The following is a 139707-nucleotide window of genomic DNA, read 5'->3' on the forward strand; positions in this document are numbered from 1 at the left end:
CCTAAGGCCCCAAAAGGTCTTGAGCCGGCCCTGTTGGTAATAAGAAGTATATAACACCATGGCTGTGTTCACTTCAATGGCGTACGAAAGAGTTGAAAATGAAATGAAAACTTGTAGAAACATTTCACGAAGAAAGAAGAATATATGAGAAAATAATGATTAAATATGATTGAGTTTTTTACGATTATTATAAAGAATAAATGAAACGAGCATTCTTTTTCAAAAAATGGGATTAAATTTCTGGACTCAAATAATTTAAAATGAAATGATCGAAAGAATGAAAATATATATTTTTTCTTCAATCAATTCCAATTTATGGTACAATTTCATCCATTCTCCTCTCGTTCAATTTCATTCCAGTCAAACGTATTGTAAAAGTTGTAATTTTCCATGTAGTAATTAGTTTACTTTAAGTCTATGTACAACCGTTTTTACACACAAAATCGATATATTTTAGTTCATTTGTTTAATTTTATAATATCACCTAGCTCAAATCAGATAGCTCGTATACATGTTAGATTCTACATTCACAAAGACAGTTCGAGATACCATTAATTAAGATGTCATTACATTTCACACGCAGACTTTACTTTGACAAAATATCAAACTGTCGAAATCTCAAGAAAATAGTGACATCAATAGTATATTTGGGAGATTTATTCTCATTTTCAAAAAAAAAAAAAAAATAGTATCACGCGCGCAAATATTTTTTTAATTTGCTTTGAATTATGAATATGGCATGCTATGATTTATGATGAATGGAAAGAGGTTGTACAAGTAGGTGCTACATATAGAAACATAAAATTGTGCGAGTTTGTTGTGGTTACTTGATATAGAATTAAGGGAGCAATATACTTAAAACATCGAACCTAACCTATATTCCTCTTTCTTTCTTGCTTCCCATTTCTTCACGGTTGTTGTGCACTTGTGCTGCTTGGTGCTTTTTCTTTTTTGTATAGTATATGAACGGTGAACCTAACCGATATTCTTTTATTTTCATTTTTATAAGTTGGGGGCTAAAGCTCGCCCTCTTCCCTTAATGACGATCAATATATCTTAAATTGTGTCCAAAACTAGTAAGCGCCCTCTTTCATAAAATTTTTATGTTTTTTTGAAAATAAATTTAATATACTAATCCAAAATCTTCTTTGATAAATCATAATTATCATTATTTAATACACTCAGATTTAACCCAAATTTATATGGATAAATCAAATTATATAATCTCATATGCCTTGTTTTATTTTAAAAAATAGTTATTTGTGAAAAGTATGAAATGATATATTTTTTTGGGTGAAATGAATGACTTATTTGTACAAATAAATAATACTAAACATATATGAAATGCTTAATACTAAAAAAAGGTTTACATAAGTGAAAGATGACGGCAAGGATGTGCACAGAAAGCTGTGACGATAGGTAGAGATGTGACAAGCGACTTGGACTTGGACGACCGACTCGCACCTTCTCTCTCGGTGATTACGATCATCATTCTTATTTTTCCACACATTTTAAATAACGGTCTTTCTAATGGGCACACATTAATCACTAAATTTCATAAAAATGATCTATTCTGATTGGTGGAGTTGATGTGAATGCAGGAGGTCATTATAATTTATTATTCATCCACCAATCAAAAAGAGCTATTTTGATTGGTGGAGTTGATGTGAATGCAGGGGTCATTATAATTTATTATTCATCCACCAATCAAAAAGAGTTATTGGAGTTAGATACTATTGTGTGCCCTTGGGCACACCATAAAAAATCCTTTTAAATAATAATAATGGAAGAGCGTAATTTAATCTATCCATCTTTTTGACCAGTTTGTGCAGCCACGTGTCGAAATGTGAGCAGAAAGCCTGACTGACAGCTAAAAAGGGGTAAAGAGACCAGCCGAGCCAAAGGGAGGCGATGAGAAAGAGCCCACCAGGCGTGAATGCCATATGGGCGTCCAGTTTACAAGACTGAACCACAGAGGGTAGAAATAGCATGGTCCCCCGTTTAAACCCTAGAGGGTTGCTGCTCTGCTGCTTATATAATTGTAAGTTGCACAAACACAGATAAAGGGGAAGAGGAACAACGATCTTGTGTTGTCCTTTTCATTCCCAATTATAGTACCAAATAGCAAGTTGTAAAAATAGCTGATCTCAGAAAGATTGATCGGATTAAAAATTAGACATTTTATAATGTTATAGCAATATTTGATATATAGGAAAATTTGTAATGATTAATCAGATTTTGAAAATCAAATCATCGAATCATCTTGCAAGATTAATCAATCAAATCAGAAAATTTTAAAACTATGACCAGTATAGTTTATTACCATGTCCTTTACTCGTTATAACTTGCTTTGATGTATGTACTTCCATATATTTCCCTCACCATACTTTAAAACACTCTCAAAGTCAGAATATATTTGATGGACGCTCGGAAACATGCATTTCATTTCAAATGATGAATTTTAAATCAGTTGACATTTTAAACTTTTTTAAGAACGTTGCATGACAACCAAAACTCTCTCTTCAAAACCTTAAAGCCGCCTCTGCCAACCATCCGACGGGCTTCCATCGGTTTTCACCGGTGGAAAGCCCCAATCTTGCCTTCTTATATTATTATTGTTATTATTAATTAATCTCTTGTTTTCTTCAAAAATTCTCAATTTATTTGGGTTTTGTTTGGTCTCTCCTTGTGAGAGTTAGGTTTTTGTTTGAATTTTGTGTGTTCATTATGTCCGGGATTACAGATCTGCAGGATTTTCATGGTGCTGATTCAGTGATGAAGGTTTGTATGGTGATACATTTATGATCGATTGCTCAAAACAACATTGAGAGTATTACAACATGTACATATCTCTTCAAAAAATCGTTTGATTGCCTACCGAAGAAGGAAGGATTCAAAAGCGATATGATTATGCGTTTGTTCAATTTCGATTATATCTGTAGATGCCGTATGATTTTTCATTATTGAATTATTTTCTTTTTTCAAAAAAAATAAAATCAGTTGACATTTCAAATTATCAGGCTACTTATATTTGAATGTCGTGAATTTCAAATGATATCCAAATCCATAATCCCAAATAGGTTATTCATTTAAATTCAGAATTTCAAATTAAATCGAGATTTCAAATAGACCATTGTATCATTCTTTCCGGACCTTATCTTCTTTTTTTTTTGATAAATGAGTTAATTTAATAATAAAAAGTCATACGGCATCTACATAAACAGTCGCGTCGAACAAACAAAATACAGAAACAATCACTGATTAATCCATTCTTCTTGGATATAAAATCACGTGATTTGTTGAAGATGATATATACACATACTTCGCCACTTTCGCTTCCGCCACAAACAGTTTGAGCTATCGACTGAGAATGCAATCCCTTAACAATTTCTATTACTAAATCAAGCACCATACTCACACAAACGGTGAGAAAATAACAAAACTCACACAAACAGTGAGACAACAAAAAGACCAAAACCAGTGACAACCTAACAATCAAATGCGTAAATGAAAAATTAGCTAAATCAAAGCAATCCTTAGATCTGGAAAACAAACCCACAAAGATAACTTGGATCACTTTCGAGGATAAAAACACCGGAAAAAACAAGAAATCCGTAGCTCCGTGGACTTGAGATCTAAGGAAAAAAAGGCTCAATCGGAAAAGACTTTGAATCCTTAGCTCCGTGGACTTGAGATCTAAGGAAAAAAAGGCTAAATCGGAAAAGGTTTTGAATCCTTAGATCCGGAAAAACAAACTAATGTTTAAAAAGCTTTATTGAAAGAAGGAAGAAAACACAAAAGAAGAAAGAAAATAAAAGGTTTTGGGGCTTTCCACCGGTAGAGATCCGGTGGAAGCCCCTACTGCTGTGGCGCAAAAGAAAAAGACGAGGAGAGAACTAGGGTTTTTCTCGAGCGATAAAACTAATTCAGAGAGGGGTAAAAAAAATGTTATAGATATTGTTACTGTAGCTTTCCAGACCTTATCTTAAAAACAATCTTACCACAAAGGAGTTGATTACATAGACTACACCTTACCACTATGTAAACATTCAACATTTCACAGAATAACAGGTGCTTTAAGATCTATACAGACTACAAGTAAACATTTTGTACTTGAAAATTCTTCAATAAACATTCCAAATTCCTCGGGAAAAAATTCTCTGTGACAAAATTATACAGATTGACATCTCCTATAATATAGAGCTTTGAAGGGGATGACATATGGGCCAGCGACACATCCATTTTTTTTTTTGGATGAGATAACTACGATTCAATGGACCTTCTTAAGATCACAATTATTAGTGTTTATAAAAAAGCCTCATGTATGGGCCAAATATTTACTTCATTTACACCTGAAAAGCTGGATGTTCTAAAATTACAGTCTAAAGTTTAAGATGGAAAGCAATCTGTCAACAGATAGTCACAACTCATTTACACGGCGGACCTCTACTTGAACACAGTTTTCACATTACCACGCACTTATCCTTTGACGGTTTAGAAACTGGCTTGGAAGGTTGGGGCAAGTACCTGTTGTTGTTGCCACTCCTCGAGCCCTGCAGCATTTCATTAATTAATGAGCCATGTGAAGCCATGAACGATGTACTTCTTAGAAGACAGTGGGTCAGTTTAAACTTATTAGCAAAGCTATATTTACAACCAACACCAGTAAAAAAAAAAAAAAACCCAAACTAGTAAAGATGGTAGTTCGAGTGTCCCAAGGTTTCTAAATGTGGGATCTCGTGCTAGTGAAATCAGGCACAAATTTGAAGACGCCTCCAGTAAGCAAAGGCAAAATAAGGTATTCTGTACTGTGGAGATTTTAATACAAAATAATCCATCAATCCAATACATGATGGAGACAATGTTATTGTTAACGAGTCAACTGCTCAGCCAAATATGGATACAGCTTATTTGTCACGAATTGTAAAGGAGAAGTGATTGGATGCAGCCTATTTGTCGCGAATTAAAAAGGAGAAAATTATTCGCATATGGGTCAAACTGCAAAAATATACTCTCTTTTTTCAAATAAATGACACTTGACTTTTTGGCACGCAATTCTAAGAGCATTGACTGCATATCTAAATATTTTTTTTCAAAACATTTTTTCTGAATAAAAATATTAAACTTATACTTTAATTCACAAAATGAAAATTTGAAAAATAATAATTCTAGCTATGAGGTCAATTCACTTAAAAATGTGTGCCAAAATGTCAAACGTCATTTATTTGACTTTAAGCCTACGAGTATCCCACTTTAAGCCACTTCAGAATGGTGGTTTACTCTACATAACAGGAAAGGAAAAGATAATATGTCTGCCTGAAAGTTTTCTCCCCTTGCACTGCGGAAAGTTGACTTCTGGGTAATGTGTGTTCAGAGGGACATATGTAATGTTTAACCGCAGTATCTTTAAGATTAGTAGATCAATTTACAGGCGAATCGAAATTAATGCAAAAATCTGTCCTAATTTATAGAAATTCAACAAAAATACCAAAACTTTTATATATTTGTACAAGAATACCAATTACCAAAATTATGGCCAAAAATACCATTCTATTACCCCTTCTGAGAATGGATAACCCCATTTATTCATATTTTCTAGCCTATAATTCTTTAATGAGGGGATAATTGTTTATAAGATGGCAACGTTGATGATCGTTGGTGTTGAATTGACGGTGTTATATGTGTAGATGAAGGTGTGGTGTTGGTGTGGTATAAGATAAGAATTTTAGGATAAAAAAATGAAATTTATTCGGTTAGTAACCCATTCCTGAAATGAGTAACATCTCTTCAAGAAAAATTAAAAAAATAAATATTCAGTTAGTTAACCATTTTGAGAAAGGGTAATATGTGATACGGTGATACCCAATCTGACAATGCGTAACAGGTCTTCCAGAAAAAATTACAAAAAATTATTTACTTGGGTAGTAACAGGTCTTCCAGAAAAATTTCAAAAAAATTTTTATTATTTAGTTATCCGTTTTGAGAATGCTTAACATGTGATACCCTAATCCAGAATGCGTATTAGGATAGTATTTTTGGCCATTTTTCTGCGAAGTGGTATTTACGTCAACAGAAGTTATAAATATAGTGTTTTTGCCCATTAGCCTAGTTTATATAAAGTTAAAAACCCACCTGAGGACCTGTAACCAACCCTGAACCACCAGAAACATTTTGCTGCTGTGTATTACGTTGAGGCTGCTGCTCAAATTCCTGTTCTTGCAGAGCCATTGCCAATTGCAGATCAGAACTGCCACAACCAATATAACAACCGATCCCACTCAATATGCCAACAGGTAAGATAAAGTTTAACTACAGACTACAGAGATGTATTTCAGAGACAGAGACTGACAAGATAGTTGACAAAAATTCAAAAATTCAGAGATATTTCAATGTAGAAAACAACAATGCTAGATCAAGAAACAAAGATCAACTAATTTATGCAAGGAAAAGGAAGGAAACTTACTTGAAACTGGAATTGTCCTGTGCTGGGTCTTTAATACTGGCAAGATACTCCTACAAAAATTTAGGTAGAATAAGTCTTTCAGCACAAAGTTACAGCTAAACAATTGAATATCAATTAGCAAATACTACAAATGTTTATTTAGATTCAAACAAGGGAAGAAGAAAGTACTGCGGTACTGGCACGGGCATTTTGTTCATCCCAGGTGTCCTTCACATGATCATCTTCTGCCTTGAATTCCTTAAAACTCCCAGTCATGAATACTGTATTCCCATTTACCTGAAAATCACCAAGGGCAATCGAAGTTTACAGGCTTGGAGGGATATACTTTTCCAAGTAAAAGAATAATTCCCCGTGATTTAACAGTATCATCTTCAGAATTTTCTTGAGGGAAAAAGGAGAAATAAAACCTCCGAACATAAGTTTCAGCAAAGACTAGATTATGCGAAGACTTGTTTAAGAAAACCTCATCTCTGGAGCAAATTCACAGTAAGCCACGTCCAAGGACATAAGTAGTCATTAGTAAACCTATATATACCCGTTGATACAGAAAATTTGAGCAAGGACCCCATGTCCCGGACCCAGATGCAAATCTCACTACATAGCATCTCATAGAAACCAAATACATCAAGTGCATGTTGTTAGAGTTTTTTCAGAACCCTGTACCACCAACAACCCCCTCGCCACACACAAAACCTAGAAGATCGTGTTCATCATATGCCATTTTTCTCTTACTAAAAGACTGCATCTCAATAACATTACAGTTGCTTAACTAACAAGCATACATACAGATTTGTTAATACAGGACATTGACAATCAGCAATCAATCATGAAGAGGCAGGACATACCTCGTTCAGCATCTCCCATACCAGGTCAGGCTGGTTTATATAACCTTGGTCTGTTGCCAAAAGATACAGCTGACCACCAAACTGCAAATAAGATCTGCAATTAGCAAATTCCCAGAAAATTCATTTTGAAGGAACCCAAGCTCTAAATGCTGTTTCTCTCTACTTATACATTCACCAACACCTAACACTATAAGAGCTGACATGCAGCACTGACCTTGAACATGGTGTTGAAGTGATTATTACGAAAAAATACGCAAAGTTCACGTTCTTTTAATTGCTCTTGCAAACAGACCAGGCTGCAGAAAGTTAAAAATCCGATAAAGTTAATACTCTGCTTATTCATCACATTCGAGCATATTGTTTTCATAGTACATACTGCAAGTGTACATAGTAGAAGTCAACATACCCATATACAGTCAATTGACTAGCATTTGTCTTCAGGAAATCTTTTATCAATTCTCCTGTTATAAATTAATATGAATCAACTCAGATCTCATTAATAAATTTGCAAGCACAAACCAATTAAAAATTTCCTGCTCCTACTTTAATCATTTAATGTTAATTTACCTTGTTGTGGAGTGATTTCATTCTTACTAGCCACATCACTGGCATTTGTACTGTGTTTATCCACTTGTTTAGCAATAACTACCTCACCTTCATACACAGGTTCTTGATCTTCATATGTAGTACCTGGCTCTAAAATGCATTCTTCTCCTGCGTAAATGGGCTCAGTGCTATCGCCAGCGGGAGTAACAACTTCATAAACATCTCTATTTCCCGTGCTATCACCAGATGCATCCAACTCAATAACTACCGGAGAAAAGGCAATACTCAATGCTTCAGGAGCAATCTGGTTATCTTCTTTCGGTACATTAGTTTTTGATACTGATTGGTCATGAATGTCTTTATTACCTTCAGAGTCAACGATACTACTTGCAGCTGTGGATAGAAAATCCGGTTGTAGAGAATCAGATACTGCAGGTTTTTGCAAATCCAGAAAATCAATTCTCGTTTTTTCACCTACATCTTTCGTTTCATTACATTCCCCGGCTTCCTTGCAGCTTAACTGACTATTTGAGATCTTCTGATCCTTTTCCGTAGACAAACAGTCATCTTTCTCTGGAATTGTTTCAAAGGTTATAAGATCATTATTGATGTCCGCCAAGTCATTGCTTACATTAGATGATGGTTCTTGCTGCCAAGTCTTCTGAGTTTCAACACCAACAACCACTTCTGTTGTGCCTGAAGGAACCAAAGGTTCAGACTTTTTGACATTTACACTTTCTTTTGGGAAGGCGGACACATTCTGCTCATCACTCTGGTCTGAGCATACATCTTTAGATGAATCTGTAAAAGGAGCCTCAGACAATTTCATGGCCCTCAGCAGCTCGGCTTCTTCTTGAAGATCTCCTTTTCTAGCATCACAATTGTCTAAAGATACATCTTTGGATGAATTGGGAAAATCAGCCTCTGATATTTTCATGGCTCTCAGCAGCTCGGCTTCTTCTTCGAGGTCCCCTTTTCTAGCTTTGCTATGCTGGGAACCAGAACCAGGAGGATTATCAAAAGATATATTTCTTGAAAGACCAGGAGAAGGCACTCCTAAAGTTGCAGTCGTTGCAGCAACAAAATCAACAGAATCTTCTTCAGGCTTTTTCTTGTCTTCACTTGCCGTGGTTCCTGTTTCAAGGCCAACAAGATCCCCCATTATAGTGTTGTACGACTTGGATCCAATTGCATTGTAAGTGTCACTATCCTGCACAAATGCAACAAGATATCACATGGTTATTATTAGAAGATACACAAACATGCACATTTGCTAACATCTCAATAAAGTTTGTTAGTCACTTGGAGAATGGAGAACAAATAGTTGTGTAACTGTCTAATCAACACCACAAAAAATGATGTCATCAAACACAATTTATTTATTTTTGAAAATCAGTGTAAAGTACTTGAGCACCAAAAATCATTTGGTGAAACCTGTTCAAAGTTGGGCATGAAAATATTGAAATATTACACACAAGCACAATTAGAAACAATGTCATTACAGCAAGCCGGAATATGTCTGTATGGCTCCCATAGCAATTTTTTATATATACACATAAAATTATCATTTATTAAGCTTTGATACAGTAAATATTATCACAAGTCACTGGGTCAATTATAATGTTTCACTTGTTGACTAAGAGTCATCTACAAAAGTATAAATCACATTTACTGTGAATAATGCTACAGTATGCTATCATTGTGGATCTTTTCTTTTCGATATACAAATAAACAAAACATGCACCATGTACATCTGAAATACAAATAGTGAGTGAAACACAATATTTATGACAATAAAAAATACGCTGTTTATATAATTGACCAGTATGTGTTATTTGATACATATAAGCAAGCAATTAGACAGTGCAGTCATCAGCTAGTTGTACAAAGTCAACAAGTCATTTAATCCACTAGATTATATATATAATATAGCTAAATACACATCAATTTCGTAGTTAAAATCATTTGTAAGACTGATAAGTTCGAATGCAACACATATTCATCATGCTAATATAGAACTGCCCACATAATTGATAATTTGACTTGAGAATATGTGTACCACAGAATTCAGTCGAATGACCAGAAGAGATCTTCATTATGTATACATATCCCATATGTATCTAGATGTGTATAAAGTGAAAAAACGGCGTATCTGTTTGAACTTTAAACCCCACTTTCCTAAATTTTGGGTGAGAATTTCAGGTAAAATCCCTGGACACCAAAACAAATTAGTCACGAAACAACTAGTTTCAATATCTCAACTGGTCAACTAATTATTGACTTGATGACACTGATTACACTGTTCCCAGACACAATCTAGAGGATTTTTAATGAAATCCAAATTCTCATGGTTATCCAAACAAGTCATTTGACCATCCTAGAATTCAAATGAAATCCAAGTTCTCAAAGAGGCCACTGTTTTACTTTCAAATTCAATGAAGCCATGAAGAAAGTTACTATACCCACCCTATAAGTTAACTAGTTTGATGAATTAAGGTGATTAAGGGCAATCTATCACGTAAAAATCAAAGAGGTGCTACAAATGATATGTAATTGCATTGACCTAAATATAATTTACACTTCACTTCACATATAAATAATCTAAAAGTTGCAATAAGAATACAAGATTCTGGATAAAAAACAAAGTTAAAGTGTGCACAAAGATTATTATTGAAGTTGTTTAAAATTTAAGAAAAACTGTGTTCACTGGATTGTTAGACAAGGAACCGCGTAAAAAAGAACAATTGATGGAGACTCCGTATACTGCTCATCCTCCTGAAAGTGAAATTACCGAATGTGTTTAACAAGGAGACCTATGCATATTCTATTATTTCTACATTTATATTCCGGGAAGGGGCTTTGTGACAATAAATAATATATGATAGCAGGTTTCTTAGATTTTTGCCAAAGTATCGATTCCAGGGATGGTAGATCACCTGCCTGACCATCTATTGTCTTAGCAGGCCAACAAGAGAAGTCCAACGGAGAAATGATGTGTACCACTAGTCTGGAACAAATATTAGGTGAAATATATTCGATTTGTAAAATACGATGTATATTTTGTTTGATTTAAAAAAAGCTTATAAGAACAAATCTAATGTCTATTCTGGCAGAAACTAAAGTGAAACTTTAGAAATTTAGGAGAGCCCTTATATTGCTAATTCTGGATAGTTAGTAAACGTTTCGCTTCATGTTCCAAACTCAAAGATGGTATCATATTTCTAGGTCAGTATTGAAGGTTTAGTTTCTATAATTTAATCATATTTGAAATTTTAGCATACGTATTTGTTCGTGGTCCACCATGATCCAAGTAAATAATATCTTTATACTGTCAGCATTGATTATGGTATTTGACTAAACAAAATATGGTTAGTTAATTGCAATACGTGTCAAAAAATTAGAGAAAATAGGTAAAAATCTGTTATCAAGTGTTCTGACCTCTTGCTGTTTACTATAAATTTTGAGTGACAACCATGATGCTCACATTAAAAAAAGAGTCATAATAAGTGATAAATATGAGTTGTAAAATCCAAGATTGTGAATAAGGACAATCAGATTCGATGTTCACTTAAGAGATAATATATAGTTTCAATAAGATATTAGATACTATGATAATTATTGATATTGATTTACTCTTATTTGTTATCTATTCACATAAAATTTCCGAATCCAGATAATGCGTGTTAGTTTGATAAACTATAAGCAGAGGTGACACACGTAATCAATGCAACAGCACCAGTTTTGTGGAATGTCATATTTTTTAATTTAAGTATGAACACATTAACTGATCCATATAAAATATAAAATGAAGGCATACTTGTTAGGTAGGAGTATTATACAATGTCCGAAGGTATGTTTAAGACCATGACGGCTTACGTGTGTAGCACTCGACTAAAAAAATGCCCATGCTTGTTCTGCTTTTAATTCTAATCAGAAAAGAAGGGAAGAGGGAAAAAAAAACTCATCGGCATCCAAAAGGCTGGATTATTTTTTCAACTTCTATACAACTTTCCAAGTTTAATTGTGCGAGTTAACTAGTCTAGCAGGTTCTTGGCAGTACACTTTCTAATATATGTGAGATTAACATCTTGACAAAAGTTTGATATATTACAAGAAACAGTACATATATAATCAATAGTAAATAGCAACTGCTTTCAAATGAATTCATATGGTTCATACCTGAGGATCAACTATCCAACCATGATAGAGCGGTATATCCAACAAATCAAATATTGCACACTCCCTTGTAAATTCAAATTCAGTAATACTGCAATAACCCAAAAAAAAAACAGAATGTTTAACAAAAAAGTAAATAGTGCAGAATAGGCAATGTACAAGTAATATATTGTACTATCACGTACAAGGGAACTTTATATGGACAATGCACAATTATTACAGGATACATATGACCTAATAGGGAACTTCACACAGAAGGAAACAACATAAATATGACCTAAAAGGGAACTTCACACAGAAGGAAAAAGTAGATTGTACCCCTTAAATTTTATATTGACATCAATCCCGGTTGTCAGACGAGGGAGCAAATCAATTGCATCAGCTATGTTCTGTTGTTGATTCTCGACATAACCGGCTTCCTTGTTCTGCGCAAAAATAAAAAGAAAAAAGCAAGTTTATCTTGGTTCGACCCAACATTCATGGCAGGAAGATTTACATTGCAAGCCATCACAAAGAAGCAAACAACCACTTACATCAAGATTACTATTTGAATCTATCAACCGCTCGGCAACAAGTGAAAGCAATCTCTCTTGAGAGACTTCGGGGATGTCCGGACTCAGATTCAAATTATTCTTCAACAAAAGAACATTACCTTCAAAATAACCAAACTATCATCAAATGCAATTCTAGGTCAAAGCAAACATTAGAATCACATAATAATTGCAAAATCAACTTTGCATCACACATAACGATGATCATCACATCACCTCACTGTAAATCATAAATAACCACAATATAACACTACAATTAGTTCCAACAAAACATGGGAAGGAATCAAAATCGATCAAGAACACAATAGTATGCATAAGAGCTATATATATGACAAAAAGTAAGAAACCCTAACAGCTCTAAAACACACAATGACCATCATATCATCTCAATGTGAATCGTAAACATTATAAGCAAACAAATAGTCAACACACTAACAAAAACTAAAAGAGGATGATCGCTAGACAAACCAAATAAGCAAACACAACTGAATTAAACATGGGCAAGAATAAAGATTGATCAAGAACACGACAGCATAAAAAACAGTTAAAAAAACATAAAAAATTGGAGAAACCCTAAAAGTTGAGGGGGTAGAGAAGATTACAAATAGCAAGAAGAGGACAGGGGCCATTATCATTTTGAAGAATGATTGGCGTAGACCTCCCAAAGAATTGAATGAGTTTGGTCTTGTGGGTCAATTCTTCAACTCCCTCACTTGTTCTTTCCTCGCCAGAACCACTCGCCATGGTTGTATCTATGTTTTTCTTGTAATTGTCTTGAGTTTATTTTCCAGAGAGAGATAGAGAGTGAGATAATTTAGAGAGAGGAAAACAGGAACGCAGTTAAGCAGGTGCTGAATTTATATTCCGGGGAGGGGACAACCAGGATATGAGGAGATATGTATATATACTGTGTGTGTGACTGTGTGTGGAGAGAGAGAGAGAGAGAGAGAGAGAGAATTTTTGTGCTTGAAAATTGCAAATGTCTTGAGGTGAAACTTGAAAGTGAAAATTGGAAATTATTAGGAAGGTTCATGTTTTGTTTAATTTTGTTGATTGTGTTTCTCTTTTATTCTTTTTACTTGCAAACTAAGAGACGGAATTATTTGTTATGTGATGGATAAAATAATAATATTTTATATTTGTAAATAATAACGCAGACTTTGGTTCATATAAAAATTCTATATTTTATTACAAAAAATAATTTAATTAGTATAATTTCAGTCTCCTATTTTCCAAATATTGTCTCTCACAAGTGAATTACACAAATTCTCACATTATACCGGCTCTTCACTGAATTTGGTAGATATTTTTCAGTTAGCGAAAAGAAAATTAATTCCCTTTTAATTGCTTTAATGTTTTGGATATATAGACTCTGCCGCCATAAGTCTTAAAAATCCTTGGTTATTCAGCCCTGTGCATACGGCAGTCTTTTATATCGTAGCTTAAAATACAACAATGTCTATCTGGCTCATGGCCCAGTCTATATTCTACTTCTGGCCTGAACGTGGGGATGCCATATTGCCATGTTTATTAGAGCATCTCCAAGGTTGATAACAAAAACTGTTAGTTAAAATATAATAAAATAATGATTATGTAAATTTTTACCTAAGGGGAAGGGTAGACACTCCAATGGTATTATGTATAATATGATAGCTAATATTATACCTAAAAGGTTTGTTGGTTCAGCAAATATAACCAATCAAAATATGATTATCTATAATTTTTGCTAAGAGGAATATGGTTGGAGTCCAAAACTTTTACATATTTTCTAATAATTGACACTTAAATGCCACTTAAGTGCCATGTAGACATTTTAGCTAAGGGTTTTGTTCCCTTGGAGATGCTCTAATAATACCAACTTTATATATAGATGATCCTGAGAAAAGGACAACACCAGCTTCATAAATTATATAATACGAGATGTTTAGTTCATGGTTAACGAAATTCGAACTCAAATCCATGCATGACATTAAATGGAAATACCAATCTCATTTGGAGGCTAAATCACGATCCAAACACCTTCATAAATTTACTAGGCACATTTTGTCGAAAACAAGAGAAACGGAAAATAATAAAAATGGGGCAAACATGTTCAAGGGATTGCTGTGATTGTTGCTTCCTACCAGTGAATTGAGTTCAGTTTCTTGGTTTCAGCACACTTGGTTCTCAAACTAATAATGTGATTCAACACATCAACTAGTAATATACTTGCATACATATTCATGACGGTGAGATAGTAAATGTAAAGAACACATCGTCGATAAGCTTAAAAGACTCCAGACTTTTATTACAAGCTTCAGAGACGTGTGCCCTCCAAGGCTTTGCTACAAACTAACTTGGGAAATACTACAGCAAAGTTTTGTTAGTCTGTGCAGTGAGATGCAATAAGACTTTGTTAGGGAAGAAGCTATCGAGAATAAATAACGCCTCCCAGGTTCTCTCTATACATATTCGTATATCATGCTTAAAGGAAAGATGGCACTTAAGTTATATATTTGCAGTATATATCCATCACTTCCAGTTGCATATTGGTTTGCTTCTAAGCCTCCCGCAGATGCTTTTAATCTTCATTGTTTGGTTAAAGTTTACCAAACATCTTACTGATATTTGTATGCACGTCCAAAGGAACTTCCAATAGCTCCCTACTTCGAAGCATGCAGCAGTTACCGGATTTGCGTTCTTCCCAGAAATGATGCTCCAATTTCGCTTTCTGTGTTCTGCACAAAGAGGTCCCAGTAATATATCAGCTTCTTTTTCATTGACAGAGATATACAGAAACCTTATCCGGAAACAAGTAATATGCAAGGAAACATGCTTTCTTCTTCCATTCTGCTAATTGCGGGGAAACATTAATTACCATGTCCCACGACATGCCAAAATCTAGTATTACCAAATTTACAGTGCATATGCATACATAAGTTTTAGAATATGACAAGTAGATAGCATGTGTCAGTACAATATTGGTACCAATAAGACCACATATTATTGTATCCATCAGAGACCATTCACTTGGACACCATCTAATCAATTGCATATATTTGTGGGGTACAAGTAAATTCATCAATAGCTACCTGGGATTTCGGGGAAGGAAAAACATTCCAAAACCGCAGTGTTTCATCTCCTGCTCCAGTTACAATAGTCTGCAACACCAATTACCATAGGTAAAGAATATGAATTTTCAAATGGGCCTAGAAAGATTTACAGGTAATTATATAATAAAGCATGCATCTAATAACTTACCTGCCCGTCTGGAGAAATGGCAAGATAAAGAACTCTAAATGTGTGACCGGTAAGGGTTGCTAACTGCATAAATGAAAAACTCATATTTAGTTAGGATGTAGATAAATTAAACAAAACAGTGTCATGCTGTTTCTCCAAGGATTAAAGCGCAATACCTTCGACATTGTTGGATATCTCCAAACTATTATCTGGTTCTGGGAATATCCATGTGTGCTGACAAGTTCGTTGACATTTTTTGACCAAACTAAATTGCACACCTGTCATAGGAAGAGCGAAAATTAGTACCCCATAATGTTATCGCACATATCAAAGCACTCCAAGGTAATGAAAACTGGAAACCAGAAAGCGATTGGGGAAATTAAAGGACAGAAATTCCTGTCACCAAGAATCGACTTCATCAAACACAATAAGCTAACTGAATAATGGAAAGAAAATCTTTTGATGGATCAGATCACATGTTGATTCATCTAATTATGTGGTATTAAGATTTGTTATCGCATTGCAGTCAATAACATTGATGCAAAAATTTGCAAAGAATGGTCTAAAATAAAATCCCAAAGAAACAACAAATAACCTACATAGCAGAACTTGAGTCGTTCAAGATAAGCCTAAGCCTAAACCCAGAACAGAAATCTATATTCTTGTTAAAAATACTTACTATCAAAAAGCCTTCAAAACTAATTGACATAACAATGTCAAAAAGTGATGTACAAGAAAATAATCTAATATAGCTCTTTCTCAGTTTTTGCTTTTAATACAAGCCGTACAATAATTTATACAAAATTTTGACACCTTAGATCCTTGAAGCATACATGTCGGTTCAAGGCTCCATTTGTTTGCAGAAATAATTACATGACTTTGGAATATAATTACTACAAAAACATCTACCCAATAGTTTCCCAATTCCCACAACTTTCTCTTTTACTTTTATGACAAATGATTTATTTTCTGCATAATATTCATCTTCATCATGACAATGTAATGTAAATAAAGAATTTAATATTTTGGGAGAAAAAATTACAAAGGGGAAGTTATTTTTCGGATATCATAGCATTTTTTTTCTGATATCATAGCATTAATTGAGGGACTTTACTCCTTTAAAACAATACCTTTTGAATACCGGAATATCTTAAACATATCTCTAAACTAAAAAAGGAAAAAAAAATCAGGAAAATATTATTCCTCAATCAGACAAACACCAGAAAATCAGAATAATAACTTCCCCACAATACAAAACGAAACCTAAGATATAACTAATATATGAGTCTTTAGTATCCAAAATAAGTAAGATGGCCCAGAAATAGCATATATCTTCTGCAAGAATCACAAATCAAATATTTAATACTAGAACACATGTTCATAATGCGGAAATGAATTCATAGTCACCTGACTTCCAGTATCCATGCAGCTCAAGTGGGAATTAGTGGTAGTGTTCCAAAAACGGATGCACCGATCAGCAGTACCACCGCCTGAAGCTAAAAGTCCATGAAGATGGGGTGACCATGCAATTGCTTTCACAGCCGCTGTATGCTCGCAGTATTTCAGTACAGGTTGAGTTGAATGCTGATTCCACACATAAAGCTGAAAAGAGAAGAGAAAATGTAATTTCAGATTTCCTCTAGATATTAATGTACTGATTTTCTTTATTTTTTAACAATTTAACTCATGAGAAAGTACAGGCCGCTCCAGTCACATACTCTGTTATCATTTCCTCCAGATGCTAATTCACGGTTATCGTAGGACCACTTCAACCCACAAACCTGCATAGCAATAAACAGTATATGTAAATGGTAGTAACAAGGAAAATATGAGAAGAGCAAACAAAAATGCTAAACCAGGCTTATTAGATACTGGTAACTGACCTCAGACTTGTGTCCGCTCAGTTTACTAACATAGTTCTCCTGAGCACGTATATCACGTTGAAGAATACTTTTGTCCCTACTTCCAGAAGATAGTTGAGATGTACTCCAGGCTAGGGTCCCAACACGCAGCCGATGTCCCTCCATAGTTCTTATCCTTTTACACCGAGAGGCATCCCAAATCTATAATAAAGTTAAAGATATAGAGTGTTAAGTAGTGCACCTGAAATCTATATCTTAATGGGCCATATATGCAAAAAATTCTATGGTTTTAAGGTGGTAGTTCAGAAATTTGTATATATAGTTTGCTGAAGGTCAGGTAGCTCTTGTTTGAAACAATTCATATATGTACCGGTGCTTAAGTTAAAAGCTTTTGCCAGGTATCCTGCACAAATATCAAGTGGTACGATGATGCATCACGTGATTTACATTTATTCAGTTTAAGTGAATAACTTTATGAATCTCGGTTAGTAGTAGACATATATGTGGTCAATAACAAGAGAAATTATCTGCCAGTTTCAGGTACAGAAGGGTTGCACACGTCTTTGATTATGTGTTTCCATGTGTCTACTTTAGATATAAATAGTAGTAATAATAAGCATGATACAGATTCAATTGCATTATATCTAGTCCTAAGTCAGTACTAGAAAAATCAGGTTCTCATTCATTAATTAGTACACGATGAGGAATGCTATACATTATGACTTTAACAAGCCAACAAATGGCAATAAATAACATGGAGGAAAGGAATGTGCTGGTACAGATAAGAACTATATTAGATGGGAGAAGGGGGGGGGGGGGGGGGGGGTCATTCTGTTTCCACCTCCATCCATATCATCTTTTAGACACATGAATGTTGACAACTTTATCAAACTTTAGGCGCACACACTATATATGTAATTGCTGCTATCCTGTTTTCACCGCCAACTTCCTAGCCGGTAAAAATCAAGAAGGTCCCCAAAAAATATTTTGTAGTGCATTAAAAGCACATATTCGTAGGTCAAAATGGTTCTTCTTGCGCTCTTAAGAGGGCCTACCGGACTCTTTCCACTACAGATAGTAATAAGCAGAATACAGAATTTGGAATAGAGTATAGCACGGTGCTGACTATAAAAAACCTTCCACCATAAATTCTTGCAACACTGTGATACAACTCAGTGCTCATTCAATTATTAAACCTTTAAAGTGACGATTCACATGTTTTAGCACATAGAAAAACTGTATCTCTATCACGATGCATATCGTTGAGAACGCATAAAGCACATGGCACAGATATAAAGATTCTTACACATATTATGTACTTGACCTAGGGTTACTGCATTATATCCAAGTTCTGGCTTAGGTGCCTCAGGGTTAGAGAATTATATATAAGTAGTTAAGTACCTTCATCTGCTAAAATTTATCTCGCTATGCAATTCCAAAACCGACACAGATTAAAATACATAATTAAGTGATTTTTTTTCCCACATTTTCGTGTGTAGAATCTAGTCAAAATAATCACCTGGACTTTTCCATTACTTGTTCCGACTGCAAGATGAGTACCACGCTGAGCCCACCCAACTGAACATACACTGTCATCAGTACCCAAGTCGCACAACTTCGTCACCTGTAAGTATCAAACAAGTACTAATCAGTAACACACAAATCCTAAAAAAACCACAAGAAAAATAACAAAATACACAAATCCAAATCACCTTACTACTACAAGCATTCCATAGGTACACACAATTACCCAGCCCGACGGCCAATATATTATGTGATGACCAATCGACAAGATTTAGGTAAAAATCATCTTGTAATGCAGGTGCATCCAGTACCTATAATAAACATCAAAACCAAATTTACAACATTATACACACAATCAATTGATAGGGCTATGCACATACACACAAAATACACAAAAACACAGATTAATAAAATGAATCAAAGGCTAACCTTATAAGGGGATCTAGGAACCTTCCGGGCCGCCTTAACCGGACTATGACTAACACCAGGCAAGTTATCATCAGTCTCAAAAGGCAACAAAGAATGCAAAGACTGTCTAGTCTCACTCTTAAACCTAAAAATATTCCTCGAGGGCGAGACCACCGGAAAATTCCTCCCGCCGACAGACTTATCAGGCGTAACCGGCGGCGTAAAGCCGGAATCAGGGCCGAACAATGCCGTCCTAAGAAGGGTAGTATAAGCGGCAGAAGAAGAAGAAAGAGGGTCATCGGAATTATTAGGGGGAGAGATATTGAAGAGATTAAAATTGGAAGAAGATCTACTGGGAATAAAGCGATCACTGATGATTGTGCGAGATGGGGAGGGTTGGTAACCTAGAGAGAGGAGATTTGGGGTAGTGGGGGTGATGGAAAGATTGGGTCTTGATGACATTGTTGAGGGGATATTGAGCTCTGATGATGATGGGGTTGGTGGAAATTGGGGTGGGGTTTCTTCCATGGCGGAGAGATTGATGTGGGTGTGGAGAGAGATAGGGATTTGTACGTATATGACGAGAGCGAGAGAGCGAGAGACAGAGAGAGAGACAGAGAGAGAGATGGGTAAAAGGATGAATCTTGAAAGTTTGAGAGATTTATTTGTCTACAGCGGAGGGAGGGTGAGCCGGCTGTTAATTTTCCCGGGAAAAAAACAAGAAAGAGAGTAAATTTCAGGGACAGTTACCATATCTGAGTTTTACCGCGTTTGACTTCATATAGGACATGAACAAAACATATAGAAACATTGATTAATGTTATTGTTACGTTGCGATAACTCATACAAGAAACAGATATATACAGATACTGTGTTACGTTTATGGGAAATATAGAAATTAAAAGATCATTTTTTACTCATATTTTAACAAAGTTTAACAGTACAATTAAAATAATTATCCTTAACAAAAGTTTGTGATTAAAAGTAAGTAATTAATCTAATTCATAAAATAATTTTAGTTATGTGTTTGAGAAGTCTTAAGAATGTTAAAAGCTCAAGCAATTTATACGTGAATATATTTCAAATCAGGATTCATTAATAATTTTATTATTATTGTTAGAGTAGGCTAAAGTAGATATGCCATAAGTACATGTAAAGTAAATATGAAGTCAGGGTATGTATTGATTGACCAATAACGTCAAATTAAATAAAAACTTAATTTCACAGTTTAATTTCGTATAGTTTTATTATGAGTTGTTATTAAAAGATTTAAGTTATATTCTCGAAAAGTTTTTTTTCTCTTTTCTGCTTTAGCCGGCAGCCGCCTCCCTCTTTTCTTATTCCGACGGGGCTTCCATCAGTTATCCGGACTCCGGTGGAAAACCCCAAACCCTTTCATTATCAAATTGGTCACTGAACTCAAAACAGTATCAAGATGGCCACTGAAGTGGCCATAAATATCAAACAAGTATCTTGAAATATAAGTTCAAGCAGAAAAAATATTATTTATAAAGTTTTACACATTATTTATGAATGTTACCAAAACCAAGTAAAAGGTTATGACTTCTAATATTTATGATAATATATTTAGATTTTATCAAGTTTATTTATTATTTATTTTTAATTAAAACAAAAAAATAACTATATAATAAAATATAAATAATAAATAAACTTGATAAAATATAAATATATTATTTTAAATACTAGAAGTCATAAGTTTTTAGTTGGTTGTGGTGACATTTAAAAATAATGTGTAAAATTTTATAAATAATATTTTTACTACTTGAACTCATATTTCAAGGTACTTTTTTGATATTTTTGGTGACTTTAGTGACCATCTTGATACTGTTTTGAGTTCAGTGACCAACTTGATACATTAAACCCACTTCAGTGACCAACTTAATAATTAACCCTTGTTTTTTGTTTGTTCATACTTGTTGATTGATTTTCTCAATAAAACTCCTTCTTTGAGCAAAGTTATTTTAGATCTATATCATCGAAACTTTCAATTTTCATTCTTATCTGCTTCAAGAGGGGTTTTTGGATTTGTAAGTGGATCGATTATCTCCCAGTAGGTTCGTGTTTTAGTTTATAGTTGGATTTTCTCTTGTGTGTTATAATTATAATTTGATAATTTGATTTCTCTCCCCAGTGAGAGTGTTTGATTTTTTTTCTCCATTTTTTTGTGAGAGTTTAGTTTGGATTTAACGATAAAAGCCTTCTGAGAATTGCATTTGTGGTTGATAGCCCAAACGGATTTTTTGGAAAAGACGGTGAACACAGAGTAAGGATCCATAAATATACCATCGTCAATTTCAACATCGCTTATTTGTCTCATCTTGGATACGAAGACATGCATGTTAATCTATTATTATAGTTTGTTCGACTCGATCATATTTGTTGATACCATATGACTGTTATTTATGAATTATCCCCTTCTCTTAAAAAAAGTTATATTCTCAAAAAGATAGAATAAGAATTAGTTTATATTTGAAAACCCAAAAGTGCATAAAAGTCTAATCATAACTTTCAATAATAAAAAATCGCTACATAAACAAAGTGATTAACTCCGGTGTGCTCATGACATAACCAATTTTTTTAGGTCACAAATTTTAAATACATTAACAATGATAGCAACTATTTTTTAATTAGGTGATAAATTTATATTAGCTCCAGTTTTATTAATAATGATGTCTCTACGTTCATAAAAAATCTATTCTATCAAAAATCTTCTATTTAAATAAAAATAAGTCATCAGAGCTAACTCGAAAGACTTTTTAGAAAATATTCATCACTGGCAGAATTAAATAACAAACTTATACTCCCTCCGTCCCTCTGAAATGTATACATATAGATTGGACACGGAGACTAAGAAAAGTGTATAAAATAATGTAAAATGAGAAGAAAAAAAAAGAAAAGTGGATAAAGTAGTGGGACCCATTAATATATAATTGATAGATTGGGAAAAGTAGTTGAAAGTAGTGGGTGGGTGGAGTTTTTATATTATAAAATGTTGCTATTTTGGGAAAATTTTGAAATGTATAGAATTGAGCGGGACATCCAAAAAAGGAAAGTGTTTATAATTAAATGGGACGAAGAAAGTAAATATTTAATGATATTAGCATTGGTGAGCAGAATCGAATAAAAACAAAAATAGAACCAAATCGTGCGAATTTAGTTCGGGTATGTCTTAATTTTCTACTAAATATAGTGTGCTTAGATAGTTTTTTCTCATCATTACGAGTTTGATGAAGATTTTTCAATACTAATATAGTGGATCATGAGTAATAATTCCCGATTTTAGTTAAAATTGCAAGACATATTAATAATTTTCGTCTTAACAACTTTTTCGAGTTTGTTTTCAGTGCAGGCAGAAAAAGTGTTAGATAAAAACAGAACTAGTCTTGCGGCAGACATGATAAAAATGTGTATCTGGGAAAAGATAAACAAAAAGACACCAAGATGAAAAAATGACACCAAGAAAATTAAAAAAAATGACCTGGATGGTAAAGACGATCCATGGACGGCGATGATTACTTCATCACAATTATCCGCCAACGATGAATGAAGGTAATATAATTTTTTTTTTAATTTTAACGCTTGTTTGATTTCATTTGTTTGAAAATGTGTTTTGTTTATATTTTTGTTTATTGTATTGATGCGGTCAGTTTCATTTTTTGGAGAGTAGTGTCTCAAATTATTTATAAAATTTTTATAAGGGATTTTCTATGGTGTGCCCAAGGGCACACAATAGTCCCTAACTCCAATAAAAATAACTCCTTTTGATTGGTGGATGAATAATAAATGATAATGGCCCCCCTGCATTCACATCAACTCCACCAATCAGAATAGGTCATTTTTATAGAATTTAGTGATTTTTGTGTGCCCTTGGGCACACATTAGAAAGACCGTTTTTATAATTAATAAGAACTATACAAGGTCCCGTGTTCTTGTTTCTCAAAAAAAAAAGGTCCCGTGTTCTTGTAAATAAAAAATAAAAATTTTGATCAAATTATATTCATTTAAAAATTAAAATATTATTTAAATTAAATTGAATTGAATAAAGAAACCGTCACAAATTTGTAATTAATCGCGGATTCGCTAACTGAAACCCGACCTGAGATCAAACCGAACCCCTGCACAGGGCTGACAATATCAGACACGACCCGAACCCGCAACCCGATTTACTGAGACAAAATCCGAAAATCACCCGTTTGACACGAAATGACCCGAAATTAGAATTTTGTTTCTAATAATTTCAATTTTCAGTTTTATTCAATTTTAAGTGATTTTAGCTTGACCCGAAATCGACTCGAAATCGACCCGATTGCTGATACGAACACGATCCGTTACCGAAATTACCACCCCTGCCCCTGCACTAACGGGCCGATCACGAGCCAATCTGCCGCAAGCCGGACCTTGGCCAACCCGGCAGAGCGTTGTTGCATAGAATCATATAAATGTTGACCGCCCGGTCCGGGCCAGGTCTACCGGAGACAGACAGTCATAAACTAGATTATCATACCTAGAACAAGTCACTGAAAACTGATCTAAGATTTTTATTCTACGATATATTAGTATACTTAATTTCTGGTAACAATCATACAACGTACTAAAAGAATCGAAGTATTTTTCATTAGACAAATGAAGTAGGACGACGAGGTTGTCTGGAGCCATGTTCAATAGTTGGCACTGTCCTAGCCCCATTCGCAACATGAGCTCCAACATGTCCCACCATTGACACCTGCAAAGCCTCCTCCTCATAAGTCCTCCTCTCAATCTCATCCATTCTCGCTTTCTTCTTCACCTGCACCAGCATTGCAATCAGAAGCAACCCGAGAAGAGAAGCTCCTATTGCTGCTCCTATCGAGCTCCCCACCGCGATTTTCCAACGACTAATGCCTTTTTTCTTGAATGGCAACAACGGAGACTGAACCACCATCCCGAAATGACCATGCCCTTTTGCAAAACACACGTTTTCGGACACTTGATTGGTCAGTGTCACCTTGCCATCATGTTCAAAGCTGGCACACATTGGTATAAGGCCTGTTGTGAGGTTCACAAGCCTTGTGGTGTTACTGAAATCTACGGTGATCAGTTCTTTATTTGCTTGAATTACGACCTCGTATGGAGTACTAAAGTTCATGTCGTCGCCAGCATTGTAAGCGAGTAGGCCTAAGACAGGGGAAATGAGCTGGTAACCTGTCAACTCGTAGTTGTCGTAATATATGTATGACCAGTTGTGTCCGAGATTTTGTTTCACGAGAAGAACTCTTTGAGCACAAGGGCGGATGGAAATACCAGTGCCTAAGTGGAATTCTTCAAATTTTGCACCATACCTCCGGAGACTGCCACAACGGTACCTTACTGTACTAACGACGATGCCTGATAGATTTGCTGGTAAATGAATGGTATGCAATTGGCCTGTTCCAAAGTTGTTGCTGTATGTCTGGAATGTGTAGTCTCTGATGAGGAGATCAAGAAGACGAGATGATTTGATCCCTGGAGCCTCGGTACTAGTCATTGTTGTTGAGGATGCTAACCAAAGAATTACACAAAGAAAAATCAGGGATCCCATATGACGAAGCTGTTGGTTGTTTCCAAAGAAGTAGTTAGCTAGAGAAGTATTTCACATAGAAATTCTTGACAATTTGAATGAATGGGAGAGTAAATCTAGCCGGATTTTTTTTTCTACAAAGAAAAACTAGGCCGAGATCGGGAATGAAAAAGTTGAATCTCTTAGAGAAGTGGTAAATCATAGAAGCTTTAAAGGACTTATGAAAAGAGAGCGTAAATGAAGTTATAATATGAGATTGGTGGCCTGAGGCTCTGAGATTGTCGAATACTCTAGTTCATAGGACTGTCTGCTGGTATAGAGAAAGTTTAAGGGTAAGATGTACTGCGTATTACTTCAGTCGTAGGGAGCCTTGTGAATTAGGTACGTTATTTTTATCAAGTGTACATATGACTACATGAGGAGTGGTAGTGATAAGGTTGAAGAAATGATTTGGAGCATGGGCTTAATGATTAAGGTTGATATTTAAAGTCAAAAGGAGAGAAGGCGTGCTTAGTGAAGGGAATGAACGGAAAGTCCTCTGTTTTCTCTTTATGCATGGGGACACAATACTCTGATTGTGTTTTCTAACATCATGTCCCACTCCAGCTGCTTGCCTCTGTCATCTGACTGAATCCAAATCTCAACATTCTAAGTCCATTGTTTTATAATTTATATCCAGAGATGTCTGAGATTTATGAGTTTAATCAGTCACCCTAATTATACTCAAAGATTAATAAAGTATACTGCAAAAACATGTGATTAATCCTTTTATGATGCATAACTCAACTTGTAATTCAATACTATATCTTCTGAGATAACGGTTACATTAAGAAAATGATACCTGTGGTAAAATGATTATGAGAATGTCGATAAATAAAAGCGAAATGCCTCAAAAAGGAAGAGCCAAGAGCATCAATGGAAATTGACCATGGTGCTGTATGTCAATCCTGCATTCCAGTTTGAAGGAGCAACATTCCAGGCTACAATGGTCTCTTTAGATGTATACGAGGTGATCTTGAAAGAAAGAGCCTGGCCTTGCAATGTCGCGAAAGCTTGATATGAAGCTCCCCAGTTGTGGCTCATGCTAATCCACCCTGTTTTGCTTCCTTTTACCCACATGTTGGATATGTCACCACCTCCAGCTACATTCATTACATATACCAACAACCAGTAGCCATTTCCCTCGAATGAAAATCGAAGCCCCCCTTTTTTGATGCATGGAACTCTGCAACAGAAAAGCAAATAAGAATCAGCAAAAATTATTATTGTTATTTTTGTATGTCGCTTGTTAAGACTGGGAAAGTGTTTCTTACCTGCGGTACATGACAGGAACAATGCCACCTTTCCACTGCGCGATTTTCATAAAGGCGGGCTTAGCCATGTCAAAGTGAGTTCGGGGAGGGTTGCACCAGCCACCATTGTTGGAATCTTGGTTCCAGTTTGGAGGGCAGATGTTTGTTGCTGTGACTGTTGTAAAAGGTGAGCCTGCAAAGCACCAAGGAGAGTGCACACACTTTATTTGATAACAAGTCCCACATGCATATCCATTGTTAAATAACGTCGAGCTTAATGCTGCTGTATCTACCCCATAACCATTGTTGAACAAATTCCCATAACCACAAGCTCCTCCTGTAAATCAAAAAGAAAAAAAAAATTCGTTAACAAGATATTTGTTTGTATATGTACAATGAATATGATTTTTAAGTAGAACCGAATATTAATACCACTGCTATTAAAGCAACAACTAAAGAAGCATCGAAGCTAAATAAAGAGAAATTGGCAATGAACGAACCCATGGTTGCAGAGGCAGATTCATCTCCATAAAAAGTGGCATTAGCAAGAGACCATGGGCTAGGTCGATATATCGGTGCATAAGCTGATATAAATCTCCCAAAGATTGTAGCAGACAAGGCCATGAACAAGATGCGGAGTCTCCACAAATATAGAAAAGAAGGCATGGCTTGAAAAACCGGAGAAAGCAAGCACAGTGAGCATTGTAATGCGGATTTGATGTTTATATATCCAGAGGCGCAGAGTTCAGAATGCAGAGGAGGAGCTGGAGTTTTTGTATTTCGTGCTTTCACGAAGATGGTGGTCTTCAATTTTGTTATGTGTGATCACGTATATTTGCTTAGTCAGTGTTGTATGCCATAAAAAAAGACAAGGAGATTACATGAACAACGTGCAGGCAGGTATAACATATACGCTGTATGCAAATACATTAACCATTAAATTAAATCTACTTAAAAGTTTTAATTTTCGGTTAAGCTTAGCTACTGATTGAGAGGAGGTTCTCTAACCACCAGTCAAGCAAGTTAACTACTTTCCATTTTCAGTTTGGTCAAGTGGGAGTTCAACTTACCACGTGCACCCTCCTTTCCTATTTCCATCACCCTCAACATGTCCATTACCTTTATAAATAAATTTTCACCTCAAGCTTCAATTTCAGAAATAAACACAGAGCACATACTAAATCACGATGGTCGCGACTACCTTAGAATCTCCAAGAGTAGAGACCCTGGCTGGGAGTGGCATTCAGCTAATCCCGAAAGAATACGTGAGGCCGAAAGATGAACTTGTCAGCATCACCAACATTTTCGAGGAGGAAAAGAGTGATGAAGGCCCTCAGGTGCCCACAGTCGACATAGCTGATATTCTGTCTGATGACAGAGCTGTCAGGGAGAAATGCTATGAAAGAATTAAGGATGCTGCCGTGGACTGGGGAGTCATGCACCTTGTTAACCACGGGATCTCAAATGAGCTCATGGATCGTGTTAGAGTGGCTGGACAGGCGTTTTTTGCTGAACCAATTGGCGAGAAGGAGAAGTATGCAAATGATCCGGGCACTGGAATGATTCAAGGGTATGGAAGCAAGCTAGCCAACAATGCCAGCGGCCAGCTTGAGTGGGAAGACTATTTCTTCCACCTTGTTTACCCCGAAGAGAAAGCTGATTTGTCTATTTGGCCTAAGAAACCACAGGACTACATGTAAGTCGCCACAAACTGATAAAAACTTTCAACTATGGATTATAGTAGATAGCATGACATGAATTTGTTTTTGTATATATTGCAGTCCGGCAACAAGGGAGTACGCGAAGGAGTTAAGAGGCCTCGCGACAAAGTTACTATCTGCATTATCTATAGGACTGGGACTTGAAGAAGGAAGGCTAGAAAAAGAAGTTGGCGGAATGGAAGAGCTAATACTCCAGATGAAGATCAATTACTACCCGAAGTGTCCTCAACCTGAACTGGCTCTCGGTGTTGAAGCTCACACTGATGTGAGTGCACTCAGTTTCATACTCCATAATATGGTTCCTGGGCTACAACTCTTCTATGGAGGCAAGTGGGTGACCGCTAAATGTGTTCCAGACTCTATTATAGTACACATTGGGGACACACTTGAAATTTTAAGCAATGGCAAGTATAAAAGCATTCTTCACAGGGGACTTGTGAACAAGGAGAAAGTTAGAATTTCGTGGGCTGTTTTCTGTGAGCCTCCTAAAGAGAAGATTATTCTAAAGCCACTGCCAGAGACAGTAACTGAGGCTGAGCCACCGCTCTTTCCACCCCGTACCTTTGCTCAGCATATGGCACACAAGCTGTTCAGGAAGAGCCAGGAAGCTATTGATGACTCGAAAAAGGTTCAGCCACAGGAACAAAATAATGCTGAAACTGATATTCCTCAGCCAGAAGAACAACAAAAAACCGTAGAAAGTAAACCTCAGAAAATTGAAATATTAAAGCCTGGAGAAGAGGCATCTACTTCTCCATAATTTGAAATTTCTCAGCTGCTGGAACAGAATAACTATCCTCTAAAAGTAGATATCCGAATCCTTCTATCAAGAGTTGATTTGTCACAGGCTTCAGACATTACTATCTCAGTTGCCACATGTTTGAAATATGTTAAATAACCTTGTTGCAATATATTCAAGTATTGGTTTCTATAATAAATTATGAGAATATCCGTAAAATCAGTTACTCTATGCTGTGCATGAAATCATAACCTGGAACAGTATCAGGATAATCCCAACTAGAGAATATTATTCACCCTAAATTGGTTTGAGCGTCACTTGTTATCAAATAACTCTATTTCAAGCTTGTGCAGAAAAACAACAGAGCGAAAAAAATGTAAAATCTCCGTGCTGATATAACATGGTATTGTTTAAATGATGTTCTGGACAATTTTAACTTTGTTATCGATGTAGATTAGTTATTGTCTGTAAGATATAGAAGATTACTTTTTCATATAGGTTCCACCTCTGAGAGGAAGGGCTGCTTTGCAAAGAATGCATCCAAGTTACCCACAATTACTCTCACCAATGCTGAAAAGGATTCCGGGGTTGTAACAGCTTTGTGTGCAGATAGCACCACATTGTTCAATGCAAGTAACTCTTCTGGCACATGAGGCTCATTCTCAAAAACATCAAGAGCAGCTCCTCCAATCTCACCATGTAGCAATGACTGTACAAGTTCCTTCTCATCAATGAGAGGTCCACGCCCAACATTAACTATGACACCGGTCTTTCCCAGAGCTGTCAAGACTTCCTTGTTTATCAAGTGGTGAGTTTCGTTTGTTAATGTGCAACAAACGATGAGAGCATCACTATTCCTGGCAAGGTCATGAATAGTTTCGTAATATGGAAAAGTAACAAGCTCTTTCTTTTTCCTCGAGTTGTAAGCAATGATGCAGCCGAATGCCTCTAGCCTTTTCGCTATCTCAGAACCAATACTTCCAAGTCCAACAATCCCAACCTGTTTCCCACCTAACTGCAGTATGAAGACTGTAATTATTAGAACCTGTATGTCGAGTCTCATGAGGATAGCATTGTGTTAAGGCGAAGACAAACATTTCAGATTCAATCAACTTTTATTGTTGTGAGAAATTTATATGCATTAGATGTGATTACAAAGTATAATACTTAAACAAATTAGGATACTGACCTTCAAACCAAGAGGATACTCTCCTTTTACAGGCCACATTCCATCCCGCACAAATCGATCAGCAGATGACAATCGACGAAGAACAGCTATCAATAGGCCAACTGCATAATCCGCAACATCCTCAGTAAAGGCATCACCAGCACTGGTGACTTTAATTCCACGGCGGCAACACTCTGCAACATCGATGTGGTTGACTCCAACACTAGAACCCACCACACACTCCAGTGAAGGGAGCTGGTCTAGAATTTCAGAGGTCACTTCTGAAATGCCTACGCAGAGTAAGACCCGGACAGAGCAAGATAGGGTTGGAAAGGTTGAGTCAGAGGGCTCGAGGAGGCGATAACGAGTCCCGATCCATTCTCTAAAGGGTATGCCCCTATATTTTTGACCGCAATGATAGAATACCAGAGGAAGTCCATCATTGTTGATGTTTGAATCATGGAATTCTGAAGAAGTAGCCGCCATTGATGATTTTTGGAGAAAGGTATTCTACCCACTGTCTTATCTTTATTTACTTACTGGGTGGACCAAAGAGCATAGAGAGACAAGTCAGTAGGTAACAAGAAGATTCAAGATGCAATATTCTAGCTGCTAGTAGCATTACTTTTATTCAATTTGAGTAATGTCAAGAATTGCCGTCCATATAGTAACATTAATGTTCTTCATCAGATGAGGTATCCAGATATGTTTCATAAAGATTCCAATACAAGTGAAATAAGATATAAAGATTACAGCAGTAAGTGTTATTTTTTCTTGTTAGCCCAAGTGACCAAGGATTTATCTTCTTTTGTCCCGGGTCCTGGTTCGACTCTGATTCATCTCGGGAATATCTGAGAATAGATAACATAGTCATGCATTTAAGACAAAAGAAGATTATTTTGTTATTTAAGTTTCATCTCTGAAAGCAAGGGCTGGTTCGCGAAGAATGCATCCAAGTTACCCAAAATTACGCTAACTAATGCTGAAAAGGATTCCGGGGTTGCCATAGCTCCGTGTGGAGAGAGCACAACATTGTCCAATGCAAGTAGCTCTTCTGGCACATGTGGTTCATTCTCGAAAACATCAAGAGCAGCTCCTCCAATCTCATCTCGTAGCAAACATTGTACTAATTCCTTCTCATCAATGAGAGGCCCGCGTCCGACATTGACAATAACACCAGTCTTTCCCAGAGCTTTCATGACATCCTTGTTAATCAAGTGGCGAGTTTCATTTGTTAATGCACAACAGAGAATGAGAGCATCACTATTCCTTGCAAGGTCATGAGCACTTTCATAAAATGGGAAGGTTACATGTGTCTTCTTCTTCCTCGAATTGTAGGCGATGATGCAGCCAAAAGCCTCTAACCTCTTCGCAATCTCAGAACCAATACTTCCAAGCCCCACAATCCCAACACGTTTCCCCCCTAACTGCAGTTCGAACAGTGTGTAAGTGTTGTACTTGAAGCTATATAGTTAACTGATGCACACCGACACGTATCGAAAAAAAATAAAATTCTAGTGTATTAGTTTCTTATAGATGTGTCCTGATCCGAGTATGTGTATATCCAACGGCTGTGATTTTAACAAATTTCTGTCATGTTAAACTTTTTTGTCAATGTTCAAACATTTTTCCGCTGAATACATAAATACTCATTTTGATCGTCTAGCCGAGAAGACCATTACAAACAAATAACCATATTAGTCGTACAGCAGGAAAAAATCACCGGACGTGACAGAAATTTGTTATAATCACGACCACTTGATACATCATCCACATCCGCGTCTATAAAACTTTAGGGGGGCCAGGACCCATTTAGGTGCAAAGTACTGATTAGACACTCACAAAACTTGAATTTTCAATGATATATTGCATATTCAAGAATTTGTTTTATTAGAAGCATTTACGGTATAACATCCAAATTAAAATATTGACCTTAGAAGCAAGAGGGTAGTCTCCTTTTGAAGCCCACATTCCAACCCGCACAAATCGATCAGCAGTTGACAACCGACGAAGAACATCTATCAATAGCCCAACTGCATAATCCGCCACATCTTCCGTGTAGGCATCACCGGCGGTGGTGACTTTGATTCCACGGCGGCAACACTCTGCAACATCGATGTGGTTCACCCCAACGCTAGATCCCACCACACATTCCAGTGAAGGCAGTTGGTCTAGATTTTCAGAGGTCACTGCTGAAATGCCTACGCAGAGCAAGATAGGGCGGGAAAGGATGGGTCGGAGACTTCGAGGAGGCGAAAACGAGTTCGGATCAGATTGCTTATAGGGTTGTCTTTGTACTTTTGATTGTAATGATGGAGTACCAGAGAAAGTTCAGTAACGTTGTTTGGGTTGGATATTTCAGAGGAGGCGGCCTCCATTGAGGATTCTTGATTTCTTGGAGAAGGATTAATCAACGGTTACTTGTAAGGTCATATTTGTTAAAAAAAAAAAGAAATTTTATATTAATTTTGAAAAAATATTTTATCATTTTATAAAACATATTTAATTTAATTTAGATATTTTGATTTATTAAAAAATCTGATAAATTGATTAGTTTCAATGCTTAATTTTTACATAATAAAATTATGCAGTTTTTTTTTTTTTGAAAATATAAAATTATGCAGTTAGATATTCAAGAAACCAGACTGTAGAAAAAACAAGGAGTTTCGTCTATATAAATCTCAACCCAAGAAGACAAGATGTAATATTTTAACTAATCATGGGCATTACTTCATTCCATATGAGCAAGACAAAATCGCCTACAGTAATTTTCTTTGTACATGTTTGAGAAGTTTACGATACAAGGACAAAATTACTAAAAACAGGAATTACTGTATAAAGAAAATTAATTATATGTTAATGATCAATGAAAAGAAGCTTAGCCAGCTATTGGTAGCATTATTTTAATCATTTTGAGCAAGGACAAAATTGCCTGCAGCATATTGCAATTATCTTTTCCTATCAATGATCAATATAGTTAAGTATATATGCTTCAGAAGTTTACAATATAAGTGAGACAACAAGGGTAGAATATCTTCACTCAGGCATGATCTGGGACAGCAAAGGCTTATCTGCAAAGAACGCGCTTAAATTTCCAATGACCACATTTCTTAATGCAACCATAGATTCCGGGGTCGCAACAGCTCTATGAGGAGATAAAACAACATTGTCTAATCCAATTAGCTCTTCTGGCACTCTAGGTTCGTCCTGGAAAACATCAAGACCTGCTCCTCCAATCTCACCTCGCACCAAAAACTTGACAAGTTCCTTCTCATCAATGAGAGCTCCACGACCCACATTAATGACAACTCCAGTCTTTCCTAAAGCAGTCATAACATCCTTGTTAATCAAGTGATGAGTTTCTTTGGTTAATGCGCAGCAAACAATGAGAACATCACTGTTGGCTGCAAGGTCATTAACATTGGCGTAATAAGGGTATGAAACATGCGGCTTCTTGTTCCTTGAATTGTAGGCGATTACGCAACCAAATGCTTCCAGCCTTTTGGCAATCTCAGAGCCGATTCTTCCCAGTCCGATGATTCCAATGACCTTGCCCCCTAACTGCATTTCTAAAGATTTCAGTGCCTTTGTTATTCACAACATAAACAACGTTCAACAAAATAACATCAACACATAGAAAACCTCAAAATTAGTGGACCGAAGCATATATTGGGCCTGTTTGGCCAAGAGAAGCAGAAGCTGCTTCTGACTTCTGCTTCTCTTGACCCGTTTGTGTAAAGAAGTAGAAGCACTTTTAAGAAGCTGAGAATGCTAGCTTCTCTCTCACAGCTTCTGCTTCTTTTCCAAACACTTTATTAACTTATTTACTTCTCACTTCTACTCCACTTCTTTACTATAAGCAAGAAGTCACTTCTTTTAAGCTAACCCAAACGGCCCCATAATCATCTCAGTGAAACACAAAGGACTTAAAAAAGATTTATAGTAATGCGATTCATCATTGACTAAATTAGTTTGTATATCATTGAACTAGACTAATTAAAACAACCGTCCTGTCCGGTATATATTTAACAAAATATTATAATATTTGATCGAACATCTGTATAAGCCACCTCATTTTGTACATAATCAAACGCTTATATTTATTTACCGAAAGACTATAATATTTGATCAAACACTGATGGGTACTAAGTTATGTTTGTAGATATATATTATGATCAGAAAGTGACCTTAGAACCAAGAGGGTAGACTCCGTTAAGTGGCCACAAGCCAGCCCGAACAAAACGATCGGCGGCAGAAACTCGCCGGAGAACATCAACCAACAAGCCAACAGCATAGTCGGCAACATCTTCAGAGAAAGCATCTCCGGCGTTGGTGACTTTGACGCCACGGCGATGACACTCAGCGACATCCATGTGGTTCACGCCGGCGCTGGTACCCACCACTATCTCCACACCCGGAAGCTTGTCGAGAGTCTCTCCGGTGAGTGGAGTGGGACCCACAACCACAAGGGCCTTGACGGTTTGAGAAAGAGAAGAGAATTCCGGGTGATCGGGTTCGAGAAGCCGGAAGCTGGGTTCGAGCCATTGATTTATGGAGAAGTTGAAACTTGGTGATCGATGGTAATAAACTAATGGTAGATGTTCATTTTTAGTAGTCGATGAATGTGAGTTTTGTGTTTCTTGGACAGTGGCCATTCAGAACTTATGTTGCGTTCTGTAATGAAACACGTCCGAATATAGCAAATACAATGTTACTATGTATATATGTATGCTATATAGGGTCCATGTCAGGGGTGAGACTTAAATTGCTATGGAATACTTTTCTTTTTTTGTTGCTTTTTAATTGGCTGTGGTTGTGTTTGGTGTGCTGTCGTTGAAAGCAATTGTCACTAACAAAAGAATCAGTTTGACAGATAATTAGGGCGTAGTTAGGCGTATTTGATTAGGATTTCATAACAAAAAAATTTCGTCCGTAAGATGTATTTGTTGGGATGTCTATCATCTCCTTGACTGCTGCACTATATAAACTATTGTTACCCCATCTCCAATAAGTAGCTGGTGTAATGGTTAGCGCTAAGATCAGAGTAGGTCAGTGTTAGTGCGGGAGATTGTTAAAGAAAATCTCAAAAATAAGTTACACAACTATATTTTAAAGGAGTATTAAAATGCGTGTCGCGTCTCCGTCTCTCGATACATACTACTTAGGAGGACGGATGGAGTATATTTTATGTTTCCAGATACCATATCAAAATCTACTTGATTTTGGTGGATTGTGTTTAAATCTTAAGGTTTCAGCGTTAACTTTGCGATATTTTACCTTAAATGCGTGCGTAACATCAAACTCACATGCAATTCATTAAAATCTATAGATTATATTCAATTCATTAGAATCTGGATTGAATACACCAGTAAGCAGCCTAAACAAAAAAAATGCTAAATCGTATATTATATTGTAGTTAATTGAAAGTTTGCGCACTTGCATGTATCACAGCTTAGATCTTTGATGATTGAGTGCTTAGAATATGATTTTGTCCTTAAAATGTAGCTTTTCATTTGTTTGCATTTACAGCTTGGATTTTTGATGATTGAGTGCTTAAACTAGCTTAACAGAGATTGGGCTCCTGACTGTATGATGCGTTGATGTCCATTTCAAGAACCCTTGGGCATATTGAGTGTATATAGTTTCAGTTGACCTGCCAAATGTTACTCGATAAGTTAATTGCTGGTTTGCTTCTGTGAAATCGAGACTTGTAGGATTCACTGTCACGAGAACACCTTTTGGTGGAATGATTTCAATGTAGTATGATGAGTTTGGTTCTCCGACGTTAGTCATTGTTCTTGTGTATGTTTGGTTGATAGAGGCAAGCGTGATTGAAAATGAAGGGTAGTTTAGTTGTGCTTCTGGTATGCTTGTTTCATTGGTGCAATTTGTTTCATTGGTGCAACTTGTTTCATCCTGTCATTGGCTGTTTTGAAATCTCCAGAAATTTGTTTCACCACCAACTGTGAATCACAAAATATGTCGATGACTTTTACTTCGAGGTGCTGGGCGAGTTTTAATCCGGCGATGAGAGCCTCATACTCTGCTTCGTTGTTTGTTGTTGGAAACATGAACTTGATTGCTTGTTGTACTTTGAAGCCTTCCGGGCTTGTCAGAAGTGATAAGATGTTGATGGCCTCCTGTTTGTCAGTAGAAAAGAGGCGTTTCTTTTGTTTTACAGGCCTTATCTCAGGTTTGATGTTCAATCTGTGGAGCCCAACATTGTCGGGTATACCCGGCATGTCTTTTGGAGACCATGCAAAAACATCCGAGTACTCCCTTAAGGTGCTGATTATTGTTTCTTTTACTTCTTTGGAAAGAGTAGTCCCTACGGTAACTGTCCTCTCCGGCCTTGCCAGGTCAAGAGGTATTTGCTCTGTCGCCTCAGCAGGCTCATGTAGTGGGGGCTTGGGGACCTCCAGAACTGATTGAGGGTCAAGGACCACGTTCTCTTCAGACTCGATAGTTTGAACTTGATTTGCCACAATATCAGCAGCCGTTGCCAATCTTTTCTTAGGAATTACGTTTGTGATATAGCACTGGCGTGACATTTGTTGGTCGCCTGTTACTTCACCAACTCCGAACTCTGTTGGAAATTTCATTTTTAGATGGGTTATTGAGGTGATGGCCCGAAGGGCTGATATGGTGGTGCGGCCTATAATGGCATTGTACCCTGATATTGCATTAACCACGTGGAACTTCACCATCTGCCAAGTCTGCTGAGGTGGCGAGCCAAATAGGACCGGAAGGTCAATTGTGCCCAAAGCTTTTACCTCATTACCCGTGAACCCATATAGGGGTGAGCTCCTTACATCTTCTAGCTTTCTGTCCCCCATGTCCATCCTGGTGAAAGCACTGTGGTATAAGATGTCGGCTGAACTTCCATTGTCGATTAAGATCTTCTTGACCGTATTGGCCCCAATCTTAGTTGTGATGACCAGTGCATCCTGATGAGTGTGAAGGATACCCTCTGGATAATCTTCATCCGAGAATGAAATGACTGGAGATGGGTTCCTTTTGGGGCGCTTGTTATCCACTCTATACACCTCTCTAGCGTATGCCTTCTTGGCGTTGTTCGACGCCCCGCCTGCCGCTAGGCCACCAGATATCACGTCAATGATTCTATCCCTTGTGTGCACCGCTTCTGGGCTTTTCTCCCTTTGCACAAAGTGCGTGTACTGGCCTTTTTGAATTCTGTCCTCTATCATATTTTTGAGCTGGTAACACCTTTCAGTTGTGTGGCCCGTGTCCTCGTGATAATCGCAGTATTTGTTGCTTGGAGGGCGGTTTGGGTTCATTGGCCTTGGAGGCTTGTAATCTGGCTCTGTCTTTATGATTGCCAGAATCGAAGCGATCTCCGTGTTAAGCTTTGTGAAATCTTTTTCCTCTCTTGGAGGCCTTGGAGGCCACTGCCTTGGGGGACGCTGAGATGTGTTAGTGGCAGGCCCTTTCTCTGGCAAGTCCTTTTTCTCAATAGGTGGCAAGGCCTTAGAGTCTGCCTTTCTGTTATCCCATTTGTTGTACTGAGATGACTTGTCCCACTTCTTGTGAGGTGGCGAAGTGTCTTGGATGCTACCTACCGCCTCCTGAAGTGTCAACCTCCTTTCAAGTATCTTTAATGCGGCCTCCAAACTGCGGGGGCTTTTTTCAAAAAACTCCTCCAATAGTTGTCCATGGCGAGATTTGTCCACTCCCGCAGCCAAGTAATTCACCGCGAGTTCATCTATGAGATTGGGGATGTCTGCTACTGCGGCTCTAAAACGCCCTAAGAAGTCCCTTAGAGATTCGGAGGATCTTTGGCGGATTGTCATTAGAGATGCAGTGATCTTTCCGCCTCTCTTGTTGCTAGAGAATCTGGTGCGAAACTTAGTTTTTAGCACCTCCCAGGAATCAATGGAGCGAGGTGGCAAGTTGTTGAACCACTGAAGTGCTGTGCCCTTAAGGCATGTGTAGAAGAAGCGGCACCTTGCCACATCGGGATGTCCACAGAAACTCATCCTGCCATCAAAGAGATTTATGAAGTCTGACGGGTCCGTGGATCCGTCAAACTGATCAATCGATGGAATCTTCAGGTGCCTGTCTATTTTTGCATTTTCGATATCTTCAGAGAGAGGACTTTCTGAGGGGAGTTCCACCCCGCCGGTCTGAGTCCTCATGAAATCCTTAAACACAGCGAAATCACTTTGCAGCTTGGAGATGTCTTTATCTCTATGCTTGTTCCCTTCGGCATATCTGGAGCTTACCTCCTGGTACTCTTCGTCAGACTCGTCCATCCTTTTCTTGCGAAAGGAACTATACGAGCCTGCGGAGTCGCCACCTCGAGATGGAGGCTTGTACGACCGATCTTCATCGTCAGTTTGGTACTCTGAGGATGTTCCAAAGGCAGGGTACTTCCCCAGCTCAGATCTGATCCTTGCTATCTCTTGCTTCTGCCTGAGTTCAGCCTCTAAAATACATCTCTCTCTGTCGAGAGCTTCGAACTTATGCTCCTCGCTCTTTTTCCCGGCGTTTCCACCCATGGACTCCGCCTTTTTTAAGGCCTTCATCCTTTCCAAGTGGAGTCTAGCGTCGCTAGAGAGCACATGTTTCCCCTGCGGCGTTCGAACCAAAGTTCTCATGGTGCCTCTGCGGCGCTTCCTCCGGCCAGTAGGATCAGAAGCCGCCGGGCCTTCCTCCTCACTGCCTTGAGTCTCATCATTCTCAAACTGCAAGCGCCTGGTAGCGGAGCTTGTTTTCCGACATGGCCTCTCGGGGATCGGGGGCACATCTCTCGTCGCTGGTTGCGGCGGCGAGTCGTAGCACTCCTCGTTGTCTCCGATTATCACCATGCTTGTGGAGCTTCGAAATTTCTGGTTGGAAGGGTGAGATCCCCTCCTTCTAGCGCCAAATGTAAGTATATGTGTATATATTTATGAGGGAAGTTATAATCTCTATTATCCAACCCCTTTTCCGGGTGTAGTTACATCATATTTATACTAGTTGTCATACGTGCTGCTCACGTGTTATGCCTATGGGCTTACATCGGTTATGGGCTTTCTATTAAGTCTTATCTTTACATGGGCTATGGCCCAACAGGTATGAAACATGCGGCTTCTTGTTCCTTGAATTGTAGGCGATTACGCAACCAAATGCTTCCAGCCTTTTGGCAATCTCAGAGCCGATTCTTCCCAGTCCGATGATTCCAATGACCTTGCCCCCTAACTGCATTTCTAAAGATTTCAGTGCCTTTGTTATTCACAACATAAACAACGTTCAACAAAATAACATCAACACATAGAAAACCTCAAAATTAGTGGACCGAAGCATATATTGGGCCTGTTTGGCCAAGAGAAGCAGAAGCTGCTTCTGACTTCTGCTTCTCTTGACCCGTTTGTGTAAAGAAGTAGAAGCACTTTTAAGAAGCTGAGAATGCTAGCTTCTCTCTCACAGCTTCTGCTTCTTTTCCAAACACTTTATTAACTTATTTACTTCTCACTTCTACTCCACTTCTTTACTATAAGCAAGAAGTCACTTCTTTTAAGCTAACCCAAACGGCCCCATAATCATCTCAGTGAAACACAAAGGACTTAAAAAAGATTTATAGTAATGCGATTCATCATTGACTAAATTAGTTTGTATATCATTGAACTAGACTAATTAAAACAACCGTCCTGTCCGGTATATATTTAACAAAATATTATAATATTTGATCGAACATCTGTATAAGCCACCTCATTTTGTACATAATCAAACGCTTATATTTATTTACCGAAAGACTATAATATTTGATCAAACACTGATGGGTACTAAGTTATGTTTGTAGATATATATTATGATCAGAAAGTGACCTTAGAACCAAGAGGGTAGACTCCGTTAAGTGGCCACAAGCCAGCCCGAACAAAACGATCGGCGGCAGAAACTCGCCGGAGAACATCAACCAACAAGCCAACAGCATAGTCGGCAACATCTTCAGAGAAAGCATCTCCGGCGTTGGTGACTTTGACGCCACGGCGATGACACTCAGCGACATCCATGTGGTTCACGCCGGCGCTGGTACCCACCACTATCTCCACACCCGGAAGCTTGTCGAGAGTCTCTCCGGTGAGTGGAGTGGGACCCACAACCACAAGGGCCTTGACGGTTTGAGAAAGAGAAGAGAATTCCGGGTGATCGGGTTCGAGAAGCCGGAAGCTGGGTTCGAGCCATTGATTTATGGAGAAGTTGAAACTTGGTGATCGATGGTAATAAACTAATGGTAGATGTTCATTTTTAGTAGTCGATGAATGTGAGTTTTGTGTTTCTTGGACAGTGGCCATTCAGAACTTATGTTGCGTTCTGTAATGAAACACGTCCGAATATAGCAAATACAATGTTACTATGTATATATGTATGCTATATAGGGTCCATGTCAGGGGTGAGACTTAAATTGCTATGGAATACTTTTCTTTTTTTGTTGCTTTTTAATTGGCTGTGGTTGTGTTTGGTGTGCTGTCGTTGAAAGCAATTGTCACTAACAAAAGAATCAGTTTGACAGATAATTAGGGCGTAGTTAGGCGTATTTGATTAGGATTTCATAACAAAAAAATTTCGTCCGTAAGATGTATTTGTTGGGATGTCTATCATCTCCTTGACTGCTGCACTATATAAACTATTGTTACCCCATCTCCAATAAGTAGCTGGTGTAATGGTTAGCGCTAAGATCAGAGTAGGTCAGTGTTAGTGCGGGAGATTGTTAAAGAAAATCTCAAAAATAAGTTACACAACTATATTTTAAAGGAGTATTAAAATGCGTGTCGCGTCTCCGTCTCTCGATACATACTACTTAGGAGGACGGATGGAGTATATTTTATGTTTCCAGATACCATATCAAAATCTACTTGATTTTGGTGGATTGTGTTTAAATCTTAAGGTTTCAGCGTTAACTTTGCGATATTTTACCTTAAATGCGTGCGTAACATCAAACTCACATGCAATTCATTAAAATCTATAGATTATATTCAATTCATTAGAATCTGGATTGAATACCACTACTAGAAAAATGACATTAGACATCGCACTTTAGACATCGGTTAGAAATACCCCTGATGTTAAAAGTATATCTTACATCAAATAAATCAAAAACGATGTCTATTAACAATCTAAACATCAGTTATTGTTAAAAATGATGTCTTATTCCCAGTTTCAAAAAATGAAAAACAACCCGCTCATTATTCCCCCTTATTACAGATATATTCCTCCTTAACCAAATTTTATTTCCCACCTTCACCAAAATCTTATTTCCCCTCTTTCTTTCTTTTCTTCTCGGCTATGTCTCTCGAGTCTCGACTGACGACTTTCTCGACCCTCTCTCTCTTTTTCGACTCTCTCGACTCTCTCTTCTCCCACCTCTACTCTCCCTATCTCGTCTATCTGGTCTCTCTCACACCATCGATCTTGCTCCGACATTCATATAGTAGTTAGGGTTCAATTGGGTAAACCCTAATTTGTTTCTATTGGAGACACAACTCGAAGAAATTAGCAACTTGAAGCAATTAGTAGATTGAAACTCAGCTCTGAGAAACGCAACCTGCAAATTATAAGTTCGATTGGGTTTAAGGGTTTGATTGGTTCAATTGGGTTTTAGGGTTCTTTTCCGAGTCTCCATCTTCTTTTTCAAGGTATCTTACTTTCTTATAAAAAAGTTCAATTAGTTTTGTGGTTCTTGTTCTTTACTTTTATTCAATCATAGTTCTACATCTACTAATTAGATGTGTCTACCTGAGTCCTGTCTTGTATACATATGCAGGGAACCAAATCAGAGATGCCATGGTCATTGCAGTATATTTTTTTTTGTCTTGTTCACCTTGCTGTTTACGGAATCTTTCGAGTAACAACACTGAACTATAAGTCTCTTTAAAGTTGAATGTTAAGTGATAGATTTGACTATGATATGTTTCCATCGTGTTAGTACTAAGTTGAATAGCAAAGACTCTTTACATTTTTGTATCAGTTTATTATAGTCTCTACTAATTTGTCAATTATTATGTTTATGTTTTTGGCAGTAATATGTTTATGGCTGGGTCAAGAAAGTACTCTGTTTGTTTATATCAGAGGCTCACAGAACTAGATGGATTTGTTCTCTCATTCGACCCAAAACCCATCCCGGTCTGTCCTAATATTCTGCTCCTGCTATTAGTTTCAGGCTTTCAGCTTCCTAGTACAATTTATATATGTTTTTATATTTGTGCGCGGTCTAATATTTCATGACAACAGTTTTAAAAAACAATGAGCTGCAGTAAATTAATTAAATACTCACACGTCCAATATTTATGTTCATAGGACTTGGCTCTTTGTTTAGTCTCAAACTAGCAAACAGTTCTCTGAGACCTCTTTCTCTAACCTGGCTCTTTGTTGAGTGCACCTTCTATTGTAGTGTGGTTATTCTTCTCCTACTCAAGCTGCTGATGAAGTACCTATAGTGTCAAATGATATGATGCCTTCTGATTTACTTCATGCAGTTGCAAGTCAGGTTTTCTGGATTCCAAAAAGTTAAATGATTATCCTCTTTTACTATTTCATTAAGATATAAGCATGATTTATATATGAGAGCTTGTGATTTGACATGGCATAACAACTTCTCTACAGGCTCTGCTAAGGAGGCAGAGTTTCCAAAGAGAAGAGTCTCCTACTATGTGCTGCAAGCTAGAGACATTTGCTAGAGTTTACAAGCTAGGCCAAAAATTTTGGCAGTATAATTTGATGGATTAATGGATAATGTAATTTTGTGTTTAATCTGCATTGGTTGTGTTGATATCAATGTAGTTTTGATATTGTATGGTTTGGATTATGTAGTTGGTTTCAATATTTGATGAATGAGATAATGTATTTGACTGCTTGAATGCATGTTTATATTTTGGTTTTCAGTTTTGATATATTGCTCTTCAGTTTTGGTATATTGGTTTTGGTAATATCAGTGTTTTGGTTTTGGTATTTTGGCGGATTACAAAGCAGGTGATTCATGGCTAAAATTTAAATCAGAAAACAAAAGAACTGATGTCTAACAGGACAACAGACATCGGTCATCTTAAAAGAAACTGAGGTCTAACTCGGTAAAACAAATTAGGCACTAAAAAGAAATGATGTGAAAGAGTCATATAGACATCATAAATTATAAAGAACTGATGTCATAACATGGAAAGCACATCATGTTCACTAATGCATCGATGTTAAAGCTATAAAAGAACATCAGTACCTCCAACAAACTGATGTTAAATGGACAAGTGGACATCGGGGTTTTTAAAATAACCGATGTCCATGCCTTATTTTCTTTCACATGTCATACATTTAAGATGATATAAATAGCATATCAAAGCTATATTCAAATGATAATCATGGTAATTTATGGTGATTTTGATGCAAAGACATCGGGTTTTTATAAGGAATCGATGTCTAAGATGCTCGCAGACATCGGCTAAAAACCGATGTCTAATACCCCTACCTTTCACATCACATGCGAAGACATCAGTTCGGTTTTCAATAGACATCGGTTTTTAGCCGATGTCTAAGCCCTTTTTTCTAGTAGTGTACACCAGTAAGCAGCCTAAACAAAAAAAATGCTAAATCGTATATTATATTGTAGTTAATTGAAAGTTTGCGCACTTGCATGTATCACAGCTTAGATCTTTGATGATTGAGTGCTTAGAATATGATTTTGTCCTTAAAATGTAGCTTTTCATTTGTTTGCATTTACAGCTTGGATTTTTGATGATTGAGTGCTTAAACTAGCTTAACAGAGATTGGGCTCCTGACTGTATGATGCGTTGATGTCCATTTCAAGAACCCTTGGGCATATTGAGTGTATATAGTTTCAGTTGACCTGCCAAATGTTACTCGATAAGTTAATTGCTGGTTTGCTTCTGTGAAATCGAGACTTGTAGGATTCACTGTCACGAGAACACCTTTTGGTGGAATGATTTCAATGTAGTATGATGAGTTTGGTTCTCCGACGTTAGTCATTGTTCTTGTGTATGTTTGGTTGATAGAGGCAAGCGTGATTGAAAATGAAGGGTAGTTTAGTTGTGCTTCTGGTATGCTTGTTTCATTGGTGCAATTGATTGGTCGCTGTGTGATTACCCCAACTTGATCGTTTGTGTATCCCAGACCACATAAGTATGGTATGTATTCGTCTGGATGAATGTCGTATACAAGTCCAGGATTATTGGCTTTTGATGGATTGACATGGCCTGCACCTATGGCAAAGACATCAGCTGGCACTGATCTTTCTGTGACAATGGGACTTTCATTGAGGTTGTTTAGATCAGCAGTGGTCATGATCGCAGACTTAATTGCAGCTGGTGACCAATTAGGATGAGCACTTTTGAGCAATGCAGCAATTCCACTGAGGTGAGGACATGACATTGATGTACCGGATTGCACGTTAAAAGTGGACAATGAATTTGAATCACCACCAACAGAGAACGGCCATGCTGATAAAATGTTCACTCCAGGTCCCACTATGTCTGGTTTGAGAATTCCGGGGGTTGTAATGCTAGGACCTCTTGCGGAGAAGGAAGCAACTGCTGGAGCCAGTGGATCTCCACTTCTAGTTCCTTTAAACACTATGGCTGCTTTAGGCTCTACGGTTGAATTTATGAAAGCTTTTATTCTGAGTCCTGTGGCATAACTCACATGAGCTGCAGGGAGAACATGACTTTCCGCTATAGTGGTTGATCCATCTATTTCTTGATTCATCAATATCATTGCTGCACCTCCAGCCTTTCTGACCGTCTCTCCTTTAGACACTCTTGTAGATAGTCCTCGCTCACATAGTACTATCTTTCCTTTGACATCAATCCCTTCTAAGGATCCTTCAACGCAAAATGAAGAGTTGGAATTGCTACTTGAACCAGCATAGATAAGAGGCATTAGGACTGCAGAGAAACCTTCTGGTTGGAACAAGGATTCACCAGCAAACTCTTCACCATTTCCTAGTTTTGTTGTGACTTTGAAGCTTCTATCCGTAGTGCTTGCGCCAACAGTTAAAATCCAAGGGGCATCATTCAACACAGTGCTGTTTGAAGGGCCTGTGTTTCCTGCAGAGCAGCTTACAAATATTCCTTTTTGAATTGCTGCAAATGATCCAACAGCAATAGCATCTTGAAAAAATGGCACAGCAAACTTGCCCACTATAGAAATTGAGATAACATCAACTCCATCATTGACAGCAGCATCAATTCCTGCAAGTAGGTCACTTTCAAAACACTTGTCTGTTGTCGGACACACTTTATAGATTGCCAAGTGAGCTTTAGGCGCAACCCCAACAGCCGTGCCATTACCAAGTCCAAGCACTGCAGCATTTTTCACAAACCTTCCAGCAGCTATACCCGCTACATGGCTTCCATGTCCTTCTTGATCAAAGGGAGAGACAATTGTTGCAGAGTTGTTGAATGATCTTGCCCCAATGATTTTATTGTTACACTTTGAAGTAACAAATTCACACTTCCCTTTCCATCTGGCTGGTGGAGAAGGCATTCCTTCGTCTGTAAACGAAGGATGTGTAGGCAGAATTCCTCCATCCAACACTCCAATAATCACCCCCTTTCCAAAATTCGATTCTCTCCACAAACCAGTATCTTGGTGCAATCCCAAGAACCGGGGCGTGTGGGTTGTCTGTTGATGCAACACTTTCTCTAGATGCGCAGACACAAAACCCTCCATTTCTTTCATAGCCTCCACATCTTCTTCAGAGAGTCTTGCTGCAAAACCATTAATCACATGTTTGTATGAGTAGAGAAAGTCTTGCTCCTGGTTTAAGGCTGCTGTTGCGCGAGCAGACATAAATGACTTATGATAGTTGCTTAGATCATCCGCTTGGGCAAGTATATGAGCCTCAGGCTTCTTGACGTGTATAATATAAGTTTTTAGCTCATTTTTGCTACTGACATAATTTAAAGGCTCGAAATCATTTCCTCTAGCAAGCTCAGCGGAAAATGTAAATATAATCACGAGACTGATAAGTGAAAGAATGGCCATATCTGGCAACATTTTAAGCTACAGAAGGATAGAAAAGAAAAAACGTGCTACTCTTTGTACATCATTTAATGATCGTCCAATGTGTATTTATAACGCCTTTAAAACTATAAAAAAAGAAGGTCTCTTGGTAAATTTATTCAAGGGCTACTGATGTTTTACACTTGCTCACATCTAGCTAAAATGCAAATTGTTTAGGTTAAGCGAAACAATAAAAAACAGCCTGCGGAGACTTGTTCAGACTGATGTTAGCACTCCCTTTTAAAACCGGTGGTAAAGATATGTCAACTTGTTAAACATGTTAAATTGTTAGCGGAGTTCACAATGTGGTGATCAAACGGCAGTGGTTGAAAATGAGCATGCTTCACCGGCAACATTTGGCATATATTACAATGCAATATGGATAGCTGTTGAATGAATGATATAAAATCAAGCTAGTTACTCTTTCAATACGTTCATCTGCATATTTGACTTCTTCGCTCAATGTTATGTTTTGTTGTATACTTTTGGACGATAATGCAAACTCGTTTAGCTCATGTCAACCTTTTGTGCAACGGAAACGATTGCGAGTTTCGTTTATTTTAGATTTACTAGCCTTTGACCCGTGCGAAACACGTCAGATATATAGTTCGTAATTTATTATTTATAATTTAAATTATATTATTCGACTGACTATATTCTCTCCCGATTACTTGAAAATGGACAAACATTAACAAATATATATATATATATATATATATATATATAATACATTTAATCCGATTTTAGTACATGTAGATTTAAAAATTTAAAAAATCAGAAAATTCAAATTTTTTCCAAACATAGACGATCTTGTAATACATTTGAAAGATTCAACATAATTCTGTAATGTTGATTTTTTTTACAACAGAAACTTTTAAGATTAGAATTAGAAAGGGTTATATAATGTGTGGTGTTTATATTTATATAGAACACGTTAAAGTTAAAAAGAGTTATATAAAGCTTCTTGTTAAAAAAAGATATTCAAAATTATTATTTATAATTTTATTTATAACATCATTATAATTTTTTAATGAAATATTATATGATAAGATATTATTAGGAGTGTTTTTAATATAAACTGTGTAAGACTAATGGATCCACATTTGTAGATTTGTAGTACCAAAAGGAGAGTACCAAACCAAAAAATATAACTAAAACCTAGGACTACAAATTATACCCATGTTGGCTTATTATACTATAGTATAGATATACGGTATTTGTTGTTCACTTGTACCTTAAACCTTCAAATATGGAATTTTTGTTATAGTTAAGATGAAGTATGAAAATCAATTTATATTTTTGATTTTCTATTTAAATAATTAAATTTAATTAAATATTAATATTTAATATAAGAATAATCAATGATGTAACAATACATAATAATAATAATAATAATAATAATAATAATAATAATAATAATAATAATAATAATTTTCTTAATATTTTTGAGTAACCCATTTGATTATAAATTAACTAAAATTAGATTATAATTTTTGATATAACTAAAATCAATTATAATTTATTAATTTTATAAATTATTATTAATTTCTTAAAACCTAAATAAAATACAGCATATCCAAATATTTTTCTACGGTGCTACCAAACAAATAAAACATGAAATAGTTTTTTCATTTCAATAGAACCTTATTTACTTTTTACAAGTTACAACACAAATAAAACATGAAATACATATTTTTTTCATTTCAATAGAACCTGATTTACTTTTACAACACTTGTGTTGGTACACAAATAAAAGATCACATACTTTTGTGGTAAAAATAATCAAAAAACTATTATTTTGGACAGAAAATTCAAAAAAAGAAAAAAAAGAAATGAATGATAGTCCACACAAGATTATTCTAGAGTGTCTAGAAGAAGGTAATGGGTTTCCTCAGGTCAGCTGCGACAACCACCACTGCAGCAGCAGCTGTAGCAGCTCTATCTTTCACTTCTCTCTCTTCCCCATCTTCTTCTTCCTCCTCCTCTTCTTTCTCACTCCCCCAAGCCCTAAAGTTTCAATCTTTTTCAATAAATAAGCCAATTGATCATCTGGGTCTCTCCAAGAATCTCACCAAACCTCCCTCTGCTCTTCACATGGATGCTCCCTCGTCAGATTACAAACCCTCTTCACCCCAGGTCATATATTTTCTTCATAAAGTTTTCATTTTTTTTATTTAAATAAACATGTAAAATTATTTTTAGATGAATTTATCGATTCTCATATGTTTATCATTTTTTTTGTACTTTTGGTTGATTTACAGAATGGGGCTGTGTTGCCGGATCTTCTGGTGAGTTTTGATTTATATGTGTTAAGATAGTTATATAGAATAGGGTTCTTTTTCTTGATTTTCTACTTGATTTGTATACTGATATTATGACCGCAATTTGTTTGATTTAATTATAAGATGTTTTTGACTGCGATTTTGTGGATAAGAGATTAGTGGGAACTTCTGGCTTTGGCGTGGTTAGCTATTGGGTTATTGATTTTTTCGCTGGCTGTTGCAAAGTTCCAACATTTATTAAAATTTGATAAAATTGAAATGGACATAGAAGGAATACAATCTTTAAGTCATGTCCTTGTTGTCTGGTTTTTCTTGTTAGAATCATGTCGATAATGAGGCCAGCTTCCAGTAGTTCTCGACCTTGGCACACCTAATTTTGACTTTGATTGTAGAACTATAGAAATGTACTAATTTACACAGTTTTTAATTTTATGGTATTTTTATTATGACAGACCGAGTTTATGGTGGATATGAAGTGTGATGGTTGTGTTAATGCTGTCAAGAATAAGTTGAATACCCTTACGGGTGAGTTATCATGCTTTAGTAACTGATAAGATTACTTGTTGATTTTCGTAATTTGGATTATATCATATAGCTGAATTTTGTGTATTTTTTTAGGAGTGAAGAATGTGGAAGTAGATCTGAGCAATCAAGTGGTTAGAGTCCTTGGGTCATCTCCTGTGAAGAGTATGAGTGAAGCTTTGGAGCAGACAGGTAGAAAAGCCCGACTGATCGGGCAAGGGGTTCCAGAAGGTTAGTTGGCAAGTTATCATGTCATCTTGATGTAGCTATAATAATTTGAACAGGTCATGCACTTTTACGGCATGTTTTCCCCCTTGTAAACCGAACTACATAGATATGTTGATTTGCATCCATTATCTGCGGCATGACCATTTCAATGTGGTTTTAACTGATGCCTGCTTTTATATGGAAGCGTTGGACTATTTGTGTTTCCAAATCAGCAATGCAATGTGGCAGGGAAAAGTTTATGATTGAAACAGTTGCATTGCACTGAATTCAAGTATTTAGTTTTGATATAACTACAACACTATAGCCCCATTTGGTTAAATGAAATTGGGTGGATAATAAATGTTCTCTTTACTATTTTAGGAGTAAATATTTATAATTTCGATTTAATTCTCCATTCTCTCTATACTTAATGCCACCGGTATAAGAAATAATACCTACTCCTCCTTTGATATATGACAACAATTAAAGTGATAGGAGTACAATAGAAAGATACAATTTGACGGATCCATAACTAAAAATTCGCTAGGCTTGAGGTGATTTGGTGGTAGATCTGTAGTACCACTAGTTCTCCCTTGGATTTCTCAGCCACAAATGAAAAGAACCTGCAAGGATCACGACCCACTGTAATAAACCTAAAACTTAAACATCAACTAAATTCTTTATAACAAGAACTCACAAATAGAGAACACCAGTAAATGAAGAATTTTTTTTTATTATTATTGTCACATGATAATTGATCATGAATGAAAATAAAGAGGACTTTTTTGTTATTATTGGTAAACGGATCCAGTTTATTCATTTAAATTTATTGACATTCTTGATTATATCTCATGGATCAAGAAATTCTTGAAATATTAATTTCCACTTGTATAGTTATCTTACTTCAGGTCAACCTATATATATAGTCCATGAAATAAACATGGTCCATATACTTGTCTATATGTTTTTTGGACATACATAGCTTGATAATCAGGACGAGGAACCCAATTTGGCTAATCCATCTGTAGTTGCTGGACTGCAATAAAAACAGTGTCGTTCCTAAATCCTACCTTCTATTTCCCTTTAAGTTTTAATTTACTCCTTGATAATTCACATAATTGACCTAGTCTACATGTGTCTGATTGAGGATTTTAACTCAACTAAGTTTCAATAATTTGTTCAAGAAGAAACATCAGATGCATCAGTAGAAAGTTGTCTGCTGCTTTTGAATTTTTGTTTCTGTTTTGTAGGTGTTAGTCAGTGAAACTAATGTTTAATTACTGTCATACAGATTTTTTAGTATCTGCTGCTGTTTCTGAGTTCAAAGGACCTAATATATTTGGTGTTGTTCGTCTGGCCCAAGTTAACATGGAATTGGCCAGGGTTGAAGCCAACTTCAGTGGATTGCCAACAGGAAAACATGGTTGGTCTATAAATGAATATGGTGATTTGACAAAAGGAGTAGCGAGCACCGGAAAGGTGTTTAATCCAACAACTGAAAAAAAGGTTTCTTCTCCACTTTTTGGTACTATGTATCATATTATCATTCGTTATCCGTAGGCGGGCTGTTTTTTCCAAGAAAAGAGTTTTAACGCTTAACAATATAATAGAACTTAGTAAAAAGTGCCTCAAGCCTGTAGTTTTACCTCCCCCTTGTTGCAAATTGGACTTATTGTGGTTCCTTCTCAAATTTTCTTTTCAGCCTCTTGGTGACCTGGGAACACTAGAAGCTGATGAGGATGGCAAGGCTTTCTTCTCGGGTACTAAAGATAAGCTGCGAGTATCAGATCTCATTGGTCGATCCATTGCAGTCTATTCGACTGAAGATAAATCTGATAAAGGTCTTACAGCTGCAGTGATAGCTAGAAGTGCTGGTGTCGGCGAGAATTACAAAAAACTGTGCACGTGTGATGGCACCACTATCTGGGAAGCAAGTGATGCAGATTTTGTTACCAGCAAAGTTTGATGATGACAAACAGGGCCCCTAGGTATTAAGATTGTTACGCACTCTGTACATCCAAAATAATTGTGCAAGTTTTACAATCTTGTATCAAGAAAACTCTCAAGTAAAAACGTTAAACCAGAGCAAAAGTACATCTCAATACTCATAAGTGCATGCAAGCTGTGGTGCCTGTTCATCTAAGCTTACAAGTAAAAGAAAGTACTCAAAGCAGTTTATTCTGATGCTTTTAGTGACACTGGTGTCTTCTGATGTTTAAGTTGATCCAAAATTAACTGAAAGCACTTTCAAATCGCAACTCAATGTACTGATACAGCTCGTAGAGTAAACTGAACTAATACTATACGGGTTTGGGTTGTGTCTTGTACTGTTCATGAATAACATTCAAGCTTGGCCCATTTTAGTGAGCGGTTATTAAAAAAAAATTATCTTAAAAATGAAACTGTTAGTAAACGAACATTTTAGATATTTTGGTTAGGCCATAACTCTTGAATCATTCTTTAAAAAATATATAATATGTGATTATTTTCAAAAAATATAAAATATATGATTATATTAAATATCGTGACAATTTAAATTGTATTATTTATACTTGTTTTTTATTTATATTTTATTATTATTCGAAAAAAATAGTGGAGAGAGAATTAAATAGAATTGGAGTGAATTCAATATTGTTGTTTAATGATAACAATTTAAGGGCGTCTTGATATTAAAGGGAGAAAGAATAGGAGATTCTTAAAATTTTAAAATTTTAAAGATTTACTAGTAATCTGTTAAAGTACTAATTTTTCAATGTTTTTTAAATTTAAAATTAAGAGTTTCTTCGAATTTTTTTTTCAAATTTAAAATTAACCTGTTCGAAGAATCTATTGAGGCGTTAGTAATAAGGCTTTTTTGTCATAGTAAGATAGTTTAGATAATAGAATTTGATCTGAATTGTATTTGTAATCCTATAAACTTTATACTAATGCAAACTTTATGAAACCCATGTCAGCAGGGAAGAGTAAAGGGCGGTTCGGCTCGGTTTCGGGATAAAATCAGAACCGCAATCATATATTTTTGATTTTTAGAATCGAAAACTGCAACCGCCAGTTCGGATTTGATTTCGGGTTAAAACCCCCAGTTCGGTTGTAATCGGCTCGATTTTGATTACAAAATCGACAAACATAAGAATGAAAAATACTTATAATTGAACATCTTGAGCAAGTAAAATAGACTCTGGCCATAACATGACATTCTTATAATCAAGAAAACCTTCTAGTGACATGTGCTTTGTAATAAGATGGTGTAGAGAAAAGAGAAAATTAAAAAAATTTCTAGCTCAGTGAAATCCAACAAAGAAGCGGAGTGTCCATGCATAAATTCTTCCATTTCACGTCTTCGGAAGTTCTACTCTTGGTGATATAGATATTTATAAATCTACAAAAATTAATAAGAAGGGACAACAGGAGCATCTCCAATAGTCTCTTAACTCACTCTTAAATATAGTATAAAATATTACTATAATATTGACTTTTAGTGAGTTAATGTGGGTTCAACTCCAACAACACTTCTTATATTCACTCCTTATTTTATTTTATACTAGCCTTAAACCCGTGCAAAACACGGGCGACAATATAATTGTATATTATTATTTATAATTTAAATTTTAATATTATTTTATTAGTGTTTTAGTATTAATGAATTAAAATTTTATTAAATTATATTGATCGGGTGATTATATTCACTCCTAAAAATTTAACTAATTATAAATTATATTTAAAAAAAGAATGGTGGAGTTTTTATCTCTATCTCTTAGTACATGACAAAGTGTTTGTAATTTGAAGAGTATGAAACTGTTTAATGATGTAAGGGGAATATAACTCTACTTGTTGCATGCAAAACACGGGCGACTATATAATTGTATATTATTATTTATAATTTAAATTTTAATATTATTTTATTAGTGTTTTCGTATTAATGAATTAAAATTTTATTAAATTATATTGATTGGCTGATTATATTCACTCCTAAAAATTTAACTAATTATAAATTATATTTAAAAAAGGAATGGTGGAGTTTTTATCTGGTAGTACATGACAAAGTGTTTGTAATTTGTGGAATGATAATGTGTGTGTGAAGGTGTTGTCCTGGTCAAAAGGTCATATTCATGCAAGAGTAGCAGGTAATGGTTTTTTGCCATGGTTTTTGACTGGATTTTATGGTCATCCAGTGCCTTCATTGAGAGTGCAATCATGGGAGTTGTTGCGAAGATTAGGTAAAGATGCTAATGGAGGGTGGATGTGTATGGGTGATTTTAATGAAATAATTGGAAACTACGAGAAGGTGGGTGGTAATCTAAGAAGTATAGGTGCAATGAACAGATTCAGAGAGGTGTTAGACGATTGCAGACTTATCGACTTTGGTCAGGTTAAAAATGAAATGACTTGGAGGAATAAAGTTGTATTAGAAAGACTTGATCGATGTTTATGTAATTGGGAGTGGCTGAATATTTTTCCGAATGCAAGGGTTTCAGTACTTGATTGGTGGTGCTCAGATCATAGACCGTTGTTGATTGATTGTCCAAGTTTGGATACTGATAACAAGTGTGGGAAAGTTAATCGAAAAACAAGGTTCCATTTTGAAGAAGCTTGGTGTGACGACGAAAATTGCAAAGTAATGATTTCTAACATATGGAAAAATAAGCTAAACGAGGGGTGTGTTCAGCAGCTTAAAAATAGATTGAAGAAATGTGGTAACCAGTTTGATAAGTGGAATAAGAAGAAAAGGAAGGAGCTTAATAGCAAGGTTCGCGAGTCAAAAAATAAACTGGCTTATCTTAGCTCTCTTAATGATCCTATGGTTTGGAGAGAGATTAAAGATGAAGAGCAGGTTTTAAATAGTTTAACAGAAAAAAATGAGATTTTTTGGAGGCAAAGAAGTAGAGCTTTATGGCTTAAATGGGGTGACAAAAATACGAAATATTTTCATCACAAAGCTTCTGTAAGAAGAAGAAAGAATGAGATTTTGGGTCTAAAAGACGAGGCTGGTATATGGCAAGATGAGGAGGCTATTGTTACAGATATAATAAACAGGTACTTTCAAAATCTATTCAAATCATCTTGTCCAGATAGTGTTGTTATTGAGGCAGTTACTAATTGTTTAAATACAAAAGTAACAAATAGCATGAATAATATTTTAATGTATGATTTTTGTGAAAATGATATTTGTGAAGCTGTAAAAGAAATGAATCCTACAAAAGCTCCAGGGGAGGATGGATTGCCAGCTTTGTTTTATCAAAATTTCTGGGAGACTATTAAAAATGATATTGTGGCAGTCTGTCTAAATATTTTGAATAATAATGCTTATTTGGATTGTCTTAACGACACATTGATTGCTTTGATTCCTAAAGTTGAGAAGCCAGATAAAGTTGAAAATTTTCGTCCCATAAGTCTTTGTAATGTCATCTATAAAATTGTGGCAAAATGTTTGGCAAATAGATTGAAGTTCACGCTGGGAGAGGTTATTTCAGAAAATCAGAGTGCTTTTGTGCCAGGACGGATGATCATTGATAATGTTGTGATTGGTTTTGAAGGGATGCATAGTATGAAGAAAGATAGATTTAAGAATGGTTCTAAGTTGGCGTTAAAGCTAGATATGGCTAAGGCATATGATAGAGTTGAGTGGTGTTTTTTAGAAAAAGTTATGTTGAAGCTTGGATATTGTACAGAGTGGGTGAAAAAAATCATAAATTGTATATCATCGGTGAAATTTTCTTTCATAATAAATGGAGAAGTGAAGGGTCATGTCATTCCAGAAAGAGGGCTTAGACAAGGGGATCCGTTATCCCCTTATCTATTTCTTTTGTGCGCTGAAGCGTTGTCTTGTCTTATTCAAAAGGCTGAGAGGGAAGGTAAAATTACAGGGCTCAAGTTTGGAAGGGGAGATATTGGGGTTTCTCATCTTTTCTTTGCTGATGACAGTTTGGTGTTTATGGAAGCTAATAGAAGAGAGGTGAATACTTTTAAGGAAATTATAAATGTGTATGCAAAGGCTTCTGGACAAGCTATCAATTTTCATAAATCAGAGTTATGCATTGGTCAAAAGGTTGAAGAAAATGTGGGTGGTGAGCTTGCAAGAATTCTTGGAGTTAAAGTGGTGAGTAAATATGAGAGGTATCTTGGGTTACCGATTTTTGTTGGAAGAAAGAAAAAAGAAATTTTTGAAGGTATCAAAAATAAAGCGTGGAACAAGTTAAAAGGGTGGAAGGGCTCTCTTTTTTCGAGCGCAGGGAGGGAAGTGCTTATTAAATCGATTATTCAGGCCATTCCAACCTATACAATGAGTTGTTTCAAGCTGCCAAAAAGTGTTATAAATGATCTTCATAGGCTGGCAGCAAGATTTTGGTGGGGATCTTCGGATGAAAAAAGGAGAATACACTGGTGTAAATGGAGAGTCTTATGCTTGCCTAAAGATCGTGGTGGGTTGGGATTCAGAGATTTGGAAGCGTTTAATCAGGCTCTCTTAGCAAAGCAGGTCTGGAGATTAATCAGAAATCAAAATTCTCTTTATTTTAAGGTACTTAAAGCTTGTTATTTTCCAACTTGTGATATTTTGGAAGCAAAGTGTGGTTCTAAAGCTTCATTAATTTGGAGAAGTTTTATTTGGGGTCGAGATGTTATTAAAAAAGGTTATAGGTGGAGAATCGGTGATGGAAACAAAGTTAAAATTCTGAAAGATCCATGGATTCCTAGACCGAATAATTTCTCGTTTTATGATCAACCACCAATTCCAGAAGATTTATATGTTATTGATATGAAGAATAATGATGGGTCCTGGGATGAGAATTTTATTACAAAAAATTTTAATGAAGAAGACGCTCGAGTTATCTTATCAATTCCATGTGAGGGATGGGGAACAGAGGATAAAATCCTTTGGCATTATTCTAAAAATGGGGAGTATACTGTCAGGAGTGGCTACAAAGTTGCTATCCGAAATTATGAATATGCAGAGAGCTCGGAGATGAAGAATACAGAAAATTGGTGGAATAGCATCTGGAAATTGAGAGTTCCCCAAAAAATGAAACATTTTGTTTGGAAGCTTAGTCACCAATGGCTGCCAACGAACCAGGTGCTTCATTACAGAGGTGTAATTTCAAATGCATCTTGTTTTAGATGTGGAGCTCAATGTGAAGATATATTTCATGCATTATGGTTATGTCCGAAAATTAGTGAGGTGTGGAGATCATATAACTTTTGGAAAATTATTAAAGATTATCAATGTCCAGATGTTGGTGCTTTTCTATCCAAGATAGTACAAGCTACATCATTGGACGATTTTGAGGTGTTTATTGCGGCTTCCTGGCATATGTGGCAGGTAAGAAATAAAAGTCTTCATGGTGAGAAAGTTCATTTTTCTAGAGATTTGGTGGAGTGGTGTTACAAGTACATTGATGATTATAAGAAAGTGAATTCATCGCATAAACCGGGGAAGAACGACTCTGTTAAAAGTAAATGGAGGCCTCCCCAACATGATTGTTTCAAGATTAATGTTGATGCTTCTATCTCTAAGGGACATATAGGATGCAGTGTTGCTACAGTTTTAAGAAACGAAAAAGGGTCAGTTATTGAAGCACGATCCAGGTATTTTCATAGAGCTTTTAGTCCGTTGGTTGCAGAACTTTATGCAATAAAAGAGGGACTAGTCATGGCAGCTGATATGAAAATATCAAACTTTAGTATTGAATCTGATTGTGCAAATGCTGTAAGTTTGTTAAATAAGTCCTACTATGGATGTAGCGACTTTGATGGTTTAGTTGATAAAATCAAAACATTGACCCCTCGTGTAGGTTTTAAGAGTGTTGATTATGTAGCACGATCCGCTAATGGTCTTGCTCATTGTTTAGCCAAGATAGCTTCATCAAGTCGAGCTAGCGCTGTATGGAATAGGGATATTCCCTCTGTTGCAAGATCTGTTTTTCTGGCAGACTTGCCAATTCCTGTGTAAGTTTTCTTTTCTGAATGGAAGTCTTTGTTTTCAAAAAAAAAAAAAAAGAAACTGTTAATGATGTAAGGGGAATAGAATTCTACTTGTTGCATGCTTGCAGTTATAAATGAAAATGACCAAACCAAAATTTTGGACGACTACCAATTATACTTATGTTGCCTTATTATATTATAGTATAGATTATTAAAAGTAAGTCATGTGCATAAAGGTACAAAAGAAAGTGGATGTTTGCTTACAAATTTATTATAAAATAATAGTTAAGAGTGACTAGTAGCTCCTAAAAGTGAGGAGAGAGAAGAGAAATTTGAGAAATTTAAGAGTGACTAGGAGCTTATTGGAGCAAGCAAAATTACAATCCTCTTCAAATTTCAATTTAGGAGCTTCTATGAAGAGGCTATTGGAGATGCTCTGAGCCATCTCGAATGGTGCTCTTAAGAGCAACTCCAAGGGGCTCTCTAAACAAGCTCCTAAGTCTAAATTTTAGGAGCAAATCAAAATTTAGTGCTCCAATGGGCTTCTAGATGCTCTTTAAAAATTTAGGAGCCTACTCTCTCTCCTTTCTTTTAAAGAGCATCTAGTAGCTCTTAACTCAATATTATATTAATTTCCCTCCAATTTTCTCTCTCTTTTAGTTAACTTTTTCCTCTCATTTATATAAAATAAATATAAAATGTGAATAAGGAGCCAAGTATAAAGAGTAGCATTGGAGTTCTCACGTTTTTTAGTGCATTAACTTACTAGGAGCCACATTTTATATTATTGTTTAAGGAATGATTTAGGAACACCGTTGGAGATGCTCTAAATCGCTCTTTAAAATATATTATAATATTTGGCTCCTAGTGAGTTAAGACATTGGAAAAGATTTCAACTCCAATGCTCCTCTTTATACTTGCTCCTTATTAATATTTTATTAATATAAATGAGAGAGAAAAGTAAAAAGAGAGAAATGTTGGAGGTAAAGTTGGAGGAAAATCAATATTATATTCATGAAAAAAAGTTAAAAGCTCTTACATGCTTTTTAAAAGAGAGGAGAGATGATGAGCTCTTAAATTTTTAAAGAGTTTCTAGGAGCCCATTGGAGCTCTAATTTTTGCTTTGCTCTTTAAATTTAAAGTTAAGAGCTCATTTAAAGAACCCCTTGAAGATGCTCTTAGAGCAACTCCAATGCACCCATTCCTTACCTATATTTGATCTACATGGACAAGATTTGAGGATTGAGAACAAAAAGAGCTCCTCCAACGCAACTCTCTATCCCCTATTAATTTTAGGTGAGAGAAAGTTCAACCCCTTATTTGAGGGATGAAAAAGCAACCCCCTACATGCTCCATGTCATCACCAGCTCATATCTCCTCTTATTTTTCTGTTATTTATTAGTGCAATCTTTCTCTCTCCTTGAGTTGTATATATAGATTTAAAATATAGGGAATCAAATAGGGAACACCGTTAGAGCAAAATAGCTTTTTGATCCCCAATATTTTAGGTATCCATTAATATAAAATATTTTAGGGGTTGAAAATAGGGAATTGCATTGGACTTGCTTTACTCAACTTAATTAACAACTAGCAAGCTAACCAAACCTATTACGGTAACATTAGCCCATCTTATAAAATATAATATATTTATTTATTTGAAATTATTTTTAAAATTGAGATAATATATATTTTATTTATTTATTTATTTAAATAGTCGGTTCGGTTCGGGTTTTTTTGGTTCGATTTTAACTAATAACCGTAACCGAACCTATAATATCAGTTCGGTTTTTTATTTTTCGATTTCGGTTTTGGATCAGGTTTTTTCAGCTCGGTTTTAAGGGTTTTTATCGATTTCGGTTTTTTGCTCAGCCCTACATGTCGCCATGACTTTAAAAGCAATTATACCGTTGACTCTGCTAATCATAAGTTTTATCGCGATACATGTCAATCTCCCCTCACTAAGGGGACCTTCTTCTCATCATCATGTCAGTTCTCCGGCGAAAGATGAAAATTCTTCGGCGACAGACGACGACAACGACCTCATATCCACACTAATCAATGAAATAAGTCTGGATATTTCTCCAATATTTAGTCCATACGATGACAACAACCTCATATTCAAGGGCGGATCCTGATAGGGGCAAGAGGGTCCTTAAATTTTTCTCCAAGGTGGACATGACTTATTTATGTTATACAACGGTAAACAATTACATAATTAAATACTATTAAATTTCTTCTTTATGTTTTATTCCGATTAATCATCACTACAAAATATTATATACGACCATCGTTATTTCCGGAGTTGAATCGGCCAATGATCATATACACACTAATCAATGAAATAAGTGAGGATATTTTTCTGATATTCAATCCGATCATTTCTCCGACAACATCTCCGGTTCCGACGATGGGTGACTATAACGAAGGCAACTTATCAAATTTAAATGGAGTTCGGCTCGCCTCAGGTGACTCTTGAGCTAAACTCATATGTAGCTCGTTTATTATCAAGACGGGGTTCAACTTAGTTTATTTGAACCCTGGATCTTATAGCGCTGCTCAGCATTTTCAATTTCAATGTGTCTTCCAGATTTCTATAAGAAAATGATAAGAAAATGAAAAACATATATAGATATCAGTCAATTTTGATAACATAAGATTTGATTGCATAGAAATTCATTAAGAGTACAAAATCATATTAATAGCTTCTTTCACAAATAGAAATACAATCTTATTATCTAATCACGAAATGTTACATCCACCTGATAACATTTACAATCTAAAGCAGAAAAGGCTCGAACAATATGAACGCTGGATTCTTGCTTGCGCAAGGAATCTTCTGAATCTGATTGCCGCTTGAAAGAAATATTACTAAGGAAATCTCTGATCACAGGTTTAAACTTTTCCACTCCCTTGGTAATCAGAAAGAACAAGATCCTGTAAGCAGCCACCATGGCCAGCAGGATTGTCATATCAACCCACTTAGAATAACCCTTTTTCACTTGCCAAATATCTCGCAAAATCTCATTACCTGTAATATTTGGAGGCCCTCTAGCCTTTTCATTAGGAAATGTCAGGCCTATGTATTCGTTCTTGTAAAAACCTTGAAATGCATACTTGTGAAAGGAAATATAATGTATTGGGTATTTCCAGAATGGCTTTGGCATATCATCTGGTAGTCGACAAAATCCGCCAGTTAGCATCATTATGCCTTGAATTCCAGCACCTGCTATGATTCCCATAAGAAAATCTGGTACGACGCTGGCCACCACCATCATTAGACTCTCGACCAGCATCATGCAGATGAAGAGTAGTAAGGCGTAGTACACAAAATGGCCGAATTCCTTTTGGAGGCCAACAAGATAATAAGATATCACTCCTGGTATAAGCCCAATCAGGAACAAGAAAGGAACTGATGATAATGTGTTGGCCACAACAAATGCAGCTACACCGTAGTGTCCGTTCAATCTTTCTCTCGTAAAAATCTGAAACGTAAGTTACATCGTGAGGATTTTAGTTTCGGTGTTCTATAACAAATGATTGTACTTAGCTCAGAGATGAAATGTAGATTAGTTTGGTTAATTAACCTTCATATCTTCTACAAAGGAAGGGAAACCACCGACTGCCATAAAAGTCAGAAAGGCTGCAATAAACATGAGCATCGAACCTCTAGCCTGTAGATTATGCCAACTATAAGATAAGACACCATAATGATGATGTTCTACTAATAAAGTATTCTAATATATCAATTGTGGTTACCTGAATTGAGCCATAAGTGTGGCCAATATCGCGAAACAAAGAACCTATGCAGACAGCAAGTGTAGTATAGATGATCAAACGTAGCCAGTAATACCCGAGATCCCTGTGCATGTTGAGGAACGATCTTCTAGTAAGAACAAGGCATTGAGTAACAAAGCTTGCTTGGCTTCCCTTACGAGTCACAGTTTCTACATTCTGCAGACATAATGAGAGTATTAATAAAGTAAAGGGTCCTCGTCCTGACATGTGTATGTTGGGGAGGGCTTATGTAATATTTTTATTTTGGACTATTGGATGCATGGTCAGGATTATAACAAAATTCTGTCATGCTCAGCCTTTTTTTTCCGCTGGATACTAATGAGTATTTATCTCTTTAGCGGTTTTTTAATAGAAAGTTCAAATGGTTATCTACATGTCTAACAATTTTTTTTAACTTTGATGACTGAAATGAATATTTACTGTGCAGCGGAAAAAGACGTTGAACATAACAGAATTTTGTTCTAATTCTTCATGTTGGATACAATCCAAAATCAGTATGTTATATAAGCTCTTCCTAACATACACATGTCAGGACCCTAAAGTAAAACATATATGGGTTTATAAATTTTAAGCATCAAAAGCTTGCATTAACTGAACACATAACACTATTGGAATGCTTGTGTACCATTTGACATATCTCAGAAACTCGATTTTGAACTTGTTTGCTCTGCTCTGATGATTGAAATGCCTTGACAAGAATATCAATAGCTTCCGCAGCAGTTTGACCGCCATTGATTTTTTGCTCATCTTCCTATTAATGATATGTCCATATACGAATAGTTTCTTAATAACCAAGTATGCTGATAAAATAAAGAAATGGTTCCTTAAAGAAGGCTGTAGGTAAAGTAACTTGAACCAAATTGATACTTACAGTGTCAAAATCTTTGTTAATGGTTCGGAGGAAGTGATCAGAGGGGCTCCTCATTGCCGGGCATGGGAAACCATTTGATGTAAAAAACTGCAAAGATACCAGATTTTAGATCAAGGAGTGGTAATCTCATAATTCTCGAGACGTAAAGAATACTTGTACCTCATTCGTTCCTCCAGTGGAACCAAAGTAAACTTGTCTGCCTGAGGATAGAAGACAGAGATTGTGAAAAAGCTCAAAGACTTCGGCACTAGGCTGATGAATGGAAGCTATGATGGTTCTCTTGTCTTGCTGAGCTAGTCTGATAATACGGCTCATGACATGATAAGAGGCTGCACTATCCAGTCCACTGGTGGGCTCATCAAGAAAAAGAAGACTCGGATGTGTTAGGATTTCAATGCAAATGCTCACTCTTCTCTTCTGTCCACCACTAAGACCCTTCACAGTCCACCCTCCGATTCTTGTGTTCATGGCATTTTGTAAACCCATATCAATTATGGTCGTCTCGGCTCTTTCTCTCTTTTCAGCAATCGGCATTGAATTAGGGAGTTGAAGTTGAGCAGAGAAGTAGACCGCTTCCCGCACAGTAAGTGTAGTCATCAGTGAATCATCTTGAGTCACGTATGCCTGCATCATTCAAAATATTATTCTAACTAGTTTATGCCCGTGCCAAGCACAAAATTATATAAATTTTTTTTTTTTAGCAAAAAATTATATAAATTTTTTAAGTTTATTATTTATTTGAAATTTAATATTATTTTTAATATATTTATTTTAATATATTTATTTAAATTATTATTGTCGAGATACAAAACTTGTTACATTAACATACTCATATCTAATTATGTTTAATATTACTTTTAAAAAAAAAATATTTTCAGAATACATGTTATGAGATGAATTTATTTCAAAATAGGTAGTTTTATTTTAATAAAACCATTATGTTGTTTTTGATTCTAAATAGACGGAAAAAAAATTCGACACCAGCATATATAAATTGGCTGAGAGGGTATTATATCTTTAGTACAACTAAATTTTTTTAATTCAATTGTTTTAGACCGTGTAATAAATATTATTAAGTGTAACGCTAATTGAAGTTCTTATAAATTTAATATTGATAGATATTTGTCAAATTAATATAGAATTATAACAGAGATTTTAAATTATTTTTTTGACAAAGTCTTGTAAACTCCTTTTTATGACTATAACCAGATAATTTACGGTAATTTTATTCTCCTTGAGGTTTGCATTTGTCATGATAATGCTGCCACCACCTTTTCACGACAGTGCTACCACCACCTTTTAACTACGGTAAAAATCTTTCTTCAATAGTATAACATTGAAGTTTTTAATTATAAAATACTAATCAATATCATCTGATAATTATAAAATCCTACTGATATTGAAGTCTTTAATTATAAAATCCTAATTAATATAAATGTCTTTTATAATAATATAATGAAATTATAAAATCCTAAGCAATATGAATTTTCTTTGATATTAGTTTAATGATTATTGTTATTATTAAATAAAAAATTATCTAATTATAAAATCCTAATAACTATAGAAGTCGTCTTTAATTATAATATCTTAATCAATTTCATGAATATTATAAAATCCTTACCAATATAAGTATTTCAATGATAATACAATACTTAGGTGTATAATAATAATAATAAATTAAATATAATATAAGATAACCAAATTTTGATATTTTTGGTACTGATATTCCACCTAAACATATGGTTAATACCTGGTCATGTTGTCATTCGACTCATTCTTATTATCAAAATCAAAGTGTGAGAGCTGGAATGTGATTTCCATCTGTGTAACTTACTGAAGTGCCGAAGGCCAGCGTTTGTTTGCGGCCATTAACTAGGATATCTCCACTTTGTTTTGTGTTTGAGCCTAGCCGCCCTGAAACGTTTGATCATTGAGCAAAGTTGTTACTGTATAGATCCTGATTGAGTTAGTACCACAAGGAAATGATCTTAAACCTGATTATGCTTTTGGAACCTAAGGCTTCTTTATATGTGAGCATGAATTAATTGTTTACTTATACAGTTATTGTTGATACTCTATATTCTCTGCTGATCTAAAGGCTACCATACTGTCACTAGTACAAAAGCTGCTTTTGGCATCGGCTAATTGGCATCTGTTGTAAAAGTATCCAAAGCACATAGCATGTACCAATTGTTCCATTTATAAAATTAGAGTACAAACTTAATTAGGTTGGTTTGTTATGTGGATCAGTAGTTCACCCAAGTGTGTGCATGTACCTGAAATATTTGATCATTGAGCAAAGCTGTTACTGTATAAATTACTGCGAGCACTGAGTAAGTTAGTACAACAATGCAACGAACTTAAACCTTATTACGCTTCTGGAACCTATAGCTTATTTATATTTTTGGATTTTCTAGTGTTTGCCCATGACACACACTAACAATCACTTTTTAGTTAGGTGATGTATTTTTATTAGTTCTCTTCTCATTAATAATGATGGCCCTCTGCATGCACAAAAATCTCTCCCAATTAAAATTTTCCATCTACGTAAAAAGTAGTTGTCAGTTTGTACCTACGAGCACACACTAGAAAGACCCTTGACATCGGTTGTCAAGGTATCCAAAGCACATAGCATGTACCAAGTTCCATTTCTAAAATTAGAGTAGAAACTTAGGTAGGTTTGTTATGTGGATCAGTAATTCACCCAAGTGTGTGTACCTGCTAACGTGTCAAGAAGAGTGGACTTGCCGCAACCCGAAGGACCCATGATGGCCAATGACTGACCAGGTTCGACAAATCCAGTTAGTCCCTCCAGAATGGGGTTAATAGGCTAAATCATAATCAAACTGACCTCTAAGTTGCAATTTCATAACTGAACTCAAAAAGTTTGCAATCGACTAACTAAACTAATATTTAGTTGCATTTTGATAATTAAACGAGAAAAAAGTTGCACAGCCGTTAACTTATACTCAATTGTAACGGAGAGACGTTAAATTTTTTAAACCGGCTGATTTTGTTGTTATTTTTTTCCAAGCGCAAGTGACCTTAAATAGTGGCTTCATTGTTTACCATATACTGATTTCTTCATCTTAAAATGATGGTTCTGCATTCGAAAGAATATGGACCTACTTGGAGCTATGTTCTCCTGAGTCCTAAATGTGGATAAGTTCATCAAGTTAAAGCTGATGCTTTCCGTATCCGCATATTATTATATGTTCATTTATCGGCCAAAATCCTCAGCCACATCTCTCCATTTGTTCCAGGCAAGTGAATTTCATATATTTGAGTTTTCTTATTAAAGCTGAATTTGTAGCAGTGAAAATCTAGAGAAAGAAGTCGAGTTCAGTAATGGTGTTAGGTGCTTCTGTATGAACATGTAAGTATATATTGTAATTGGGTCGGGTTCTTCATTTAACTACTGATGGGTTATGACAAGCAGCAAGCTTAATGGATGTTTTTTTTACACGTCATCCAGCCACATCAGCGCTCCGTTAACTCTGTTAAATATTTTAACGGCAATCATGTAAATGCAATTAAATATTAGTTTAGTTAGTCGATTGCAAATTTTTTGAGTTCAGTTATGAAATTGCAACTTAGAGGTCAGTTTGATTATGATTTAGCCTATTAACCCCTCCAGAATGGGGTGTCGACCACCTTTCTTAGATGGCACCGTCACCCACACATCGTTCCATGTCATGTAAATTCTGGCACCGTCATCTCTAGGTGCACTCTGCACTCTTTCAATATCTGACACTCTCGATGATCGATTTTTCCATGATCTTTTTTCATCATACAGTCTTAGCGAAGCGGCTTCATGGCGGCTCGCATTCGCAATCAGAGGCGGCTCTGGCTGCGGGGGAGGCACGCAGTTAGGACAAGGGGCATTGGGAAATGGAAACTTAGTACTAGGATATGGATGGTTGTATAATTGTTGTTGATGCAGAGCAGGAGCTATAGTTTCCTCCTGAGCAACCTTTTCGGCTGTCAAGAACTCTAGCAGAGTTCTTGTCGGGCTGCCACCTGGAGTCCATGCTGGAACCTCAACTGTAGAGTCCATGCTCACACTCTCTGTTACTCTGTAGTCTGTGTATATATAATGTGCTTCTTTAATCTGGGATACGACACTGTATTTATAGGTTTTCTTTGTTGCCCGTTTTTGTTGAATTTTTTGTTTTTTAATTTTTTATGTGAGGTCGTTTTTGTTGCTTTTGTGCACATATTGTTTCATAGGCGTTTTAGTCGTTTATGGTACCAGGTTCATTGACTATTAATTACCATTCTTAAATTCTTTCTGTGATTTTAATATGTCCCGCTCTCCTGAGAATTAAGATCTTTTTCATCTATTATTATTTTTATTACAACTTGAGACCTGAGGTGATGTCCATTCTGTATTTTACTCGATAGTACAAGAAACAAGTATCTGTTTTTCAATATTTGACGTTTTGACTTTTGACACATATTTTTAAATGTTCTAATCGGATTGTTAAAAATATTATTTTTATTGATTTTTTTTGTGAATTAAAATTTTGATTATATATTTTATTCAGCAAAAGAAAATTTTAAAAATAATATTTTTAACTACCCGGTCAAAAAACTTAAAAGTGTGTGTCAAAAATCAAAACATCAAATAATAAAAAATGGAGGGAGTATATCGTACCGTATTATATACTCCCTCCTTCTCAGGCATTTCTTTAAGCTTTCTTTTTTGGATGTCTCGTCTAATTTTTTATATTTCAAATTTACCAAAAATAGTTTAATGAGTCCTACCACTTCTCCTCTTTTTTTTTTTTTTGCCTTTTCACATTACTTTACTCCACTCTATATTTTTATACATTAAAAATCAATGAGACCCACCACTTCACTAATTTTTCTTTATCTTTTTCACTACTTTATACATAGTATTTCTTAACCTCCATGCTCAATCCATTACATAAGAAATGGGAGGGACGGAGGGAGTACGATGAAAGGAGGCATTTGTATATTAATCTTTTATTTTTTGTATAAAAATATTTATATGTAGAAATTTATTGAACAAAGAAGATTAAAAAATTAACATATGAAGGTCACATTGTTTTTGTGTGTGAAAAGTATATTTACTACTAGGTACCCCTAATTTTTATACAACGTTTTTGTATTGCTGGGCAAGTATTTTAAGATTTTTATTATAATTTATTCTTAAAACTACTTGTTTCAAAAAAATATTTAAATATTACATTTTATTAAAAATTTAATTTCAAAATAATTTATAAAATCATATTACTTTAATTTTTAAAATACGAGCCAAACTCTCACCACCAAAATAAGTGATAAGGAGTAGAATATTTAAAGTAATTTGGAGGAAGAAAATATATGATAAGGACGTATAGAAACAAAATTTCTTTGGGAAAATTTTCTAGTCGTAGTCAAAATAGATGGACTTGAAATTGATGCCAAAATTAACAGCCCCCGATCCATATTGTTGTATAATAATAAAAGTAATGGAAAATGGATTTTTTTTTTTCACCCAATTTATTGTTTGTTTAGAATTCTACCATTAAATTATAATCTTTTTTCTTTTAGTCACTAATATTAAATTCGAATTTTTTTAATCACTTAAATTAAGTTTGGATTTGATTATTAACAATATATTATTTTTTGTAACATTATTAAAACATAATTATAGTATGCGATATTATGGTAATCTGATATATGTTCCTATCTTTATATATAGGACTTCATATATCCTAGATAGTTTGTGTTGGAGGACAAGTGTTTGACACACATTTTAAGGTTCCTAAAAAGTTTAGTTTTATAAATTATTTTAAATTTTTTCCTGCATAAAAATTTAATATTTGAATTTATATACAAGAAAAAGAAAATCTCAAAATTTTAGGTAATGAACTATGTTCTATTAGAATTAAAAAATCTAAAAAATTGAGAAGAATTATAATTTGAATTCTAAAAATTTATTAAATCATCAATATGAAATATGAAGTCAAATGACTTCAAACAGTATTTAGGCCGGAATCCTTGGACGAAATTACTAAGCCCAAATTGAAGATTTACACGATCAACCAAACAAACAAACTCAACCGTAAGACTTCAACTCTTACAAAAGTAAACAATTGTTTTACTCTATGAATTTGCTAAAAATAATATTATAAGCCTCTCAGTAATCCTCTCACATATCACATATCAATAGATGACTCATAAGCTTTTTTCTCATGGATTAAAAAAATTTAAAATGACTATAATAACATAAGCCATTGTAATTATAGTATGAGATCATACGACATACAAGAAAATTTAAATAATTCGTAGTTGTAATTCGAATACCAAGGGTTCGCACGAGTCCCTTTATTTGTACAATCTATTTATTATACATTTAGAATAAAACTTCGTCAAAAGGACGAAGTGGGACAATCCCATTATTTAATTAATTTCGTCACGCAATTAATGAAATGGAAATGTTTTAGAGGTCATTTGAACATGAGAGGACCATATTTCAGTGCTAGTTTGGCCAAAGATTGATGGGGATTTTGGCCAATTTCAAGCAAGTTTCCAAGAATGGGAAGCCCTTTGCTAGTTTGGCCAAGGATTGGTGGAGATTTTGGCCAATTTCAAGCAAGTTTTCAAGAATGGGAAGCCCTCTCGGACCGGGTGGAAGGTTTTTTCGTCGAAAGATTGAGGTGAAATACCCCGGAAGCAAGAGAATGAAGGACAAATATTAAAGATAGCTTTGAAACAATTCCATTTAAGGTGGACGGGGATCTTAAAATCAAGTAGATGATAATAAAAGCAACTGACTATAAGTACGAAATATTACTGATTTTCCGGCGAAAGACGACGACAACGACCTCTTATCCAACACTAATCAATAAAATAAGTTGAGATATTTCTCCGATATTCAGTCTAGACGACAACGACCTCATATCCACAGTAATCATTGAAATAAATGGGTATATTTCTCCGACATTCGGTCCGGCCATTTCTCCGACAACTTTTCCGGTTCCGACGATGGGTGACTATAACGAAGACAACTTATCTCACCTGACTCCGACGTTTCCCGATCAGAATTCCACAAATTTACCCAATCAGAATTCAACAAGTCCAGATCCGCCCAATCAGAATTTCACAAGTCCAGATTCGCTAACACCAGCGGCAGAGATCGAGAAAGCGAAACCGGCGATTCCTCTGTGGCGAAAGCGAAAAGTTCGGGGACTCGGGAGTGTGCCGTTTCTAATGTGTATGTGTGACAATAAGGATTCAGAGGCGAGCTGTGTTGACTAGACAGTGAAGGGATAATTTATTTTGCAAATCCTGTTTAAATTTGATGTATAAAAATTGATGTTAGAATAACATTCTGTTTTGATGTTTTTTATTTTTGTTGTTTGTTTGGATTTTCTTGGTTAAGAAGATAAGTAACACATCCCCTCTCCCATGTTTTTCAATATAAATTATATGTATACAATGCTAGATTAAAAGAGCTTGTTCAAATTTAGATGGAGTTTGGCTCAATTTAGATGGCTCTTGAGCTAAACTCATGTTTAGCTCGTTTATTATCAAGACGGGGTTCAGTTTAGTTTATTTGGGGATCAGGATCCTGTAGCGCTACTCAGCATTTTCAATTTCAGTGTGCCTTCCAGATTTCTATAAGAAAATGACAAAAATATATAGATATCAGTCAATTTTGATAACATAAGATTTGATTGCATAGAAATTCATTAAGAGTGCAAAATCATATTAATAGCTTCTTTCACAAATAGAAATACAACCCTACGATCTAATCACGAAATGTTACATCCACCTGATAACATTTACAATCTAAAACCGAAAAGGAACGCTGGATTCTTGCTGGTGCAAGGAATCTTCTGAATCTGATTGCTGCTTGAAAGAAATATTACTGAGAAAATCTCTGATCACGGGTTTAAACTTTTCCACTCCCTTAGTAATCAGAAAGAACAAAACCCTGTAAGTAGCCACCATCGCCAGCAGAATTGTCATATCAACCCACTTAGAATAACCCTTTTCCACTTGCCAAATATCTCGCAGAATCTCATCACCTGTAATCGTTGGCGGTCCTCCAGCCTTTTCATTAGGAAATGTCAGGCCTATGTATTCATTCTTGTAAAAGCCTTGGAATGCATACTTGTGAAAGGAAATGTAGTACATTGGGTATTTCCACACTGGCTTTGGCATATCATCTGGTAGTCGATAAAATCCGCCAGTTAGCATCATTATGCCTTGAATTCCAGCGCCTGCTATGATCCCCATAAGAAAATCTGGTACGACGCTAGCCACCACCATCATTAGGCTCTCGACCAGCATCATACAGACGAAGAGTAGTAAGGCGTAGTACACAAAATGACCGAATTCCTTTTGGAGGCCAACAAGATAGTAAGATATCGCTCCTGGTATAAGCCCAATCAAGAACAAGAAAGGAACTGATGAAAATGTGTTCGCCACAACAAATGCAGCTACACCATAGTGTCCGTTCAATCTTTCTCTCGTAAAAATCTGAAATATAAGTTACATCGTGAGGATTTTAGTTTCAGTGTTCTATAACAGATGATATGAACTTGAGCTCTGAAATGAAATGTATATTATGTTTGGTTAATTAACCTTCATATCTTCTACAAAGGAAGGGAAGCCACCGATGGCCATAAAAGTCAGAAAGGCTGCAATAAACATGAGCATCGAACCTCTAGCCTGTAGATTATGAAGAGTATTTGATAAGACATCATTATGATGATGTTCTGCTAAGAAATTATTCTAATATATCAATTGTGGTTACCTGAATTGAGCCATAAGTGTGGCCAATATCGTGAAACAAAGTACCTATGCAGACAGCAAGTGCAGTATAGATGATCAAACGGAGCCAGTAATATCCTAGATCCCTGTGCATGTTGAGGAAGGATCTTCTAGTAAGAACAAGGCATTGAGTAACAAAGCTTGCTTGGCTTCGCTTACTCGCCACAGTTTGTACATTCTGCAGTAAGAAAAAGTAAGAAAAAGAGACATAATGATATGTTAATTAGAGTAAAGGATCCTCGTCCCTTCCTAACATGTGTATGCTAGTAAGGGTTTATGTAACATATTGATTTTGGACCGTTGGATGATTCATCCAACGTGCAGGATTATAACAAAATTCTGTCATGTTCGTGCTTCTTTTCCACCGGATACTAAAATCAGAAATTTCCTATTCAGCAGAAAAAGTGCGTTGAACATGACGAAATTTTATTATAATCCTGCCCGTTGAATGCATCATCCCACGGTTCAAGATCAATACACAATATGTTATAGAAGTCATACACATGGGCCCTAAAGTAATATATATGGTAGATAAGTTGTAAGCATCAAACGCTTGCATTAACTGAACACATAATAATATTGGAATGCTTGTGTACCATTTGACATATCTCAGAAACTCGATTTTGGACTTGATTGCGCTGCTCTGATGATTGAAATGCCTTGACAAGAATATCAATAGCTTCCGCAGCAGTTTGGCCTCCATTAATTTTTTGCTCTTCTTCCTATATATGATGTGTCCATATACGAATAGTTTCTTCATAACTAAGTATGCTTATATAATAACGAAATGGTTCTTAAAAGCAGGTTGCAGGTAAGTAACTTGAACCAAATTGAACTTACAGTGTCAAAATCTTTGTTAATGGTTCGGAGGAAATGATCAGAGGGGTTCCTCATTGTTGGGCATGGGAAACCATTTGATGTAAAAAACTGCACGAATACCAGATTTTAGATCAAGGAGCGGTAATCTCATAATTCTTAAAGCGCAGAGAATAATTGTACCTCATTTGCTGCTCCAGTGGAACCAAAGTAAACTTGTCTGCCTGAGGATAGAAGACAGAGATTGTGAAAAAGCTCAAAGACTTCGGCACTAGGCTGATGAATGGAAGCTATAATGGTTCTCTTGTCTTGTTGAGCTAGTCTGATAATACGGCTCATGACATGATAAGAGGCTGCACTATCCAGTCCACTGGTGGGCTCATCAAGAAAAAGAAGACTCGGACGTGTTAGGATTTCAATGCAAATGCTCACTCTTCTCTTTTGTCCACCACTAAGACCCTTCACAGTCCACCCTCCGATTCTTGTGTTCATGGCATTTTGTAAACCCATATCAGTTATTGTTGTCTCCGCTCTTTCCCTCTTTTCAGCTATGGGCATTGAATTAGGGAGTTGAAGTTGAGCAGAGAAGTAGACTGCTTCCCGGACAGTCAGTGTAGTCATTAGTGAATCATCTTGAGTCACATATGCCTACATCATTCAAAATATTCTTATTCCACTGTCATAATTTATAAACTTATAATAACTTGAGTCCGTTTGGCTGACTTAAAATTGTGACTTATGACTTAAACGTAATCTAATGTGATAACTTAAAGTCCAGACAAACATGCTCCTAGTCATGTTGTCATAGACTCATACGACTGATTCTTAATATCAAAATCAAAGTGTGAGAGAATATTTAAACCTAGACAATGATTAGCTGGAAAATGATTTCCATCTGTGTAACTTACTGAAGTGCCAAAGGCCAGCGTTTGTTTGCGGCCATTAACTAGGATATCTCCACTTTGTTTTGTGTTTGAGCCGAGCCGCCCTGAAATATATGATCATTGAGCAAAGTTGTTACTGTATAAATCCTGATTAAGTTAGTAAACAAGGAAATGAACTTAAACCTTATTATGCTTTTGGAACCTAAGGCTTCTTTATATGTGAGCATGAGTTAATTGTTTACTTATACAGATATACTTGATACTCTATATTCTCTGCTGATCTAAAGGCTACCATACTGTCACTAGTACAAAAACTTCTTTTGGCATCGGCTAATTGGCATCTGTTGTAAAAGTATCCAAAGCACATAGCATGTCCCAAGTTCCATTTATAAAATTAGAGTACAAACTTAATTAGGTTGGTCTGTTATGTGGATCAGTAGTTCACCCAAGTGTGTGCATGTACCTGCTAATGTATCGAGAAGAGTCGACTTGCCGCAACCCGAAGGACCCATGATGGCCAATGACTGACCAGGTTCAACAAACCCGGTTAGTCCCTGCAGAATAGGGCGTCGACCACCTTTCTTTGATGGCACCGTCACCCACACATCGTTCCACGTTATGTAAATTCTGGCACCGTCATCTCTAGGTGCACTCTGTACTCTTTCAATATCTGACACTCTCGATGATCGATTTTTCCATGATCTTTTTTCATCATACAGTCGTAGCGAAGCTGCTTCATGGCGGCTCGCATTCGCAATCAGAGGCGGCTCTGGCTGCAGGGGAGGCACGCAATTAGGACAAGGCGCATGGGGAAATGGAAAGTTAGTACTAGGATATGGTGGTTGTTGATGCAGATCAGGAGCTATAGTTTCCTCCTGAGCATCCTTTTCGGCTGTCATGAACTCTAGCACAAGTGTTCTCGTCGGGCTGCCACCTGGAGTCCATGCCGGAACCTCAACTGTAGAGTCCATGCTCACACTCCCTGTAGTGTCTGTATAATGTGCTTCTTGAATCTGGGATACGACACTGCATTTATAGGTTTTTTTTGTTGCCCGTTTTTGTTGAATTTTTTGTTATTCTGTTTTTTCTGTGATGTCGTTTTTGGTGCTTTTGTGCACATATTGTTCATAGGCGTTTTAGTCGTTTGGTACCACAGTCATTTGACTAGTAAATACCATGCTTGAATTCTATCTGTGATTTTATTTTGTCCAGCTCTCTGAAATTTAACATCCTTTTCATCTTTTTGCTGTATTGATTGGAATACTTACGTTCTTTGACAATTTTCCAAAATTGTTTTTAATTTTTTTAAAATTTTAATTAATAATATATAATTTATTTCACCTATATTGATTATGATAAATTCATGTATGCACATGAATCACCCGACTACAAGTCTACAAATAATAATATATCTGATACATATAAAATCAAAATTTGGTATAATATTGCTACTTACCACGACGTATAAATTAAGTACCGTATAATATTGCTACTTATATGTACACACTTAAAATTTGCATCAAACGGTTCATATTATTATCGTCTTGTGTCTTGTTGTTATTTTTCTTTCTTCGATAGGAATGCTAACTAAACTTGCTTATTCATCAAAAATATTACTATATATATTATTTTCTCTCTTTTTATTTGTATCTTCGACAACTTTTACATAAAAATTTGTTTCAATTATTGACATCCAAAGTTACCAAATATTTAAACATATGTATAATAAGATAAAAAAAACTATATATCTTTAAGTTGATAATACATTTTTTATTTTATTTTAGGAGGATGTCAAAAATTACGATTTTGTTTGGAACTCCTTCCAATCCAACGAAGAGCTAAAAAAATTGTTAGAGTATATCACATCGTGACACAAAATATTTTAACACTTTTTTTTGATATCCCCGTTTGAGTTGCTCTAGCACACTGGATTTGATTGACGTTGATACTCAGCAACTGGCATGAATTATTTAACAAATGTGTAATTTTGGCGTCTACTATAAGTAAACAAATATACATTGTGCCTTTTTATGATGAAAGGACGCGTTTCTATATATTATCTTTTATTTTCTATATAGAAGTAAAAGTAGTAAGATTTTATCAAATAAAGGAGATTAAAAAATTCATAAAAGAGGGTCATATTTCTTCTTCTTTTGTGTGTGATTGAAAAGTATATTTCCTCTTCTGTTCCCTCATTTCTATATAATTTTTCTAATTAATTGACATGTACTTAAAAAAATTATTATAATTTATTAAAAAATTTTGTTTCAAATAAATATTTAAATGTTACTCCCTCCGTCCCTAAATACTTTTCCGTGTTTATCTTTATCACGTTTGCCAATACATACTTTTGATCATTAATATCTTTGATTTTATATTAGTACTAGCTTATAACCCGTGCAATGCACGGGCGGTTAACATATTTATTATTTTATCGTATATATTTTAAATTTACCTAATTTTATTGTAAAAATAAAATTATGATGGAATAATGTGGTTGAATAAATATGTTAATCAACAGTTGGATAAATTCTTCATAGTTAAGTCCGTCAAATGACTAATTAAAAATTAGGTCGAACATATATATTTTAATGAAAATGTTAAAATAAAAAGTATACTATAACATGTTATAAATTCAAGAGCTCCGTGGACCATGGGTCGAATACCAACCGATTCACCAAACCCAACTAATTAACCAACCAACTGAACTTTTTATTTTCGGCTTTAATAGTGTAATAATATACAGGGGCCGTTTGGGTTAACTTAAAAGAAGTGCTTTCTTACTTAAATCAGAGAAGAAAGTAGAAGTGAGAAGTAAATAAGTTAATAAAGTGTTTGGGAAAGAAGCAGAAACTCAAAGAGAAAAGCTAGCATTCTCATCTTGTTAAAAGTGCTTCTACTTATTTACACAAAGGGTCATGAAAAGCAGAAGGCAGAAGCAGCTCCTCCTGCTTTCGCGAAACAAACACCCCCCATATTATATGATAGATTTGTAATATCTCTTTTAATGTGAGATCAATAGAGTATTTAAAAATAATGTTATTAATGTATTTTGGTTGAATAATATCACATGTTATTTATTAATAATTATATTTAACGATATTATATTTTTATATATATGTAGCCCGTGTTAATTGTAAAAGCTCGATTTTTTTAGTTAGAAAATCTAAAAAGGATAATGCGTTTTGATTAAAAAGGCAATTACTATGTTTCTCGATATTATTTTAGAAGATTGAATTTTTTTAGCTAAAAAATATATAAAAGATAATTTATATTAGTTAAAAAGAATAATTTGTTATATATATAGGCCCATACTTTGGCCCAAGTACCAACCGCCCGACCAATACAATAATACTCCTTCTATTTTTTATTATTTGACGTTTAGACTTTTGACACATATCTTTACGTATAAATATGTCGCCCATGTCCTTATTAATTGTCAAATATTGATTTTTTTAGTTAGAAAATTTATAAACAGATAATATATTTTAGTTAAAAAAGTAATTACCATGTTTCTCAATGTTATTTTAGAAGATTGAATTTTTTACTCAAAAATATAAAAGAGGTAATATATTTTAATTAAAAGGATTAATTGGTTATATAGATAATCCCGTACTTTGGCCCAAATTAAAAAGAATAATTGGTTATATAGATAGGCCCAGAATAATTGGTTATATAGATAGGCCCGTACTTTGACCCAAATTGAAAAGAATAATTGGTTATATCGATGGGCCCAGAATAACTGATTATATAAATAGGTCCGTATTTTGGCTCAAGTACGGACCGACCAAACTTTTAATGTTTCGGTTTTAATAGTATAGTATAGATTAAATATAAAAATTTCACCGTATTAAAGTACTCATAAATACGAATCCAACAAAAACACTCATGACTATATTAATCTTATAGATTAGACATGAATTAGTAATTTGTCTCGTGTTATAAACAGTGCCGATATTTCAAACGGACAATATTTTTAGAGACGATGGGAGTATATATTTATAAAAGAAAAATAATTACACATGACTAACTTGTGAAATTTATTATATAAAAATACATGTCGAAGAATGTCAAATATATACAAATGCATACAACTCCCACTTATTAGGGAGTATACCGTTAAAGTAATTTGAAAGGAAGAAAATATATGATAAGTTTATATAAAAGCAAAATTTTCTAGTTATAGACTTAATAGTCAAAATAGATGGACTTGAAATTGATGCCAAAAGTATTTACCACCCGGTCCAAATTGTTGTATAAAAGCAATGACATGTAATAGCAATATTACAGTGTTGTAAAAAGCGGGAATCAGATTTAGTCGGTGAAATTACGGAACAAGGATTAATCGGAGATTAATTGAATTGATCGGGGATTAATCGGATTAATTGGTGATTAATCTGATATTTAATTAGTTTGACGATTTACGGAACATGGATTAATCGTGATTAATCACCGATTTTTAGAACAAAAGTAATAAGTACTGTAATTAAGAAAACAGACTGCCATCCGTGTTTGACCGGGAACGAATTTTCGTATGCATGTAACTATGCAAGTACCACAAAGTAAGACTAAGTTCAATAACTTACGCAATTTCTAAAATCTTAATTTTTTTAATTGTCCCATTCTATTTTTTTGTTAGTTAAATTAACTCTCATTTCAAATTTCATTCCAATCAAATGATCCGCGGCTGCCAATATATCTCGCGGTAACAAAAATGTATCTTTTATTTATCATAGGTTAGGGGGCGGCTTTGAAGCTGTAGAAACAAAAAGAAGGCTGATGCTTTCGGCCACTGGACTCTCGCCATCTAGGGTGGACTAAAAATTATAAATTACTCTTTTATTATTTTAAAAAACTAAAAATTACATCTTAAACTAGATTAAAAATTATTTCCAGTGACATATTCTTTTTTATTTTATCAATTAATAACATATTAATAAATTTCAGTTAAACTTGGGTCAATTTGACCAGCACAAAAAACCAAATGTGACAACTAAAAAGGGACGGATGTAGTATTTAAGTAATGTAACAAAAAATGTTAACCCATTTTCGAAAATTTTAGCCATTACTTATTTTTAGGTGATCTCTATTCATTACTTATTTAGTATTTGTGAATATAAAATTCATTTTCCTCTTTTTTACTTTATCTTTTCCCTTCTTTTCTCCTTCTTTCCCGCAAATTTATTATTAAAATAATAAAGGAACAAAAATAGGAATTATTATTAGAATTGATACTGAGACTTAATATTTTATATTATTAATAGATAATGATATATGTAAAGATGCACTCTCAAACATTTAATTATAAATATATATATTAATATTTTTAATATTAACTTGATTGATGTTGAGAGCCTACCCATATAAAAGTTGTTAGAAAAAAGCTTAATAAGTCATCTTTCTTATACCATGTGACGAAAGTCCTGCACTTTGAAGTTTGAAGACATGAAATCATTCACAGCAGAGGACCAAGAGTCAGTCCCTCCATTCTTTTTCCAATTAGGAGTCCTGCCTTGCGAGCATCCCGGCAAGTTTGGAATAAGGAATCGGGTTAGGATGAATGGGGTTAGGTATAATTTATAATATCATGTGTTTGGTTAAGTATTGAAATAAATTTGTTTAATTTTAAATATTATTATGTTATTGATTAAATTATTTTATTTTATTAGATGAAAATTTATAAATATTTTTATTATTATTGATAACATTTATTTGTACAAAATAAATTTTTGTTATTAATAATAATTATTCAGAAAATAAAAGAAAAACACTAATATGATACCCATACACCATCTCATACTCACCTCTTTCTTTGAGTTTCTAAAACTCATCATAATTTAGTATTTGAGGTATGAGTATGAGAATTAAAAATGTCCAACCAAACATCAAGTATATATTGGTTTGGTTGATTTCACACTTGCCGATTGTTTATGTCATCCATGAATCTGACACCTGAAACATTTATTTCATTAAGGGTAAACATTTAATAGCCCGCGGAGAAAAAAGATACATATACCTCCAATTATTCAAACCGCAGGATACAAGGTGACAAAAATGCAGACAACACATGCAGTTTTTAACAATGTCAGGAGAATTCTGAGTCACTTCATTCTCCGTAAGACTTCCTCTTAATTACAAAAAGTAAACAATTGTTAGAATTTACGCTATTAATTTGCTAAAATTAATATTATTGTTATTGATATAAAACACAAATCGTGGCAAAAAAAAAAAAAGATATAAAACACAAATAGAAGACTCTCGGTAATCCTCTCACATATCACATATCAATAGATGATACTATAAACTCTTCTCTTACGGATACAAGATATTCAAAATGACTATAACAAGAGATGTATAGTACAGTATTAATTAGTACCAGCGGATTTACATAATTCGTAGCTTGTATTCGAATGCCAAGGCCCAAGGGTTTGCATGAGTCCCTTTATTTATACAATTTATTTATTAGGAGTCCAGTATATATTTAGGTATAAGATTTCGTTACATTATTTAATTAACGGGAACAGCAAAGTGGGCCAGCTCCATTATTTAATTAATTGTATGAGGTAACTTGTGTAACGGGGACAGGGACAGTAACCAGTGGGACAGCCCTAACGAGAGTTAGGCCGTACGTCTGGTTCATGTCAAGTTCTTGAGGCTTCATTCCGTGTGGTAGCTTCCATTCAAAATGATACACCAAAGAAGCAATCATCAAGCTCACCACCCTGTGCGCCAATGGAATCCCGGGGCATATCCGACGACCCGACCCAAATGGAAGAAATGAGAAATGTTGTCCCTTAAAATCCACTTCTGAGTCCAAGAATCTTTCGGGCTTAAAACTTGTAGGGTCTTCCCAGGAAGTAGGATCTCTGGCAATGGCCCATGCATTCACTAGCACGGGTGTGTTCTTTGGTATCTCGTAACTGTTTAGATTAACATTTGTTTCTGTCTTGTGGGGGAATAAAAATGGAACAGCTAAGTGTAATCTCATGGTTTCCTTCACAATTGCTTGCAAGTAGGGTAGCTTGAGAAGCTCAGATTCTTGGATTCTTCCTTTTAATCTTACGGACTCTGATATTTCGTTACGTAGTTTCGTCATTTTGTCAGGATGAAGTATTAGCTCTGTCATTGCCCATTCAGTGGTGTTGGTGCTCGTGTCGGTTCCACCTAAGAATAACTCCTGAAAAATGAAGAAATTATGAATTTTTCACGTAATTAATGAAATGGAAATGTTTTAGAGTGTTGTGAATTGTGATGTACCACTAACAGGACTTGAATGTGTTTCAAGGTAAAATCAGATTGATTTTCTTGGCTGAAATCAATTAAGGAATCCAAGAGATCTCCGTGTTTCGGTAACTTATTCTCTCTATGTTGTAAGCGCTGATGAATATAATCATCGCAGAGTTCCTCGAGGCAACCGTATGCAGCGTTCGCCATAGGCCTTAATTTTTGAAGATCAAAGGCTTTAAGCAGAGGAAAATAATCTGCAACGTTGAATTTCATCGCGACATCCATGATAGTCGCCACAGCATTTTTGAATCCTTTGCTATCTTGATGGTCATATTCGTCGACATTAGTAGAGAAACAGGTGTTTGACATTTGGTTTAAAGCCGTGGTAAAGGCCAACTTGGCAATTTCCACGCCTTGTTCTCCTTCTGATTTGCTAATTTTTTCAACATGTCGAACCATTTGGTCCATCACACCGTGACGTAGCTCACATAACGAGTCTAGCTTGTGTGAGTTTGTTAAAAAAGTAGTTAAAACTCGTCGAATCATGCGCCACTCGTCTCCTGTGTGCAGCCACGCCACTGCATGGGAGGGGTGTTCTAGCGTGCTGATGGCATCTGGGATGATCCTGCCAGAAATATCAGCGTCGTGCTTTTGCAGAACAAGGCGAGCCGTATCTGCTGAAGAGGCAACGATGGTGGTGACACTGCCTTGGTGAATGGTCATGAGAGGACCATATTTCTGTGCTAGTTTGGCCAAGGATTGGTGGGGATTTGGGCCAATTTCAAGCAAGTTTCCGAGAATGGAAAGCCCTCTCGGACCGGGAGGAAGGTTTTTTCGTCGAAAGATTGAGGTGCAATACCCCAGAATTAGCAAGAGAATCATGGACAAATAAAGATAGCTTTGAAACAATTCCATTTCAGTAGATGCTAATAAAAGCAACAGACTATAAGCACAGAATAGTAGTATAGTACTGATTCTTGTAGTGTAATAATACTACTGATTATGTTTCCAGAATGCAGTACATGCTATGCTGAAGGCTTCAGCTAGCACTCATATTTATATGCAAAATTCTACTGTTGGATAACATAAACACTAAACAGATCTAACATGATAATTAAATTGGCTTTCCAAAAAATTCAAAATCTGTAATTTGTTAGATTAAATTGAATATAAAACTGCAATTCTATAGAAAAAGGACTGAAGGATAGTTAGATTACCTAACAGTCTTATACTCGATGGTTAAAACATTGTTACGAAGTGCATAACATTTTTTATTATGAAAATAATTCCAGTTATATCTTTACAGAGTAATTATCCATTAGGGTAGTAAAAGTGAGTTACCATCTGATCACAATATTGATCAAATAAGAACAGTGACTTCTTTGTTTCTTTATTGAAGTACAGAAGCGCAATCACTTTTCAGAAATCAAATGTGGTGTGCGCGCATTAGGGTTGTAGAACTTCATCCTTAGATTGTGTTCACCTCATAAAATGAAATGAGGGAATAATCGAATGAAACTATATAAACAAGTTTTATGGAAATTGAAGAAATTATGAGGCAATAATGATCATGATCAAATATGAGTGAGTTAAAATTTTTCATGAAAAATATGATAGGAAAAGATGATGAACATATGTAATCAACAATTCTTTCAAAACATGTAGGTTAGATTTTTAGTTAAAATAGTTAGAATGAAATGATTGAAATAATGAAAATTATAGACAATTTCACTAATCAATCATAATTTATAAGACAAATTTCATTTCATTCTCTCCTCGTTTCATTTGATAAAGTGAACACAACCTTAGTGTTTTATTTTATTGATAGTTTTTTCATGTTAAATCCGAAAAGAAATATTTTACTCAATAATTATGAATTCATTAAATATTAATTAGAAAGATTTACTTCTATGTCGCAGTAGGTACTTATCTTTATGTTAATTTTTGTTACGAATTTTGAAACTTCTATAAAATATAGTTCATAATTTTTCTTTATTTTTTTATTTAATAAAAGTTTGACATTTAAATTTTTATTCTAACTTTTTTTTTAAAAGAATGTTATGCCTCAAATGCGTGCAAATTAACATGAATCCAAACAATACGTATGTTCCTTCGATTAGAAGACTTCTTAATAATGCTCATTTCAAAACCTTTAAAATCTGTTAATAAAAAATATTTATATTCTATATTATACATATGATAAACATTTTCAGCTTCCTGTACCTTAGCTCAAAATTATGGTCGTGTTTGGGAGTTAGAAATTTTGGACAAAATTAGAGGTTTGAGATATTTTAAAATTTTGATTATTAAAATAAGTTAATATTTGTGTTTGGTAGTTAGCGGATTAAATAGTGTTTTGGACCCAAAAAGCTAATTTTAAAAAAGCTACTTTGAGAAGTTTTTGAATTAGAGGTTTGGTTTGTATCAGAAAAAACTAATCAATCAGCTATTTATCAAATAATTTTATGAGAAACCGCTAATTTAATCCGCTAATCAAAATATTTATTTCAATCAATTAATCAAAACATCTAATTCAATTCGCTAAAAGTTAACCGTTAATCCAAACACGGCGGCTACAGTAGACAACAAAATTAACGTAAGGCCTCGAAGAAGATGCTCGATTTGGAAGTATAGGCAGACTCATTTCCTGACAAATATGGAGGGCCTCCAGGCCGCACATGTGGACTCAACTATTTTGACTACTACGTTAGAACTTAGAACAGGATTCTCAGCAGTGCCATCTAATTCATGCACATTTGTATTTTAGAAAACAAGCCATCGAATTTGGCGCCATTTGGCTCATTATGTAGAATTACTTCAAGTAAAGAATTAATATAAATCAAAACTATCACCTATAATATCTAAAAAGGAAGAATATTTATTTAATATCAATAAATATAAGTTGATTTACAAGATATCTATATTTTAGTAAAATTTATAATTTACAATTATTTTAGATATTTAATAATAAAATTTTATACGCAATACAAAATTTAAACATGTAGGAATTTTATAGAAATTCTATCATGTTTAAACAAAAAAGGTTTTAAACATGATAGGAATTTTATATACCTGTTTCAGAAATCAAATTGTTTGAGAGTTTTAAAAATTAAACAAGTAATTTTGTTTAATGAGTTTATGTTTTACTTGATATCATACCGGGTATATTACATTATTTTAAAATTTGTTATTTATAATTTTATTTAAATTTTAAACACATGCATATTTATAATTTTAAGAATATCTAATCTTCTATTTATCGTTTGCATGAAGTGATCAAATCACTGCTTTTCTTTTTTAGAACATTACGAGTCCTCGTATAACCAAAAATCCAGAATTGTTAACTAAGGATTGCAAATATATAAAATACTGACCGACTAAATATACATGACATTATTATGGGGGCAGCCGGCAGGTGATAAACATTGTGCTTTAAAGCATTTGACAAGGGGAAAGGAGTCTCGTATATTCTTCTTACCTCTTCTTGTTTATTATTATTAATCATGATTTCAAAATAATTAGACCCACAATTATGGACGGTGTCCGGTGCCCACATTGTTGTCCCAGGCAACGCTTTGGCTTTCAGCCACAGCTTTCACATGTTTATGCGACTATGCATGAATAATTTGGCACCTGACACTGACGTCAAGCTAAATGTTTAGGGGCTGATATGTTAAATCTTTAAAAACTTTATTATTAAAATAATAAAGGAACAAAAATAGCAATTATTATTAGAGTTGACACCAAAAATAGATTCTCCAAATTACTGAGACTTAATATTTTATATTATTAATAGATAATGATATATGTAAAGATGCACTCTCAAACATTTAATTATAAATATATATTAATATTCTTAATATTAACTTGATTGATGTTGAGAACCTATGTGACAACCCGGATTTTCAGGAATTATTTTATTATTTTTATTCATAATTTTTCCAGAAAAATGAGAAATAAAATTCAATATTTTATTCTAGTTTGTTAATTTAAAAAAAATATTTGTTTAAATTATATCTTTGCCATTTGGGCATGGAAAAATATATGTTGATCGTGCAATTATTTGTTATGAGATTTAATTGAATTATTGGTGTACGATTATGTGTGTGTGCATTTACTTCTGTTTTAATATTATTATATTATTTTATTAAATTTGTTTTCCTCTTAAATGGATTGTTATTTTTGGAAAAATATAAAGATGATTTGAGAAATTATTATAATTGCTCAATAGTGATTAAAAATATTTTTATGAGTTTTTAAAAATATTAAAATTATATTTCTATAAGGACATGTTTTTTAATTAGTTTCCGAACGCAGCTAATTTCGTAATTTTGTATAAATTGTGAAAATGCTCTATAAATCCCAAAACTTTTATTTGATTAGTTTTATAATATTCCGAGATTTGTAAAAATATTTCGGTAATTGTCGGGAGAAATATTACTAGTATGTTATTCCTGTAAATTAGTCAAAGGGATAAGTGATTATTGAGCAATTGATCTATAGTGGGCTAATTGCAGTGTTCTAAAAATCCCCGATTTAACCGATAAATCCCCGATTAATCCTCTGCAAGGTCGGCTACCGATCCGATTTTTGAAATCCGATTAATCCTTATATATATTTCATAATCGAAGTATATGTGATAAATTATTAAAATTAAAATACTATATCACTTTAAATATGAATAATTATAGTGTTTATGAATATAGTAAATATATTAGTTACTAAATAGCTAATATAATAATAACTAAATATTAAATAATATTTTAATATTAAAATAAACCCGATTTTAACTCCGATTAATCCTTCCGATTAATCCTCGATTTCCGATTAATCCTTAAATCAGTAGCTCAACCGATTAGGTCCGATTCCCGATTTCTGTAACACTGGCTAATTGTGATAATAGCATGTGCTCACACCCTTTTTCTTGTTTTGTGCCACGTATCAACCCCTCCGTTAATCTCTCGACCTCACCGTCCACCCAGTGGACCGCTACATCCCGACACATCTTTCCGTCTCCATCTTTCACATCTCTACTCACCGCACACTTCATCTTCATCACCGTTGGGCTCCGCCGGAATCACCTGCTGCCGCCGCGAGTTTTCACCGCCACTGCCCTTTGTTTCTTCCCATGCTCGAAGCCAGTCACGATCCTTCAATTCTTCTGCCAATTAACTCCGTTTTCTGACCAGCAGTCCACCCCATCTTTGATTATTCCGATTGGGTATATCTCGAATTTTCTCCTCTATTAGTTATGTGTGTATGTATATGTGTAGAACTGATTGTGTGATGTCTATTGCTGTGAATTAGTAAATTTTAATTCAAATCAGATTACACACAAATATATGCAGTTATATGGGTTGTGTTAATTATAATATTTGTTAATTGCAAGGGTTGTGTGGTATTAAACTGAATAGTTTAGTATGGCTTATTGTTGTGTACTTGAATTAACAAGAGTATATGACCGGGTATCAAACTTTTTGATTTGAGAATATATGTATAAGTATGTTGCTTGTTTATATGTTATTGGAAGGATAGTTTAAGAGTTTAAATAGTGGATTAAAGATTTAGAATTATACATAATCAAGTCGAAGTTTTTAGACTGCTGCTGGGCTGTTTTTGAAGCACAGTTCTGGGCTTATTGAGTCAAGTTTTATGTTTAATATTTCTGTGATAAAAGTCTCCTTGATGTCTAGTTTATGTGCGCGAAAGAATCGAATCGATTCGATTAGCGAGCTAGGAGATATGACAGTGTTTTAGTATGGTATGTGCAGAGTACAAAACTGCTTCGTTTTTCGACCTTCTAAACTAAAGTTTAATTACTTAAACTTTGATTTCCAAGCCAAAACTTATTTTGTAGCTACTCAGGGAGTTTAGGGAGGTCTTACAAAAATTCAAGTGAAAAACTTGTATTTTTGATTTATTAAAAATGTTTGAATGTCGGCAGCGCAAACTTGTGAAAAAATTCTGTTTTGATGTCACAAAGAGAATTTTTGTTTTTACAAGTTTAAATCTATGAGTTGGGTTTGAAATTTCTATGACCTCTGCGTATAAGATTTATAAAGATCTCGGAGGTATATTTTGTTAAAAAGTTGAATTATTGACTTATAATTTAGCTATGATTTCAGAGTTTGCTAATTATTTAAATTCAGTCAATGAGTAATGGTTGATGTTATTTGATTGGTATATTGAGTTGATTACTTGTTGAATAGTATAGGGAAACAGGTGGATAGTCCGATAAACAGGGGAGATGCTGCCGAATTTTCGATAGAAATTATATATGTTTTACTTGTTGGAGGATATTAAGTAGTTAAGAATAAGGTAACATGGTTGATTGAAACATGTTATTTGTTAATTTATCAATATTGACTTTTAATAGCTATAAAAGTTAATTGTTCAACTATGTGCTATGTGTTTATTTGACTGTAGTATGCATATGGATTTACGAAGGGTAGCTAATTACGGATTTTATACGTTATTCGATATTAGTTAACTTCATCGGCATCGACAACTGAAGTACCGTGTCACTCTTGGAGAATCAACCGAGACTTGTCTATCAAGGACATTCAGAAGTAGTTAAATAGCTTTGCGAATTGAATGAGGAATAGTTCATTAAGATGAAGCTGTGCTGTGAGATAGTCTAGTAGAATTAAATCGGTATGAAAATCAGCAGAACTGAGGCAAGTATCCCTATCTCCACTTATTGTTCAAGTGAGATATTTTGTTCAATCATGATATTGATGGATTTATTTCTCTCAAGCTTTCTTGCAAGTAATTCTATTCTCTAACTTATAATTACTGCAAGTATTCCTATTCAAATTCTATATTTAGAAGCAAGCGCTCTTTCCTTGAAACTTTTATTTATTACAAATGCACGACTTAAGTACGATTTTGAGTTGGAAAGAGTAACTTACCAAATTGATACACATGGTTTCAAAATCTCTATAAATGATTTTCATAACTCGGTTTAGTTCCTCGGTTGTAAGACTTATCCGTTGTAATTATACTTCCTCTGGAATAAACCTTTTCTTAAAAATGCAATTCTTTAGAACTGGGAAGTAAAAACTCAGATATAATTGGAGTTGCGTACGAGGACCGTTATTTGGTAACGGCCCAGCCTATTTGTTTGCGTAAGAGGACCATTGTAAGGCAATGGCCCAGCGTTATTTGAAGACCTAGCTAGTCTTCAGTTCCAGAACATGTTATTTCAGGGCAATGCGTAACCATTGTCCAAGTTACTGTAGACTGATCATCTAAGTGACTATTAACGTCCAATATATCTGAATGCTTTGGAAATTATATGTACTTTTGAATTGTTTTGGTTTCAAGTTAAAAGCATGTTGTTTTGTATACTTTCAGTTCAATTATTTTTTCTGCTTTAACTCCTGTTTCTTTTTAACTATTACACTTGCTGGGCATTCTTTTGCTCATTCTTGCTATTTCTTCTAACCCCTTTCAGATAGTGTTAAAGATGATTCATATGTCTAGGCTGCGCGTAAGAATAATGCTAGGCAAGGATTTCAAGTGATTAGTTTTAACTGAATGATCAGGTAAAGTATTCAGGAAGATGTCTGCGAGATTAGTGGTAATTAGAGTTGGCTTAATTTCGCTTCAAATGTAAAATAAATTTATTAAATATTATCAGCTACTCTGATAATTTAGATTGTGTTGTAATAAGATTTATTAGTTTATTTTTCCGATTTCAATACTAAAGCCTGTATGCGATCCTGTTTTCAGGGGGTGAAATTGAGTTTTAATTTAAATCATTTTTTTTATTTTATATCCAGGTTTTGGTTTTGAAATATTTATTTTTGCACTCTTTCAAAATTACAGGGTTCTAAATTGTTTTTTCTTTTAGTGGCACCAAATCCACCCTCCGGATTTGAGGGCTGTCACAACCTACCCATATAAAAGTTGTTAGAAAAAGGCTTAAGAAGTCATCTTTCTTATACCATGTGACGAAAGTCCTGCACTTTGAAGACATGAAATCATTCACAGCAGAGGACCAAAAATCAGTCCCTCCATTCTTTTTCCAATTAGGAGTCCTGCTTTGGGAGCATCCTGGGCAAGTTTGGAATAAAAAAATCGTTAGGATGGATGGGGTTATTGGTATAAAACACAGATAGAAGACTCTCGGTGATCCTCTCACATATCACATATCAATAGATGATACTATAAACTCTTCTCTCATGGATAAAAGATATTCAAAATGACTATAAAAACAGAATTCATTTGTACTTATAACAAGAGATCATCTATATATATATAGTACCAGCGGGTTTACATAATTCGTAGTTGTATTCGAATGCCAAGGGTTTGCATGAGTCCCTTTATTTCTACAATTTATTTATTAGGAGTACAGTGTATGTTTAGGTATAAGATTTCGTTACATTATTTAATTAACGGGAACAGCAAATTGGGACAGCTCCATTATTTAATTATTTATATGAGGAAACCTGTGTAACGGGGACAGGGACAGGAACCAGTGGGACAGCCCTAACGAGTGTTAGGCCGTACGTCTGGTTCATGTCAAGTTCTTCAGGCTTCATTCCGTGCGGGAGCTTCCATTCAAAATGATACACCAAAGAAGCAATCATCAAGCTCACCACCCTGTGCGCCAATGGTATCCCGGGGCAGATCCGACGACCCGACCCAAATGGAAGAAACGAGAAATGTTGTCCCTTAAAATCCACTTCTGAGTCCAAGAATCTTTCGGGCTTAAAACTTGTAGGGTCTTCCCAGGAAGTAGGATCTCTGGCAATGGCCCATGCATTCACTAGCACGGGTGTGTTCTTTGGTATCTCGTAACCGTTTAGATTAACATCTGTTTCGGTCTTGTGGGGAAATAAAAATGGAACAGCTAAATGGAGTCTCATTGTTTCCTTCACAATTGCTTGCAAGTAGGGTAGCTTGAGAAGCTCGGATTCTTGGATTCTTCCTTTTGCTCTTACGGACTCTGATATTTCGTTACGTAGTTTCGTCATCTTGTCGGGATGGAGTATCAGCTCTGTCATTGCCCATTCAGTTGTGTTGGTGCTCGTGTCGGTTCCTCCTAAGAATAACTCCTGAAAATGAAGAAATTATGAATGTTTCACGTAATTAATGAAATGGAAATGTTTTAGAGTGTTGTGAATTGTGATGTACCACTAACAGGACTTGAATGTGTTTCAAGGTAAAATCAGATGGATTTTCTTGGCTGAATTCAATTAAAGAATCCAAGAGATCTCCGTGTTTTGGTAACTTTTTCTCTCTATGTTGTAAGCGCTGATGAATATAATCATCGCAGAGTTCCTCGAGGCAACCGTATGCAGCGTTAGCCATAGGCCTTAATTTTTGAAGATCAAAGGCTTTAAGCAGAGGGAAATAATCTGCAACGTTGAATTTCATCGCGACATCCATGATAGTTGCCACAGCATTTTTGAATCCTTTGCTATCTTGATAGTCATATTAATTCGTCGACATTAGTAGAGAAACAAGTGTTTGACATTTGGTTTAAAGCCGTCGTAAAGGCCAACTTGGCAATTTCCACGCCTTGTTCTCCTTCTGATTTGCTAATTTTTTCAACATGCCGAACCATTTGGTCCATGACACCGTGACGTAGCTCACATAAGGAGTCTAGCTTGTGTGAGTTCGTTAAAAAAGTAGTTAAAACTCGTCGAATCATGCGCCACTCTTGTCCTGTGTGCAGCCACGCCACTGCATGAGAGGGGTGCTCCAGGGTACTGATGGCATCTGGGATGATCCTGCCAGAAATATCCGCGTCGTGCTTTTGCAGAACAAGGCGAGCCATATCTGCTGAAGAAGCCACGATGGTGGTGACACTGCCTTGCTGAATGGTCATGAGAGGACCATATTTCTGTGCTAGTTTGGCCAAGGATTGGTGAGGATTTGGGCCAATTTCTAGCAAGTTTCCAAGAATTGGAAGCCCTCTCGGACCCGGGGGAAGGTTTTTTCGTCGAAAGATTGAGGTGCAATACCCCAGAATTAGCAAGAGAATCAAGGACAAATAAAGATAGCTTTGAAACAATTCCATTTAAGTAGAGGCTAATAAAAGCAACTGACTATAAGCACAGAATAATACTGATTCTTGTAGTGTAATAATACTGATTATGTTTCCAGAATGCAGTACATGCTATGCTGAAGGCTTCAGCTAGCACTCACATTTATATGCAAAATTTTACTGTTGGATAAGATAAACAGATCTAACATGATAAATTGGCTTTCCAAAAAATTCAAAATCTGTAATTTGTTAGATTGATTAATTTGAATATAAAACTGCAATTCTATAGTAAAAAGACTGAAGGATAGTTAGATTACCTAACAGTCTTATACTCGATGGTTAAAACATTGTTAACAAGTGCATAACATTTTTTATTATGAAAATAATTCCAGTTATATCTTTACCGAGTAATTATCCATTAGGGTAGTAAAAGTGAGTTACCATCTGATCACAATATTGATCAAATAATAAGAACAGTGACTTCTTTGTTTCTTTATTGAAGTACGAAGCGCAATCACTTTTCAGAAATCAAATGTGGTGTGCGCGCATTAGGGTTATAGACCTGGGCCAAACTGAAGACTGAGTAACTATTTGATACGGAAAAAAATGCATCGTTAATTCTTAATTTGATTTTGATTTTCTTATAATAAAAACTAAACTGGTTTGAATCTATTGTTAAATATTATTGTTATAACCTAGGATACTGGTCCTTCAAGAACTTCATCCTTAGATTGTGTTCACTTCATTAAATGAAATGAGGGGAGAATAGAATAAAACTATATGAACAAGTTTTATGGAGATTGGAGAAAGTATGAGGCAATAATGATCATGATCAAATATGAGTGAGTTAAAATTTTTCATGAAATGTGATAGGAAAAGATGATAAACATATGGAATCAAAAATTCTTTCAAAACATGTAGGTTAGATTTTTAGTTAAAATAGTTAGAATAGAATGATTGAAAGAATGAAAATTATAAACAATTTCACTAATCATTCACAATTTATAAGACAAATTTCATTTCATTCTCCCCTCATTTCATTTGATGAAAGGAGGAGAGAATGAAATTAACGTAAGCCCTCGAAGAAGATGGTCGATTTGGAAGTATAGGCAGACTCATTTCCTGACAAATATAGAGGGCCTCCAGGCCGCACATGTGGACTCAACTATTTTGACTACTACGTTAGAACTTAGAACAGGATTCTCAGCGGTGCCATCTAATTTATGCACATTTGTATTTTAGAAAACAAGCCATCGAATTTGGCGCCATTTGGCTCATCATCTTGTTTCGGATGCATTATGTAGAATTACTTCAAGTGTCAAGTTAATCTATATCGGGTTATCATCGATAAAGAATTAATATAAATCAAAACTATCACCTATAATATCTAAAAAGGAAGAATATTTATTTAATATCAATAAATATAAATTGATTTACAAGATATTTATAATTTAGTAAAATTTATAATTTATAATTTATAATTATTTTAGATATATAATAATAAAATTTTATACGTAATACAAAATTTAAACATGAAGGAATTTTATAGAAATTCTATCATGTTTAAACAAAAAAGGTTTTAAACATGATAGGAATTTTATATACAAATCAAATTGTTTGAGAGTTTTAAAAATTAAACAAATAATTTTGTTTAATGAGTTTATGTTTTACTTGATATATCATACCGGGTATATTACAATAATTTAAAATTTGTTATCTATAATTTTATTTCAATTTTAAACACATGCATATTTATAATTTTAAAAATATCTAATCTTCTATATTTCGTTTGCATGAAGTGAAGTCACTGCTTTTCTCTTTAGAACATTACGAGTCCTCGTATAACCAAATGTCTAGAATTGTTTTTTTTTTTGAATAAAAAATATCCAGAATTGTTGACTAAGGATTGCAAATATATAAAATACTGACCGACTAAATATTGTGCTTTAAAGCATTTGACAAGGGGAAAGGAGTCTCATATAATATTCTTCTAACCTCTTCTTCTGCATTACTATTATTAAATGATTTCAAAATAATTAGACCAACAATTATGGACGGTGTCCGGTGCCCACATTGTTGTCCCAGGCAACGCTTTGGCTTTCAGCTACAGCTTCCACATGTTTATGCGACTACGCATGACTAATTTGGCAACTGACACTGACGTCGAGCTAAAACTTTTGGGGGCTGATATATTAAATCTATGAAAAGTTTATTTATTGTTTGAAGTTAATGTAAAAAAGATATATAATAGGTGTCTTAGGATTTATAGGTTATTAAAAAAATTGGATGACGTGATTTATAATATTTGTAAAGGATGGTATGATGGTTGTTCTATGTTTATGTTAACATTGTTCATGAGTCATGACTAAACATATAATTAGGTGCTGATCTTAATTAATCTTTGATTCTCATAGCTTAACCTGTATTTAGATGTCCCATTCACAATCTTTCAAAATAAGAATCTATGACATGCGGAGGTGATGGAAAATGCTGTATTCGGTTGTTATAGAGAGGTGATGGAAAATGCTGTATTCGGTTGTTATAGAGAAGTCATTGATTGTGTTTTAGAAACAGTAAAATAGTCATTTTGAGCCGTGAGATTTTATTACTGCACACGTGCACACTAATTAACTAATTATTGATAATAACGCTATGAATGAAATGAAAATGGTTTTTCTAGTGTGTGTCTTGACACATACTAAGAACTAAAATCTATCAATTTGCAGAGTTTTGATTAGTTTACACTCCTTAATAATGATGGACTATCTACATTTACAACAGTCATACCAATCAATCCAAATTCATGGATTTTAATGCTTAGTATGTGTCCTGGGACACACAGTAGACGAACCCAATGAAACATAAAAAATTTATGAAGAGAGAAAAATATGATAAAATAATGACTAAATATGGACGAGTTTAGTGGAAAGAAATCATAGATGAAGAAGTTACTACTGTTATGATTGCTGCCATTTCAAATACTAAAATGAGTTTGGTTTCCTCTGATTTGATCCCAACTGTGTCCTCACTCTCTCTGTAGGGCCGGTCTGACACATATAAAACACTCTCTTAATATTTTTCATGTTTGTGTCTGACACGTTTGCCAATATACATTTTTGATCGTTAATATCTTTAGTTTCATAGTGATATTAAATATAAAAACTTGACCGTATTAAAGTACACATGAATACGAATCCATCATTATATTTAGTTTTACAGATTTAACGTAAATTAATAATTTGTCTCATGTTATGAACAGTCCCGACATTGCAAATAAGAAATGAAAAAAGACACAGAGGGAGTACTATTATGAGAAAAGGGTAATAGATAATAAATTGATGATTTTTTTAGAACAATTAAAAAATAAAGATATCTTTTTTTTAAACCAAAAATTAAAGATATCTAACAAGCATTTTATCAAAATATTTAAGAACCTGTGTTTGATATTTTTTTTAAATAAAAATTAAAAATATGCGTCCCTAAAAAAATTTGTTGTGTAATTTTTTGTTTGCTCCTTTCTAACATAACAAGCTTGACATCGGGTAGGCCTTATTTTTCTGGTACAAGTTACTACTTCATCACAGAGTTGCACATAATAGAGTTAATTAATCCTTCTGCTGTATTGTACTGTACTGTATGTCAGTCTGCCTTGCCTGAGAAATTTCGATGACAATTTGGCCTACGCACCATCACAGTTTGCCACTTTGCCTGCCAGCCGGAATGCTGATTTTGTGAAAAAGTACGTATATGATATTTTTGCCTACCGAATGCCGATTTTGTGAAAAAATGGATGATATTTTTGCCTGCCTTCATATTTCGAAAACTGCATGCAGTATTTTATAGACCTTACTGAAAGTCTGAAAACAACAACATGGCCATAGAGGGCCGGCCCCAACACTTAAGAGACCTGACGCGAACTTAAGGAAAAAGGCCCCATATATAAATAACAGTAATCTCATCTCTTAAAAATTGCTATTCAGGCCCCATGCCATTACATGGGCCGCATGGAGTTAGAACCGGGTTTAGTTTACACGATACATATTGCACAGAAGAGCTCGAATATTTTCCCTAGAAATAATCTAGTATATACCAGATTACTAGCTAGTCTAATATTTTCTTTTATCACCACCGGTGAAGTTTCATGCTAAAAGAACCTCCTAATCTTTTGCAGCTAGTCTAATATTTGTTTAAAATTTACATGTGTAACCTCATGTATTCATCTTTCGGAATTTAAAAGAATATAACGTTATGCAGCAGGAAAATCTCTCGATAAGGAATATATGGTTTTCATTTTTTCATAAGTGTGTGTGACACAATAAACCAATACATAAAGCCAACCATTTTGTTCCACTGAATTACAAATACTCGGTTCAAAATGAGTAAAATTAGATGAAAAATTGGTAACGTGATAAAAATAATTTATATTTTATAACATATTTGAGATAGTCTAAGAAAGTAATGAATCTAATAGTGTTTTATATTATCACATAATAGAAATAATGAAATAAAATAATCAGCATTATAATATTTTGATATCATATTAAAAGTTTATATTTTTGAATATATAAAAATGTGAGAATATTCCAAAATAGATATCTTATATCTTATATATTTGAATGGACAAAAAGGGTATGGTGAACTGGTCGAGCTCATGAGGAAGGGAATTAATGTTATCCCAATATATATAGCTTTCAGAATATTGTGATTCTGTTACTTCTGTAACAGTATAGCTGTCATATTGGAGTAGGCCTGGCAATTTGACACGTGACACGCTAACACGAAACGAAACGACACGAAAAAAATGGATATGGGTTTTGATTTTCGATACACGAAACTTCGAAAGTACACGAACACGAAATTACACGATAGATTTCGTGTCGGATATGGGTTTTCATTTGGGGTACACGAAATACACGAAAGTACACGAAATATTTGTAGATAATATTTATTATATATATGTTATGATATATTAAATATATAATTGAGTAAAAAGTATATATTTATATGTATGTGTGGATATATATTGTAGATACATTAACAAATTTATAGAAAATTGTATACAAGTATAAATATATCATTCACATTTAATAAATTTATAAAGGAAAATATATATTAAATCCAATTTTTGATTAAAAAATATATTAATATTTTTATATATAATATACACGAAAAGTACACGAAATATACACGAAACGATTCGGATCGGATACGGGTTTCATATTAGGTACACGAAATTAATAACGGGCGGATACGGATTTCACCTTCGAGTACACGAAACACGAAAATACACGAAACGAAAGTATACGAAACGAAACGATTGCCACCCATATATTGGAGTGAGTCAGTCAGCTACTTTTCTGGATGTCAATTTTCATTTCCACAAAATGCAGATACACTATTCTTGTAACATTGCTCTCTAGTGTTTGTATCTTTATATTACTGCTCGTTTGTGTGTGTAAAGTGAAGCTAATTACACAAGTTCATCTTCTCTAAAGGGCTGATCTCGTTAATTTCTATTTCTTGCACGACTCGAGAAAGCCTAAATTTATTAAGGGCAGGTGATATATGACAATTTAATCGACCGCTATCCAAATCATTTCGTGTGCCAATTGATCAAGTACTAAACAATGAAAATGGGTAAATGTATTTGTACAGATACCAGTTGCCAAATTTGTAGAGGACGTTTGGATCATAAGTGAGAATGAGAATCGGATATGAAAATGGGGGTTTGGGAATAGATATTTCAAGATGGTAGGAAATGATCTACTTTCCAAGTGATATAGAGATTCTCATTCCATGTCAGAAAATTTCTAATCCAAACACAAACTCATATATTTGAGATTCTGATTTCCGTTAACATGACTCAATAACTATGAACATACGCCTCCATAGTCAACACGGGCCTTACCCAGAAAAGGATCTTTACTTGCATCCATCAATAACATGACCACTTATCATGTTTTAAAAACTTCCATTCATAACATGGCCATCCATAACATGATAAATCTGGCGGTTCGTCTGGCCCTCGAGTTAGATTGGCCAGGATGAAAGATGTGGAGCCAAATTCAGCACATCTTCATGCCGAAACTACAAGTTGCATGCAAACGACTGATCACCTACCTGCCAAACTTGATTAGGTGTGTGCTTGTTTGATTATTAGCTTTTGTTTCTCTTCCTTCTGGCACATTGCCAAAAAAAAAATCAGGACTCGGTAATTTAACCATTAATTTTATGTGTACAGGTATATGGATCCTTTTAATCTTGAATTCTAAAACATTCTAGCTTCTATCGTCACATTCTGACATAGTATGCAAAGATGTAACACACAAGAAAACAAAAAAAAATAAAAAATTAATATAATATTATAGTAATGACTATCTTGTACTCCCTCCGTTTCAATTTACATGTCCACTTTGAAGAAATTTTTTTGTTTCAAATTACTTGTCCAATTCAACTTTCAATGCAAAATCATATTTCCAAAGTCAATTCTACTCCACATATCTCTTATTTATATTTCCTAGATCAATCTCACTCCACATATTTTGATCATTTAATGCAATTAATTTGTGAACAACCACTTTTCTTAAACTGTGTGATTTTTTTAAAGTGGACATCTAATTTGAAACGGAGGGAGTATCTAGTACATGACGTATACCTGCTTAAAAGTTTGGAAGTTTGGAACATGCAAGTTGTGTTCGAAAATGTAATACATCTTGAATTTGACGAGCATGTGCGAAACTAGCTAAATTTCCGGCAAGAAATTACAATGACAAAAGCTTAAAAATGAATCATAAATATTTGAGCAATTTCTAATAACAAAATTTATTTTGCATCAAACCCACGACGATTCGCAGGAATAAAAACAGATATTATATATATATAAATATGGGGATATGATTTGCTGAGATCCATTTCAGTCTAGTACTGTAGTACATGTATTATTGATCGAAGGTGATGGGTACAGCGACCAGTGGGACAGCTCTCACGAGTGTAAGTCCAAAACTCTGGCTCATATCAAGTTCCTCTGGTTTCATGCCATTTGGAAGCTTCCACTCAAAATGATAAACCAATGAAGCAATCATCAAGCTCACCACTCTGTGCGCCAATGGAATCCCGGGGCATATCCGACGACCCGACCCAAATGGAAGAAATGAGAAATGCTGTCCCTTGAAATCCACTTCTGAGTCCAAGAATCTCTCCGGCTTAAAACTTGTCGGGTTTTCCCAGGAACTAGAATCTCTAGCAATTGCCCATGCATTCACTAGCACTTGTGTGTTTTTCGGTATCTCGTAGCCATTGAGATTAACATCTGTTTCGGTCTTGTGGGGAACTAAAAATGGAACAGCTAAATGCAACCTCATTGTTTCTTTCACAACTGCTTGCAAGTAGGGTAGTTTGAGAAGCTCTGATTCTTCTATCCTTCCTCTGGCTTTCACTGATTCAGCGATTTCATTGCGTAGCTTCGTCATCTTGTCCGGGTGGAGTATCAGCTCTGTCATTGCCCATTCAGTCGTGTTGGTACTAGTTTCGGTTCCTGCTAAGAATAACTCCTGAAAATTAAAAGCACAAAATATATTAGCCGTGTTTATTGAAATGATATCATGTTTAATATGAAAATGCTTTAGAGTGTTTTGCTGTACCACTAAGAGGACTTGAATGTGTTTCAAGGTAAAATCAGATTGATTTTCTTGGTTGAAATCAATCAAAGAATCCAGGAGATCTCCGTGTCTTGGTAACTTATTCTCTCTGTGTTGTAACCGCTGATAAATATACTCATCGCAGAGTCCTTCAAGGCACCCGTAAGCAGCATTAGCCCTCGGCCTTAATCTCTGAGGATCAAAGGCCTTGAGCAGAGGAAAATAATCCGCCACGTTGAATTTCATAGCAAGCTCCATGATAGTTGCGACAGCACTCTTGAAGCCTTTGCTATCTTGATAGTTATACTCATCCACATTAGTCGAAAAACAAGTGTTTGACATTTGGTTTAAGGCCGTGGTAAAGGCCAACTTGGCAATTTCCACACCGTGTTCTTCTCCTAATTCGCTAATTTTCTTGACATGCTTAACCATTTGCCCCATCACCCCATGCCGCAGCTCACATAGCGAGTCTAGCTTGTGCGTGTTCGTCAAAAAAGTAGCCAAAACTCTTCGGATCAAGCGCCATTCTTCTCCCGCGTGCAGCCACGCCACTGCATGGGAGGGGTGCTCCAGCGTCGTGATGGCATCCGGGATGATCCTGCCAGACATATCCGCATCATGCTTTTGCAGAACGAGGCGCGCCGTATCGGCTGAAGAGGCCACAATTGTCGTGACACCGCCTTGGCGAATGGTCATGAGAGGTCCATATGTCTTAGCCAGTCTAGCCAAGGACTGGTGCGGAAGCGGACCAATCTGAAGCAAGTTTCCGAGAATCGGGAGCCCTCTCGGACCCGGTGGCAGCTTCCTTCGTTGAAAGTATGAGCTGCAATACCCCGCAAGCAAGAAAATCAAGGACAGAAAAAGATAACTTAGATAGAACTCCATAACGCAGAGTCTGATTTCAGGTTGGTGGGTACTGACAGAAATAACTAATTTAGAGTCCAAGGCAGAGAAGTAGTAAATATGAAGTTGAGTAGAGGATGAGTTTAAACACTTCAGCTAGGCACTCATATTTATAGAATTATAGGGACATTTATTAGAGTCATTCTAAAGTGTGCTTATGGACACTTGCTAACAACTATTTTTTGTTGAGACGAAGAGTTTTAACTGATCATGATTTTTGTGCATATGCATGTAGTCATGATTGTTAATAAGATTTTGGCCAATAAAAACCCTCCACCCCAACAAAAAGTGGTTTTTAGTGTGTGCGCACACTGCATTTATTAATATTTGCATGTTTTAGTAATGCCACCATCTCCATCCATTTTTCCATAATTGCAAGTCACCCTTGCCAGTTGCCACTTGCCAGGCTCCAAGCTAGAGATAAAAGTCCACTGCAAAGTCTGCGTACTCTGTAATTATTTTATTTACAACACTCCGATTCTACCAAATTTCTTGTTGGACCGTAGTGTTCTGTTTACGCAATGTTCACGAATCACGATGCTTGCTTGGTACCGTCGGTTCAATAGATTTACCTTTAAAAATACATTAATTTATTTTCAGCGGAATATATAATTTTGGGATAGTAATTCATCTTCATTTAAGGGAATCAAACTTTTGTTTGCGTTAAGATGCTTCCGAAATTCATGAAATGTTGAGGTTTACTCCCTCGTCCGTCTCAATATAGAAGATCCTTTTGACTTTTGACTATTCAAATTAATTAAACTTTGACTGAAATTTTTATATGTTATAATTTGAAAAATATTATAAAAAATATCATCGAAAAGTAAATTTAGTCTATTTTAATATGTAACTTTCTATTTTCTAAGATAATAAGTAAATATTTTTTAATAGTTGATCAAAAATTAGTCAATTTGACTTCTCGAAAGGCAAAAAAGACTTGTAAATTGAGACGGGGAGTATTTTAAAGGTATGGTTTAATATAAATTTTTTTAAGTTAGGAACTTCCGAGGCCAGCATTGTGCGTATAAATAGAGATTAAACCTATGAATAACTATGACTGAAGTTAACATCATTCTGTAAAAAAAAATTGATATCATTTACCGGCGCCGCCGGCGGGGATAAATATTCATTTATTTATTATTATTCGTGAATACGGACACCTGTAGGCTAGTGTCAATAAGGTTATTATTTATTTATTTTTGTTGAGAAGTGTTAGAAATTTCAAAAAAAGGGAAAATATCAAACTTTTATCTCAAATCTTTATCAGCTGATTAGTTTCATTCAAATTAATAATAATAAGATATTAAAATCAATTATCAAGTTATTTAGAAAAAATTGGGGTATATTCTGAACAGTGTTCTAAAAATCGCCGAGTCGGCCGAGTACCGAGTACTAACCCCTCATCCGATCAGAATTCCGAGTAATCGGGTTCAAAATCGATTTATCAAAAAATCGGTCAAAACTCGGTTTGACTCCGAGTACTCAAGGTCAAATCTGAGTTTGAATTCTCAATTTTTTTATTGTTTTTTTTAAAATTATTTCAAAAGAGACTAAACATAAATTTATATATGTTTTGGTCTTTTTTTGCAAAGTATTGACATTAATTGGAAAGTATATATGATTTATCATTAAAACTTGTGAATGATTATGATGTCAAAAATTATCAAATCAGGTAGTAACTTTTATTTGAATTTCATTATTTCAAGTGTGTTATTGAAATATTAATATTATTAGACAGTTTTATTATTAATCACTATATAACCATGTATGAGAGAAAAAATTAATTAAAATAATACCCGATTAGTTATCCGATAACTCATTCCGAATACTCTCCCGAGTTCCGAGTACTCATTTTTCCGGAACCAAACCGAGTTCCGATTTTTACGACCTTAGATTCTGGACACTCAGCACAATTCTTCTTTTTTGTCGCAATAACAAGGTGATTATTATTTTGTTTGTTTTCGTGAAGATCAAAAATCAGTTATCAAGTCTACCATGCATAAATAGCCGCCCGTACCCTATGGTAGTATTATTTAACCGGTTTCGGTAATGTTTCCCTAGTGCATTTTCTTGTATTTGCCGGTGTAGTTTTTTTTTATTTAAGTCAATGAATTATTCTTACCGTTTTGCAGTTTTTAAGTTTTCTTATGTAAGAGCAAGCCCAATGCAATTCCCTATTTTCAACCCCTAAAATATTATATAATAATGGTTACCTAAAATATAGGGGACCAAAAAATTGTTTTGCTCCAATGGCATTCCCTATATTGATCCCCTATATTTCAAATTCACATATGCAACTGAAATAGAGAGAGAAATTGCAGTGGTAAATGACAGAAAAACAAGAGGATATATGAGCTGATGATGACATGGAGAATATAGGGGTTTGCTTTTCCATCCCTCAAATATGGGGTTGAACTTTCTCTCACCTAAAATAAATGAGGGATAGGGATTTACGTTGGAGTTGTGTTTTTTGTTCTCAATCCTCAAATATTGTCCATGCAGACTAAATATAGGTAAAGAGTGGGTGCATTGGAGTTGCTCTAAGTCAATGAATTATTCTTACCGTTTTGGAGTATTTTATAAAAGTTATAAAGATCAATTCTTGAAATAATAATAGTGTTATACTCTACCACGCCTGCCTGAGTTGCAAACAGTATGAAAAGAACCTGTACATCTCCTTGGACCAAGCATAGTGATGGCAATTTTACCCGATCCGATGGATACCCGACCCGATTGGGTCTACCCGAACCCGATTTTTTTGGATTTGGATCCGGATCTGGATCTTATTTTTGGACCCGAAAAAATTTGGATCTGGATCTGGATCTCAGGTATTCCGAACCGAGACCCAACCCGAAACCCGATTTAAACCCGATCCGAACCCAAAACCCGATAAAAACCCGATACAAAATATTATATATGTATATATTTATATATACATATATACACACACACACTTATAGATACATATATGCTAAATGTAAAGTATATATATTGAAATATTATGAATTATTAGATATGAATATTAACATTTTACTTAATTTTATAGTTGCAATACAGAATTTATATTTGTTTCATTAATATTTTTTTTTCCTCAATTATTGTGCATTAAAAATCTAAATACAATAAAGATAAAAAAATATAAATGATAAGCTGAATGATTATATACAATTGAGTTAACATGTTCACGTGTTTATTGTACTAAATGAAGCTTGTAATTCCCCTTTTTACATTTCTAAAGTTTAAAAAAAATCCATAATCACATTTTTTTATGGATATATAATTTTTAATTTTTATTTTATTTTATTTTTTAAATACCCGAATTAGACCCGAACCCGAACCGAAACCCGAAAAAACCCGACGGATCGGATCTGGATCTTCATTTTCCAGACCCGGACCCGAACCCGATCCGAACCGAAATATAATAGATCGGGTCTGGATCTCAAGAAACCCGACCCGATCCGACCCGTTGCCATCCCTGGACCAAGCATATGCCATCAATTCTGGGGACCAATAGGCCTCGATTGTCTTTAGAATTATTAAGTTATACAATCATCTTTTATCTTTAAGCATCTTCAAAGATAGTAACTACAATGATTAGCATTGTTAAAAAAAAAACTACAACGATTAACAAAAATAATATAAAATAATGTATACGTAAAAAATTTCTAATTTGTAAGAAATTATGTTCCAACAAATTAGCTATAATTTAAAAATACCATTTTATTAATATTTTTGAAATTCAAAAAGAGTGCCGACTAGAAATTATTTCTAAATTATGATATATTTGTAAGTGTAAATATGTTTTTCTATAAAAGTGAATTATAAATACACTTTGATCATAACAGAAGAGCGCCTCCAATTGTGTTGGCTAAAAGTGGTTGACTAAATTGGACATGTAAGACATTAGGTAAAATTTGTCGAAACTGTAAGTCATTTTTGCTTCAATGGTACTAGCTATATTGGTCGGCTATATTTCAGAAATAATAAGTTACTATTCTTTCAAGTTGTTATAAATAAAATGTATATTATCATATGGTGATAAATGATACGAAATCTTGCTACAGATATTGCTACAGGCCTGTAGTGATTGGTTGGTCAATATAGCCAACATCAATTGGTTGGCTATATTTTTAGTCTTTTAGACAAGGGTTATGTGTGATTGGAATGGAGCAAATTTCACACATTATTTATAATTTTTATTTATAATATGATTTAATGAATTTTAGCTAAGGGTTTCGATGGGTTGAAGATACCCTAAGAGCATCTCCAACGGTGTTGGCTATAATCGTTGACTAAATTGGACCTGTAAGACATTATGTAAAATTTGCTGAAGCTGTAATACATTTTGCTTCAATGGTATTGGCTATATTGGTTGGCTATAATTTAAAAATAGTATGTTATTAATATTTTAAATTGTTAAAATAGAATATATCAGTTTAATATGGTAACAAATGATGTGCAATCTTCCTACAGATTTCTTACAGACCTGTAGAGGTTCGACAAATTTAGCCATCCATAAGGTGTTGGCTAAAATTTTAGACAACAGGTTCACATGGTTGGAGTGCTATTTTTTCAGGACGTTGGTTATATTTTTTAATTTTGGAATGCCAACTTATTTTTTAGCCAAATGTTTTGTATGGTTGGAGATGCTCTAAGCTTTAAATTATAAGTTCAACTATTATAAAAATAGACAAAACAATACATTCGATTTTCATCTGCTTCATTTAAAACCCCGTAATCTTTGCACGTTTCTGCAACAATGAACGATTATCGTTTATTGTGTATCATAACTTCACCTTCTAAATTACCTTATTCAATCTTCATTTGTCATACATATACTCATTTTTTTCGTTTTGAAGGTAATAAGTATTGTAAATTTGACCCGATTTCGCTGTTTATGACCTGATCTCGATCTTTTCTTATCGAGTTCGACCAATCATGATGGCTAGTGGGAAAAAAAAAAGGAGAAATAGCAGGAGATGAAGCGGCGGATTATGAAATGTCTTCTTTTTTTTTTTCTTTTTTTTTTTTTAAAAACCGGTCTTCTTCCAAGAATCCTGAAAATAAAACAGGAGAAACAAAAAGAATATAAGTCGATATATTTAACAGATTACATCAAAATATTCCCACAATCATGATAACTCATAATTGAGACAAGTAAGCTCTTAATTAAGGCAAAATAATAAAATATTAATATCCTTAATTAAGACACAATTAACGCTCTTAAATAAGGCCCAATTAACGCCCTCAATAAAGAGGCACAATTTACGCTCTCAATAATTGAGGCACAATTTACGCCCTCAATAAAGAGGCACAATTAACGAGGCACAATTACCGCCCTGAATTAAGGCACAATTAGTGCGCTTTCCTTTCTGAAACCGGATCTCGTCCTGAAACCAACGTCACCGCCACCATCGGCCACCATCGCTATGCTATCGGTCAAGTTGCCTCGTCGTATGTGAAGCGAACAACGAAGCGTCTCACATGTAACATGAAAAATCGCCAAAAACACCAAAAACCAAACAAACACAGGGATTAAACAAGGGATAATTAATTTATACGTCCTTGAACTTTGGCCCATTTTTGATTCGCGTCCTTGAACTAAATTTGTCAATTTATGCATCTTCAAACTTTGTAAATTTCCAATTCAGGTCCTTCCGTCAGTTTTTGACTAACGAAAATTAGTCAATTAGGGTTTTCAATTTGAGGGTTTTCGATTTGTTCATGGATTGATGAAATTGATGGTATGGGAAGTTTCGGGAGGTCAAACCGAACAGATTAATGTAGGTTTTAATGATGGAGGATTGCCGGAATGGTGGCAATGTCTCCGCCGGCCGGAAAATGGCCATTGATTCCGGCCATCATTCCGGCAATCCTCCGCCATTGAAACCTACATGAATCTCTTCGGTTTGACCTCCCGAAACTTCCCATACCATCAATTTCAACAATCCATTAACGAGTCAAAAACCCCCAAATTTAAAACCCTAATTACTAACTTCTGTTAGTCAAAAACTGACGGAGGGACCTGAATTGGAAATTTACAAAGTTTGAGGATGCATAAATTGACAAACTTAGTTCAAGGACGCGAATCAAAAATGGGCCAAAGTTCAAGGATGTATAAATTAATTAGACAAACAAACACCTTTCGCAATTCCACTCAAAATCATGAGAAAAAGAAAAAATATTGTAAATAATTGTAATAGAAGGGCATACTAGTTGAGCCATGAGGAACCCTATAAGATTTGAAAGTCGGAGCAGCATTATGTGTTTGTGTTCGGATTTGAAACCCTTAGCAGCACACTTCCGATTTTCTATGATAATGGCGCTGCCAGATCGCTTTTTCACCAATATAACCACGCCTGCTATTTCCTTTCTTGGTGGAGCCAACTTTAACCCCGAATATGAAATGTCTTTGGAATCGATACATATAGCCTATAAATTTTGAAAGTGCATGAAAGGATGGTTAGAATGTTTGGAGATGAATGAAACGCCTTATCAATATTTTGATACTCGTTTTTTATTATTCAACGTTTTGATTTTTGACACATATTTTTATTTTTAAGTACTTTGATTGGATAATTAAAATTATTATAATTAATTGATTTTTTTTGTAATTTTAAATTTAAATTATATATTTTATTCTAGAAAAAAAATCTAAAAATAATTTATTTAATTATCCGGTCAAAACGTCAAATCATAAAAAAGGAGAATTATTTTTAGGTGTCTTTTTAGGAATGTTTGAAATGAAACGCCTATTTGTAATTTTCGTATAATCATACTCGTAGTTTGCACACAAATTTTATTCCGGTTTTTACTCGTGTTTAAAACGGACTATCATGTAGTTTCATGTCACATTATTTCGTATTTCACATGATTAAAAAAGGGGTTAATTATCAAACTCATCACCGAAGTGGACAAATAGTATCAACTTCATCATTGATCTCCACGGGGTCTCAAGTTGTTCACTAAACTCGTTTAATGGTATCAAACTCATCACTGCCGTTAAAAAAAAGTAACGGAGGTTAGACGGAGTGACAGATTGGCGGTTGACGTGGCACATTAATCAAAAAGACTGAAAAAAAACAAATGAAAGAAAATAAAAAAAAAAGTAGAAGATAGAAATGCCACATAATTTGAAGTTTATATGGAAATAAGTATGCAAACTTTTTATTAAATTGATTCTAGGATATAATTATCTAAATAAACGTATCGAACTAAATTTTAATATATAATTAAAATTGATTTTTTTCACATATAATAAAATTTTCAAAAAATAATCATAACTCACTCCTCTTTCAAATAAAAATTAATCATAAAATTACACAAATATTCAATCTAAATAAAAGAGATTATAATATTTATAAAAAATTTTAACTACATACGGCTACCAACTTCAAATTATATATTAAAATTTAGTTCCATACATTTATTTAGATAATTATATCCTAAAATCAATTTAATAAAAAGTTTGCATACTTTATTTTCATATAAATTTCAAATTATGTGGCATTTCTATTTTCTATTTTTTTTTATTTTCTTTCATTTATTTTTCTTCAGTCTTTTTTATTAATGTGCCACGTCAACCGCCAATCAGTCACTCCGTCTAACCTCCGTTAATTTTTTTAACGGCAGTGATGAGTTTGATACCATTAAGAGAGTTTAGTGAGCAACTTGAAATCCCGTGGAGATCAGTGATGAAGTTGATACCATTTGTCCACTTGAGTGATGAGTTTGATAATTAACCCATTAAAAAAGTAAAACTTGTATGCGGTCCCTTATTAAGTCTGTATATCAATATGTTTGACGATAATTATGTGTCACCTCGTTATTGAAGTGGGGAATAGTTCTAAGAAGTAGAATTTAAAAATGAGAATGCTTCACAATAATTTAAGAGTAAGAACACATTCTACAAAAGCATACTCATTTAATATGTCGTGATACAATATATTCATCGCAATAATTAAAAATAGTTGTGCTAGACATTATCGTGTACAAAAAATCTGTATATATTTATATTTTTTTTACGTAAGAACCCGCAGCCGCTATCATTCAGGTGCGCACGGGATAAACCCACGAGCTCACGTGACCAAGAGGATACAAGTCTTCTCTTTGACCAGCTGAATCAACTTTTGCGGGCCATATTTGATATTTATACTAGGATTGTGCCCGCTGCCGCGGACTGTTAAATATGAACTCTCTTTTTTTAATAATTGTCAATTTATTCTTCTGCTTTTGTTATCAGACATTTATGCAAATTAAACACATAGTATTGGAAATTAATGAAATAAATGAGAGGTTGCTCTAAGAATATTACACACAAATTCAATTGATAATTTCATAATAACTGCTAAATTTTTTAGTACGTTGGGTAAAAGACAAAAGCATACATACAATTAAATTATATAGATAAATTTTATTTAATAAATTGGAGATTAAATAAAAAAAAATTCTTTGTTGTGAGACTCCATTGTTGACAACTATTGTAATTAAATTAAATTTTATATCATAAAAGAAAAACTGATATAATCTAAATATCTGTATTTAGAATATTCTCATTTAAATGATTTCATGATACGTAAACAATTTGTAACATATAACCAATTAGATTCAAATACATACATCAAATTTGAATTAGATCCAAAATCTTTTAAAAGATAGTTTATATTTTATATTTGTCTCGTGTTTTGTTCAAATAATTTATATTTCAAAATTTTGCAATCAATATTAATTTACATGCAATTCGTAGTTTTCTTAAATAAAAGATAATGATTAATATAAAGAGTCACATTTACTTGAAAATATGTGAATGCAGGTCAATAATATATACTCCCTCCGTCTAACTAATTTCTTATCTATATTTTTGTATAAGATTATTATAATAAAATAAAATTTATTTCAAGAAAGGTATAATATAATAAAAATCCATCACATGCATTCTAAAATTAATTAATATTTTATTAGAACGTAAATAGTCGTATTTTATTAAGTATTCCTCGACGTCGCCGAGCTGCGACGCCTCCCACTTTAATCAAATATTTTATATTATAATATTTTATAATCAAATCAAAATAATTATATAGCTAGTGACGTCTCGCGTTTTGTTCAAATAATTTATATTTTAAAATTTTGCAATCAATATTAATTTACATGCAATTCGTAATTTTATTAAATAAAAGATAATCATTAATATAAAAAGTCACATTTACATGAAAATTTGCGAATGTAGGTCAATAGTATATACTCCCTCCGTCTAACTAATTTCTCATCTATATTTTTGTATAAGATTATTATAATAAAATAAAATAAAATTTATTTCAAGAAAGGTATAATATAATAAAAGTCCATCACAAACATTCTAAAATTACGTAATATTTTATTAGAATGTAAATAGTAGTATTTTATAAAGTATTCCTCGTCGCCGAGCGACGACGCCTCGCACTTTAATCGAATATTTTATATTATAATATTTTATAATCAAATCAAAATAATTATATAACTAATGACGTCTCGCGTTTTGTTCAAATAATTTATATTTCAAAATTTTGCAATCAATATTAATTTACATGCAATTCGTAGTTTTATTAAATAAAAGATAATCATTAATATAAAGAGTCATTTACATGAAAATTTGCGATTGCAGGTCAATAATATATACTCCCTCCGTCTAACTAATTTCTTATCTATATTTTTGTATAAGATTATTATAATAAAATAAAATAAAATTTATTTCAAGAAAGGTATAATATAATAAAAGTCCATCACATACATTCTAAAATTATGTAATATTTTATTAGAACGTAAATAGTAGTATTTTATAAAGTATTCCTCGACGTCGCCGAGCGGCGACGCCTCACACTTTAATCGAATATTTTATATTATAATATCTTATAATCAAATCAAAATAATTATATAGCTAATGACGTCTCGCGTTTTGTTCAAATAAGTTATATTTTAAAATTTTGCAATCAATATTAATTTACATGCAATTCGTAGTTTTATTAAATAAAAGATAATCATTAATATAAAGAGTCACATTTACCTGAAAATTTGCGAATACAGGTCAATAATATATACTCCCTCCGTCTAACTAATTTCGTATCTATATTTTTGTATAAGATTATTAAAATAAAATTTATTTCAAGAAAGGTATAATATAATAAAAATGCATCACTTACATTCTGAAATTACGTAATATTTTATTAGTGCGTAAATAATCATATTTTATAAAGTATTCCTCGGCGTCGAGCGGCGACGCCTCGCACTTTAATCGAATATGCTCGACGACGCCTCGCACTTTAATCGAATAGTTTATATTTTAATATTTTATAATCAAATCAAAATAATTATATAGCTAATGACGTCTCGCATTTTGTTCATATAATTTATATTTTAAAATTTTGCAATCAATATTAATTTACATTCATAGTTTTCTAAAATAAAAGATAACGATTAATATAAAGAGTCACATTTACATGAAAATTTGCGAATGCATGTCAATAATATATACTCCTTCCGTCTAACTAATTTCTTATCTATATTTTTGTATAGGATTATTAGAAAAGAAAGCATTGGCAATGAGTGGAATATCATTTTGAAATTTGAACGTGGGATAGTTATGTGTATTTTTATCAGTTTAGGTATATAAGAAAGAGAAAGCGTACTTTGAGAAGCCAAACTTCTCATATAAGCTGTAGTAGTTAAAATCTGTTTTAATTTCGTGTGCACATGCTGTGGGCCCGTTATAGTGGCAGCTCGGAGCTCGCTGTCAATGTACACTTGCACGTAAGTGGTGGCAATTTCGCAATTACGGAGTAAAGTAGGGTTGAAATGTTTTCATGAGTAGTAAACACGCTTCAGAAGCTATAATATAGGTTGATCAATCAAAGATTTTTAAAACAATGCTTACCTACTCCTATAATCATGTGATTAGTGTAGCTGTATTGAAAATAGGATCACGTGTGTTTCATAAGGCATAGCCCTATTATCAATTCAAAAGAGCTAAACATGTTCTTGACAATATTGATGGAAAATCTTTCTTATTTGATTGGTCGTATAAAAATTATTCATTGAAACTTAAACATGAGAGTATATTATAATAGTTACTTACCCTCTCCGTTCTATTCAAATATTTATATCTAAGTTGGGCGTGGAAGTTATAAAAATAAGTATAAGTAAAATAATGAGAACATTTTCAAAAATTGAATATAGTGATGGGATTAATTGGTATTTAGTGTATAAAATAAGTATATTGCAGAAAAGTAGTGCGATTAGTGGATTTTTATATTATAAAATTATATTAAATTTTGTAAAATTTGAAATGTAAAGAACTGGAACGACATTATAAAAAAAATATAAAGAAATAGTTGGCACATAATGAGTAGTTATTAGTTTTTTGTATTATAAGATTCATTGATAAATCACGATTCATAAGCGATAATAATTGTTATTTGGACGGTTGTCATGAATAGATGATAAATATGGGAATTTTGATAATATCAAAGATAATAGTCAAATATCAAAATATTTGGTCAAAACTTTGATATTTAGTCATATATTTGATTTTATATATTAATATAAAATGTAAAAATTGAATTTTTTTGGAAAAAAAGAATTATTTTTATGGAAAAACCAGACCACTTGTTCTTATCAAATTTTTTATTAAGAGTATTGTAAATAGCTATGTATATTATAATAGATATGATAATATAAAAACATTACATCATTTGAATAGCCTAAACGAATAATATTAAAGCAATCATATTCATCATAATAAAAATGAAAATTAAATACCATACAATCTGGTATTTATATTAAAATTTGAAGTTCAACATATAATCTGGTATCCTTATTAAAATTTATGCTTATTTTAAACAAAACGTATAAATATAATTTTTCATTACAAATATTTATTTTTGCCAAACAAAACACGTTAAACATGTCATAAGTGATAATTCTCTTATAAATTAGAAAATTTTATAATTATATGAGAAAAAAAATCTTAAATTAGATATCATAAACACGCCTATCAAGTGAGCTCGGAATGATCTATTAAAAATATATTATACACATGGATTACATGGGCGGGAATAATACATAAATTTGGAATGATTTGAATTACAAATCTTAGTACAGACTTAGCCTGGATCTAGGAAGGACGGACGAAAAAGAAAATAGGGAGGAGTATGGGAAGTAGGGAGATGCAGGACCGAGCGAGGCTTGTGTATATACTCATTGCCCATCTTAAAATATTGAGTAAAAAGTATGGAAGGGTTTGATGGGTAAAACTTTAGCACAACATTAGCCTACCTCTTTGTAACAAATCTTTGTTTAATAAAATTAGTTTCTTTTAAAAAAAACATTTCTTTTTGAAAATAGTGGAGGATATCTCGTAATAACACTAACATGATTACCTCATTCGTTTCAATTTGCATGTCCATTTTAAAATATCATAGAGTTCAAAAAAAATGAACATTCATGAATTAATTACATTAAATAATCATAATATGTGAAATGAGATTAATGAAATATAAATAAGAGATATTTGAAGTAAAAATTGATTTTAGAAATATAATTTTGCATTGAAAGCTAAAGTGAACAACTAATTCGAAACTATTTTTTCGTAAATAAATTGATTATATTTTAGAGAATGAAAATAAACTAAATATATTTGCAAATATTAAATAATTCAATTCAATTATATATTAGAGAATGACTACTGAAGTTGTAAATATCAAACACAAAATCCAAATAACGTTGTTAGGTTGCTTTCTTTGATACTCCCTTAGTTCCGGCGGCAGGTTTTTTACGTTACTTTTTAACATGCATTTTTAAATAATGCATTTTGAAATATATGCGTGCTAAACTTTATATGCCGCTACTTTTTTTCCTACATGCTTGCTATTATGAACATGTTTGGGTGAGTTACTATTCTTTACGCTGAGTGCTCTGTATTTCAATTCTTTACGCCGTACCCATATTTTTGGGATGTTAGTATGTCATGTTTTGTGTTTTGTGTGTGTTTTCTTATTGTTGTCGGAGGTTTCTCTAAGAAGGATTCATATGGTATCTTGGGTGATCTGTAAGACTTGCATCAATTCTGAGATGACGGTGGATATCGCAAAATCTCACCTTTCACTACAAAAATTTGTTCATATTTTGGGAGTCCGGTTGCTCCAATATCAGTTGATACAACTGATAGTTCTGAACGTTGGGCTACAGATGATGCTTATGTGAATGTCAATTGTGATGCTACCAGTTTCATAGGTGATGTAGGTTGGATTGCTCGATATTTCATTGTATTACTTTTTAGATCAAAGAATTTAAATATTCTATGTTTTAAGCGATCCGAAAACAAAACGGCTATTTGTGTAGCTCGTTCTTTGTTTCACAATCAGATTGTAGTTAACAGTTGGGGGTTTGTCCCGACTGTGTTTCGATGAGTGATTTCTATTAATAAAATCATTTGTTTGTCAAAAAAATAGTTTATTCAAGTGATTTTATATCATAGATTATCCGACAATACATTTAATTTGACAGATAATTCATTTGAGTGAAAAAATTGATTTTAATTTTAAATTTCTTTTGAAAATAAATTAGGTTAATAAAAAAAATATCCAATGAACTTCTAATTTTAAATCAATTCTGATCTTATTTTTAATTTTAAGTTGTTTTCCAACATATTACACAAATATATGTTTTTCAGTTTTGAAAGTCTGATAATAAATTGAAACCCAAGACTAATTCCCCGCCGCACATACTCTATATGTTTTAACATATATTTTTCATTAAATTATTAGTGATATAAAAAAATTAGTGTTAGTAATTTTATTTAATATTATAAGAAATTTGTATGAAAGGTAAGATTCATAATATAATAAGAAATTTGTATGAAAGGTAAGATTTATAGTGGGTGTTTGGCAACTCCACTTCTGAGCTTATTTATAAAAAAAGTGCTCTCTCTGTTTTTATGGCTTGTTTGGCAAATAAATTTAAGTACTTATCATGGGTATTGCTCAAAAAAATAAGGTATGGATCCTAGCTTTTTTTGTTCACCACAACTTCTTCTTGTTTTAATTAACTTCAAACTTATAAGTCATCATATTCAAACACTTATAACAACTTATAAATCCAAATCAACTTCTCACTTATAATTCACTTTTTTATTTTAAGCAATAAATCACTTCTTTTAAGTTTAGCCAAACGGTCCTGCGGTGTTTTTGAAACTTAAATTTGGTGATATAAATTATGTGCATGTGCGGAAGAGTGGTGTTTTCTATCCGACGATGTGCTCAAATCTCATTACATTTCCCGCGTCCATCAGATTTTCTGACTAATATGGATGCACAGCCGCACAGGACCTGATGGCAGTGGAGCAAGTACTCTCGAGTCTCGATCATGGGTTTTCAAAACTCTGGGCAAGATGTCACTGTTAAGCAAGGTGGTACTGACAGTACCAGTCCAAAGAAATCCTGTAGGGCTGCAAGTATCTAGTGTCAAAGTAGCAATCTAGTTTAGTTTAGTCTGCTGATCTTCTTCTTCTTCCGTCCCGTTGGTTGTACGGGCTTATTGTTTGCCTGTATTTTGAGACTTCTCTAAAGCAGAATTTCATAATATTTTTTATAATTCTCTTTTAATTAAATAAAGGTCAAATATCAAATTTTTATTCAGGAAAAAATGAATTTAGAAAATATAATATAATTATATTTTAAAAGAATCTTAAAAAACGTGTCAAAAAGTCCAGTATATAATGGGACGATGGGAGTACGGTGTCACATTTGGTGTAAAAATTACTCCAATCCAACATGTGTAAAAATTATTGGTTGACACTAAATTTGGGGTCAAATTTTAATTTGGTGTAATTTTTAGGCTAATTTGGAGTTTTTTAAAATGCGTATTATGTCTCCACACTTATTAAAGAAAACAGATTAATTTCTTTTATGTCCCATTAAAGTTGTTTTATCGTATATTTTTTATTCTTCAATCATAATCATTTTATTTTTTTTTACTATTTAATTCATATTTTTTATTTATTTCAACATATCAATAAATTTATATTTTTATATAAAATTTTTTTTTCTTAAATAAATTTGATTCAAAAATAAAATACACAATGATTAAAAACACAAACTTAATAAGGAAGCTCATTTTGAACTTCGCAACCCCTTCGGCCTTGATGAAACTTAATATCCTTTTAATCAATGGAGTAGTGTTGTTCAGTAGTTTTAAAAGACCTCCAACCTAGACATTTTGTTTTATATATTATTTACGCATTTTGTTAATTACATAAAATTATTAATTATTAAATTTGAAATTTCAAAATAAATAAATAAATAAATTAGGACTCATGACATATTTGTCACAAAATAATATTTTTAAATTCACTTCCCAATACATATTACGTAGAGTGAATTAATTTGTACTTTTTTTTTGACAGAATTAATTTGTACTTTTGAAAAATCTAATTTCTTTTTTGTTTTTTCTAAATTTTAAATGTGTGGATTTCCTGATTCCTAAGATTTTGTTAATTATTTTTATCTAACATAAAATTATATATATAATTGAGGGTGTTACAATATCTCTGATCATAGAAAATTCAGTGACAAATAGAGGTGGCCCGACAAATATATTTATTTCCTTTAAACCATTCAGTTCTCTATTACACTCATGGGTGGAGTGATAATTGGTTTACAAATAGCTTTTTTGGAAAGTCCCAGAACACTTGAACAGAGGCGCTGCAATTGTTTTTGCAGCTTCAAATCCAGATTCTTTGCGAATTCCTCATATTCTCTTAAACTCCTCTCTTTTCCCCGATTCAATGCCAACATGATCATATTACTATCAACTGCATTGTTTAATCTTATGCAAGAACTGGTGTCCGAGTATTCAGGCACTACTGCATTGTTAAAGTAATTAATTATGTACGTCAAAGATAATGATAATGTTTCACACATAAGTTATGAATATATGTAAGAGCATTTATTTATAGAAATGCTCACCTTCATGAAGATGACTTCTCCTTTTGCGACACTTTCAAACATCTCCTCCTCTAAAATTGAATCTGTTGTTTCTAAGTGCAGGGTATTCAAATACATGCATGCCAGCATGAGCCTTGTTAAAGTGATACCTAAAAACATTTAAACAACCACAAAAGTCTGTAGATGTCTTCTTATCAGGTTTAAGCATTTAGACATCACTAACCATTTCACACGGACTCTTCTCTTTGCCATCTTCTCCGGCTGCTGCGGTCCATTTCAAAGAATTCTGTCAAGCACTGCCGGAGCAGCAGGACCTGGACAATTCCTGGGCAACACCTCCGAGAGGGGAGATACCATTTACAGTAAAAAATACAACGATGATCTCGAATAATAGGACATTAAACAAAGATGGTATACATTTTTAAGTACCTGAGACGGTAGACATTTCCTTTAGCACATGAGTACTGTTCTAGCAAAAGAAGACGATAATCTCTTGTAGATCTTGGTTTTTTCATCAAGAACTCATCAAAAATGCCAAATTCAAAATCCAGATGACTGAAAAACAAACAAACAACATGCATTACATTATATGTGTGGCAAAATTAGTGTAATTAATGTTTCTTAAAACATTGCATAAATACATAGTTACATACAAAACAATCAATTTGTTAAATGCAGAAACTTGAGAGAGGGAAAGTAAATAAGCTGAGCGAGAGAGAGGTTTTGCAAATTTCAAGTAAATAAGTTGAGAGAGTGAGAGGGTTTTCAAATTTTGAAATTTGAAGATGACTAAAACAGATGAGAAAGATGACTTACATGAATTGTACTATATATGATTTTAAGTACAATAACCCATCAACTTTTCACATTGGGAGTGAGAAGCACAACACATATTGTACAACATACAGCTGTTCTATTACAAAAACACAACACGCACGCAAATTCTCCATGTAGTACTGATACTAGTATGTTTGCCCGCGTTGCGGGTGGATCAATTAAATTATGTTCCCAACATAACAATAGATTTTTATATTTATAAAATAAAATTTTTTCTCTGTTAATGAAGTATATTGAATTAATTAATTAATTAATTGATATGTAATTTCTATGTTAATAAACCCTTTTTTTTGCTAAGATTTTTTTATCTTGTCTTTTTTTTCTTTGTATTTGTATAGATAAATACTTGTTTGCGAATAGTTTTTTTGTTTTTTGGTGTTGAAATGTAAAGAATTTATTATTTATAATTTTTGACAATAATATAAATGAATCAATATACTTCCTCCGTCCATTTTTAGTTGACACATTTGGTTTTGTGCTGGTCAAATTGACTAAAGTTTGACTGAAATTTATTAATATTTTATCAATTGACAAAATTAAAAAAATGTCACCAGAAATAACTTTTAATCTATAGATGTAATTTTTAGTTTTTTAAAATAATGATTGGGTGACTTATAATCTTTAGTCAAAATTTAATCAATTTGACTAACAAAAATGGAAATGACAACTAAAAAGGAACGGAGGAAGTAATCTATTTTTTAGTACTTTCATTATATATCAGAACTCTTTTTTTTAAAAAGACATTTTTAAAAGAAATCATTGACTTATGACAAATGAGAGTATAAGTGAATATTACACTAACTATGAAAACAATTTCAAAACCCAAAGCAATACAATATTTCATTTAAGAGACATAAGTCCACGTTTGTATTTGTCTCCCACTAAAGATTACTCCAGTGAGTACATTTATTTTCTGTCTAAATAAACAAATTTACACGATGAAAGCAATAATTTAACGGCGTTGATTGTGATAGCCAACAGTTTACTCTGGACTCTAGCGGCTGAATTGAATATGGGATTTGTCCAAATAGCCTGTTAAAGCTCAAATCTCTGCAAAGAAACAAAGCTTATATGACCCAAATAAAAAGAGAAATAAGTGCAATAATATCATGAATAAGAACTTCATACATCATGCTGCATGTAGGAGCTCACCACAACAATCAAATACATAGTACTAAGCATTGGCGGAAAGATAATCCCATAATCATAATTTTATTTAACAAAAGGGCATACTCTAAAGCTCTGCAGTGTTAAACAGTCGCAAGAAACGAACCCAAACCAATGAAGTACTCGACATATCACAGGTAGAAAAACTATATAAGTTCAGTACAAAGGTAGTATTATGCTTCATTTAGTAGACAAAATAGATTTGGTTTAGACAAATTTATTGAGATACTCGTCCATAGTTGTGTATTTGACATAGGATAAAGTGCTAAAGTCTCCCCACCAAATGAAGGTTAAATCTCAAAGCTGGTTTAATCTCCCTTCATAAATGTAGAATGACTGATAAATAGCAGCACATTGATCATAACAGGGGATTCTACAAAGAGTTCAACATAAAGGACAAAAAATAGCAGCAATATGATCATTGGTCTGGTCATATTTGATATATAGTCATGCTCGAGTTGTCCAGCGTGTCATGAATGTACTGAGCCATGGCCTAATTCACAAAATTCAGCATTGTTGGAACAATAAAAATGCTAGATCATTTTTTGTAATAGAACAAAATGGTGTGAATTCAGAAATCTTTATTGCTACTCTTTTGTGTGCATACCTCATGGCCTTTATATCCTCACTGTCTTTAATAATCTGCTAGTGAGAAAAATAGCTGCATATTCTCTCTTTCTCTTGATGATTTCCTACGCCTTGTAGACGAACTGAATCAGGTTCGAACGTTCTATTCCATTTAATTCTGGAACTGAGACGTGTAAGAAATTAAATTGACTTCCCCCATTGCTTCACGGCTCTAGAAGCATCAGCCATATCAGCCACTGATCTGTAGCCACCAATGTTCCTAGTGAGCAAGACCAATGCAATAACATCTCCATTTCTCGACTTCTAGCTTGTTGCATCCATGTAGATTATATAATATACAATAACTCTTCTGAAAGGTCGTATCTACCAACATTATGTTTATAAATTATATAATATATAGGCATACAGAGGTGTAGCATATAATACAGTACAGTTAAGTTCTGAACAGAATTTCAAAATTACAACAGGAAATGCAATCATTTTTATTAACAGATTACATCTTAGGAAGTTGCAAATTTGTCAAATTGATCAAATTAAAAATATTTTCTACTAATTTGGATGAGTAAAGAGATTCTTTAAATATTATGGAATCATGAAATCATAGTGAAGTAAAATTAAGACATACCACTCCAAGCTTGGCCTTGCTTTCTTGATTTCATCAAGTGAAAATGACATGGTAGTCAGATTCATTGCCAGAACTCCACTCATTCAGTCCCGGATCTTATTGGCATCTTATTATCTTGCAGAACGCTACTTTTCTGGAGACTCCATCCAAAATTATAAGCAGAGTTAAACACAGTAGAAAACCTCTTAGTCAAACGCTTAAAAAAACACTCTTCATTTAGAAAATGAAATTTATTATAAACCGTTAATAACAGGAATCAAGAAAGAAATCAAGCAAATAGAAATTTAATAAAGAAAGAAATCAAGCAAATAGAAATTTATTAAAGACAGAAATCAAGCAAATAGAAGTTTTCAGTGTTATGTGACTAAAGCTGTTTGTGCAAATGGAAATTGGGGCAAATTCTATAAATAAAATCCCTTTAACATTTTCCTAATATTTTTGTGAGTGGAAATCCTTTAACACTTTCCTAACAGGATAGGGAACTAAAAAGGACTGGAATTAATATAATTAAGATGAATATACTATAAATTATTCTTGTAAAATAATTACAAACAGAATACACATAATATATATTTACAAATAAATTACACAAAGTATATTATAATTCATTTAGACAGCATGTATAACTGATTTCTATGTTGTATGGAATCAAACTTAAATGGAAACCTTAATATCCTACCCTCATAAAATTAATCCAAAATAAATTCAAAGGTCCACAGTTTGGGTCTTTGTATTATATATGCTTCTACACAGAGTCCAAGGAAGGCATACCACTCCAAGCTTGCCCTTGATTTCTTGATTTCATCAAGTGAAAATAACATGGTAATCAGATTGATTGCCAGAACTCCACTCCTTCAGCCGCGGATTTTATCGGTGTCTTACCATCATGCAGAACGCTACTTTTCTGGAGACTCCATCCAAAATTATAAACAGAGTTAAACACAGTAGAAAACCTCTGTTAATAACAGGAATCAAGAAAGAAATCAAGCAAATAGAAATTTATTAAAGACAGGAATCAAGAAAGAAATCAAGCAAATAAAAGTTTTCAGTGTTATGTGATCAGCTGTTTGTGCAAATGGAAAATCCAACTACATATTAAATTGGGGCAAATTCTGTAAAGAAAATTCCTTTAACATTTTCCTAGCATTTTTGTGAGTGGAAATCCATTAACACTTTCCTAACACGATAGGAAATTAAAAAGGACTTGAATTAATGTAATTAAGGTGAATATACTGTAAATTATTTTTGTAATTAATTTACAAATAAAATACACATAATATATATTTACAAATAAATTACACAGACTTGCAGGTACTGCAAGAATTCTATCAACAGCTTATACATATCAGAGGATATGCGTGCCTGATCAAACAATGGATGCTGAGCTAAATAAGTAGGCACAATAGTACCGTCATTGTTGGGAATCCTCTTGAAAAACTCAGAAAATGCGATTAGTTCTTACTCCCATTATGTGCTTAAGTAGTTTTTTCCAACCTATAGGGACATAAAACATTATTCTTTTTCAAATGTAAAGTGAAACATGTCTCAAGTTTAAAAAGAGATAAATATGTATAAATTAATAGTTATGTTATAGTTTACTTATGCCAGTGTTCTTTTTTCTTCTTTTTTTGCAAAGTTTCTTGAATAATAACGCATATCGAACTCATCACATACCAGTCCTGGATGCGAGACTGTGATAGAAGGCACGTAACATATAAACTAACGCTGCAATAACAGCGATCATTTTAATCCAAAGACATATCATTACTAAACCTGTGGCAGCAGTTAACCTAACTTGAGTTGAGCTAACCACCTTAAATTAAAACTACAATCCACTGTCTGAACTGGAGGTTTTGTATAAAAAATGTGCTATTAAATCGATAAGACTGTATAGTTGTATAACATGAAATGTCTATTGGTGATTAAGACACAACACTTGATAATTTTAGCATATGTATATGACCTAATGACACCCAATCAATTCAGTAACATAGAATTTATACCTTCAGAAATTATTTAAAGCCGAATTGCATGTGCTACTTATCAAAAATAGGACATTTATATATTTATATATATAAAGGTTTGCAGATACTATCCAAAATTTAAGGAACAAAAATTAATGAAACTTTCTATTCACAGTACACAAACCTAGAAAGTTATTTGCCTATATTTTATTGCATAAAATAGAAGATTTATACCACTCCATGTAAACAAAAGTAGATGAATAGTTGCCAGACTTGGTATAGAGCTGACGGTGATGATAGTCATGGAAATCAGCTCTGGGAATGAATCAAACATACTTGTGAGGTGGAATATACAATAAGGATAATGAACAAATATAGGAACAACTATAAGAAAGCTAGATGTGAGAATTATACTAACCCCCCATATAAGGGCAAGAAGTTTGAAATGCTCCAGGAGAAATGGTAACCACAATGTGCTTCAGCAGTTTCGAGGACTCTCACTACATCCACAACCACAGAGTGATCAAATGGGGTCCAGTGATGGCAGGACCAGTAATAGTAGCAAAACCAAGAAACAGTATCTCATCTGGATGAGCATATTTAGAATTCAGTCCAAAGGGTATTGCATACCTGAATATCGAGAACCCTTTATTAAACACTGTGGACATGCTTGTACAATCATTTTGGATTATAAGAGGCAGCACAAGATTAATAATTAAATTAATAGATGAAACAATATGGAACAAACTCATGGATTGTTATGTGGTCAGAATTAACATGACCAAAATGAAACTCATCTTTACCAAATAACAAATACGGGCAAAGAAAAGTAATCACACTTTACAGGAGCAAACAACAAATAGAGAACAAAATCTTATACAAAATTACAATAGGCAGAGGTATCGAAAACAGAGATGGGTCACAGAAAATTACCCAACTGTGGAGGCGACGATTTGAGAGTACTCCGTTTCAACTCCGGAGCCGGCGAATGAAGATTACTCCGTTCCAAAGAATCCATCAATTACGAATCTAAGAAGACAACCAAAAGAAGATAAGAGTTTTGTGCAAAAACTACAAATCAAATACTACAAAAACAAACAATTGATACAATGAATGGAGTCATTTTGGATTAAACCGAAACGCAACAAAGAACTGAACGGAGAAGATCTTTACCTGCCGCAGTTGCAATGTAAATCGAACAAAATTTGAAGGAGATGAAGCTTTACCTAGAACAATTGCAATTAGTTTTGAAAATCTCGATTGTATCCGATATGAGAGGGAGAAAAGCGGGAAGAAGGGCGGAAACTTTACCCTAAAACAGATGAGCCGATGAGTCTGATTTTTTGAAAGTAGATGTTTAGAGTAGAAACTTGATTTGAGCTGATACAGATACGGAAAGACCGATGAGCGACACGTGCGAGTAATCAACGGTTTGGAACGATTGAACGTATACTTCAGTGGCGTATTTGTAATTAGATGAGTTATAGTGTGGGTGAAGTAGTCATTCTAAAGGGATTTACGCAACAGGCTTTATAATATAGATAGATAGATAGATAGATAGATAGGACAAAGCTTTAATGACAGCATGTCCTTCATTTTTTAAAAAAATAAAAAGCATGCAGGAGAGTAGAGAACTACACTATATGTATATGCAATTGCACATGCAAAAACAGGAGAAGTATTATACATGTAGGCATACATAGTATATCAGTCGTACAAAAATCATAATACATCAGCTTTTCCTTTGTAAATTTGTACAAATGTAGTATTAGTAGGTAAATACATAGTATTATACGTAAGAGGGAGTAGAAAAAGTACAGTATGAAGGTACTGAAATTTTTCAGGAATTATAAGTTATATAGATTGTAATCGAAGTGAAATGTTTTAGTTGAGGTTGTTGATATGAATACAAGATCTCATTTCAATTAAAACCCACCACATGTCATTATGTACAAAACAATTTATACACAATTATGCACACCAAATATTTTTATTTTCTAATCACAAATAACACTTTATACTGACGCCATAGCGGACGACCTGCTCTGAAATATGATAGAGCAGCTTTTATCCGTTTTATTCGTCTCCTTTGGTTATCTCTGGTCTGTGTATTTTAATCTGTTTTTATTAATAAATAATTGTGTTTTTAATGTAGACAGTGATTCGGATTCAAATGATTCAAACGAGAACAGTTTAGTTGTGAGAACAAACAACTATTTTACTATTATTTTTAATATTGTATTGTATTTGAATTATAAACTGTCATAAAATGGTATAAGCACTCTTATATTTTAGATAAAATTAAAAAATATAAATCATAATAACTCATAAATCCAATTTTCTTTGATTGCTAAATTATAAGCTAAGACGGTATCCAAATTTGTGTCAGGTTCCAAAAGGAAATTATTAAATTTTTGGGCCACCCTCAATAAAGTTGCTGGGTCCGGTACAGACTTACGCCGTTAAATAAAAGTATGCAACAGTATCGGGAAAAATAATCCAAACAACAATACAACATCCGAAATTATTTCTACTATTATTACTTTCTTAAACCAAATATACATCATATAACAAACCACGGCTTCACCATAGAGCTTTACAAGATCTGAGCTCAGGGGATATCTTCGTCTAAGAAGATCAAAATAAAATAAGCATAGGAAATATCGAAAAGCTTGCTGGTGCGAGAGGTTACCGGCGTCCCATTTTCAGCTGGTCAGCACCCATCACCAACATACTGGCCTCATCGTCTTCATCATCGGAAATTTCAATAATCTTCTTAACTCATAATTGTTTTTTTTCCCCAACAGACTCGATGAACTGTTATTTAGACCAGGTGAAATCTTAATGTTATAAACTTGTGCATCGATCAATTCTCTAGATTTGATATTGCCCCGAAAGTATTTATCGAAATTCTATGCTCGTTAAATTTTATGAGCGATTTATTTCGAATTTTCTGCGAAATGAGAACTCAATGAAGTGTGTAGCATCGTGGCAAGAAATGGTCGTAGAGCACCTTTGGCTGAACTTATAACTTATGACTTAATGTGACTTATGATTTAAAATGATTTAAGTCATAAGTCGGGAGTTTAAAATATATGTTTAGATAATTTTGACTTACATTTTTCAGCTTGAAATTGAAGAAAAAAGATCTCAGCGCCGACACAAACAGGCTCTACTCTCTAGGTCCGATGTATTTCCTTTTTTCCATATTGAATTCAAACATGTGCACTTAAAGTCCTATATTGAGAACGAGGTTAATGACTGTTGACGCTAGCCGCTAGGGTATGGTCGAGAAATAGACAAGGCTCGAACGCCAAGGGAAAAAAAAGAAAATACTCCCTCTGTTCCATCAGATTCTTTACATTTTCTATTTTTATATCTTATTTAATTTTTTACATTTCAAAACTTATCAAAAATAGTCTATGAGTCCCACCACTATCCAACTTTTTCTCCCTTTTCACACTAATTTTACTCCTCTCTCCTTTTTATACATTAAAAATTAATGGGTCTCACCACTTCACCTATTTTTCCTTATATTTTGCACTACTTTATATATATTTCTTAGCCTCCTGCCAAACAGAACATAAAGAATTGGCTGGGACGGGGAGTAAATAATAGGAGTTCCATGGTTGTCACTTGTACACGACTGAAGTTGCCTATAAATTTATGCAGAACTACACTCAACTCGCAAACCAACTGAGCCTCCTCATCAAAACACAAAACCAACACGAACTTGATATACATAATTTCACAGACTCTTCCATGGAGTTGTTGAGTATTCTTATTTGCTCATCAATATTCTTCATATTTCTCCATGCATATTCACTATTGCATCGACGAAACCTCCCCCCAGGCCCCAAAGGCATCCCTATCTTCGGGAGCCTCTTTGCCATAGGTGACAAACCTCACGAAACATTCTCTAAATTATCAAAGAAATATGGCCCTTTAATGTCCATCCGATTAGGTGGTGTGACAAGCATTGTGGCATCTTCACCGGAGATGGCCAGAGAAATTCTCCAGAAAAACGACGAGGCCTTTTCTGGTAGGGTAGTCCCTTCAGCTATAACTAAGCTAGAGCATTCTTCTTATGCTGTGGTGTGGCTTTCTACGAATGATCAATGGCGAACACTTAGAAAAGTTCTAGCCACCTACTTGACAAACACTCAGAAACTAGACACGTTACGAGACTTGAGGCACAAAGTGGTGCAAGAAATGGTTCAACATCTCAAAGAGGTGAGTGGGAAAGGAGAAGCAGCTGATATTGTGAAGCTGGGGTTTGCCACAGCTGTAAATCAGATCTCGAATACATGTTTCTCTGTGAACGTAGCTGACTACAAGACTCAAGATGTTAAGGGGTTTCAGAATGCAGTGAAATCAGTCATGGAGGTTGATATAAAATTTAATGTTGCAGATTATTTTCCTCTGCTTAGAGCTTTGGATCCTCAGGGATTAAGAGGAAAGGCCAAGGATGCTTATGGATATCTTGAACAACTATGTGATAAGTTCATAGTCGAACGTTTGAAGCAGAGACAGAGCAAGGCGCAGAAACATGGCGATCTCTTGGATTGTTTTCTTGATTTCAGCCAAGAAAATGAATCCGAGTTCAGCTTAAAGCATGTCCAAGTTTTACTAGTGGTATGAAATGCCCTCTTCTCTGCTCATACGCTTTAAACTCTCGTTCATTCAAACATATATGAAAAATGTTTCATGCACAAAATTGGGTACAAAATTTTTCACAAAATGACATGTGTTACGTTTTGATTGGAATGGGCCTCATGTATTCACATACATAACACCAATTAAAACACCACACCTCATCTATCATGTCATTTTGTTCAATATTTTGTACCAAATTTTGTGCATGTAGCACTATTATGATTATGACAGTGATCTTAAATTTGTTCAGGAATTATTTCTTGCGGGAACAGAAACAACTGCAAATACAGTCGAATGGGCGCTAACTGAACTACTACTCCACCCTCAAACAATGGCCAAGCTACGAAAGGAGGTCATTGATAGTGTAAAAGCAAACGGGAAAATAGAAGAAGGTGCAGTCATGGGGCTGCCATATCTACAAGCAGTTGTTAAAGAAACAATGAGGCTCCATTTACTAGTTCCTTTTCTAGTTCCTCGCAGAGCAGAAAAGGATGTAAAACTGAAAGGCTACACAATACCTAAAGACACTCAAATACTTGTGAACGCATGGGGCATTGCTCGAGATCCGGAATATTGGGAGAATTCCACAAGCTTTATCCCAGAGAGGTTCTTGAATAGTGAAGTGGATGTCAAGGGACAAGATTTTTCATTGCTTCCGTTTGGTTCGGGCCGGAGAATGTGTGCAGGAATTGCTCTGGGACAGAGGGTGGTGAGCTTGATGATAGCATCTTTGGTTTATCATTTTGATTGGGAGCTTCCTAATGGAATGAGTTGGGAAGTTGATACGAGCGAAAGATTTGCATTATCACTACAGAAGGCAAAGCCTCTGCTTGCCATCCCCAAGATCCTGAATGCATAAACTAAGAGTAGTATCAGTCAGAAATTCAGTGTTTGCACCTTTTTATCCGCATTATTAACAAGTGATCGTAACACCACACAACTACTTAGTTGTAACTTGGAAGTGTGTTATGGTGTACACTACACATAAATAAATGAATAAATAAATAAATATGGCTCCTTTGTTTCATTGTCGTTCTTTCACTGTCCACTTGTTTCCTGGGACGTTTACTCGGACTTCTGTTGATTTTATTGCGCAAGGAGACTGTTGAAAATGTTGCGAATACTTTGACACCATTATGGATAGGACATATGTCATCGTTCTAAAATTTCGCGATATAGTGAATTAATCATCCGATTTATTTAAAAATAGTATGTCGATTTAAATTTTTTTAATTCAATTAATCGCAACATATTTTTTCCAAAACTAATATTAACTAATATAATTAAGTTACTCACCATGTACCTACAGGTTTTTTATGTTACTTTTTGGCACGTATTTTGACGTTCTTATAAAATATAGTTTCATAATAATTTTTAAAACTTTTCTTCGCTGAATAAAGATTTAACTTTTGAACTTTTATTTTATTTTTTTTATTTTTTTGAAACAACTTTTAAACTTTTATCAAAAAATAAAATAAGATAAATGTTATGAGACTATATTTTATAAGAACATCAAAATACATGCAAACAATTACATGGAGCGGAGAGAGTAAACAAATAAAGGTGGTGTTTGTTTAGAGCTTAAAAGCTCAGCTTCTAGTTTATAAGTTATAAGCACTTATTCATACCGTTTGTGTAAAAAATCAAGAAACACTTATAAAAAGCTAGGAATGCTAGCTTTTGTTTCAGGATTTCTACTTCTTTCCCAAACACTTTAATCACTTATAAGTCTTAACTTGTTTTTAACTTCTACTCCACTTTTTTGCACTTATTTTAAGCTCACCCAAACGGCCCCAAAATATTAAGGCACTTATTTTAAGCTCACCCAAACGGCCCCAAAATATTATATATTCTTTAAATATATCTGATTAATATCTCGATTCATCATTTCGATTAATCTTCAATTACCTTCTAAAATGTGACTCCATAGATCAATTATGATTTCTGCTTCTTACAATAGTGGATAGGGATGTCAAAATCTGAGAGCTCCATGAACCCAACACGAAAAGCACAAATTATATTCGGGTGTTCTTAGTGCAGGTCGTGTTCGTTAATTCTTCATCTGAAAAACTCATTTAATCAAGTCTAATTCGGTTGACTCAGTACTACCCAAACCTGAAACAAAAAAATTTCATATATAATGTACAACTAGCATAAAAACCCGTGCGAGGCACGGGACTCTAGTTTTTATTATGTTTTAAATAATATTCGTGTGTTATCATATCATTTCGAGCATAACTATTACGTCTTAAACAACATTTGAACTGATTTTTCTATATTCAAATTCGTTAGGATATAGAGGCCACTACCATATTATCTACATGTTAAAATTATATTCGAAATTAACACTAAAATTTTTAGAATTTAAATATATTATACCTCGTTAAAAAAATCTGTAATTTATTGTTGAAGATTATTAAATTATTACATCCAATATGAAAACTTGTTCTTGATATGTGAATTACGATATCCTAAGTCATGATTAGTTGAAGATGTGTGGTCCGCGTTGTTTTATATTTATTTCTCTTTTTTTAGCATACATTTGTGTAATAGTTAAGTGATATATGATGGACAGACCATCGACACATTCTTTTTTATCATATGTTGCACACACCTTGTATAAATAATAATTGAAACATGGGTCTTTCTAGTGTGTGCCCAAGGGCACACATTAAGCACTAAATTTGATGAGTTTGATGGATTTTAATTGGTGGAGTTGGTGTAAATGCAGGAGGGGCCATCCATATTTATGATTGCATGACCAATAAGAATGCACCAAACTCATAAGAGTTAGTGCTTATTGTGTGTCCATGGGCACACCATAGAAAAACCGTTGAAACATATATTGCAAGTAAAAGACCCTACCTTACTTTATTATAAAAGCATCAATTGAACTATATAATTGTACCCGAAAAATTCCGACACGTTTGATGTGGATGACCCTTTTAATTTTCATATCAATTATATAATACTTCAATGTCTTATATATTTTTTTTGTTAATTTAAAATATTAGATGAATATTACTTTGATACCGCGTGTTATAATAGTGTCTTTTTATAAAATATTAATTTTTTATCATTAGTTTTCTGAGCTTGTTGATTAAGACTTTTAATGATTTTTCATGTAATTGTTATATATAAACCATATCTCAAATAGCAAAAATAGAGTAGATGTCAGTTAGGCACCATGAAGTTCATAAAAATAAGAAATATTTAGTTTAATTAATCGTATAGTTACTTTTTTAGCTTTGCGCAAACTCACATTTTTAAATATTTTGATACTCTTATTTCTTAGGGGTGAGCAATGTAGTATATTATGTTCAATTGTTAAAGATCAAATCAGGTGTTCGATATTCTGGATTATGGAAAACTATTCTTGTTCTATTCCCGTTTAATCATATATTAGTTTTCACCTTATCGCGTCGGATTATCCATTTCAAAATTAATTATATTTTATTAGTTTAATTTGTAAATGATTAAATAATTTAATTATAGTTTGAATCATTTTATTTAACTTGTATGTTATACATTGATGGATGGCATATTAAAATTATAGTCTTAAGACTTTAATATATATATAACTTATTTCTTTGTGTTATTTTATTTTAAGCAAGTGAAATTTATAACTTAATTCTTTTTAGCAGGTCTTGTAAACACGTTTTATTATTATTTGGTTGACTTTTGAGTAACAACATAGAATTTTCCTAAATTCACCTTTGCATCACAAGTTATAATCTTTCAAATTCATGTATCACCATCATTTAGACATATTTTCTAACACCAAATTTGATATCTTTGTCACTATTCTTATATCTATAATTTTTTTTGAAAAGATTTGGTTACACGTCAAATTCTGAATTCATAAGTTTAAAATAAAAAGTAATCTAAATAAAAATATTCTTTCAGTTATCTTATTTCATGTTCTTCAAAATATTGTAATCTCTTTATAAGTCACCTATTATAATTAAAAAATAATGACATAGTCAATGTTGAAAGTCCATCAATTTTTCCTTTTCAAAGATGCTCACCAAAATCTTAGTTTTTGTGCTTATTTCTCACATTCATGACTTAAATTTCTCTAATATTGTATCGGTACTCGTTTAAAGTATTAAGTTAGATTTGAATTCGTCCAATTTTATTCAAATATGAATTATATCCATTTTTTGAAGTCTGAAACATGGCTCGGGCCCAATTGTTCAAATTCTTTTTCAAATTTAAATTTATTACGTAAGTAATAAATCTATGGATATTAATCTATCATGTAAAAAACATATGAGACTTACCTGAAATAATAACTTATCTCAAATAAATAAGATATTGAAAAGAATATAAATACAACAGTTTTAATGTATGAGTTTAATGCTTTTGAATAAAAAAATTAATTGCCTGTGTAGCTCAAGTGGTTTGATTGGTGTAATTGTAATGAAGAGAGCTTGGTTCGAGTCCCATGAATAACATTTTTTTTATATGTATGAGAAGGAGATAGGTTCGGAGTTAGGGTTTAGAGCTAGGTAATTTATTTGCTCAGGAGGGAGGCTTGACCCGAACGTGTTGGGCTATTATATATATAAGTAGATATATAACCTCTGTTCTAAGTTAGTGATTAATTATGTTTAATCACCGATTAATCAATTTTCCATTGTTTGACGATTAATTCATGTACCATAACTCGTCAAACTGATTAAAACTATGATTATTTAATTAATCATGCGATTAATTCCCGACCAATTAAGTCCGTTTTCACTTTTTACAACACCGTATATAATATATAAATATACGTACACAATTACATTTATTTGTTATATATTTATATATTGTTTGAACAAATTTATCCACTTATAATTCATTAAATTATTATCTATTTTTAAAATTTATTATAATAAAAATTATTTTATATAATGAAAGTAATCAATTATATTTAAAATTCAGATCAAATTGAGCCGCGTTCGATTTCATCAAGTACTGATACCAACGTAAAGGTCAGGGATCTTGCCTCTATGCCTTCGAAGAAGAGTGATTACGACTAGAAGAAGCCCAGCAAACTCTTGAAATATCAGAAGCTCCTTTCAGAAAAGCTGAAGGAAAGAGACAAAAAATTGAAGCAAATCTAGCTCTCCGACGACGAGGAGCCATTGAAATAAAGAAAGTGAGTGACCCACTACAATGACGGAACGTCCTGAAAATTCGACTTGTTTGTCAAGCAAAGTCTCGCGAAATTTTCTGTCTTTGTCTTCAATTACATCTGAAAATGACTTGTAAACTTTATTATGCCCGTCCTTCATCAGTTGTCCCCAGATATTATTATCAAGAAGTGTATGCACGGCTTCTTAAACCAATTTCTGCCGACACATTACTAACTCTCCTGTCTGTGACTATGACTGAGTATAAAGATGATGGTTATGGCAATCGACTTCTTCTTGATAAGGTTTTTAGAGACAAAGCTAGAAGAGAGGTAAAACCTCCTGTTGCTCAACCAACAAGGAATGTACTTATAACAGCAATATATCACCCTGCGAATATTGGCAAAATTACAATTATTGGATAAAAAATTGTAGTAAAGATAAGATATGTTTCGACCTGAAAAAATTGTGCTAAAAAAATATATGTTATTTTGAGCATGATCTACAAAAAAATCAAATGGATTCAAGTAGAGTTTTGTGGAACATATCAATAAGCAGACCCGGAGTGGGTTCAGATTGATCAGATCAGGTGAGACAACCCAACCCCATAATCCAATACGTCCAATTATCGAAATCTGGACGATAGTTCACGTCTATGTTCTAAAAGTAGGTGATTAATCCATGTTCCGTAACTCGCCGAACTGATTAAATCTCCAACTAATTTCCGATCAATCCGATTAATCTCTAATCAAATCCAATCAATCTTTAATTGATTCTTATTTCAAGACTTCACCAATTAATTCTGATTCCCGCTTTTTACAACACTGGTTCACGTACAATATCTAAATACTGAGAAGCACGCAAATGGATATATGTCATTTTTCCTTTTCTTTTTTTTTTTTGTTACTAATCGAAGATATGCGAATATATATGTACAGAGCTCAGTGACGTGGCACGTTATGACTGAAGTTACGCATGCGCGCTCGTGCGATTAAACTCGATCAACATACTGACAAGTGACAAGAAAGCTATACCTTAGGTGAATACCCACACAAGACAAGTATTGCATGTAATAAATTGAGTCATTTTTCAAAACTGAAGTCATTTAAAATATCGTTTTAATTCAAATTTGTGATTGTTAAAAATAAATGACTAGCGGTCTACAAACCATTTTTCTCTCGTATTGAAAAAAATGCCCTGATTACATGTCGTTTATTCTTTGCCAAAACTCACTTATAAACTCCTTTTGAGGAAGAAAAGTGTTGATCTCCAATATTTCCTTTATAGTCATTAATTACCTATATGTTATAAGCATTATCAAACAGTACGAAAATGTCATTAGCAATCCATAAAAAGCAAGATGAAGCTACCTCCTTTATAGTAATGCAAAGAGAGAACAAGGTCAGCTTCTTTGTGGAGGCAGCAGCCCTTCTTTCTTGCTCATCTCATAAAGGGCAATCGCCATGAGAGCTTTCGCATCAGCTGTACTGCGCCACAGTTTTTCATACGGGATGACATGCACCTTGATCAACTCACCATGTTCCCGAAGCCCCGTCTCTTTTCCTTGGAGCTGTGTGATAGTCTCTTTACTTACATTTCCTCTATACAGAAACAAACTAATTTCTTCGTCGCACCCACCCTAAAAATACAAGTTATGATACCAATGAATATCAAAAAAAAAATACTCAAAACAATTAAATAGTGAGACATATACATAGAACCTCCCGTCTTTACATGATAGACAAAATTTAGAAACTAGTTTCATCAGAGTTGAAGTGTTTCTTTAATATAAAAATGAGGTTTCACCTCAAATATTGCCAGATAGGTTTCACATTCACTAGTTTTTGCGTTCAAAATAACATGCATACAATTTCTAAAATAGATTCTATCAAGTATTTCCACAATATTACAAATGTAGTGTGCAGGGTTTTCCTCTTTATAATAAAACTCCAATTTTACCAATTCGACACCAGCTTGTAAGTTATAACGCCTCTTGTATGATTAGTATCTTTTACATACCGGGGAAGGAAAAACTGCGCAACCAGTTGATGGATCCAGAAAGGCAGTAAGGTCAACCATGTCTTCCAGATTCAACTGTATCCCTGTCTCCTCCTCAACCTATCATAGATTAAGAAACACAATATTAAAAAGTTCCTATTACGCTGTTGTTCTCTCATCAATCTTATGATGTAAGAATTAATATATTACAAAGTAAATCAAGTTAATTACACAAGATAACCAATCAATAATCCAGTAAGAGATAAATTTTGTATAAAGAATTTTTACAAGGTAATAATTAAGTTAATTAACACAAGATAAAAATCATCAATACCATAAAAGAGACCAATTGTGCATAAAGCATTACAAAAGTTTTTAATCCATTATAGCCAACCAATTTAATTTAAACTTCCGGTACAAGAAACCATGTGAATATAATGAAAATATAAAAACCGTGGTGTTGAAACATTACAAATACTTGTCAAAGGTAGTAAAAAAGAAAAACTGACCTCCCGAACAGCTGTCCCAACAACATCACCATTATCATCATCCAACATTCCAGCTGGTAACTCCAGTATAAGTTTTCCAACAGGAACCCTAACCTTCCAAATATATAAATATGCATTAGCGTTCTGGTTCTTAATTTACCAGGAGACATGAAATTGTGAATGTTATTTTCTTCCAAATCTAGAAGCAAATTTTGCAGAACCCAAATAATAAGAAATGTAATTAAAAAAAAAGAAGCTAAAACCTGCTCTGTGAGCACAGCATATGTCTTGCCTTCCGAGTCCAAAAGGATTAGCACTGCTACAGCTGGCCCTCGAGCAAACACAATACCTGGAACCTAACCGCATTTGTTGCAAATTCAAAAGGATAGATCTCAACCATCTAAGCCTCACATTTTATTATCAAAGATGATATATAACTTCCAATAATTACAAAACATACAAGAATTTGCATAGTAATGAAAAGAAGGAATTATATTGGAGATTAGGCCATTCATGATGTTATTAAGCATTTTTAGACTTCAAATGCACTATCAACAATAGCAGAGAAACTTTGTGTGCGCACGAGTGATTTCCAAGAAATCATGTATCATTATATTAATATAATACCTTACTCCCTGTTTCCTTGTCGACAATATCTGCTTTGAATTTGAGAAAGCCCACACGCTTGCCAAACATATCCACTCCCTACATAAATTTTTCACAGAAAGCCAACAGCTTACAAAATATTGTGTCGTGTGGCCTAGAAATTTGTATATGACAACAAAGTAGTTTCGGTTTACAAACTCACAAAATTAACGATAACCAAATGAGAATAGTGCAAATGCGTGACAAAGTTTATTCTTATCATGTTTGTTCCTTGAGACGGAGTTGGCTTGAGAGTTATTTCTCTCTTGACTGTATATATCTTTTTGTTATAAAATTTACACGATGTACCGCCCTCAATTACCCAAAAGAAAAAAATAGTGCAAATGCATGACATAGTTTATTCTTATCATGTTTAAAGAAATTTCTGAAGGTTACGAGTCTTCCAAACTACTTATTTATAACACCATGAAATGATACCTGTATAAGTACTTGTTTCAAGGACATCTGCCCATTTACCAGTAACCCAGAGTCTGTCTGGATATTTTTAAGCCACTGGTGAAACAAAGAGGAGTCAATAGCATTCCTGTATTGCCAAAAGGAGCCTTAAAGTAATGATCTAGATTCATGCAATAGCACATATATCTACACCACAATAGCAATGAATTTACATATATTTCCTAAGCAACAACTACATTTATACATTACGAAATTATAACAGCAATTCTTCGTGCCACAGTAAACGTGTTTGCGACTGTCATATATAATCCATATTCAAGCAAACATATTAAACTCAAGTTGATGAAGGTATAATCCAGCTTCATATGACCTGTTATCAACCAATATCCTAAAAATTAACACAAAGATCTATCATTCCTTTACACTAATTGCTATAAGGTCCTTAAACAATCCAAGTTTTGCAAAAAAAAAATCGTATCTACTAATTAAGATAGCCTAAACAAATTTCAAATATGCCATAAAAGTGGAAACTTAAATAAATATCTGACACAGAAAAAAAAAAAAAAAACTTTTTCAAGCATTAGCTACCCGGTTAATGTTTCTCATCAATCCTCAAGTAATTTAACAATTATAATGTAGAGAACTCAACACACAACAACTTGGCCGAATTACAAACTTACAAACTATAATTACAATTGACCCAAAAAATGAAGTCAATCCTGGCAAGTCTTCAACTTCAGTTGAAAATTAAGTCAATCCTTCACTAACCCAATTAATTAATCTCGAATAAATCAATAAAGCGCATGTAAAACTACAACAACAAGACTATCACATAACGAGGATCATATTAATTTTCACTTGGCATTAAGAAATTGATCATAAAAGTTTCAAGAAACGCCAAGAAAACGAAAAGGGTCACCTAAAATCAGACTCGGAGAGTCCGGGAGCGGCGATAACTTGAACGGGTTCGCCGGAGCGAGTGGGCAAGCTAATGGAGTGAGTGAGTTTTGGAGATGACTCGGAAGACATTTTGGAACAAAAAGCCCTAAAGTTGCACTTACTGTAAATTGAAATTGGGGAAGATGATAGTAATCTCAGATGGAACACTGCGGAATTGAGCGCCGTCGTCATGGCCGATTACGTACGGAAACGTGTATTATATGAATAGTAGCTTATAGCCCGTGAAGGAACGGGAGCTTTTTAATTATTTATAAACTTTTTAATTATATTTTAAATGATGTGAAAAAATTTAATTTATAAATAATAAATTAAAATTGTATGTATCATGTCAAAGTATTAAATTCTTTCTATCAAATTTTAAATTATTTTAAGTAGAATATGTGACGCCAACTCCTATTAGATTATATTTATAAATGTATTTTATATTAGAATTATTATAATGTGATTTAAATATTTTTCTAAAAATTTTTATGGTTCGAGATTAAAATTGATAAACACAATTTGTTTTGAATTAAGAAGATGAATCATAAACATGCAATAAGATGGTAGAATTTGTTTTGGATTAAAAAAAGTTTTTGTATTCGTTCCTCACATAAATCGGGCTTATTAATTTTAAAATATATTAGATAAAAATAATTTTGTGACGGGACGATTTATATGATTCTACAAATAAAATTGGTAGAAAATATTTATTTTGGATTAAAAAAAATTATAAACACAAATACCGAATTTGTTTTGGATTCAGAAAAAGAATTATAAACATGCAGGTAGATATCAGTTGTCTAATGGAACAGAAGTTAATTTTGTTCTAATATAACGATGCTTATTTGTTCAATATATGATCCGATGGATAAAAATAATTTTGTGACGGTGCGATTTATACGATTCTACAATTAAAATTTGTAGGAAATATTTATTTTGGATTAAAAAAACCAAAAACACATGAAAGACAGAATTTGTTTCAGATTCAGAAAATAGATTATAAACATGCAAGTAGATGTCAGTTTCCTTATAGAACAGAATTTAATTTTGTTCTAATCTAACGGTGCTTATTTGTTCAATATACAATCCAACGGATGATAAACTTTTGGACCATAGGACCATGCGACCAAATTATCTCCCTTACGCTTATTATATATAAGTATATAATATAGTCGTTATTACCTGCCCTTCATATTAATTTTCTCTAAATATATATTTGATGTACTTTAGTTTTATTTTTAAATATAAAAAGAATATTATGCAAAAAAATGTAACCGTATTTTTTTTAATGTCATTTTAAATTATAATTATACTTAATATATTATATAATGGGAAAATAAATTGTAAAATTTTATTTGCAGCAAATCAGTGATCCGTGATTAATAAAAAGTTAAAAGAAACAAATATTTAAATGTTTAATATAATAATTGTTAGATTATATAATTTGCAATATATAATTTACAATAGTTGAGAGAGACCTTGATATGAGGGAAGAGAGAGAAGCAAATAATGAGAGTACAATTAGCAAACAATTAAGAAAGAAACTATCACATATAACAAATGAGGCAAATCCGAGTGAAACAAAAATATGAGAAAGACCTTGATTTGAGGAGTCTCGATTCGGTAGAAAGATGATTTGGGAGGGAGAAAAAATGAAAATAAGACGAAATTCTGATTTCAAATTTTGAGTCGAACAGAATCTTAACCAATGACCTATCCAATCGTGATCTCTCACGATCTTAATATACTCGACCATATCTTCTACATAGATTAAAGTTACAAAATTAGATAAAGGGCAAGTCTTTGTTCGCAGAACAAAGTTGAGGATTCTATTCTCTCAACATCTTCATAATTTAGTCTACTCTCAATGTAAATTCTCCCTCTGCCAATGCTCATAAGTAATTTATAAGTGGTACCAAATGTGAGTGTATAGTGCGCCTCTGATATAAGATTATACATATCTAATTTTTATTTTATAAGAAATTTATACAGAGACTGCAGGACAAAGGCAGAAGACTTTGCAGTAGTGCTATTAATATTTTTTGTCTCTTGTGTTACTGTTGTCATACCAAACGTGAAGCAACTATAATCACAAAGCTTCATGCTCCTTTTGTTCAATCATTTTACTTCCAGCAACTTGTAAAGGCACGTACAAGTATATTCTCTAATAACTTCTGGTTCCATTCTGATGGAACCATGTAATCCTTCTTCCAAGATTGCTCGAATTGCTGAACATGGTAGCTTTATATTTTTTTCAGCCGATGGCCATTACGTATGTGCATCGATATATATTCTCGTTACTAATAATAATTTATTTCAATTTTCTGCTTATTATGCAGGCAGGGAATCCAGAATTTGTGACAAGGGGAGACCGCGTAGCAACTGCAGCTTCACATTTTTACAGCTCGAAGAGCTTAAAGATCAAGTGCTGATTTACAAATATATAGAGAATGCAATCCCCGTTCCTCATCATCTACTTGTTCCTATATGTAAAAGTGTTGCTCATTCCCTCAATGGTCTTAAAGGTGATCAATCAGCTCTTTTTTTCTTTAATATTCCAGAACTCTTCATTAGTAATTACACGTTTCACAATTGCAGCTCTTTTGTACTTGCGTAGAGTAAGTTATAGCATTTTGGAGAAAATGATTGCTAAATGTTAATCAGGTTTGGAGTTTGTTGGTGGGTTGGATTGTTGCAACTATAGGAAGAACATGGAACCTGAACCAGGGAGGTGCAGGAGAACTGATGGGAAGAAATGGAGGTGTAACAGAGATGTTGCTAGACCAGATCAGAAGTACTGCGACAGGCATTTGCACCGAGGAGGCAGCCGGTTAAAACAGCAGCATAATTCAGGGGGGGAAATGTTACCGGCTAAAAGTGTGAGTTGTATCCCAAACACCACAGATGCCTTGAACTAATTGATTGTTACAGCGGTGTTACTGTTTTATTGTCTAGTTATATAAGAATCAAGTCTACGAATCTTAGTTCACTGAATGTATGTTATTTCTGCTCCTAACCATTATTGTGGATTGGACTCTAATAAGTTTGGGTTTTTTGTGGATTTTGACAAGATAATAAAACACTCAGAATATACTATTATTTATACGAATACCAATACAAACAAATAAAATGACAAGGAAGAATAGTAGCATTTGCTCAAAAAGGAAAATATACAAAAATTAGACTACTCCAGTCTGAATCAATTCATAATCATCATCATGATGAATGTACCAAGTGCTGCAGCAATCCATGCCAAACATATTGTAGCAGCTCCATGTCTAGTAGCTGCTGAATAAGCAGGTGCCAGTGCCGGTGCTAGTGCTGGAGACCCTACTTGAGGCAACACTGTTATAGCAAGCTTCATATTTCCGGTGGCACAATGAGTGGCTTTGGTGCACAAATACCATTTTCTCCCTGAACTTGCAAGAGCAACCTTATCATTTCCGGTAGTAAGAGCCACACTTGTCGCGGATGGTGTACAATTTTGAAACGAGACTAAATCCGCTCTGTGAACATTGTGAAGTCCCGGAGAGTACCTGAAAACTGCATAAAAATGGACACCAAAATTTAAGTAAAGCAAAAAAAAAAAAAAAAAAAGTGGAATGTCAAGTGTAACTTTAATTGTGCATGCAACAATTATAATGACTTCACGAAACGTACTGAGATTGTCGCCAACGTGAAACTCTTTGCTGGCGGCCCAGGTTTTGTAATCAAAATTGGTTCTCCAACCGTCTGAGTCTCCAACTATAAAGTCAGTGGCGGATGCAGGACCAACAACTGCTGAAAAAAGAACCAATGCAACAAAATATTTAATCGAGGCCATTGCAAAAATAAATCGAGTCGAGTCGAGTCGGCAGCGACAGATCAAATTTTAGCTTCTTTCTGCGGTTAAATGATAAGTTTGATTTGGCTCTATACGCTTTCATGTGTAAATGAGGTTTCCTTTATAATGATTGTGCTCTTGACTAATATTTCGCCGGCTAACGTCGGCATTGCAGTTTTTATGCCATGTGGGATAATTTGACTGCAAGAACTCTGAACTTGATTAGGCATGGACGTATGTTTAATATAAACTAGCTTCTTAACCCGTGCAAAGCACGGGTTGCTTTAAATTTTTTTTGATATATTGTTATATTTTTGTTCATTTTTTTAAAAAAATTAAGATTATTTGTATTATAAAAATAATTTAAATTTATATTTACTTGTATTTTAAGTCTTATTATCTTGATTAAATGTACATATATCCTCACTATGATGATATTTATTAAAATGTAAATATAATAAATATACACTATTTAAAATTTATTATATAATTAAATTATCATTCACCTAAAATTATTGAAAATTTGATAAAAACAAATAAGATTCTTGTCGAATCAGAGTCTTTGTCGTATAGTTAAAAAATCATATATATAATTTTATTAAATCACAATAAATAAATATTCTAAAAATCGACCGATTAATCGAATAATCGAAAACAGATAAATTTTTAATACGATTTGGTAAAATTCGATTAAATCGATGATTAATTGGTCAAAACTGGATTAATCAGTCAAAAATCAGGTAAAATATTAAAATTTACAAAATTTGTGGGGAAAATTTAAAATTTTAAAAATGATTAGATATATATTATTTGTATGTATAATATTAAAATAATTCCAAATAATGATCATGTTATAATTAATGTATATTAATGCTTAGACATTAATGTATAATAAATACATTGCTTAGCATTAATGTATAATAAATGCGTTAGTATTAAAAGTCAATAATAACCTTCATACTCCCTCCGTCCCCTTTTACTTGTCCCTTTTGAAAAAATAACGCATCTTAAGAAAATGTTAGGTGGATATCTTGTTTTCATACATATCCCTAATAAATGTAATGAATTAGATAGAGTTGTGTATATATACATGCTAATCAAACATTGGAAGTTGTTACATTTTGAAAAAACATACAAAAAGTTGCTTTGAAAAGAGAAGTGGACAAGTAATTTGGGACAATTTTTTTTTCCAAAAGGGACATGTAAAAAGGGACGGAGGGAGTATATATTAAAATATGTGTAATAAGCGAAGGGTATATTAGTCATATTGAATTAATTTACTCAAGTTTGTTCTATTAGATATATAATAGATTAAAGAGTAGTGCTCGGTGCACATAATTGTTTACAGAAAATTTGTACATAATGATGATGTGACAAGTGATGTGGTGGGTTTTAATTGGGGTGGTTGGTGTAAATGCAGGGGGACCATCCAATTAAAATCTGCAACATGTCATTATGTACATGTTTTTGTACACAATTATGTGCACCAAGCATTTTCCAAAATTAAATATAAAACCAATCTGCATTTCATTGAGGGATGGACTGTATATAGACTCAGTCAATCGAATAATTGTGGGAAAAACAATAGAGACTTTTTCTTTGTTATCCTGCTCATAACTGTCACTTTTATTTATCATTTTGTCATTTTTATGGGAATAGAATATACCGCTAAAACGGTAATAATTTTATATATACTAAAACTTCGATTAGTTAATAATTAATTAACAAATTGTTATAATTAAAATTTAAATTACATATTTTTGTTGATAATTAAAATTTAAATTACATATTTTTGTCTCAACAAAAATATGTAATTTAAATTTTAATTATAACAAATTGTTAATTAATTATTAACTAATCGAAGTTTTAGTTTATATAATAAGATTATATCAACTTATTAATAATAGCAATCTTATTAATAAGTCTCAGCATTATATTAACTTATTAATAATAGCAATCTTATTAATAATAGAAATCTTATTAATAAGATTTCTAATAGCGGGATCGCTAAAGTCGTACGCCTGATGTATAAATGCAAGTAGTTTTCAAAAGATCTTGTATATTTGCAATGATTTTAATGAAACCGTACTTTTGCAATAAACATGCTAAAACGTAGTATATACGCTAAATACCCTTTAATTAATCTCGATAAATTAATAAGATTTAGCGATCCCGCTATTATTAATCAGGTTTTACTGTATATTCATTTAAAATTGCAATTAAAATTGTACCAGATATTATTTATACAACTTGTAATTCATTGTTTATAGCTTTGATTGTTCATATACTATATAAATATTTATATATTCCACAGAAATTTACTCAATAACGCTTTAAATGGGCTGGGCCTGTATGGGCTTAAAATGAAGTAGAGGAGCAACAATTTCCGGATAGACGACTGTGATCCCGATTGCTTTTAAAATTAAAAGAAAGAAATTGAGAGAAAAATATGTTATGTATGATGAAAAATAATTGGATTTTTGCCTCCTTTCACCCGAATCTGAACTGAGCAATACAGTTGTTATAGAATGGAAGG

At 33.9% G+C, this 139707-nt stretch overlaps 20 protein-coding genes and 3 long non-coding RNA genes across 34 annotated transcripts; 5 read left to right on the plus strand and 18 right to left on the minus strand.

Annotated features, from left to right (window-relative positions):
• Positions 1 to 4264: 4264 nt before the first annotated feature.
• LOC108209946 (uncharacterized) lies at positions 4265 to 13592 on the minus strand. Its single transcript, XM_017381165.2, has 12 exons — positions 13184 to 13592; positions 12564 to 12682; positions 12349 to 12455; positions 12034 to 12121; positions 7876 to 9064; positions 7715 to 7769; positions 7523 to 7604; positions 7309 to 7389; positions 6632 to 6739; positions 6464 to 6513; positions 6133 to 6247; positions 4265 to 4553 (listed from the first exon to the last, which is right to left on the minus strand). The coding sequence occupies exons 1-12, from the start codon at positions 13323 to 13325 to the stop codon at positions 4464 to 4466; spliced, it is 2226 nt and encodes a 741-aa protein (XP_017236654.1). The 5' UTR covers positions 13326 to 13592; the 3' UTR covers positions 4265 to 4463.
• A 1249-nt stretch (positions 13593 to 14841) lies between these two features.
• Positions 14842 to 20250, minus strand: LOC108205817 (B-type cell cycle switch protein ccs52A-like). Its single transcript, XM_017375903.2, has 10 exons — positions 19616 to 20250; positions 19375 to 19497; positions 19182 to 19286; positions 17684 to 17863; positions 17519 to 17581; positions 17208 to 17402; positions 15977 to 16078; positions 15822 to 15884; positions 15653 to 15721; positions 14842 to 15298 (listed from the first exon to the last, which is right to left on the minus strand). The coding sequence occupies exons 1-10, from the start codon at positions 20120 to 20122 to the stop codon at positions 15245 to 15247; spliced, it is 1461 nt and encodes a 486-aa protein (XP_017231392.1). The 5' UTR covers positions 20123 to 20250; the 3' UTR covers positions 14842 to 15244.
• A 3883-nt stretch (positions 20251 to 24133) lies between these two features.
• LOC108209619 (uncharacterized) lies at positions 24134 to 25811 on the minus strand. Its single transcript, XM_017380617.2, has one exon. It carries the CDS (start codon positions 25170 to 25172, stop codon positions 24231 to 24233), a length of 942 nt encoding a protein of 313 aa, XP_017236106.1. The 5' UTR covers positions 25173 to 25811; the 3' UTR covers positions 24134 to 24230.
• Positions 25812 to 25933: 122 nt separating this feature from the next.
• On the minus strand, positions 25934 to 27239 carry LOC108209620 (expansin-A18-like). The gene is made up of 3 exons (XM_017380619.2): positions 26944 to 27239; positions 26465 to 26780; positions 25934 to 26376 (listed from the first exon to the last, which is right to left on the minus strand). Exons 1-3 carry the CDS (start codon positions 27107 to 27109, stop codon positions 26064 to 26066), a joined length of 795 nt encoding a protein of 264 aa, XP_017236108.1. The 5' UTR covers positions 27110 to 27239; the 3' UTR covers positions 25934 to 26063.
• On the minus strand, positions 26643 to 30744 carry LOC108209616 (glyoxylate/hydroxypyruvate reductase HPR3-like). 2 transcript variants are annotated; one of them, XM_017380615.2, is made up of 3 exons: positions 30093 to 30744; positions 29390 to 29918; positions 26643 to 26780 (listed from the first exon to the last, which is right to left on the minus strand). In XM_017380615.2, the coding sequence occupies exons 1-2, from the start codon at positions 30555 to 30557 to the stop codon at positions 29394 to 29396; spliced, it is 990 nt and encodes a 329-aa protein (XP_017236104.1). In that variant the 5' UTR covers positions 30558 to 30744; the 3' UTR covers positions 26643 to 26780; positions 29390 to 29393. The 2 variants fall into 2 exon arrangements, with proteins under 2 accessions (XP_017236104.1, XP_017236103.1); XM_017380614.2 differs by lacking the exon at positions 26643 to 26780 and having other exon boundaries at positions 27962 to 29918; positions 30093 to 30731.
• Positions 27604 to 29102, plus strand: LOC108209615 (leucoanthocyanidin dioxygenase). Its single transcript, XM_017380613.2, has 2 exons — positions 27604 to 28139; positions 28225 to 29102. Exons 1-2 carry the CDS (start codon positions 27631 to 27633, stop codon positions 28922 to 28924), a joined length of 1209 nt encoding a protein of 402 aa, XP_017236102.1. The 5' UTR covers positions 27604 to 27630; the 3' UTR covers positions 28925 to 29102.
• Positions 30745 to 30922: 178 nt separating the features above from the next.
• On the minus strand, positions 30923 to 32178 carry LOC108209618 (glyoxylate/hydroxypyruvate reductase HPR3-like). The gene is made up of 2 exons (XM_064087731.1): positions 32004 to 32178; positions 30923 to 31498 (listed from the first exon to the last, which is right to left on the minus strand). Exons 1-2 carry the CDS (start codon positions 32040 to 32042, stop codon positions 30974 to 30976), a joined length of 564 nt encoding a protein of 187 aa, XP_063943801.1. The 5' UTR covers positions 32043 to 32178; the 3' UTR covers positions 30923 to 30973.
• A 721-nt stretch (positions 32179 to 32899) lies between these two features.
• LOC108206715 (glyoxylate/hydroxypyruvate reductase HPR3) lies at positions 32900 to 34826 on the minus strand. Its single transcript, XM_017377104.2, has 2 exons — positions 34259 to 34826; positions 32900 to 33632 (listed from the first exon to the last, which is right to left on the minus strand). The coding sequence occupies exons 1-2, from the start codon at positions 34724 to 34726 to the stop codon at positions 33108 to 33110; spliced, it is 993 nt and encodes a 330-aa protein (XP_017232593.1). The 5' UTR covers positions 34727 to 34826; the 3' UTR covers positions 32900 to 33107.
• A 4175-nt stretch (positions 34827 to 39001) lies between these two features.
• Positions 39002 to 40473, minus strand: LOC135150746 (glyoxylate/hydroxypyruvate reductase HPR3-like). Its single transcript, XM_064087730.1, has 2 exons — positions 39899 to 40473; positions 39002 to 39272 (listed from the first exon to the last, which is right to left on the minus strand). The coding sequence occupies exons 1-2, from the start codon at positions 40364 to 40366 to the stop codon at positions 39111 to 39113; spliced, it is 630 nt and encodes a 209-aa protein (XP_063943800.1). The 5' UTR covers positions 40367 to 40473; the 3' UTR covers positions 39002 to 39110.
• Positions 40474 to 41085: 612 nt separating this feature from the next.
• LOC135150200 (uncharacterized) lies at positions 41086 to 42902 on the plus strand. Of its 2 annotated transcripts, XR_010288482.1 has the most exons (3): positions 41086 to 41707; positions 41836 to 41916; positions 42092 to 42902. It is a non-coding gene; the product is annotated as an uncharacterized LOC135150200 (long non-coding RNA). The 2 variants fall into 2 exon arrangements; XR_010288481.1 differs by lacking the exon at positions 41836 to 41916.
• Positions 42903 to 43630: 728 nt separating this feature from the next.
• On the minus strand, positions 43631 to 46107 carry LOC108208544 (subtilisin-like protease 4). The gene has a single exon (XM_017379075.2). The coding sequence runs from the start codon at positions 46071 to 46073 to the stop codon at positions 43806 to 43808; it is 2268 nt and encodes a 755-aa protein (XP_017234564.2). The 5' UTR covers positions 46074 to 46107; the 3' UTR covers positions 43631 to 43805.
• Positions 46108 to 47911: 1804 nt separating this feature from the next.
• On the plus strand, positions 47912 to 51286 carry LOC108205792 (copper chaperone for superoxide dismutase, chloroplastic/cytosolic). The gene is made up of 6 exons (XM_017375864.2): positions 47912 to 48215; positions 48341 to 48367; positions 48814 to 48886; positions 48980 to 49114; positions 50382 to 50596; positions 50793 to 51286. The coding sequence occupies exons 1-6, from the start codon at positions 47961 to 47963 to the stop codon at positions 51054 to 51056; spliced, it is 969 nt and encodes a 322-aa protein (XP_017231353.1). The 5' UTR covers positions 47912 to 47960; the 3' UTR covers positions 51057 to 51286.
• Positions 51287 to 59647: 8361 nt separating this feature from the next.
• On the minus strand, positions 59648 to 65777 carry LOC108210237 (ABC transporter G family member 1). The gene is made up of 9 exons (XM_017381536.2): positions 65303 to 65777; positions 64392 to 64480; positions 63508 to 63587; positions 61833 to 62297; positions 61674 to 61760; positions 61428 to 61553; positions 60764 to 60958; positions 60592 to 60678; positions 59648 to 60489 (listed from the first exon to the last, which is right to left on the minus strand). The coding sequence occupies exons 1-9, from the start codon at positions 65728 to 65730 to the stop codon at positions 59743 to 59745; spliced, it is 2304 nt and encodes a 767-aa protein (XP_017237025.2). The 5' UTR covers positions 65731 to 65777; the 3' UTR covers positions 59648 to 59742.
• A 3549-nt stretch (positions 65778 to 69326) lies between these two features.
• LOC108210236 (ABC transporter G family member 1-like) lies at positions 69327 to 73174 on the minus strand. Its single transcript, XM_064087733.1, has 8 exons — positions 72627 to 73174; positions 72188 to 72267; positions 71463 to 71927; positions 71304 to 71390; positions 71060 to 71185; positions 70447 to 70641; positions 70275 to 70361; positions 69327 to 70169 (listed from the first exon to the last, which is right to left on the minus strand). Exons 1-8 carry the CDS (start codon positions 73132 to 73134, stop codon positions 69477 to 69479), a joined length of 2241 nt encoding a protein of 746 aa, XP_063943803.1. The 5' UTR covers positions 73135 to 73174; the 3' UTR covers positions 69327 to 69476.
• Positions 73175 to 78407: 5233 nt separating this feature from the next.
• LOC108208301 (cytochrome P450 76T24) lies at positions 78408 to 80419 on the minus strand. The gene is made up of 2 exons (XM_017378818.2): positions 79421 to 80419; positions 78408 to 79340 (listed from the first exon to the last, which is right to left on the minus strand). The coding sequence occupies exons 1-2, from the start codon at positions 80303 to 80305 to the stop codon at positions 78714 to 78716; spliced, it is 1512 nt and encodes a 503-aa protein (XP_017234307.2). The 5' UTR covers positions 80306 to 80419; the 3' UTR covers positions 78408 to 78713.
• Positions 80420 to 87705: 7286 nt separating this feature from the next.
• Positions 87706 to 89503, minus strand: LOC108208318 (cytochrome P450 76T24). Its single transcript, XM_017378834.2, is given in 3 exon segments — positions 87706 to 88452; positions 88532 to 88834; positions 88836 to 89503. Coding segments are annotated over 3 exon segments (1515 nt in total). The 5' UTR covers positions 89421 to 89503; the 3' UTR covers positions 87706 to 87825.
• A 6651-nt stretch (positions 89504 to 96154) lies between these two features.
• LOC108206417 (cytochrome P450 76T24) lies at positions 96155 to 98025 on the minus strand. Its single transcript, XM_017376718.2, has 2 exons — positions 97028 to 98025; positions 96155 to 96937 (listed from the first exon to the last, which is right to left on the minus strand). The coding sequence occupies exons 1-2, from the start codon at positions 97907 to 97909 to the stop codon at positions 96326 to 96328; spliced, it is 1494 nt and encodes a 497-aa protein (XP_017232207.1). The 5' UTR covers positions 97910 to 98025; the 3' UTR covers positions 96155 to 96325.
• A 15446-nt stretch (positions 98026 to 113471) lies between these two features.
• On the minus strand, positions 113472 to 114691 carry LOC108208438 (uncharacterized). The gene is made up of 3 exons (XR_001804306.2): positions 114555 to 114691; positions 113923 to 114456; positions 113472 to 113819 (listed from the first exon to the last, which is right to left on the minus strand). It is a non-coding gene; the product is annotated as an uncharacterized LOC108208438 (long non-coding RNA).
• An 874-nt stretch (positions 114692 to 115565) lies between these two features.
• Positions 115566 to 120623, minus strand: LOC108208289 (uncharacterized). 8 transcript variants are annotated; one of them, XR_010288955.1, is made up of 8 exons: positions 120394 to 120623; positions 120256 to 120308; positions 120016 to 120111; positions 119501 to 119712; positions 119317 to 119397; positions 117119 to 117251; positions 116513 to 116734; positions 115566 to 115788 (listed from the first exon to the last, which is right to left on the minus strand). It is a non-coding gene; the product is annotated as an uncharacterized LOC108208289 (long non-coding RNA). The 8 variants fall into 8 exon arrangements; XR_010288954.1 differs by lacking the exon at positions 116513 to 116734 and adding an exon at positions 117890 to 118022; XR_010288957.1 differs by lacking the exon at positions 115566 to 115788 and adding an exon at positions 116312 to 116398.
• Positions 120624 to 122760: 2137 nt separating this feature from the next.
• On the plus strand, positions 122761 to 124765 carry LOC108208169 (geraniol 8-hydroxylase). Its single transcript, XM_017378671.2, has 2 exons — positions 122761 to 123717; positions 123989 to 124765. The coding sequence occupies exons 1-2, from the start codon at positions 122845 to 122847 to the stop codon at positions 124595 to 124597; spliced, it is 1482 nt and encodes a 493-aa protein (XP_017234160.2). The 5' UTR covers positions 122761 to 122844; the 3' UTR covers positions 124598 to 124765.
• Positions 124766 to 128834: 4069 nt separating this feature from the next.
• On the minus strand, positions 128835 to 133592 carry LOC108206244 (nudix hydrolase 14, chloroplastic). Of its 3 annotated transcripts, none has more exons than XM_017376476.2 (8): positions 133326 to 133592; positions 132428 to 132533; positions 131972 to 132049; positions 131608 to 131700; positions 131366 to 131458; positions 130878 to 130976; positions 130229 to 130497; positions 128835 to 129248 (listed from the first exon to the last, which is right to left on the minus strand). In XM_017376476.2, the coding sequence occupies exons 1-7, from the start codon at positions 133535 to 133537 to the stop codon at positions 130261 to 130263; spliced, it is 918 nt and encodes a 305-aa protein (XP_017231965.1). In that variant the 5' UTR covers positions 133538 to 133592; the 3' UTR covers positions 128835 to 129248; positions 130229 to 130260. The 3 variants fall into 3 exon arrangements, with proteins under 3 accessions (XP_017231965.1, XP_017231967.1, XP_017231966.1); XM_017376478.2 differs by having other exon boundaries at positions 132428 to 132502; positions 133326 to 133466; XM_017376477.2 differs by lacking the exon at positions 128835 to 129248 and adding an exon at positions 129305 to 130156.
• Positions 133593 to 135432: 1840 nt separating this feature from the next.
• Positions 135433 to 136377, plus strand: LOC108208557 (growth-regulating factor 10). The gene is made up of 3 exons (XM_017379085.2): positions 135433 to 135585; positions 135688 to 135873; positions 136013 to 136377. The coding sequence occupies exons 1-3, from the start codon at positions 135537 to 135539 to the stop codon at positions 136264 to 136266; spliced, it is 489 nt and encodes a 162-aa protein (XP_017234574.1). The 5' UTR covers positions 135433 to 135536; the 3' UTR covers positions 136267 to 136377.
• Positions 136378 to 136420: 43 nt separating this feature from the next.
• Positions 136421 to 137263, minus strand: LOC108207623 (blue copper protein 1b). The gene is made up of 2 exons (XM_017378059.2): positions 137009 to 137263; positions 136421 to 136891 (listed from the first exon to the last, which is right to left on the minus strand). Exons 1-2 carry the CDS (start codon positions 137169 to 137171, stop codon positions 136548 to 136550), a joined length of 507 nt encoding a protein of 168 aa, XP_017233548.1. The 5' UTR covers positions 137172 to 137263; the 3' UTR covers positions 136421 to 136547.
• Between the last annotated feature and the right edge of the window lie 2444 nt (positions 137264 to 139707).

Source organism: Daucus carota, chromosome 2 (genome assembly GCF_001625215.2).
Source record: "Daucus carota subsp. sativus chromosome 2, DH1 v3.0, whole genome shotgun sequence".
NCBI classification, from domain to species: domain Eukaryota; kingdom Viridiplantae; phylum Streptophyta; class Magnoliopsida; order Apiales; family Apiaceae; genus Daucus; species Daucus carota.

Excerpts from the sequence above, each read along its gene's own strand:
- LOC108206244 (XM_017376476.2), bottom strand. The coding sequence starts at position 133,537 with ATGACGACGGCGCTCAATTCCGCAGTGTTCCATCTGAGATTACTATCA. Across the intron at positions 132,534-133,325 it reads CTCTCCGAGTCTGATTTTAG|GAATGCTATTGACTCCTCTT; the intron begins GTGACCCTTTTC and ends TTGGCAATACAG. Across the intron at positions 130,498-130,877 it reads GCGCAGTTTTTCCTTCCCCG|GGTGGGTGCGACGAAGAAAT; the intron begins GTATGTAAAAGA and ends TTGTATTTTTAG.
- LOC108208301 (XM_017378818.2), bottom strand. The coding sequence starts at position 80,305 with ATGGAATTGTTTCAAAGCTATCTTTATTTGTCCATGATTCTCTTGCTA. Across the intron at positions 79,341-79,420 it reads ACATTCAAGTCCTGTTAGTG|GAGTTATTCTTAGGTGGAAC; the intron begins GTACATCACAAT and ends TTCATTTTTCAG.
- LOC108209616 (XM_017380615.2), bottom strand. The coding sequence starts at position 30,557 with ATGGCGGCTACTTCTTCAGAATTCCATGATTCAAACATCAACAATGAT. Across the intron at positions 29,919-30,092 it reads AGTATCCTCTTGGTTTGAAG|TTAGGTGGGAAACAGGTTGG; the intron begins GTCAGTATCCTA and ends TTCATACTGCAG.
- LOC108205792 (XM_017375864.2), top strand. The coding sequence starts at position 47,961 with ATGGGTTTCCTCAGGTCAGCTGCGACAACCACCACTGCAGCAGCAGCT. Across the intron at positions 49,115-50,381 it reads CGGGCAAGGGGTTCCAGAAG|ATTTTTTAGTATCTGCTGCT; the intron begins GTTAGTTGGCAA and ends ACTGTCATACAG. Across the intron at positions 50,597-50,792 it reads ATCCAACAACTGAAAAAAAG|CCTCTTGGTGACCTGGGAAC; the intron begins GTTTCTTCTCCA and ends TTTTCTTTTCAG.
- LOC108205817 (XM_017375903.2), bottom strand. The coding sequence starts at position 20,122 with ATGGAAGAAACCCCACCCCAATTTCCACCAACCCCATCATCATCAGAG. Across the intron at positions 19,287-19,374 it reads GGAATGCTTGTAGTAGTAAG|GTGACGAAGTTGTGCGACTT; the intron begins GTGATTTGGATT and ends TGATACTTACAG. Across the intron at positions 16,079-17,207 it reads GCATGGATACTGGAAGTCAG|GTGTGCAATTTAGTTTGGTC; the intron begins GTGACTATGAAT and ends TTCCTATGACAG.
- LOC135150746 (XM_064087730.1), bottom strand. The coding sequence starts at position 40,366 with ATGGCCACTGTCCAAGAAACACAAAACTCACATTCATCGACTACTAAA. Across the intron at positions 39,273-39,898 it reads TCTACCCTCTTGGTTCTAAG|TTAGGGGGCAAGGTCATTGG; the intron begins GTCACTTTCTGA and ends TTAGAAATGCAG.
- LOC108208557 (XM_017379085.2), top strand. The coding sequence starts at position 135,537 with ATGGAACCATGTAATCCTTCTTCCAAGATTGCTCGAATTGCTGAACAT. Across the intron at positions 135,586-135,687 it reads TGCTCGAATTGCTGAACATG|GCAGGGAATCCAGAATTTGT; the intron begins GTAGCTTTATAT and ends CTTATTATGCAG. Across the intron at positions 135,874-136,012 it reads TTCCCTCAATGGTCTTAAAG|GTTTGGAGTTTGTTGGTGGG; the intron begins GTGATCAATCAG and ends AATGTTAATCAG.
- LOC108208169 (XM_017378671.2), top strand. The coding sequence starts at position 122,845 with ATGGAGTTGTTGAGTATTCTTATTTGCTCATCAATATTCTTCATATTT. Across the intron at positions 123,718-123,988 it reads ATGTCCAAGTTTTACTAGTG|GAATTATTTCTTGCGGGAAC; the intron begins GTATGAAATGCC and ends AAATTTGTTCAG.
- LOC108209615 (XM_017380613.2), top strand. The coding sequence starts at position 27,631 with ATGGTCGCGACTACCTTAGAATCTCCAAGAGTAGAGACCCTGGCTGGG. Across the intron at positions 28,140-28,224 it reads AAGAAACCACAGGACTACAT|TCCGGCAACAAGGGAGTACG; the intron begins GTAAGTCGCCAC and ends TATATATTGCAG.
- LOC108209946 (XM_017381165.2), bottom strand. The coding sequence starts at position 13,325 with ATGGCGAGTGGTTCTGGCGAGGAAAGAACAAGTGAGGGAGTTGAAGAA. Across the intron at positions 6,248-6,463 it reads CAGGACAATTCCAGTTTCAA|TTCTGATCTGCAATTGGCAA; the intron begins GTAAGTTTCCTT and ends TGGTTGTGGCAG. Across the intron at positions 4,554-6,132 it reads GGTTGGTTACAGGTCCTCAG|GGCTCGAGGAGTGGCAACAA; the intron begins GTGGGTTTTTAA and ends GAAATGCTGCAG.
- LOC108206417 (XM_017376718.2), bottom strand. The coding sequence starts at position 97,909 with ATGGAGTTCTATCTAAGTTATCTTTTTCTGTCCTTGATTTTCTTGCTT. Across the intron at positions 96,938-97,027 it reads ACATTCAAGTCCTCTTAGTG|GAGTTATTCTTAGCAGGAAC; the intron begins GTACAGCAAAAC and ends TTTAATTTTCAG.
- LOC108210237 (XM_017381536.2), bottom strand. The coding sequence starts at position 65,730 with ATGGACTCTACAGTTGAGGTTCCAGCATGGACTCCAGGTGGCAGCCCG. Across the intron at positions 63,588-64,391 it reads TCTTCTTGACACGTTAGCAG|GGCGGCTAGGCTCAAACACA; the intron begins GTACACACACTT and ends CAAACGTTTCAG. Across the intron at positions 61,761-61,832 it reads CCACTGGAGGAACGAATGAG|TTTTTTACATCAAATGGTTT; the intron begins GTACAAGTATTC and ends GTATCTTTGCAG.
- LOC108207623 (XM_017378059.2), bottom strand. The coding sequence starts at position 137,171 with ATGGCCTCGATTAAATATTTTGTTGCATTGGTTCTTTTTTCAGCAGTT. Across the intron at positions 136,892-137,008 it reads TCACGTTGGCGACAATCTCA|TTTTCAGGTACTCTCCGGGA; the intron begins GTACGTTTCGTG and ends ATTTTTATGCAG.
- LOC108209619 (XM_017380617.2), bottom strand. The coding sequence starts at position 25,172 with ATGGGATCCCTGATTTTTCTTTGTGTAATTCTTTGGTTAGCATCCTCA.
- LOC108210236 (XM_064087733.1), bottom strand. The coding sequence starts at position 73,134 with ATGGACTCTACAGTTGAGGTTCCGGCATGGACTCCAGGTGGCAGCCCG. Across the intron at positions 71,928-72,187 it reads CGCTGGCCTTTGGCACTTCA|GCATATGTGACTCAAGATGA; the intron begins GTAAGTTACACA and ends TGAATGATGTAG. Across the intron at positions 70,362-70,446 it reads ACACTTATGGCTCAATTCAG|GCTAGAGGTTCGATGCTCAT; the intron begins GTAACCACAATT and ends CATAATCTACAG.
- LOC108209620 (XM_017380619.2), bottom strand. The coding sequence starts at position 27,109 with ATGCCTTCTTTTCTATATTTGTGGAGACTCCGCATCTTGTTCATGGCC. Across the intron at positions 26,781-26,943 it reads ATCTGCCTCTGCAACCATGG|GAGGAGCTTGTGGTTATGGG; the intron begins GTTCGTTCATTG and ends TTTGATTTACAG. Across the intron at positions 26,377-26,464 it reads GTTCCTGTCATGTACCGCAG|AGTTCCATGCATCAAAAAAG; the intron begins GTAAGAAACACT and ends TTTCTGTTGCAG.
- LOC108208544 (XM_017379075.2), bottom strand. The coding sequence starts at position 46,073 with ATGTTGCCAGATATGGCCATTCTTTCACTTATCAGTCTCGTGATTATA.
- LOC108206715 (XM_017377104.2), bottom strand. The coding sequence starts at position 34,726 with ATGGCCACTGTCCAAGAAACACAAAACTCACATTCATCGACTACTAAA. Across the intron at positions 33,633-34,258 it reads TCTACCCTCTTGGTTCTAAG|TTAGGGGGCAAGGTCATTGG; the intron begins GTCACTTTCTGA and ends TTAGAAATGCAG.
- LOC108209618 (XM_064087731.1), bottom strand. The coding sequence starts at position 32,042 with ATGTGGGCTTCAAAAGGAGACTACCCTCTTGCTTCTAAG. Across the intron at positions 31,499-32,003 it reads ACTACCCTCTTGCTTCTAAG|TTAGGGGGGAAACGTGTTGG; the intron begins GTCAATATTTTA and ends TTCGAACTGCAG.